Below are 144179 nucleotides of genomic sequence, written 5' to 3' on the forward strand. Positions count from 1 at the left end.
TAAGTAACTTGTCACAGAGTCAATGAGCAGCACACCTGTAATTGGTAGTTGTTCTGCCTCCAAATCAGTACTCTTAACTGTGTCTCTATCACCAAAAACCAAATGTAAGATGAGATCTACTGAATTCTATCAACCACATTTCTGGGAGATTCAAAATGAAAGAAATATAACACAAAGGGGAAAAAATGATTCTGGTTGGAAGTCAAAGGAGTGGGGAGAAGTATATGGGAGGCAAGTAAAGGCTAATTGTCTTTGGGACAAATGGCTAATATTAATATATATGTATCTGTATACATATAAAGCAAGATAGCTTATCACTGAGACCATTTAAAACAATAAGTTCTCATCTTTCCCTGCTACTTAATTTATGTGGGACTAGCCTGCAGGCTTAAAACTGATGTCTTTGTACTAATTATCAAGTTAACAGAGGTCTGGTTTTCAACAATAAAACATGAAAATGAAAAGGCTAGTCGAAAAAGATCTTGCCTTTGTTTAAAATCATGCCTTCATTCTCTTTGGTATCATGGGAAATACTCCTCCAGGAAATTAAAAGTCACCCACCATTGTGTGCCTATCTTACAACCAGGTGTGTGCCTATCTGTTACAATTACAGAAGCACCGAAGATTAGAAGACAAGGCTTAACTGTTTTTAGAGACAAATTTATTTCCTGTAAAAACATAGACTATCTCCTATTACTCATATACATCTTTCAGATCCTAGATAAAATAAATGGTGATAACAAAATAAGCTTCTATTTAAATGGAATAATAGTAGAAAGTTAACAACAAGCACAGGGTCCAGATAAAAAACACAGGGAAGTACATATGTTTTCCTTTTACCAGTGTCTAATGTTGCTGGAAAACTCACACGCAGCAGTCATCCACCATGGGAGCTTTTTGCATTGCCAGCCCTGGCAAAGCTGCATCTCCGTAAGATTTATCAAGTATAAAGTTGAACTGCTTCTTTAAAAAATGAGCTGCTCCAGTGATACAATAATACCAATCATGAAGCTGTTTCAAGGAAGGTGTTAAGAATGCTCATTGGAGGCCCATGGGTGGGTCAGAACTTGGGAGCTACCTTGAAAAAAATCTTGAATTAACAACTGTAGGACACATTTTCAAGGTGATCTGAGTTCAGCACTTTGGAATTGATTTAACCAACTTCAGTGTCTCCAATCTGGAAAAACAAAGATTTAATTGGAAAAGCACTTAACAGTGTCTGTTATATTACAGGAGTCCTTTTGTTGCACAGTGTTTTTATTATTTTTAACTAATCCCTTCGTATAATCTTGCCCTGTGTTTACCCTACAGTTCCCTTTTGTTTCTTTGTCAACACACTAACTACAGGCTTAGCTTACTCTATGGCTCTTAGATTGTTCACTGAGATCACATCACATCTCACCACAGCTGTTGGCAACATGTCTTGCCTGAAATAAACAGATTTCATGTCTTCAGTATACAGTTAGCTAATTTATTTTACCAGTGAACCCAAATGTCCTTTTAGAAATCTGAAAGGTTTTAAATCTAAGAAACATTAGTATGCCAGTCTCTAATGTCTTTTTGTAGGGTTAGGAAAGGGGCATGAAAAGCCATAATACTATTTACACATACAAGCTAGATTGTTGAAACTAATGAATATTCTTCTTTCCACATTCTATTATTAAGTTTCCACTATAAATACTGTTATACCATGTGGAAACTCTGAAGTACTATCCTTCTCTATCCACAGGCTTTAGTCAGGCTCCCTGCCTGTTTCCATGGTCCACCCTGTTGCCTGATTGGTTCAAAGTTGGGCATATGACTCATCAAGGCCAATCAAAGAGATTTTTACTGGAATGTTAGGAATGAGGCATATTCTTTTCTCTCTTCTTCTCTCTTCTCCCTTCTTCTCTCTTCTCTCCTCTCCCCTCTCCCCTCACTCCTCTCCCTTCTCCCCTCTCTCTTCTCTCTTCTCTCTTCTCTCTCTCTGAAATAAAAGGTACTAAAGACCAAGTGAACCTAGACCAGACAGGCAGGTACCATCTTTATCAATGCACAGAGACAGCCTGTCTGAGAAGGAAGCCAACCTGGAAAAAAACAAAGGCAGAGACAGAAAGAGTCATGCCCCAATGATATCAGCTCACCACCTGGTCCAGCTGTGCTCCAGCTGGATATGGACTTCAAGTTCTGCTTTTACATACCTGGGGTTTCTGTCACTTGCAAACATAATGACTATGGAAAATATCACAGATAGCAAAAGAGATTAAGTTTGGCATTTATTTTATGGTATATTCATATAAAGTCACTTTTAAAGGATAATTTCATAAGGTAATTAGATTGGTGGGATTCTTTTTCTTTCAACACTTTACATATTTTACTCCACCCTCTTCTTGCTTGCATAATTTCTTAGGAGAAGCTACAATCCCTGTCTTTGTTCTTCTATAAGTAAGGTACTTTTGCTGTTGGCTTTCTTTTTCAGGATTTTTTTCTTTATTTTTGATTTTTTTGTTATTGGAAAATGATATACCTAGGTGTGGTTTGTGGGGTTCTTTTGGAGGGGTGGCATTTATTCTTCTTAGTGTTCTCTAGATTTCTTAGATCTGTGGTTTGGTCTCTGACATTAATTTGAGGAAAATTCTCAGTCACTATTGTTTCACATATTTTATCTGTTCCTTTCTCTCTCTTTTTTCTCATTCTGATATTTTTCTGGATGACTACGTTATACCTTTTGTAGTGTCCCAGTACTTGGATATTCTGTTCCCCGCCCACCCCCCACCCCCGACCCCCCGCCCACCCCCGCTGCCCTCAAATCTTTGTTCTCTTTGATTTTCAGTTTGGAGGCTTCTATTGATACATCCTCAAGATCAAAAATTTCCAAGTCTACTAATGATCTTATCAAAGGCATTTTTCATTTCTATTACAGTGTTTTTTATCTCTAGCATTTCTTTATTGCTCTTTTTTTTATTTTTTTATTTTTTTTATTTTTTTTTTTATATATTTTTTATTGATTCTTTACAGAGAGGAAGGAAGAGAGCTAGAGAGCCAGAAACATCGATCAGCTGCCTCCTGCACATCTCCCACTGGGGATGTACCTGCAACCCAGGTACATGCCCTTGACCGGAATTGAACCTGGGACCCCTCAGTCTGCAGGCCGACGCTCTATCCACTGAGCCAAACCGGTCTCGGCTCTCTTTTTTTTTTTTTAAAGTTTCATGTCTGCTTACATTGCGCATCTCTTCTTACATGCTGTCTACTTTATCCATAGAACCCTTAGCATATTAATAAAGTTGTTTTAAATTCCCGGGCTGGTAAAAAAAAATAAATAAATTCCTGGTCTGATAATTCTAATATCCCTGCTGTGTCTGGTTCTGATGCTTGTTCTGTCTCTTCAAATTGTGTTTTTTGCCTTTTAGTATGCATAGTAACCTTATTTTGGTAGTTGGACATTATGTACTAGGTAAAAGAAACTGCTATAAATAGGCCGTTAGTAATGTGATGGTAAGGCATGAGAAGAGGAAGCATTCTATAGTCCTATGATTAGGCCTCAGTCTTATAGTGAGCTTATGCCTCTGGACGGTGAACTATATTTTTCTCTCCCACCTTAGGTGGGACAGGATGGCTTCAGCTTGCTGGGTCTTTTCCTTCTCCTAGTTCAGTAAAACTCTGATAATACTCTAGCAGACTGGGGTCTGGTTAATTAGCTTCTCTTAAGGGCAGGCCTTGTTAACAGTGCTCAGACATATTACTAGATGGTTCCTTTTCCCCGCCTCCTGATGGAAGCACAAGGAGATTTGTCTCCAATATTTACTGTGAGACCCTGGTTGAGCTCTTGGAGATAAAACTCACAAAAGTGTGGGTGGCCCTTGAAGACTGGATTTCCCTGAAGTTTTTCTCTCTCAGACTTGTCCACACTGAACTGCCAGCAATTCATCAAGTACAATTAAAGTTGTCCTATTTCAGAATTAGTTCCTATAGTTGATTCTACTGGTGAGTTTCTGCTCTCATGAGCAATGCCTTCTAGATTTGTCTGTTTGCCTTTGCAATTTTTGGAGCAGTGATTTAACCTGTATCCTCACTTCTCTTACAGATCTAAGAGCTGTTGATTTTTTCAGTCTCTTCAGCTTTTTACGTGTTAGATGGAATGGCACCTTCCAAGCTCTTCACATGTGAAACCAGAAATCCAAACTTTCTTGATTCACAGCACCTTTAATGATTCAGTCGTTTTTTTTTTTATGGCATGCCGAAACCAAAAGAAATACCTAACGGTTCTGTTTATTAAGTAGCTAGAACCAAACAACTTTTTTAAGTATTTATGCTCTAACATCTTAACAGACATTGGAAAATAAATAATAACACATCAGTTGAGATAAAAATAAATTAATATTTTTACTTTATTTTTAAATAACCACAATTATTTAGCAAGAAGATATGTATACCGATTAGGCATTGCAAAACTTCTCAAACCTTGAAATCAGATTAAAATTTACTTCCATCATTTCATATATCTCATTGACTTTCACGTGGTATTTGCTTTCTGTTGCAGCAATCACCAGAAACCTAACTTTACAAAAACAGAACATCACCAAAAGGAATATAGCATAATCTAATGTTGAAACAGTAATTTACCTCCAGCTAGTTGTTTGTGAAGTCTGACAAATATAAAACACTATTGTGTTTCTTTCAAAAATTTAAAATAGTCCACAAACCCTGGGAATTAACAAATGATACATTCAAAGAGTCATTCAGCTGTTAACAGTTGTGAGGAATCTCTCTATATCCTCCCACGAGATGGTCTCTATAGTATGTGTTGCTAAGTAAGTAAGGTAGGAAGAAAAAGTATATAAACTTTATTAACCAAAGGAGGCATACATATGAATATAAATATGCCTCTCTTATATTTAAAAATGGAGGGAGAAACTATAAAATTATTTCTAATATTTACCTATAGGAACAAGAAGGTAATGGAGAAGGGGGTCTGAAATAAACCTAGGGTTTTCTAAATATACCTTGTTTTTCAGCTTTTGACTTATGAATCTTATACATATTTTACATAATTATAAGACAATTTTGAAAGCAATCTCAAAAAATAGAAAGCTAAATGAAGCAAATGAACTTAATTGCATATTGATTTTGTGGTATAATCACACAGATTTTAATCACAAGAATTAAAAACTAATGTGTCCTGGCTGGTGTTGCTCAGTGGTAGAACATCAAGGGCACATACCTGGGTTGCAGGTTCAATCCTTGGACCCGGTCAGGGCTCCTGTGGGAGGCAACCAATCGATGTGTCTCTCTCACATCGATGTTTCTCTCTCTCTCTCTCTCTCTCTCTCTCTCTCTCTCTCTCTCTCTCTCATCCCCTTCTACTCTCTCTCTAAAAATCAATGGAATAAATATCCTTGGATCAGGATTAACAAAACAAAAACATAGTGTGAAATTCTTCAATCATATTCAAAACTACAAAAACATATTAAGCTGTTGTCAGTTATCATATTATTGGTGGAAATGCTGATATTGTTGCTCTGAGACTACTTTCTATGTGTATTGATTAAAACAATTGTGGTGGTGTTGTTGAGAACTGGGATTCTTAGGTAAGTGCATAACTGGGGAAGTAGATAAAGATGTAAGCTACATGAGAGTTAAAAAAAATGAAGCCTAGTTGAGTTGAAAAAAAAATAATATGAGTTCATGACATATTTTGTCTTAAAATATACATTTATTTATTAACTCTACTCTCAAAACAGCATCCAGCAGCAATCCTGCCCTAGAGGAAATCCAGTGTAACACCATAACTATTTAATTCCTTTTCACTTTAGCTAAGTGTCCTCTAGACCCACTTGGGAAACAGTCAACTGATGAGTTTTCTGGTTTTATATAATTAATCCATTGAATTATACCCACTTATTTTACCTCTTTCTCAATTCTTAGCCAAGATAATTCCAGCATCTCAATTTCATTTATTATAGGCTGTTGTGTTCCCCAAGCTTCAAGTAACCATCCCAGCAATGCATTAGAATTGGTTCCAGGTATACTTGTCACAACGTTAAGTCCTGAGTCATGGAAGGATGCCCCATTTCAATCTACTCTCACTTACCCAGTTGTATATTCTTTCTCTCAGATCTAGCATTTTGAAGTCCATTCCAAGGTATTTTACCTTGATTCCTGCCAGTATGCATTAGCCAGGTCCTGCAGATTTTTGGATGACTGAGCCCTTTCCTCCCATGACAGGAACAACAATTTCCAATTGGGCAATGCTAAGGCCTGATTTTAGTAATTAGTTTAGAATAATGAGCTGTAAGGACAGATAAATGGAGAACAAGTATCACCTTATGAGGCTATTGCTACTTAGAACATGATATCTAAGCAAAGAGAAATGTCTATCTTCTAGAAATGGTGAAGTGAATCTATTCTGTTGGTCCAAAGGGGGGATCTTGGAGTTTAAGGTTTTCAAGTACATGAAGCCAAATATCTCTATCTTACTTCTCTACCATCTCACCCCTTCCTTAATGGTCTTCCCTTTACCATAGAAGACTTTATTGAAGCTATGACTGCACTTTTTTTCTAATTTCACTAATCTCACAAGTAGGACCTGTGCTTAATTTTCAGTATTATCTGCCTTCTTGCTTGATTTTTTAAAATATATTTTTGTTGATTTCAGAGAGGAAGAGAGAGGGAGAGAGAGACAGAAACATCAATGATGAGAGAGAATCATTGATCAGCTGCCTTCTGCCATCCTCCTCCCCGACTGGGGATCAAGACCACAATCCAGGCATGTGCCCTGACAGGGAATCAAACCATGACCTCCTAGTTCATAGATCAATGCTCAACCACTGAGCCACACCAGCCAGCTGCCCTCTTGCTTTAGAACGTGAGATTCTCTTTAAATACTGCCCTAGTGGCCTTCTGTCTCACACTGTACCTTAAGTTGATAACTGGCTGACCTGAATCATTTTCTTTCTTTGGCATTTAACAACAAGCAACCAAATTCACAATTTTTATAATTATTATCACCCTCATATCTCTCAAATACTAGAGAAATTGTACAAACAGAACATCTTCTCCAGCTATTCCCAAAACAATTAACCATAGGTGAGATGCTTGGTCATTGTGATTTTGCAGCACACCAAGCACTAGCATCACCACACTAAGAGAAATGTGAGTTATGGATGCCATTTGGTCAATAGTGATCCAATTATAGAAGCCCACTCCCAGTTTCAACTGTCTTGGTTGATATTTACCCAGAAGCAGACATTGATAGAAGGATTCAGTACAAGTAATTTATCTGTGGAGTGATCCTAAGATATGTGAGCAGAGTAGGGATGTATGTCAAGAAAAAAAGGAAGTGTGTATTTTTAAGCAATTACAACTGTGAACATTACAGCCTAATCCCATGGGGAATCTTAAAATTGGTCTAGTATATACGCCTCAGAGTATTCCCACCCAAGAAGCAAGGGTTCTGCCATTCATTAGCTGAGAGTTGCATGAAGAGAAAGGAAATGCATAAATTTCCCAGCCTTGTCATTCTATCCCTGTGACCAGAGAAAGCCCCAAAGCAAAGAGCTGGCTGTAGGAAGCCACAAATTGTGAACTGAATCTATAAGGGAATAGCATTATGAGTGGGGTATTTTTAGGTGCATCTTTTTGCTACAACTCTTTCCACCACAACAAAGGCTAGTTTCTCTGAAACAAGATTCTTCTCATCACCCCACCCTTACCTCCGTATCTGATTGAATCTGTTTAAATCCTTTCTGGGTTTCAAGGTCTAATTAAAATACCAAGTCTTCCCTCATCACCCCTGTTGAAATTAATTCATCTCCTCCCTACCTCACCATACCTGTTACCATGGTGCTTTGTTTATATCTCTGTCTTAGCACTTTGTACATTCTGCACAGTAATAGAGTTATTTGAAAAATACCTATCTTGTTCACTAGATTTAAGTTGAGGACAAGGACCAAATCATATTGACATTTCAAAATGTCATAAAATCCCAAAAATCCTTTAAATATGATTATGTTTAATAAGCAACTATTAAATTATTCTATTAATTCAATAAATATTTATTGAGTGCCTACCACATATGAGGCTTAGTGATAACTACTTGAGATGTAACAGAGCCAGAAAGGCATGAAAGCTACTTCCTCCCTCCGCTCTACCAAAAATTTCCCATTTTTCCAATGAACTACTGGATAAGTCCAATATTTTTGTTTTGTTTTTTGCTAAGATGTGAATTATCTCTCTTTTTTACTCCTACACTGCATCATCCTTGCTCATATAATAACAGGTAAAATATATTGCACACATACTCCAGGCCAGACCATGTTGCTTGTTTCAATTCATTTAATCTTCAGGTTTCAATAAATAACTCCATTTTATAAATCTGGTAACTGAGGTGCAAGAGATAAGTAATTTGCACAGAAGTATAGAGCTCACAAGTGGAGAGTAAATGGGTGAGCTTTATACTATGTGATTTACATTCTTACTACTCAAAATGCTCTCTCCAAGCATGGTATACCCATGTCTTCTGATAATACCAACTGGAATGCCCTCCTACTTTCATCCATTCAAACCCTTGAACTAGTAACTGCTATCATTTTATTCCTCTCCAACAGTGTGTCTTTGTTTCTTGAGAGCATATCAAAATTTGGCTTTCTCAATTTTTAGTTATAAAAAGAATTTTTCCAGTGATAAAGTTTTCATACTAAGAAATGTATCCTCTTACTCATCATCTTTCCTGGACGTCCTGTACCTCTATACAATAAACATTTAAACTTCTCTTTGAAATACAGACAGAAGAAAACTATTAGCAGAATTACAATGAGTAGCCTCTTCCTTCTGTTCAAGTAAATTTGGGTTAGATATTTAACTCCTCTTCTGTGACTCAGTTCTTGAGTTAGGCAAAGAAAGAATTCAGAGTCAAGAACACTACTGCAAAGCGAAGTTTATTTAGCAAGCAAAGTAAAAGTACACCCAAGAGAAATCGAGCAGGCTGAGCCTGGGCCTTTTAGAAAGAAAGCCAGAGAGGAAGAAGTGAGTCGACTGGGTGGCATAGACTCAGGAAACAAGTCATGGAGGGAAAGGAAAGGCCCTTGGAGTCAGGTTCAGAGAGTTATCTCAGGGTGAGCTGCCATTGCCCACGACTCCCCTGGTTGCAAGTCTCATGGGGACCCTTAGAGCTTAAGAGAAAGAAAGCAAAGATACACACTGAAGAAAGAAGTCATGCTCTAAAGCAGTGATGGCGAACCTTTTGAGCTCAGCATGTCCGCATTTTGAAAAACCCTAACTTAACTCTGGTGCCGTGTCACATATAGAAATTTTTTGATATTTGCAACCATAATAAAACAAAGACTTATATTTTTGATATTTATTTTATATATTTAAATGCCATTTAACAAAGAAAAATCAACCAAAAAAATGAGTGTCATAGGTTCGCCATCGCTGCTCTAGAGCAAGCATATCAAACTCAAAGGCTAACATGGGCCAAATAAATGAGGCATGTGGCCCATGGGCTGTGAGTTTGACATGCTTGAGAGAGTGCTCACTGGATACTCTGTCTTATGAGTTTTCTTATCTATTTTCTAAAGGCAGGAATTTTAAGAGAGGTTTCAGGGGAGATTCTTAATAGAATATTCATTAGCTTTTCAGGAGTGTCCTTTAAAAAAATTTTTAAATTGATTTCAGAGAGAGGAAAGGAGGGGGAGAGAGAGAAATATTGATGGGCTACCTCCTGCATGCCCCCTACTGGAGATAGAGCCTGAAACCAGAGCATGTTTCCTGACCAGGAGTCGAACCTGTGACTTCTGGTGTTTGAGTCAGCATGCAACCACTGAACTACACTGGCCGGACTCTCCGGGTGTGTCCTTTAATATGCTGATTCATCAAAATGAGCAGATAGGGTGAGGGCTCTGGTCTCTACTGATTGGTCAGCGCTGGGGGAAGAGATCATTAGTCAATGCAGCTCATCCTGATGTCAGCCACGGTGTTGTTTCATCTGGTTTTGCTGCTTTTCTGGGCCGGAGCTGAAACACAACTGAGGCCTTGATGTTATCTCTAATTTGACCAAAATTCTGTCTCTGTGCTCAACAAACCCGAGGCTTTGTTCCTAAGATTATTTGATGCTGATCAGAACCTCATTGTCCTGAAAGCTTAGTGCTTAAGGGAGCGGTCATGCAAAGGAGGAGACCAGTAGCAAGGATGCTGGATAAGGCCCCTTTGAATTAGCTATTGTCTCAAGTTTCCCCATTCCAATGGCCAAGGAACTTTTCTAGCTTCTCACTATCCTGCCTCACCTAGGTCAAACAACAGGGTATGGGCATAGATTTGGAAGGAAGCTGAAAATGTTATTAGAATAAAAAGCTAAGTGTCCTTAGAAAAAGAATTATTTTGACTTCAAGGTAAAGGGCAATGAGAAAATCAAATGGAAAAAAATAAAGAAAATAAATTGTTTAGTTCTAAAATTATTTTCTTTTAAAAAAATATGTGGTTCATCATATTTTATATTATATGTAAAATATCTTATATAATAAAGATGTGATATGCAAATTGACCATCATGCCCTCTCACATGATGGCCACCCCCATGTGGTCACAAGATGGCCGGCAGGGCAGGGCAGTTGTGGGTGATCAGGACTGCAAGGGAGGGTAGTGGGACCGGCCTGCAGGAAAGGGAGGGCAATTGGGAGGACAACGCTGGCAGGGGAGGGCAGTTGGGGGTGACGAGGCCTGCAGGGGAGGGCATTTGGGGCTGATCAGGCTGGCAGGCAGAAGCGGTTAGGGGCAATCAGGCAGGCAGGCAGGTGAGCAGTTGAGAGCCAGCAGACCCGGATTGTGAGAGGAATGTCCAAGGGATCCCAGATTGGAGAGGGTGCAGGCTGGGCTGAGGCACACCCCCCACCCCAGTGCATGAATTCCATGCACCAGGCCTCCAGTATTTTATATTACTTAATAAAATTTTAAATTCTAAATTGTATTAGTTAGCAGGGCAGCTTCTATGCCATGCATATACTAAAAATGTAGTAAATGTTTTTAAGATTCTATTGTGATGCCTGATGAAGGATTGGCAGTATTTAAATGACTCTGGCTGCAGCTCTTCATCTCAGGCTGTGAATTCATTAAATTTGAAAAGAGGCAGGCAAAAGATGCACTCTGAATGGGCGATATCCAGGAGAATGAGCAGGTTGGTCCAGGAGCTGCTGTTGGGCGCCTTTGAAAAATGGTAGCACACCTTTTCCTGAGTAAGAACGGAGTATTTCAACATATGGTGTTTGCAAACACACATGCACCTTCTCAGTAAAGAGAGAACAGCCCCTGATCATCTGAGCTGTCCAAATGGAAATTATCCTACTGCCTCATCCATCATTGCTGGGTTCAACCACTGTTTAATTCATTCCCTACTCCCTAGCCTCTGTATACTATCACAAGGACTGCTGCAATATTTAGTATTTGAGGTTGGAGATGTGAAGTGAGGCATAGATACAGTACTTAGTTTGAGATGATTACAGAACACTGTGACTTGTAAAAGGTTCTCAGAGATAAGTAAGTTTATGAGCTAACTTGAAACCTTAACGTTAAAAGAGTGACAGCCAATGGAATTCTCTGCATTTTCTGAGGATATGGCTTTCCGGTGAGATAATATGGGATTCTAAAGCTTTTCTTAGAGTGAGGTACACTTCAAACTGGCTTTAAAGATTCATTGTGTCGGCTTAAAAATCTACCTTTAGGAAAAGTGGGCCTGCCAGGTAACCCAGAATGAAAAGAGAAACAAATGAACACTCTTCCTGTGGGAATTCCAGGCCTAAAAAGTAATGTAAGAGACAGTTAGCTTTCCTTTTCTTCTTCAAAATCACCATAAAGTGATAATGCCCTCAGGAATCTGTGTGTGTGGCCCATTTGATGTGGTTTGGGCCTAAGGAAAAGCTAAAGACTAGATGTATTTTAAGTAAGTGGGCAAAAAGCAAAATAAATACATCCCTGAGGTCATTATTTCCATTAGCTGACAGCCTGTATACAATACTCAAAGCATTGTAAAAAAAAAACAATACACACTTTTCCAATGTTTTATTTTCTAAGAGCATTTATCCACACTGTTTCTGAACACTGATTCAAAGCAAAAGTAACTTTTATTCCTGAAGGGTAGCAATGTTTAAACAAACAACAAACAAACAAGTAAACAAACTATGGTGTACAGAGTAGAGTAGCTTCAGTTAAGTAAATATCCTAAACAAGAGCTGCATAAAACAAACCGTGGAGGCTAATTATGCTGCACGTGTAACATGCATAGAAGTGTTTAGCACACAGTTTTTAGCAGACTGCATCGTTATTGATCTTTATAAAATACATTCCACCTATTTCCAAAATCAATTTGAGGAGGCAGGCCCAATGCTCAGTATGAAATGAACTACCATTAAGCTAAGTTTTATTTTATCCACATCTCAGATTAGTTTGGGTTAAAATAATTTTACATTATGATTTTGGTGTGGCCCTTTAAAATTCAACAGATATTGTTCAGTCATGTGTAAATACAGTTGTAGAAGCTGATTCTATAAGTCTAAAAGCTGTAATCCCATTATGTACAGATGATGTATTTGATATCTCTAAGTCAATAATAAAGATAGTTTAAACAGAACTACTTATCCCTTTGTGTGGATTTTCTGCATTAGGAAATATCCCTTCATATATCTCTGTACTGTACATACAGTTCTAAAGATCTGAATGATTCATATGACTCTAAAACATGGCCTAATAATCTTTTCAATCTCCTTTTCTCCTTGGGCTACTAGAAGTGTGTTTTAACTTGCCTGATAGATATTTCTGTTTGTGGTTTCTAACAAATTTCAGAAGAGTACATTCATGTTTCATTTTATTTCTCTGACACTTAGGCGAGTTTTGTGACTGAGCATACCATTTTGAAGAAAATGAAGGATAGCTTTTCTCCAAAATGCCGATGTATACATCAGAATGGCTAAAATGATAAGGATAGAAATACTAAATATTAGGGAGGAATAAAACAACTGGCACCTTTATGCATTGCAGGTGGGGATTTAAATGGTACAACAACTATGAAAAACTCTTTGGCAATTTTCACTAAAGGTAAACATATGCCTACACGGTGACCCAGCAATTCTACTCCTAGGTTTATTCCTAAAAGAAATGAGTGAATCTGTCTATAAAAAGTTTATAGCAGCATTCATCATAATATCTCCAAACTAGAAACAATCCAAATATCCATCAACAGTAGGATGGATAAATAAATTATGATATACTCATCCAGTGGAATACTACACAGCAATAAACAAAAATGAACTATTGGCACGTGCAACAATATGGATAAAACTCACAGATATTAGGCTTTGCAAAATAATCTAGATACAAAGAAACACACTGTGTAATTCAATTTATATAAATTCCTAGAACACAAAAAACTAACCAGTGATGATGGGTGTCAGAATAATGGTTACCCCTTGGGAGATGGGGCACAGATTAGAAAGGAGTATGAGGTGATATTATTCAGTGATAGAAATGTGGATCTTAATTTCAGAGGTAGTTTTACGGATATACACATAAGTTTAAAAAATATCATTGAGCTTCAGTAAAACTCTTCTCTATGTTTCTGTTTTATGGTTTAAAGATTAAGGCAAAGCGCATTCATTTGTATGATGCTTTGTATACACAGGTACTGAAAGTGCTGTGTTACTAAATAAAATTCCCTTTTACCCCTCGAGGGATAGAGGAAGTGATTTAAAAAACCCACACCAGGAAATAGCACTATTAATAAATAATAACACCTTAAAGAACTATGCAAATGTAATGGGCAGTCTGACTATTCTGGATATACTAGAGGACCAGTGCATGAAATTTGTGCATGGGGGAGAGGGGTATACCTCAGCCCAGCCTGCACCCTCTCCAATCTGGGACCCCTCAGGGGATGTCCGACTGCTGGTTTAGGCCCAATCCCAAACCGGCAGACAGACATCCCTCTCACAATCCGGACTGCAGGCTCCTAACCACTTGCCTGCCTGCCTGCCTGCCTGCCTGCCTGATTGCCCCTAACCACTCTACATGCCAGCCTGATAGCCTCCTAACCGCTCCCCTGACGGCTTGATTGATGCCTAACTGCTCCCCTGCTGGCATGATCATCCCCAACTGCCCTCCCCTGCTGGCCCAATCGCCTCCAACTGCCCTCCCCTGCAGGGCTGAGGGGACTGGAGGACTCTGGCTGGATGAGGCAGGGCTGAGGGGACTGGGGGACTCTGGCTGGATGAGGCTGGATGCTTCAGGGACTGGGTGAGGTGGGGCTGAGGGGACTGGGGGACTGAGGCTGGATGAGGCAGGGCTGAGGGGACTGGGGGACTCTGGCTGGATGAGGCTGGATGCTTCAGGGACTGGGTGAGGTAGGGCTGAGGGGACTGGGGTTCACCATCTTGTGGCTGTGGGTGCTGCCAGCTTGTGAGGGTGTGACGGTCAATTAACATATTCCCTCTTTATTGATAGGATGGGTTCTGCTTAGTACTGCTTTGGGCCATGAGCTCACTTCTGCAGGGATACTGGTTTGCATTCCTCTGCTGTTGGGGTTTCTTGACAGAAAGTTTGAAAGAGGCTTCTCCACAAAGTACCAAGAAAAAGTATGGAAGAAACTATTTGAAGGGCAGGGACATTAACCCACAGGAGAGGAAAATGGGAGAACTGGCTGTAACTGGACTGGAATTCTGGAACCTAGAGAAGAACCAAGACCAAGAAACTAAGAAAGATCATGTTTAGGTTTTGTCTATATTTTAGAGGGATCAAAAACTTACTGACACTGTAACACAGACATAAACTGGAAACAGCTCTCTAATTTTGTACTTAACTAACATGGTCTTCCTTGTGGTTTTCTAATTGATTGGAAGTGAGAAAAAAAAAAAAACCTACTTCTAGTCATGTTATTTTAAAACTAGTCTGACCTGATCATTTAAACTGTTCTTTTATGTGAGTAATATTTGGGGATAATTACACAATCCATTTATTTCTGCCTATTTTTTTATTATTATTTTCTTGTATAGGGTAACATTTAGGTGTTTTAGTGATAAAGATCACATGATATCTTAATAGCTAAGTGAAGAGACTTCAGATCTGGGAGTTGTCCCTCTGGTCTCTTCTTGGTCCCACTTATGGGGGAGGGTTGGGCTGGTTTGGCATAACCCAGGTGTTGGGGCCTATTGACCAAGTTCTGTGGATGAGGTTTCTGCTGACTACTGTGGCCAATAAATGTAAAAGTCATTGCTGTTGTTTTTTAAGGTAACACTGGTTAATAAAATTAAGTACGTTTCAGGTGTACAACACTATCATTTGATATCTACACTAATAAAAGAGAAAAATGGTAATTGGTGTACGGCGATACCTTTTTCATTGGCTAATCAGGGCTATATGCAAATTAACTGCCAACTAAGATTGGCAGTTAACTGCCAACAAGATGGCAGCTAATTTGCATATGTAGGCACAATGCAGGGAGGCGAAAGGGAAAGCAGGAAGAAGCCCCCTGCCACTGACAGTGATCAGAAACCCAGGGGGGAGCTAAGAGCTGGGGGGCAGGGCAAAGGCAGCCCTTGGGCCGCCTTTGCCCTGCCCCCCAGCCATGATCGGAGAATCAGGTGCCTTTGCCGCCCTGGCCAGTGATAGCAGGAAGTAGGGGTGGAGCCAGCGATGGGAGCTGGGCACGGTCGAAGCTGGCAGTCCCAGGAGCTAGGGGTCCCTTGCCTGGGCCCAAAGCGAAGCCCACGATCGCGGCGCCCCCCGCTGCCACTGCAGGTCCCCGCTGCCTGGGCCGGACGCCTAGGCCAGAGGCGTTAGGCCTGGGCAGGGGCGGAGCCTGCAACCGCGGGGAGCTGGGGGTCCCCTGCCCAGGCCTGACACCTCTGCCGGAGGCCTCAGGCCTGGGCAACGGGCCGATCCGGTGATTGGTGATCGGAGGGTGATGAGGGTCAACTCCTCTGGCTGAGGCATCAGGCCTGGGTGGGGGGCGGAGCCGGGGATTGGGGGGATATGATGGTCCCCTTGCCCAGGCCTGAAGCCTGGGTCAGAGGCGTCAGGCTTGGGCGGGGGGTGGAGCAAGCGATCAGAGGGAGATGGGGGTCCCCTGCCCAGGCATGATTCCTGGGCCAGAGGCCTCAGGCCTAGGTGGGGGCCAGAGCCAGTGATTGGGGGGAGATGGGGGTCCCCTGTCCAAGCCTGACACCTCTGGCAGAGGCGTCAGGCCTGGGCAAGGGGCCGATCAGGAGATCGGAGGGTGATGGGGGTCAACGCCTGAGGGCTCCCAGTATGTGAGAGGGGGCAGGCTGGGCTGAGGGACACTCTCCCCCGCCCCCCTTCACACCCAGTGCATGAATTTCATGCACCAGGCCCCTAGTTTGTATATATGATAGCATGCTCACCAACAGAAGTGTAGTTTCTCTCCATCATCAGATATTTGACCCCCTTTACCCATTTCGCCCTTCTCCACTGTCTTCCTCTATGGTAACCACCAATCTGTTGTCTGTGCTTACACATTTGTTTTACAAGTCATTCTTAATTAACTTCATCGAGACTGAATGGTCTCTCTCAGCTCCTGCTGGCTATGTAGCCTGCTGAGTCTCTGACAAGTCCTCCATTCTAGTTCACTAGTCAACCACAAGCCCCAGGGGAGGCCCAGTGGACCTTGACTCGATGTCCATGTCATTGGGAAACCAAAGAAGGCTCAGCTGAACAGACCACTATGTTTCTTTTTTTTATATATATATATTTTTATTGATTTCAGAGAGGAAAGAAGAGAGAGAAAGAAAGAAAGAAAGGTCAGTGATGAGAGAGAATCATTGATTGGCTACCTCCTGCATGCCCCCTACTGGGGATCAAGCCCGCAACCCAGGCATGTGCCCTGGAACGGAATCAAACCTGGGACCCGTCAGTCCGCAGGCCAACTCTCTATCCACTGAGCCAAACCAGCTAGGGCACCACCATGTTTCTTGATGCTACTGCTTCATCATGCTACTCTGCCATCTTAACCATGCTGTCCACTCCATAGTGCACAGTGATCTCCTGAAAAGTCCCAAATGTGAAATGAGTCCAATGGCATCTGTCCTTGAAACCTCCTCCCATTCATTTAATCTCTCCCTCCTGACCAAAATCTAGGAGGAGTTACTTGAATTGATATGTACTTTTACTTCTTCTATCTTTCTTTCTATTCCCAGGATCCCCTAAAACCAGTAGTTGCCTTTTCTTTTTAACTTCCTATGTCAGATAAGGGCAATCTTCATGTCTTTAGCATTAAAGGTGAAAGTATTATCTTGCCTAAATTCTGGTAAAAAAAATTCTGAAATCTGGCTCACTTGACTTAAATTCTTTATATATTCAATCAGAGTCAAGAGAAATCCTTTCTTTTTGTTATTATTGTTCAACAAAGCCCAAGTTTCAAGTCCATTATCTTGATGCAAAATCCTATTTTGAGTTTCAGAAGCTGAATTTCAACTCTCTTTTTTTGTTCTTGTAACATATACCCTATTTGCTCCCACCCACCCTGTACCCACACCCACCCCCAGGCAGATGAAGGGTTGATTAGGAGAAAAGTTTTATATAGAGAACATGTGAACATGCTTTTTTTAGAAAGAGAGGGAGAGAGAACTAGTATAAATTTATTTAAATTTATTTGAGCCAAATTGATGATGTGCCAGGAAACAAGATCTTAAATGCTCCAGAACATTCTTTAAAAAAACAAAAAATGACGTACTAATCCCATTATATCTAAGACTTTTCTAACAGGCTCTATCTAGATCAGGGTGGTTAAGAGCATGAGACAGTCCCTAGGTTTTGGATCACCTTCCATAACTTTTTGGCTCTTTTCACATTTCTAAAATATTTGCTAAAAAGAACACAGAACTATAAGAGAAAGGGCAAGTTCCAAAGTTACAATCATCAGCACAACATCATCATCAACTGTCGTTCTCCTCCTCCAGCTGCTATTAAGTACCCACTGAACTTGTACTGTGTGTGCTATTTGTCTGTAATGGAAAAACCGAAGCTACTGAGGTTATGTAACTTGCCCAAATCACACGGTATGGAAGTGGTAGATCCAAGATTTTAACCTAGGATAGTCCGACACTGAAACCTATGTTATATCCAATGTCCATTTCACAGACTGTGAAACTAGAGCTGAGAAGATTTCAATGACTGGCCTAGCGCAACACCACCAGTAAGTTTATCCTTAGCCTGTGCTCCTTCCACAAGGCCACGCCGCCGCTCAGCAGCATGCACCAAGCACCATGCCATCTGCATTCCTACGCTGCCTCCCAAACACACAGCATCATGTTCTGAACACAGGAGAGCATCGAGGAATGTTAGCGCTGGTAGGAATTGTGAAACTAAACAGAAATTTCTCCTTTTGCACAAGTGAATTCTGAAGCAAAGCTACATGGTAAGAATCAGGCCTAAAACTCACATCTCCTGATCCCATGATCTGCATTCTTTCTCCTTCTTCCCTGCCTCCACTAGGGAGTTGTTTATTTTGTCCCATTCCAGAGCCTAAGAGAAGAAAAACATGTGGGGGAGAACATGTGGTGGCAGTCAGAAGAGAGTGGGTGGACCAATCCCTGTAACTCTTGAAAGAAGAAAGGGGCACTGGGCCAGGTCCAAGAAGTGTCCCCGGGGGCTCCTGTCAGCAGGAATCCCCGCATCTCCACATGCAGATGCAAGAGAAGTGCCTGGCAGATTCAATCATACAGTGACTCAAATGTCACAGCATGACTATAGAGAAAGAATAATAGTGGAAGCATGTGGCCAATTTTCAACAGAAGGGCTCAGGATAAGGAAGCTTAAGAAAATTGCTGAAGAGGATGATAATGACAATAATAAAAACAAATAGCTACCATTTATTGAGCACTGATGTGTCTGGCACTGTGCTACACACTTTACATATCAACCTGATGAAGTATAGTTATTATCCCCATTTCGTGAGGAGGAAACTGAGGCATGGAGAGACGGAAGAGGTTGCCCAAGGACGCACAGCTCTTAAGGGATAGAGCGCGGGCATGAACCTGGGCCTGCCTGACTCTGAGCCTGTGCACATTCGCCTGGAATCATAATAGCATGCCTTAGACATCCAAGGCTGCAGTAAGTGCTGGGTATACATCGTCGTCTTTCCTTCTCACAAACACCCTGCTCAGTGTGTCTATTTTATAGGTGAGGTGAAAAACTCGAAGACACTAATTGTTCAAGGTCACACGGTTAGTTCGTGACAGAGCCAAGATTCAATCCGTTTTATTCTCGTGGTGAGCGTGAAAATAACCACAGCAAACAGTTAACATGCCTGGCTAAAAATAATGTTAGTGGGAGTTGTCCATTTGACATGCTATTCATGACTAGCTCTTGGTGAGCCTGATAAGCTGCCTGTGACCCAGGCACTGAAATAAGAGAAGCAGCAGTTTAATTTAGTCATTTTCCCTGTGAATGTCAAACCACCTCTCACCACAACCTTCACCATCCTAAGTGACAATGTCAGACCCTTGTGTATTCACCCATACTCAGAATAAAGGTATTTATCCCTTCTCCACAGGCTCATGATCTAACCCCAAACCACTTTGATAAGAAAAAAAGATGTAATAAAATATACAAGATACAAACAAGAAGAAGCCAGGAAACTTTTTTCCCTTGGAAAATTATAGAAATTTTTCCAGTAAAAATCCAGTTCTATAATTCAAAAGATTCCTAGTCTACTAGTCTCTACATCTTGCATATACGAACAATTCACCGAAAAAGGAAACAAGCATGACTCTTAAATCTCCAAACAAATCCTCCTCCTCAGTCATGGACAAAGGCAAATTAAAAATGGACAAAGTTAATTTTAACCAAAAGTATTGGCAAAGTTGTAGAGGAAAATCACTCTCATTGATGGTGGGAGCATAAATTCATCTGATCCCCTAGGGAGGGCAATTTTGCAACATCTATCAAATTTACAATTTATGTACCATTTGACCCAGCCATCCACTCCTAAGAATTTATCCTTCAGATTTACTTACACGGGTACAAAGTGGCCTATTTATAAAGTTATTTATTGCAGCATTGTTTTTAATAGCAAAAGATGTGAATCAATGAAAATGTCCATCAGTAGGGAACTGTTCCTAAATCATGGTTCAGCCATGCAGCACCACAGCCCATGGGAGGAATGAGAAGCTCTTTGCATACAGAGACAAAACAGAGTCTGAGATCTGTTGTCAATAGTGAAAGGAGCAAGGTGGAAGAGTGAATGCTATATATGACCGTGTATGTAAAAAGTTAGGAGAAATTTCAAATATGTACTTATATAAGACTAAGACATATTTGTAAAATACACAAGAAAATGCCAACATTTATGGCCCTTCAGGAAGAGAAGTGGGTATCTAGGTCGCTATGATGTGCACTGACCACGAGGGGGAAGACACTCAACATAGGAGCTGCCCCCTGGTGGTCAGTGCGCTCCCACAGGGGGAGCACCACTCAGCCACAAGCTGGGCTGGCGAGCGCAGCAGCAGTGGTGGGAGCCTCTCCCACCTCCGTGGCAGGATGACCGACTGCCAGCTTAGGCCCACATCCCTTGAGGGCTCCTGAACTGTGAGAGGGTGCAGGCCAGGCTCAGGGACACCCCCCTGAGTGCATGAATTTCATGCACCAGGCCTCTAGTTTTAAATAAAATATAAATAAAGTTTTTTTAAAATTATTTTCCCCACAGTGCATAAGGTGCAGAATAGAACAAGAATAGGGAAAATATTTTCTTTTTTTTATATATTTATGTATTGATTTTGAAAAAGAGAGCGAGAAACGTTGATTTGTTGTTGCACTTATTTATGCATTCACTGGTTGCTTCTTGTATGTGCACTGACTAGGGATCGAACCTGCAACCTTGGCATACTGGGAATGACACTAACCAACTGAGCTACCCAGCCAGGGCCTAAAAATATTGTTTATCATAAACATATATACTTTTTAAATTTAAATAACTTCAGTAAAGATTAAAAAGGTTTTTAAAATAATTCCCAATAGAATATATTTTTACTATTAACAGAAAGCATCAACTATTGTGCTCCTAAGTGTTCAAAAAAGTTGAACTGGCTATATCATTTTTCCTTAAGAATCATTTTTTTCTCCCAATTTGGTAAAGGGATTTTTGTTAGTTTGTTTGTTTTTGTTTGTTTCCTAGAGTAACTTACAGTCTAACTCAACATCTCCTTAGAAAGATAGTGATGCTTGAATTCAAACTTGAGATGTTTCCAGAGCAGTGGTTCTCAACCTTCTAGCCCTTTAAATACGGTTCCTCATGTTGTGACCCAACCATAAAATTATTTTCATTGCTACTTCATAACTGTAATGTTGCTACTGTTATGAATCGTAATGTAAATATCTGATATGCAGGATGGTCTTAGGTGACCCCTGTGAAAGGGTCGTTCTACTACCAAAGGGGTCGCGACCCATAGGTTGAGAACTGCTGTTTAGACGTTTCAACGGCTCCAATGACAACTTTCATTTTCACATCACAAGGTTCTGAAATGTGGTCATCGCTGAAGACCATGCTCTGATCAGTCTCCTGCTTAGAAAATGAATCAGTGGAAAAATCTACATTTTCACTTTCATTTGTGAGCATGGCCCTACAAGGCTTTTTGATTCTTTAAATGTTTTCAAATGTTAATTGAAGAGCTGAGCAGCTGTACCAAGTCATAAGCAGCATAACTTCAAGATACTCTGTTCTTTATAAAATGACATTTCCTACAATTGCAGAAAAATATGAATAGATAGAAACTACTAAATGGCCACTAAATCAACAAACAAATAGCTCTTTTTTGATATGTGAGTATAATGTACATGAGACATAAGAAGCCTAGCATTAGGCATGAACCTGATAAAATGAAAACTGTTAGAGACCAATAACACTACTGTCCTAGCTAAGTTCTGTGGAACAGGTATCTCAAGTTGAAGAAGCTTCCATTTCTGTTAATGAATGAATGCATAAAATAGAGCCAAACCTACTGAGTGATTGTATTCTGGCCCCATTCAGGGGCTAAATATTCTTTAATCAAAACATTAGGGGCTGGTGAATGGGGCAGGAGGCCAGTAAAGAAAGCCTATTCAAAAATGCCTCTTGTGCCGAAGCCGGTTTGGCTCAGTGGATAGAGCGTCAGCCTGCAGACTGAAAGGTCCCAGGTTTGATTCCGGTCAAGGGCATGTACCTTGGTTGTGGGCACATCCCCAGTGGGAGATGTGCAGGAGGCAGCTGATCGATGTTTCTTTCTCATCGATGTTTCTAGCTCTCTATCTCTCTCCCTTCCTTCCTGTAAAAAAATCAATAAAATGTATTTTTTTAAAAAATGCCTCTTGAGCCTTATTTGTGTTAAAAGCTACTTAAAACTCAGATGAATAAGAAGAAGATCAAACCACTCTACAAGAGATGTAGTAGACCTTCATATGAAGCTAGTTAGTGTAACTGGATTTTGCCCAACACTGGTATTGCAACCCTATCCTACTATATAAATGGCTACTATGAATCATAGATAAATTTAAAAACTAAAATCGATTTTATCACTACCTGGTATAGATTCTTGCTATTCAAAGTATTGTCTATACCTGAATAGACACTTCTCCAAAGAGGATATACAGAAGGCCAATAGACATATGAAAAGATGCCCAATGTCATTAATCATCAGAGACATGCAAATTAAAACCACAATGAGTTATCACATTACACCTGTCAGAATGGCTATCATCAATATATCAACAAACAACAAGTACTAGCGAGGATGTAGAGAAAAAGGAATCCTCGTGCACTATTGGTGGGACTACAGATTGGTGCAGCTACTCTGGAAAACAGTATGCAAGATTCTCAAACAATGAAATATGGAACTGCCTTTGACCCAGAAATTCCACTTCTGGGTATATAACCAAAGAAACCCAAAACACTGATTCAAAAGAATATATGCGCCCCTCTGTTCATCGCAGCATTATTTACAATAACCAAGATATGGAAGCAGCCCAAGCGCCCATCAATAGATGAGTGGCTAAAAAAGCTGTGGTACATTTACTCAATGGAAAACTCCTTAGCTGTAAAAAAGAAATCTTACCTTTTGCAACAGCATGGATGAACCTGGAGAGTATTACACTAAGTTAAATAAGTCAGTCAGAGGAAGACAAATACCATATGATTTCACTGATATGTGGAATCTAAAGAACAAAAAAACCAACAAAATTAAAACAGACTCAGAGATACAGAGGACAGACTGATGGTTGCCAGAGGGGAGAAGGGTTAAGAGAGTGGGAGAAAAGGGGAATGGATTAAGAAGTACAAATTGGTAATTACAAAATAGCTATGGGGATATAAAGTACAGCATAGGGAATATAGTCAATAATATTATAATAACTATGTATGGTGCCAGGTGTACTGAAAATCTAAGCACTATGCTGTATGCCAAAACTAATACAAGATAATACTGAATGCAAACTGTAATACAAAAATAAAATTAAAATAAGTTTTGAGGATAAAACACTGCAAACCAAACAAAGTGTGGTCTATGATCAGCAGTATCAGAAATATCTGGGAACACAATAGAAATGTAGAATCCCAGTGCCCACCTCAGACTATGAAATTAAAATTCACATTTTAACAAGATCCTTAGGAGGTGACTTAGACATTAAAGTTTGAGGACCATTGGAATAGAACGTGAACGCAAAAAGCAGACAGATCCATGTTGAAATCATAGCTCTGGCACTTAACTTTGTGAATGAGCAAATTATGTAACCTCTTGAAGCTCCAATTTCCTCATTTTATAAATGGAAATTGTAATAGCTGGCTTATATGTTTGTTGTGACAATTAAATGAGAGCATATGTGGAAAACAGTAAGTAGAGTACTAGGCACCAAGTATACATTCCATGAATATTAATGCTCTTCTCTTCTTCCATTTTAAAAGACAATAAAACATTTAAATAATAAAAAGTAAAGAAACCATACAAAGACTGCAACATTAAGAAATTCTTAAATCATCCTACAATATATTGAGAACTAAGTTAAGACTTCTACCCACAGCTAAGCCAGTGTCTTTGGCTGAGTCTATTAACACAGGGAGGAGCTCATGTTCTTACACAGCCATCACTGATAAACTCCAGGGTGCATTTTAAATAACATAAGCCCATCATTAATGTTACAAAAATATTCAAATCACATGTCCTGCTGACTCATTTTCATATACAAAGACAAATCAATTGTCAACATACAAATATAAATGTATATATATATTTTGTCTTTCAAATCAAATAATCAATTAGGAATGTTGCAATTACTATCTATTGATTGGTATCTATAAATTACTACCTTATGATGGCTTTAAAGAAATTAGCCCTAGCTGGTTTGGCTCAGTGGCTAGAGCACTGGCCTGCAGACTGAACAGTCTCGGGTTCAATTCTGATCAAGGACACATGCCCTGGTGTTCCTGGCACAAGAGTAGGTATGCAGCCTGGCCATTGTTGCTTAGTGGTTGAGTGTGGACCCATGAACCAGGAGGTCATGGTTCAATTCCCAGTCAGGGCACACATGCCCTGGTTGCGGGCTCAATCCCCAGTAGGGGGCATGCAGAAGGCAGCTGATCAATAATTCTCTCTCATCACTGATGTTTTTATCTCTCTCCCTCTCCATTACCCTCTGAAATCAATAAAAATATATTTTAAAAAAGAAATAGTAACATTAAAATAATAACAGATTAATTGTACTGCATGCCTACTTGTTTTCTAAAATATGTTTTTATTGATTTTAGACAGAGAGAAAGGGAGAGAGATAGAAATATTAATGAGAGAGAAATGTCAATCAGCTGCCTCCTGCACCCTCCCTACTGAGGACTGAGCCCCCAACCAGGGCATGTGCCCTGACTGGGAATTGAACCATGACCTCCTGGTTCATGGGTCCACGCTCAACCACTGAGCAACACTGGCCAGGCTGCATACCTACTCTTGTGCCAGGACCTGAGTTAGACTACTCACATATTTGCAGCAAAAGAGAAACACTTCAGTGGGTTGTCTCTATAAGAAGCACCTTAGAGGAAATGGTGCAAAATCATTGAAGGGATTGAGAACGTCTTTCTCTGTGGTGATGAAAGGGAGGAATTTTTCCTCTATCTTTCTGGGTTCTTAGCTTAGATCCTTGAAACACAAAACAGATTAACATGGGAAAAACAAACAGGAATTTATTAACATGTATACCTCATATATACATGGGAGATCCCCAGGGAAAAATGAGTAACTCCCCCAAGGTAGCATAGAATTCAGGGTTAAATACCATCTCATTAGGGAAAAGGAAAAGGGAATGTAGGGGAAAGTAAATCATTTTTTAAAAAAATGAATGGATTTGCCAAGCTCTGAGGCTTTCCTTTCCCACAGAGCCAGGTGATTGCAACTGAACAAGATGTCTTTTAGAAAGAGAAATGCCATGCCTGTCCAGCATGGCTCAGTGGTTGCGCATAGTTCTATGAACCAGGAGGTCACAGTTCAATTCCTGGTCAATGATTCTCTCTGATCATTCATGTTTCTATCTCTCTCTCACTCTCCCTTCCTCTCTGGAAAACATATTTTTTTTAAAAAAGGAGAGAAATTCCAGGTCACAGGCACTTGATCTTAAAGAAATTCTGCCCCAACCCACAGGCAGGGCATAGCTAACATTAGGCGTTGGCCCTAGCCCCAACACACAGATCATCAGAAGAAGCTAACACCTCTAAGAAATATGAGCTCCAAAGAAAATTATGACTCCACCTTAGAAGAATAACAGCTAAAATAATAGCATGAAAGGAAGGCAACAAAAATAGCAAGCCATTCCAGAGAAAGCAAAATGCATGGACAAAACCAAAGAATAATTTTAAATAGCCTTAATAAATAGTCTCAGGACTATAAAAAAAGATAATGCAAACCAGGAGCTACAAAAAGAAGACATAAAGAAAAACCAAATGGATGTACTAGATATGCAAAATATAACATTTAAGATAAAATATGTTTAATTGCAGAATGAACACACAGTAATATACTGTTGAGAGAGAAAAAATAGGTCCAGGAGAAATAATCACCATGAACATATATCAACCAAACAATATGTCTACAAAATATGTAGACCAATCAGAAATATGAGTAGATCTCAATCTTTGCACTTTATGATTTTAAGGCCCTCAGAAACTGATAGATCAGACTCCAAAACAAGTAACTGAATGGAAAAGCTAAGTAACACATTGTTAATTTTCAGTGTATTGATATATAAAACTTTATAACCCCAAAATAACACACATTCTTTTTAACACACATGTGAATATTCACAAAATTAAGTATGTATTTGGTAACAAATGAAGTCTCAATAAATTCCACAGAATCAATATCATGGAGATTATGTTATCTAATCATCTATAATAATAAAATGGTAATATGCCAATTAGACCGGACATCCTTCCGGATGTCCTTCCAGATGACCTTCTGGATGAAGCAGGGGCTGCAAGGAAAGCCCAGATCCTGGGTGCCAGAGGAAAGGCCGGGTTCCAAGTGCCAGAGGGAAGCCGGTGCCAGCAGTCAGGGGAAGGAAGGCCTACTCTTGCATGAATTTCATGCATCAAGCCTCTAGTAATATAATAAGATGTAAAATCAACCCAAAGGATAAATTATTAAACCTCATAAGTCGAAAAACAAAATGTCATACTATTGAACAATCATTATATTAAAGAGGAAATTATAGGAAAAATTATGAAATATTTAGAACTAAGTAGTAATAAAACATTAAAAGTTTGGTATACAACTAAAGCAGTACTTGAAAGAAAAGTTACATGTTTAATACATTTCTTTGAAAGCATGAAAACAAGTAAGCAAAGCATTCAAATAGAAATAAAACAAGAAAAAAAAGCAATAAGTAAACAAAGAGTAATGTAGAAAGAAATTAATAAAGATAAGGACAAAAATCAATGAAATGAGTCATTAGAAAACCAAGTAGTGAAGTTTAATAAATCAAAAGCTGGTCTGTTGAAAACATTAATAAGATCAATCAAGTTCTGATAAAACTAGAAAAAAAAAGAAAGTAAGCAAAATGCAGAATGAAAGGAAGAAACTCAGACACTAGATATTTAAGAAATATAATGTTAACAACAATGTGGTAATGAATTAAGAAAACCTAAACACAAGGGATAATCTCTGAAAAACCATGCTAAAATGTCACTAGAAATATAAAAAACTTGAACTTAAGTTTAAAAGAGCTCACTTTAGACAACAAAATGATTGTGACAGATTAAGAGAAGACAAAATCAAAAATGACAAAATCAATGAGGAAATACTATTTAGAGCAATAAGAAAGCAGTGCCAAATAAGAAAAATAAAAAAAATAAAATAGTCCAAAGAAAAAAAAGGCAAAGTAAATGAATTGATAATCTACAGGAGAGAAACCAAATGAATGCTTGAACTTACTAGGAAGAAGAAATACATTTAAAAAAATTTTTGCCCACTTTATACTCAGAGAAAGTCATAAATTGCCACATGTGAACACATGTGGGGAAAAGGGAACTTTCAGTGAAGGGAGTATAGGTTGGTGAAGTTATTCAGGAAAGAAATTTGGCAATGCTTTCTGAAATTAAGTATGCATAGCCTAAGATCCAGCAAGCCCCCTGCTGAATACATATACTCCCCTAAGGAACCCAGGCATAGTTCTTCAACAGTGCATGTACAAGAATCCTCCATGCAGCCCCTTTGTGGACAGAAGTTCTTGAATATCACTCATGGACCCATCTCCATTGTTATGTGTAAGTAATATGTGGTGGGTGAATACTAAGAAGTAATGAATTAGAAATGTATACAGTAACATGGACTGATGATCAAAAAATATATTGTTGAAAGAAACATGTAAGAAAGGGAACCAGATCTATAGCATTTAAGTAAATTTTATAACATTCACAAAACCAAATATTATGTATATTTCAGGATATATATATATATATATATATATATATATATATATGGCTAAGTACACTTAGGCTCTTATATATCAAACACATTACACTGATGCCTTTAGGGCAGTGGTTCTCAACCTGTGGGTCGCGACCCCTTTGGGGGTTGAAAGACCCTTTCACAGGGGTCGCCTAAAACCATCGGAAAACACATATATAATTACATATTGTTTTTGTGATTAAGCACTATGCTTTAATTATGTTCAATTTGTAACAATGAAATTGGGGGTCACCACAACATGAGGAACTGTATTAAAGGGTCGCGGCATTAGGAAGGTTGAGAACCACTGCTTTAGGGGAAGGAAGACAGGTGGAGATGAGGAGCAGTAAAGTGGGAGACATGTAGGAGTGTGGGGAGAGATGGCAATGTGTTCATCCACCTTCCTGGTTAACACGGAGCCTACTTGTGGCTCTGCATCTGATCCATGGATTTAAATTAAGAAGACAAGTTGACCCTGCCCAGAAGATTCCATTTAGAGACTGAGGACAGTTTACAAATCCCAGAACAATAAACAGCAATGCAAGATCCAAATCTCCCTTGCCCCAACCTGGGAGTTGAAAGATACATACTGGCCACGGTAACCTAGACGATAAAACTGATGTGATACCAGAAAAACATAAAGATTTGGTCTTCCCTGATTCTCAGCAAACCATTCTACAACCCTTGGAATCTCCTGAATGTAGTGTGTTTTGTATGGCAATGAAATGACTCCTGAGCAGGCCTTTAGAGAGCTTGAGAATGGGGACTGGTCACCAGAAAAACCAAGCCATCAATGAAGACTTTGGCCCTTTCAGCCTCCTCCCAACCCCCGCCACCTCTGCCCTCACCCCCTTCAACCTCTGGAAAGGAGGAGAGAATTGAGTTCAATCACCAATGGCCATCAATTTAGTCAATTTTATCCACATATTGAAACCTTGACCAAAATATCCCTACATGATGGGATTTGGAGAGTTACTAAATACATTGATGTGCTGGAAAGAGCATGGTGAGCTCAGATATATTGCCCCATGCATCTCTTCCATTCGGTTGTTCCTGAGTTGCATCCTTTATAATAAACCAGAAAACATAAGAAAATTATCTTCTTGTGTTCTATGAGTTGTTCTAGCAAATTATCAAACACCCTGTTTATAGCCATTTGTTTTCAAAATTATTGGTGGCCCAGGGCTTGCAACTGGCATCTAAAGTGAGCACAGTCTTGCAAGACTGAGGGATCTGATGCTAATTTCAAGTAGGTAGTATCAAAACTGAATTGACTTGTTGGACACCCAGTTGGTGTTAGAGAATTGGAGAAGTAGTGTCAGAGGGAACCACAGAACCAGCCAGATCAGTAATTGGTGGTTAGGGAATGAAGGATTTTCCACCTTCCTGTGATAATCACCTAAAAATAGTCTGATATTGTTTATGTCAGTCAGATGTATTAATGAAACTCTGGACTGTAAAGCAATGGTGTGTGTTGAAGATGTCTACCAGTTCCAAGTATGCAACACACCAATGTGGGATAATCTTCAACTTCTAATTCCCTCCCCTTTGTGGCAGCAATAAGGGGCCTAAAAGTTAATTATTAAATAAAATATGTTCCCAGCTCCCCAAATCAGTTTTGACTGGATTGGGCAGGATTTACTTCTGACCAGAAATTTTACTAACACACTGTTTTATCTTCATACTTTCCACTGGATAAAGAAACAGAAAATATTAGCAGGTCTAGTTCTGATAGAGTATTTGGTTTGTTTTTACTCAAACTGCTTTCATAATAACAAAATAGGCTCTCCACATCTTGTTTTGGAAAACCTGGTCTTGGCCAAGATTTGTAGATTTACTTAATTACCAGGTGTGCTGAAGCCTGCTTATTCAACAATGAACACTTTGTGGACTGCCATTATAACTATAAAGATTCTTTATACACCTAGAAGTTATGTCCTCTTGTAACTCCATGGGAATTCAGTCAATAAGAAAAAGAAAACAAATATTCTATACAAGATATGAAATGCAGGCCACAAACACAGGTGTGCAAAATGCAACTTTATTATTCCATAATCATTTGTTTTTGAGTTTGGGTTCCCAATTCTTAAAAGTCATCTCAGGGTTGTGTCTAAAGTCTCCTGTTAGGTCTTAAGAGGGGGTTGTGACTCTCAGTGTTGCTTGTGCTCATATGCATCTTCTGAAACATCAGCATCCCAGTGGGCTGGTGAGATGCACTGTCCTCTCCTCTCCTCCTCTCCTCCTGCTCGCTCTCTCTCTCTCTCTCTCCCTCCCTCCCTCCCTCCCTCTCTTTCTCCTATATAATAAAAGCCTAATATGCTAGGTGTCCAACCATTCGTTCGACCAGTCGCTATGATGCACACTGACCACCAGGGGGCAGGTGCTCCGACCAGTAGGTTAACTTGCTGCTAGGGTCTGGCCAATCGGAACTGGGTGAGATGGGCCAGACACGCCCTGGAGCCCTCCCGTGGTCCCTCCCCAGCTGGCCAACCTCCCGTGGTCCCTCCCCGGCCCTGATCGTGCATGAGTCCCTCTCCAAGGGGCCCCTCTGGTGCACGAATCCGTGCACTGGGCCTCTAGTATATTAGTGGCCTGGTGTATGAATTCGTGCACACTGAAAGGAAATTAATTAGAAAAATATTTTAATATCGCTATTTGCCCTTTCTCTGTAATAGAAGTGTCAACCAAATTCACAGTCAACGACAGATCAAAACACACGCATGCGATTGGCACCAGTGAGAGCTTTATATATATAGACTAGAGGCCCGGTGCACAAAAATTTGTGCACTCGGGGACAGAGGGGGTCTCTCAGCCCGGCCTCTGCCTTCTCGCAGTCTGGGACCCCTCGGGAGATAATGACCTGCTGGCTTAGGCCCGCTCCCGGGTGGCAGAGGGCAGGCCCAATCCCTAGGTGCAGCCCCTGGTCAGGCTCAGAGCAGGGCCGATTGGGGAGTTGGGGCACTGCCCCCTGTCATGCACAGAGCAGGGCGGATCAGGAGGTTGCGATGCCACCCTCAGTCACGCTCAGGGTAGGGCTGATTGGGGGGTTGGGGCACCGCCCCCTGTCACACTCAAGGCAGGGTCGATGGGGAGGTTGCAGCGCCACCCCCTGTCATGCACAGAGCAGGGCCCATCAGGGGGTTGGGGAGCTCCCCTCTGTCACACACAGAGCAGGGCCCATCAGGGGGTTGGGGAGCTCCACCCTGTCACGCACAGAGCAGGGCCGATCAGGAGGTTGAGGAGCTTTCCCCGTCACTCACAGAGCAGGGCCGCTCAGGGGGTTGGGGCACTGCACCCTGTCACACACAGAGCCCCAGGGCAATCAGGGGGTTGGGGAGCTCTCCCCTGTCACGCACAGAGCAGGGCTTATCAGGGGGTTGAGGAGCTCCCCCCTGTCACAAACAGAGCAGGGCAGATAGGGAGGTTGTGGCCCGCCCCCGTCACACACAGAGCCGAAGGGTGATCAGGGGGTTTGGGCACTGCCCCCTGTCACGCTGAATCTGGTGCTGGGAGGCATATTACCCTTTTACTATATAGGATAGGAGCCTGGTGCACGGGTGGGGGCTGGCTGGTTTGCCCTGAAGGGTGTCCTGGATCAGGGTGGGGGTCCCACTTGGGTGCCTGGCCAGCCTGGGTGCGGGGATGATGGCTGTTTGCATCTGGTCACACCCCCTTTAGGGTGGGGGTCCCCATTGGGGTGCCTGGCCAGCCTGGGTGAGGGGCTGAGTGCCGTTTTCAGGCTGGCGGGTGACTGAAGCTCCCAACCACTCCTTTTTCCCTTTGTTTTAAATTCTGGGCCAGCTTTAGCTCTGAGGCTCGGCTCCAGCTATGAGACCTCCGCTGCTGAAAGCAGGTTTCTGGCCTTTGTTTACCTTCTGTATTTGAAACAATGTTGCGGTCCTGCTGGCTGAAGCCCGGGGTTTTGTTTAGCTTCTATATTTGTTACAATGTTGCTTAGAGTGCAGCTGAGAGGCCGGCAAGGCAGGCAGGGAAGCTTGGCTTCCTCCATCACTGAAGCAAGCAAGCCTCCCTGTTCGCGTCAGCTGCCTGGCTGCCGGCCGCCATCTTGGCTGGCAGTTAATTTGCATATCGCCCTGATTAGCCAATGGGAAGGGTAGCAGTCGTACGCTAATTACCATGTTTCTCTTTTATTAGATAGGATAAACCTACCTAATAAGATCTGCCTTCTGATTTAGCTAAACTTTTTCCAGCCCAGTGAAGCACCCCTACTTCTCTTTCAGGTAATTGTCAGCAACACAGCAGTAAATATCAACATGAAGCAGATTATTATTGTAGATCATGCAGGGAGAACAAAGGGTAAAATATTTAACTGCAGCAGTGTTTGACTATATTCTGCGCAGTGAGAAAACCTGAAATCATTTTCAAGTTCCACCATTTCTTACTTCTTTTCAGTTGGGTCAAGTTTCTAAGCTTTCTAAATCTCCATTTTCCAGCCAATGAAAAGAAAAAAGGATTCCACTGAGTCTCCTATCTCCCTACTCCAGGACTTCTGTGAGGATCAAATGAGATGAGGCACAGAAAAATGCTTCGCAGACATTTGGTTAAAGAGTGAAATGTTTCCACCTGGCTATAAAGCAAGTCATGTTCTTAAGCTGAAGAAACTCCAAGGAGGCTAGTCACTAGGGAGAGGAAGACAGGCATTACTATGTGACATCACTACCCAGTACCCACAGACACCATTTCTGGGCTGGGCTGGGCTGTGGGTCACATTTTGTTTCAATGGGTCTCAGCAATGTTGGCTGTGATTTGATGGGCTGTCGCTTCAGGGTGGTGCCAGGGCCTGTGTCCCACTTGGGGGAAGCCAAGTGTTGCTTTGTCAGTGCCAGGTCAGTGGTGCCGTTTCTCTGTAAATGGCCAGTGCGCATCACAGCAGCTCCTGTGTTGAGCATCTGCCCCCTGGTGGTCAGTGCGTTTCATAGCGACCAGTCAGTTGGTCGGACATTTAGCATATTAGCCTTTTATATATATAGATATATATGAACATGAGCAAGGAAACATGTGCTCCTGCTTCTACTAGCAGTCACCTTGTGACTCAGAGCAGCCAACCCAAAGTAAGTCACATGGGGAGAGGGGAGCATGATACAGAATTAGACCTGAAGGCCCTGACCATTTCATGCCTTCAGCCTACACTTCCACTCTGGACTTTCAACTATAGAAACTAAGAAATGTCCTAATTGTAAGCTTGTTTGAATTAGGCTTCCAGTTACTAGAACCTGAACATATGTTGCCAAATCTAGCACATTTCCCAGAACCACAGCGGCAGTACCTTTCACTCTAACTGTCTTAGCCTAATTGGGGGTCACTTCTGGAACAGGGAGGTAGTCAACCTCATTTAAACCACATGGCTAAAATGTCCAGTCACAGTGTACATGTTTGACATGAAACATTACTTGACCATATTTTTTAATTTAGAGAAGGAAAACATGGACTTGGAAGAAATACTTACTACAGCATATCCAAAAACATTGGGAGTAAGAGAGGTAACACTATTCTATTCTCCAAACTACTATTCAAGTAACTGATCTAGTTTATCTCTTTAGGATTAGCACCAGATGTATCAAAAAATAATACACAGAGTTAGTGCCTTCATTTTCATAGGTATAACATCTGTTTTTCTGGCTATTTACCTGGGAAAGGACAAACAAGGCAGTAAAGCAGCTGTTTAATGGCAAAACAAACTAACCAACAAATACTGGGCCACCAACAGCACATTTGAAATAACGCAATGTGGCCCCATCCTCAAGCCACTTGTCCCTGTTGAGGCACAGACTGAGGTTTAGGGGCTTCCAAGCTGCTCTGGGAAGGAGGATCCAGCAGAAGCCACAAACTGGCCATTCACAGACAAATTTGGCCCATAGTTATGTCTTGTTTTACATGCACAGCAAGCATATTATATCCAAAGGCTAACACAGGCCAAATAAACAAGGTTTAAATTTATGCGGGCTGCAAAAAAACAAAAGCTCCAATTTTCATAGACGCGTAGGTTTATTTTGATAGAGACATGCTGAATACAATGGGCTAAAATAAATGAGTAATCGTTAACATAAAATAATAGAACATTTTAATAAAAATTAATATTTTTCCTTAAACATTAACTTACCAGACACTGAATAACTACACAAATTAATAAGCGTAACGCAACTAAACCTATCTTTCTTGTTCTCCAAAAGCAAAATATTTCCTGTTGCGCACACCAAACAAGTCAGTACAAGACTAATGACGTGGCAGTCGGCTGCTAAAATATTCACTTCTAGTATTAGTGGAGAGAAATGGTGTGCCTGCACGTAAGACAAGTAAGGAAAATGAATGTGACACAATTATAATAATCAGGCATTAGCAAATGTTGTAATTCGTTATTAATAATTATGTATAACAGGATATTGTAAAAATTAAGTTAAAAAATTTTTATTAAAACATTTCTTACATACCATTATATTGGCTGGGCCACAAAAATATTCGATATGGGCCGCATGGAGCCCATGGGCTGCAAGTTTGAGATGCTTGGTGTACAGTGTATAGTATTAAAATTATCATCATCAACACTAGTGATACCACGTTTAAAACCAGCCTATTTCACATAAAAATCTGGATTTCTGATTTCTCTTTAAAAAATGGAAGCTCAGTTATAATTGAGTCCCTATTTTCACATGATAACAACTGGGCAGAGTAAACACACGAGCTCCATTTTACTATACTTCCCACCAATCCCTATTACTCTTCTATAATTCATCACCTTTTTCTTCTCTTTAGCCCCTGTTTGCATTTGAGTTTTCATGATCTGAGTCTGGCAGCTGCTGGGTGGTTGGTGCTACATCTCTGTGATGCTGGTGAGCATCTCCTCTTACTCCCAGAGCTGCTACCACATTCAGTCAATCACAGTTATCTCAGAACCCCTTTCCTTCCCTCTTAACCCAGTTGAATCTTTGCAGAATAAAGGTTTCTTATTAATACATTGAAGAAGATAGATTACATGAGCTGCCATGGGGTTTAACACAGGGGATGAAGTTTCCACAATATGTCACTCTAGTGCTGTGTTGAGAAATCCATCCAGCCTGGATGGGAAGCATGTTCTAATCTCATCATTTCTGCCCAACACCTGGTGCTGTAAGGGTATGCTTTCCTTCCCTATAACAACACAGATACTAGAAGGGAAATTATCTGTGCTGACAGGGGGAAGCAGAGAAATAATCCAGAAGGACCAAACAAAATTATCCTGTACATTCCAGGAATAAAGTATGTCCTTCCTCATTTACCACTTCAGCTTCCCTTCCCTAACAAATGCAGGGATCCTTCCCCTGGAAGGTTTGGTTTCTCCTGTTTTTGAGGGCCCACTCTACAGTTTTCACATTTACTCTTTTTATTTTAAGATGGAACTCTGTAAACAATCAAAGGCAGTGATCATTATCCCTTTGAAAACAATAACTTTGGGACAGAGTAGTCAATTGTTTCACCCATGGCTCCATTTCTTAGCAAGTGAAGCTATATCAGAAGTGGGTTCTGCAGAATACGATTCCAATGCTCTTCCCACTGAATCATGCCTTGCTACTCACTCTTAGATAGAACTACTATACTGCCACTACTGCTTTGTATTTAAGTAGTAATGCTGAAGGGGAAAAAAATATGATTTTTAAATGTAAAGAATGAGAACTAAAACCTATCCTCCTCAGACAATTCCAAAAAAATTCAAGAGGAAGGCACACTTCTAAGCTCTTTCTATGAAGCCAGCATTACCCTAATTCCATAACCAGATAAAGACAACATAATGAAAGAGAACTATAGGCCAATATTCCTGATGAACATAGACGCTAAAATCCTCAACAAAATTCTAGAAAATCAGATCCAGCATTACATCAGAAAGATCATACACCATGACTAAGTAGGATTTATTCCAGGGATGAAAGGATGGTACAATATCCGCAAATCAATAAACGTGATACATCACATAAACAAATTGAGAGACAAAAATCACATAATTGTATCAATCGATGCAGAAAAAGCATTTGACAAAATCCAACACCCTGTCTTGATAAAAAAAAAAAAAAAAATACACCTCTCAGCAAAGTGGGAATAGAGGGAGCATATCTCAACATAACAAAAGCCAGATATGACAAACCTACAGCCAACATCATACTCAATGGGCGAAAAACTAAAACCATTTCCCCTAAGAACAGGAATAAGACAGGGCTGCACACTTTCACCACTCCTGTTTGACATAGTACTGGAAGTGCTAACCACAGTAATCAGAAAAGAAGAAGAAATTGGAAAAGAAGAAGTAAAATTGTCATTATTTGCAGATGACATGATACTATACATAGAAAACCCTAAAGACTCCAACAAAAAAAAATATTAGACTTAATAAATGAATTTGGCAATGTAGCAGGATACAAAATTAACACCCACAAATCTATGGCCTTTTTATACACCAATAATGAACTCACAGAAAGAGAAACTAAAAAAAAATCCCATTTACCACTGCACCAAAAAAATTAAGATACCTAGGAATAAATTTAAGGAGGTAAAAGACCTGTACTTGGAAAACTACAGGACATTGAATAAAGAGATAGAGAAAGACATAAACAAATGGAAGAACATACCATGCTCATAGATTGGTAGAATAAACATCATTAAAATATCCATACTATCAAAAGCAATCTATAGATTCAATGCAATCCCCATTAAAATACCAATAGCATATTTCACAGACCTAGAACAAACTCTCCAAAAATTCATCTGGAATAATAATTAAAAAAAAGACCACAGCAATCCTGAGAAAGAAGAACTAAGTTGGAGGGATCACAATACCAGATATCAAGCTATATTACAAAGCCACTGTTCTCAAAACTGCCTGGTTGTCACAAGAACAGGCATATAGACCAATGGAATAGAATAGAGAACTCAGAAATTGACCCAAGCCATTATGTCCAATTAATATTTGACAAAGGAGACAAGAGCATACAATGGAGTCAAGACAGTCTTTTCAATAAATGGTGCTGGGAAAATTGATCAGATACATGCAAAAAAATGAAACTAGATCACCAACTTATACCATACACAAAAACAAACTCAAAATTGTTAAAGGACTTACGTGTAAGACGGGAAACCATAAAAATCTTGGAAGACTCCATAGGCAGCAAAATAGCAGACATATTTCATAGCAATATCTTCACCAATACAGCTCCTAGGGCAATGGAAACTAAGGAGAAAATAAGCAAATGGGACTACATCAAAATAAAAAGCTTCTGTACAGCAAACGAAACCACCAATAAAACAAGAAAGCCCACTGCATGGGAGAACATATTTGCCAATGTTATCTCCGATAAGGATTTAATCTCCAAAATTTACAGGGAACTCATACAACTTAACAAAAGGAAGATAAACAATCCAATCAAAAAATGGGCAAAGGACCTAAATAGATACTTTTTGAAAGAGGACATACAGAAGGCCAAGAGACATGAAAACATGCTCAAAGTCACTAATCATCGGAGAAATGCAAGTCAAAACAACAGTGAGGTAACATCTCACACCTATAAGAATGGCTATCATCAACAAATCAACAAATGGCAAATACTGGAGAGAATGTGGAGAAAAAGGAACTCTCATGCACTGCTGCAGATTAGTGCAGCCACTGTGGAAGACAGTATGGAGTTTCCTCAAAAATGGAACACCCATTTGACCCAGTAATTCCACTTCTGGAAATATATCCCAAGAAACCAGAAATACTAATCAGAAAGGACATATGCACCCCTATGTTCATAGCAGCACAATTTACAATAGCTAAGATTTGGAAACAGCCTAAGTGCCCATCAGCAGATGAGTGGATTAAAAAACTGTGGCACATCTACACAATGGAATACTGTGCTGCTATAAAAAGGGAACTTTTACCATTTGCAAAAGCATAGATGGAACTTGAAAGCATTATGCTAAGGAAAATAAGCCAGTCAGAGAAAGATAAATATCACATAATCTCATTCATATGTGGGATATAATGAACAACATAAACTTATGAACAAAAATAGATCCAGAGATTAAGAAACACTGATCAGATCGTCCAACCTCAGAGAGAAGGCAGGGGAAGCGGGGGGGGGGGGTGGTAAGAGATCAACCAAAGGACTTGTCTGCATGCATATTAGCATAACCAATGGACACAGATACTGGGGCGGTGGGGGCTTGTCCTGGGGGGCAGGAGTGGGGAGGGGGGTCAATCGGGGAAAAAGGAGCCATATGTAATCTTTAAGCAATATATATATATATATATATATATATATATATATATATATATACACACACATATATATCCATAGATATAGATATAAATATAGATATAAAGAATGATACAAGTATGCCTTTTTTCTGAAATGACACTTGATTCAATAACAAAACACTAAAGTGTATGGATGTGTTGTCCTTGGTATATGGAAATAATGCTCCTGAAACATTTTATGGGGCAAGTGCTTTAAGATACATTTTTATTAGTGGTATAAAATTTGCCTGGACTTAGGCATTCTATTCTGCCTTATCAGAGGCAATGCTATGGCAGAGTTTAGGAACACTGTTTAAGGTGGAAACTGACAATACCAGCTCTTTAATGATTTAATAGACTTGCCCAGTCATCAATGTAACATTGAGCAAATTTCTAAGCAATGATGAATTAGAATGGGAAGCAAAAATTAATAATATTTACTTAAATATAAGGGGGAATTAATAGGAAAATAAAGAAGTCATTCACATCAACATTTGCACAGAACTTTGATATAATTACTTCCTACCACGGAATGGTGGCTGTATGGACCACAGAAAGAAGAGAGGCCACTGAGAGAGGTCAGAATCTAGGTCTTAGATTTCAATTATATCTCAGTAACACTGTCACTTTATACGGTTTGGAGGGCATTGGCTGTAAATGACTACTCGGTTAAAGATTAATTCTAATACAAAAAACTGCCATAGAATTAACAAACTATCCAATTTTAGCTATGATTTCTAAGACAGTTTCCTTCTGTGATACCACATTCAAAGATCCATAAAGCAGCCTTTTTTGGATTTATTTCACATTTCTCTAGCAGATCCCACAGTGTTCAAAGAAGCGACAGCCAGAATTGGCACAGTGGTTTCCAGTATTTTCCTTGTATCTGAGGGGAAACAGGTTGTAAAGGGCTAATCAAATGCTGTCCTTGCAGGAGCAAGAGACAGAGATGCGGGGAAGGAAGGCACTTCCTGCCAGTCTCCACTCCCCCTCCACGAGCCCTCACGCACCTGCAGTGACCCCCAAATCTCAGAAGCTGGAATCAACATGGAGAGGATCCAATTAATATCTGTAAGTAGACAAAGTAAAATCTTCATAAAAATACAAGAGCAACCTGGATTCATGCTTTTTAGTGGGGGAAATTCATTAGGATAATTGACTAATATATGACAAGCTGCAGCTGGTTTGCCTCCTGCTGGATCTTGGGTTTGCCCCGTGCAGAGAAAACCCCAAGAACTCGTTCAAATATGTCACTCATCCCTCTCGTGACAGCTTTCACTAAATAGTTAGGGTAGAGAGGCTCTGAATGGTGCTTTTATTTTTTTCCATCAAGTCATTCTGCATTTGCAAAATCAAGTTATTTTCAAGTGAGGGGATTTTAACTTTTTACTAAAAGTCAGAGAAAACTATGACCTGGAACAAATGTAACTTCCCCGGAATTAGTCTAGCAACTGAAGGAGTGTCATCCAGCCCTTTTCACACCTATTTAGATACAGTGGATCCTCTGGGAATAAAAAGTCTGGGGTGCAGAGGCAAGCTCAGAGTTTCCCCATAACTATGAGTAAAAACTAATAGGACATGGAGGCTTGAGGCAAAGGGCAAGACTATTATGGCTTTAAAAGGCATAGAGTTGACTTTGTACATTAAAATAATGAAGAAAAGGGAAGAGCAAGAGTAACATTGGGGTATTGAGGCCCTGTGTGAATTCAACCAAACTACAAAAGATTTCCCAAAAGACCCATAATTTGGAAGATTAAATGCATTTATGGAAGTAAAGAAAAAAAAAACCCATAGTCCATGACCAGCAAAGCAAGGGACCGAGTATAAGCATCAGCCCAGAGTGCTGCAGTACAGTATGCCCTCACACACTGAATTGGAAGAACTGAGCTAGGAGTGTCCTTACAGGGAAAACTTCCTTAAAATGTGCAACCCCCCACAGGCTGATACATTTGTGAAATAAATTTAAAATGAATTATTAGAAAAACAATGATGTGCCTAGATGCAGTGTCAATGCCAGCTCTCTGTAAAAGTGTGAAGTGCTTGCTCTTGACTTCTCAACTGACCTCATCACAGACCATAACACATAGTTCAAAGGTGAGCAGTGGTCTGTGGATCACACTTTGAATAGTACCGGCTTACTCCACAGAGACTGATCACAAAGGATTACACGTGCAATGTATTTTTCAACTTGGCAGATGTGAGCTTTCATGGAATGACTTTTCAAAGGCAGAAATCCTGGGTCCCAGCTACCCATAAAAGTCTGGGTATTGGCAACAAAAATTAAGTTTTAAAGTTGGGGGAAGGTGGTTGTAGAGAAGATAAATGCAGGTATAAATTTGTTGAAAACAGAAATGATGCCACACAAAATAGTTAAGTGACCCAATGATGCCCCTAGAGGTGCTAAGGAGAGCAGGAAAGAAGCATTTAATCCTAAATTTATATGAAACCACATGAGACCCCGAATTGCCAAAGCAATCTTGAGAAATAAGAACAGAGTTAAAGGTATCATTCTCCCTGATTTCAAACTATATCACAAAGCTATGGTCACCAAAACAATACAATACTGGCACAAAAATGGACACATATATCAATGAAACAAAATTGAGAGTTCATAAATAAACCCAGGCTTATAAGGTTAATTGATCTACAACAAGAAGGGCAAGAATATACAATGAGAAAATAACAGTTTGTTCAATAAACAGTGTTGGGAAAACTGGATAGATGCATGGAAAAAATCAATCTGGGCAACTTTCTTACACCATGCACAAAAATAAACTCAAAATGGGTTAAAGATTTAAATGTAAGCCCATAAAGTGCATAGAAGAAAACATCAGCAGTAAATTATTTGACATCAGTCTCATTAATATTTTTTTGGATATGTATCCCTGGACAAGGACAACAAAAGCAAAAATAAGAACATATCAAACTAAAAGCTTTTGCAAAGGAAGCCATCAACAAAATGAAAGGACAACCACTAAATAGAAAAAAATATTTGCAAATAACATATCCAATAAGAAGTTAACATCTGAAAGACATTTAAAAAACCTCATATAGCTCAACATCAAAAATACAAACAGGGAGAGAACCAAGATGGCGGCATAGGTAAACACGGGAGAATGCTGCCTCGCACAACCACTTTAAAAATACAACTAAAGACGGAACAGACATCACCCAGAACCACAGGAAAGCTGGCTGAGGGGAAATTCTTCAACTAGAAGGAAAGAGAACAGCATACCGAGACTCAGAGGAGGCGCAGTGCGGAAAATACAAAGGTGCGGAGGTGCGCGCAGAGTGGGCTGGTGGCTGAGGGCACGGTTGTCGTTTTCAATCAGGAGGGAGGCTCAGGCCCTGAGCTCCAGTTCTGGGTGAGTCTCTAGGGACCCAGACTCATACGGGAGAAACGTGACTGTCTGGCATCGGTCGGAACTCGAGGGCAGCTTTCTCTCCAAGGTTTGCAGCGGTTGCTGGGACTATGAGAGGCAGAGCCTCTGGGGACAGGACTGAGAGCAGCCATAACTGCTCCCTCCACCCGCCCTGTTGACATCCTTGCGACCCGCCCCACCCAAGCCCTGCACAGAGCCATTTGCCAGATAGCCTCAGGCAAAGGCTAGATTAGCGCCTCTCCAGAGGACAGAAGTTTTCCCATGGCAGACACAGCTGATTCTCACAGCCAGTTGGCCTGGAGGTCAAATCCCCCCCAGTAATACCGACAACAATCAAGGCTTAACTACAACAAGAATGCACAAAAAGACCACTAGGGGGTGCACCAAGAAAGAATAAAAAATGCAGAGACAAAGAAACAGGACAAAATTGTCAATGGAGGATATAGAGTTCAGAACCACACTTTTAAGGTCTTTCAATAATTTTCTAGAAACTGCCAATAAACTTAATGAGACCTACAAGAAATCTAATGAGACCCTCGATGTTATGATAAAGAACCAACTAGAAATTAAGCATACACTGACTGAAATAAAGAATACTATACAGACTCCCAACAGCAGACCAGAGGAGCGCAAGAATCAAGTCAAAGATTTGAAATGCGAAAAGCAAAAAACACCCAACCAGAAAAGCAAAATGAAAAAAGAATCTGAAAATATGAAGATAGTGTAAGGAGCCTCTGGGACAGCTTCAAGCATTACCAACATCCGAATTATAGGGGTGCCAGAAGATGAGAGAGAGCAAGATATTGAAAACCTATTTGAAGAAATAATGATAGAAAACTTCCCCTACCTGGTGAAAGAAATAGACTTACAACTCCAGGAAGCACAGAGAACCCCAAACAAAAGGAATCCAAAGAGGACCACACCAAGACACATCCTAATTAAAATGCCAAGAGCAAAAGACAAAGAGAGAATCTTAAAAGCAGCAAGAGAAAGAAAGTCAGTTACCTATAAGGGAATACCCATATGACTGTCAGCTGATTTCTCAACAGAAACTTTGCAGGCCAGAAGGGAGTGGCAAGAAATATTCAAAGTGATGAATGCCAAGAACCTACAACCAAGATTACTTTATCCAGCAAAGCTATCATTCAGAATTGAAGGTCAGATAAAGAGCTTCACAGATAAGGACAAGCTAAGGGAGTTCATCACCACCAAACCAGTATTATATGAAATGCTGAAAGGTATCCTTTAAGAAGAGGAAGAAGAAGAAAAGGGTAAAGATACAAATTATGAACAATAAATATGCATCTATCGACAAGTGAATCTAAGAATCAAGTGAATAAATAATCTGATGAACAGAATGAACTGTTGATTATAATAGAATCATGGACATAGAAAGGGAATGGACTGAATACTCTTGGGGGGAAAAGGGGTGTGGGAGATGCGGGAAGAGACTGGACAAAAATTGTGCACCTATGGATGAGGACAGTGGGTGGGGAGTGAGGGCGGAGGGTGGAGTAGGAACTGGAAGGAGGGGAGTTATGGGGGGGAAAAAAGAGGAACAAATGTAATAATCTGAATAAAGATTTAATTAAAAAAAATACAAACAATCTGATTTAAAAATGGGCCAAAGACATAAATGGACATTTCTCCAAGCAAGTACAGAGGTCCAAAAGACATAAAAAATGCTCAACATAAGTAATCATCAGAGAAATGCAATTAAAACCACGATGAGATACCACCTGTCAGAATGGCTAGTATCAAAAAGATAACAAATAACGAGCAATGGCAAGAATACGGAGAAAAAGGAACTGTCATGCACTGTTGGTGGGAGTGTAGAATGGTGCGGGCACTATGAAAAACAGTATGAAATCTCCTCAAAAATTAAAAATAGAACTATCAAATGACCCAGTAATTCCACTTCTGGGCATCTATCCGAAGAAACTAAAAACACTAATTGAAAAAGATAAAAGAACCTCTATGTTCACTGCAGCATTGTTTACATTAGTCAAAATACCTGTGTATTCATCAACATATGAATAAAGATATATATATATACACATACACACACTAATAAAAGGGTAATATGCTAATTAGACCAGGTCGACTGAACATCTTCTGGATGTCCAAATTCCTTCTGGACAAAGCCACGGTGGCAGGGGCCGAGGAAGAGGCAGTTAGGAGTGATCAGGCTGGCAAGGGAGCAAGCAGTTAGGGGTGAGATCAGGCCAGCAAGGGGGAGCAAACAGGGACCAGATCAGGCCGGTGTGGGGGAGCAAGCAGTTAGGGGGTGATCAGGCCGGCAGGGGAGAGCAGTTAGGGGGCAATCAGGTTGGCAGGGGAGCAGTTAGGCAGAAATCAGATGGCAGGCAGAGGCAGTTAGGGGCAATCAGGCAGGCAGGCAGGCAGGCAAGCAGTTAGGATCCAGTGGTCCTGGATTGTGAGAGGGATGTCCAAATGCCGGTTTAAAGCAGCAATCATACATCCCCCGAGGGGTCCCAGATTACAGAGAGTACAGGCCGGGCTGAGGGACAACCCCCTCTCCCCCCGCAAGAATTTCATGCACCGGGCCTCTAGTATGTGTGTATACACACACACACACACACACACACACACACACACACACACACACTGGAGTATTATTCAGGCATACAAAAGAATGACATCTTGCCATTTATGACAACATGAATGGAGCTAGAGAATATTATGCTAAGTGAAGTAAGTCAGACAGAGAAAGACAAATACCATATGATTTCACTTATGTGTGGAACCCAAAAAACAAAACAAAATATAAACATATTCATAGGTACAGAAAACAAACTGATGGTTGCCAAAGAAGAGGGCTGTAGGGTGAAAAATGTAAAAGGGAATAAGAACAAACTTCCAGCTATAAAATAAATAAGTCACAGGGATGTAATGTACAGCACAGGGAATAGAGTCCACAGTATCATCATAACTTTGTACTGTGACAGATAGTTACTGGAGATGTGCTGATCCCATTGTAAAGTATGTAACTGTGGAATCACTAGTTTGCATATCTGAAACTAATAGAACATGGTATGCCAACTATATTTTTAAAAAATAAGTTAATTTTTTAGAAAGCATAAATCATGAGTGAGTCACAAGAAGAGTGCCCATAACAGTAAGGCAAGACTCAGATCACCACGGACATTGTCTGGGTGGTGGTTTTGTCTAGTCCCTGACCTGAAGCCGGAATCTGACTCAGAGCAGGACAGCATTGCCTGAGGGTCTCTAGCAAGGAGGAGGCCATCGTTGATACCTGCCAGGAGGCTGAGAGAGGGCTCGGATTTTCCATTTACACAAGTTACCCACCATTGCCCTGTATCTATTTTCCTGATATCTTGAGTCACGGGTTGTCCCTTAATTTTACTTATGTGTTTTGAAAGCTTCGCAGCGTCTCCGTTTATTAAATCTTCTTTCTGCTTCTTCCCAGAAGCTCCTCTTTAAAAACACATAAACAGTTCAATGTGAAAATTAGCTGTGGTTGATTTACAATTCATTTTGGAAGAGCAGCTTTTAAAAAGACAGAGGGAATTAAGCTGAGAGTTAGGCTTGAGATGTACGTGCCTCCCTCGGCTTTTGAATTAGATGAGTTTAATGGGAATGTGGACATCAGGGCCGGGGGTAGAGGATAAAAATCTATTGACCCTGCTGATACTAAACATTCCAGCTGTGAGTGGAATTCGTTTTGGAATACATAAAGTGAATGAGCCTGGGCAGGCTTTGAAGCACCATTAAAAAGACCTGGCCTCTCTCTACCTTCATCAGTCCACCAGGTTTCTCTTCTGCTGAAACACTGCTCTTTCTCAAAGAGAAGCTCAAATCCCAAAGCCCTTCATTGTAGCCATCAATGGAAAGTAGTTTTGAAATTGTCATAGTAGTCCCTCCCTGTGGAGGACCAACACTCCCTCCAAACATTGACCAGTGGAGTTTTCTACCTGGGTAGCAGGTGGTGCTCCTGCAGCCCACATAAGGAAGCCTTAGCCCCAGGTAGAGCACACGCATGGAAGGGTCCCAGAATTTAAAGACCTGAGAGATGGGGAGAGTCTGCATTGTTTCTTCATCTACGTTGTTTTAAGTGGTGCTAGCACCTACGAAATCACACAAAGAGAAAGCTTGAGCAGAATTCTATTAGGAGAAGGGAAATCGGGCTTGAGACAAGAAGGTGAAAGGAATGTCAAAAAAGTAACTTGAAAGAATCTGCTTCAGCAATTTAGCTTTGATTATAGTAAAAATACTTCCCCCGGCTATGTAAGGCAGTTTCTGACAAGTTTATTTTCTTTTTAAAAGATTCAAAATTATTTCAGGAGACAAAATCAGTATCCATAAGAAGAGGGGGGGAAAAAACCCCTGCTTCTAATAATAAGGTCGTGCTTTCATATCTTTATTTCAGAAGAATTGCCCCAAAAGATGATGCGGGTCATGCAATCCAGGATTCGGAGTTTGATAGTGACACCCCAGGGACATGCCTGAAGAGCTTGGATGTGCTGAGTGAGGTCACCCGGAAAGGGCAGACTGGTCCCAGCTTCTCTAAGAAGCCTCAGTCATTGAAAGAAGCCTGCAAACACTACTGGAGTTCATTATCATCTTCTGGCGTTTCACATATTTGAAAGATTACTTTCTGCTGTTATTCTTACTCTTTTCTGTTTACATTGATAAATTTTTAGATTTAATAGACAAGTCAATTTTTGTATCCCTTTTCAGAATTTATAAATTTAAACCATGTCTCTTTAAATTTTAAAACCTTCAACTTTCTAGGATTTGAGGGAAAAAAATTGTTTTTAATTTCTTCACACATGGCATCTGTCTTCTCATTTTTGTTGCCCTTTTATGGAACCTTTCTGGTTCCAGCATTCAGAAATTGAAGATACGGTTTAACATTGTGACCAAACCTCTTATTAGCTGTATCCTGTGGGGCAGCTCTAATTCTACAGAGCTGAGGACTCCCTCACACTAGGTCCTCATTTCCTTGAAGCAATCTAATCCTTCTGCTGAGTACTATCTTACTTTCCGGTGTAGTAAGATGGTAAGATAATACACACACACACACACACACACACACACACACACACACAGGAGCATGCGCACATTTTTGCATATAGTTTCTCTTTTAATCCTGAAACATTACTGTCATGCATATTTTACCATCCTCATTTTACAGTCAAGAAAATTGAAGCTCTGATGGGCAAAGTAAATTGAGCAAATCCATACCACTAGTAAGTGGTATAGTCACAATGTTAAACAGCCTTCTGGTCTCTTCACTAACTTTTTGTTTTCTTTATTGCATCAAGGAAACACATACAGTGTAATAAATAACTATACAAGAATGTCATGATACCACTAGCCAGATAAACAATAGACTACTGCCCGCAACTCGGTGAAGCACTCCACGTGCCTTTACAATGATCACATCTTTTCTCTCCAGAGGTAATACCAGCTTGAGTCCTGTATTGAGATTCTTGGGGCTTTTTATAGTTTTATCAACACAAAACACACCCCTAAACAACATAATTAAGTTTTGCCTGTTTTTGAAATTTACAGGAATGGAACCATATACTATGAATTATTTTGTCCTGATTTATTTCTAAATTTGTGTGTGTGCTACTTTCTATATATATCGTTCATTCATTGACATTGTTGTGCAATAGTCTACTCTATGCAGGGCTGATATTCTGGAACATGTCTGCCCATTGCAGCTACTTTCAGTCAATGTCATTCTGATTGGACCAGCTCCTATTCAGATTGGTTAGTGCAAGTTATAACAGTTAAAACACCACTCTGATTGTGTGTATGTATCACAATACATTTACTCCATTTTACTGTTGAGAGATATCCCTCAATTTCATATGAATATTTACTGTTATTTATTTCTATGATAAAAAGAGGCTTGAAAGGAAATGCCTACCTCATCAGAGAACCCATATTTCTACCTATAATAATTCACATAACCTAAACTTCACTGGTTTGTACTGTGTATTTACAGAATTATGCAACCACTGCCACTACCTAATTCCATAACATTTTTATCATCCCCAAGAGAAACCTATCAATTTGCATTCACTTCCTGCTCTTACTACCCTAAACTAGGCACCTAGAAATCTATATTTTGTCTCCATGGAGATGCATGGATGGACCTGGAAAATATTATGCTAAGTGAAATAAGCCAATCTGAGAAGAACAAATATCACATGATCTCACTTATTTGTGGAATCCAATGAACAAAATAAATTGACCAACAAAATAAGACCCAAAGCATGGAGGCATGAAGTAGACTGACATACCTCAATGTGGGAGTGGGGAGAATAGAAGAAATAAACAAAAGAACTTATATATTTACTAGTGGCCTGGTGCACGGATTCATGCACATTGAAAAGAAATTAATTAGAAGAAATATTTTAATATTGCTATTTGGCCTTTCTCTATAATAGAAGTGTCAACCAAATTCACAATCAACAATGACAGATTGAAACACATGTGTGTGACTGGTGCCAGCAAGAGCTTTACATGTATCACGCATGCACGAGTCAACTTAGCCTTTTATATATAGAGAGAGAGATAAACTTGCTTAATTAGACCTGCTTTCTTGGCAGCGTTGGCTGCAATTTGATGGGGTGTCACTCCAGGGTGGTGGCGGGGCCTGTGTCCCACTTAGGGTAAGTTGAGTATTGGTTTGTCAGCGCCAGGTCCATGGTGCCAGCTGGTGTGCATCACGGCAGCTCCTGTGTTGAGCGTCTGTCCCCTGGTGGTCAGTGCGCATCATAGCAACCAGTCAGACGGTCGGACACTTACTATATTAGCCTTTTATATATAGATAGATAGATATGCATAGCCTATGGATACAGGGCTATGAAGGGTAGTGAAGACCTGGAGAGGTGGGCAGGGGCTTGGAGGAGGGGAGTAAAAGGTGGGGAATGGGAGATATCTGTAATACTATAAGCAATAAAAATTTATTAAAAATAATAATTTAAAAATTTATGAAACTGCTGTCACCAAATTTTGATGGACCTTTTTAAATAATTTTAAAATATCTAAGCCCTTAAGGAACATAATTTATAGACTCCTCTAATACTTTCACGTGACTCCATACCTGAAACCTATTCACTAGGCCCCTATTCACCTGAGCTATAGAGAACATAAAAGACAGAAAGGGAATTAACATTTACTGAACACCTACCATACGGCATGTGTTGCTTTATATCATCTATTAAAATTATTGTGAGAGGTAATTTCATTTTACAAATGAGGAAACAGAAGATGAGAAAAGAAACTCAGAGAACTTAAGCAACCTGATCATGGTGACAATGATCTGTAAGAAAGGGAGCAAAAAATGGAGTACAAGACTGGAGCCCAACTTCAAAGTCCACAGTATTTCACTATACCCGGGAAATTTGCTGATCCCTGGACTGTCTTTGTTACAATAGCAACACAAATTCCTGTTACATTCAAACAAGTTAAAATTGAATATTGGACATCCCAGTTCTAAATTCTTACCTGAGCTGCTCTACTGTAAGATTTAGTCAACTCTTCTTCCTTTTTCCTCTGTGCCCTGTCATCATCTCTCTTGACTCTTGACCTTTCCTTCACTACCATATTCCTCTTGATTTTCTCATGTAAGCCCAGTCCTCTCTCTGTCTATCATGGAGACATGTTACTTCCCTGGAAATTATTCACAGTTAAATAGAAAAAACTCCATAGAACTGCATTCTTGTCCCATCTTTGCCATGTTCTCATTGAGAATTCACTAAACCTCAGATTGCTCAAGTTCTGAATGAAACAGAAAGAGTAAAAAGAATACATACATCAAGACTTGTTGTGAAGCACATAAAAGAGAAAAGAATAAAGCGCTTTATAAGCTTTAAAATGTTATAAACAGATTATCATTGCATATACACCACCCATTTGGGCTTCGCGCAATCAGGCACTGCTCCATTCCTGCTTAGGCAAAATTCTACATTCCTGCCTGAGTGAAATTTTCATACTTCATAGTTGTTCTAAGCACCATCAAGAAAAAAAAAATGAAGAAGATGGAAAAAATAAATAGTTGAATGCCAAGAACATCCCCAAAGGAAACAGCCATTCTCTTTAAACAGGGAGAAAACAGCATTTTACAACTCAAAGCTCTAGTTTCCCCCTTTTGGGAAAGACAGCAAGCTGTGAAGTACCCGGGCTGGCAACAAATTCACGAATCACAACAATTCCCTGTTTCTTTTGGATATTGGATCTGCAAATTATCCACCAAAGTTCAGACTGGACAGCTGCTACCTGACTTCATATAATATACAACATGGAATGCTTTTGGCAGAGAACTGGTTTCTCTTTCCCCACCACAAAAAAAAAAAAAAAAATGGAAAATGAATTGGAAGTGTCAAAGGTTCAGAAATACCCAAGGCCAAAAAAACAATGAATTGCTGAAGTAGTAATTAGTAAAAACGTATTGTGCACAAACTAAAAAGACATTTGTAAACCGGGAGCACTCAAACCAAAATATGGGATGAGGATCAGGGGTGTATTGCTATAAAGCAGCTTACAGAGCGAAAAGACAGTGACTGTTTCTTCTCTACAGTGATTGGTTACAATGTTAGAATCTGCAGTGGTTACCTCATATTGACATTGGGAAACAGTTCAGGTTTTGCCTACGATTTCCAGAGGTACTAGTATAAGCAAGCAATGACCAAGGTCAAGTTAGTCTCGCAAAATAAGCTAAATTAAGCTTTATTTGTATGACTAAACTGGTCCTGTCTGCTCAGGAAAACTTCAAGGTTGGCCTATGTTCACTTTTTTATTTTAAGAGAAGACTTTACTAAGAATTATTAAAACATTTTTAAAAACTGTATCTCTAGATGTTTGTGTCGTGGATTAACTGTTGAGTGTTAATTACTGGGTCAAGGAAAAGTGCTACATTATAAATGTATGATTAGTTAAAGGCGGATTAAAAAAAGGAGAACTGATCAGTGAGGACTAGAGATGTTAGCTGATTAAAAGAATAACGCATGTGTGTGGTTTTTTTTAAAATCTGTATTTAATTTTGGCTTATATATGAGAAGAGACATATGGAACTTGGGTGTTGTTGAAATTACCAGTAGCATCTGTTCATCCTTAGCTTACCCCTTAAATCAGAGATAAAATACATCGTATTACAGATATCTGGGTAAAATAGATGAAAATATGATATGCTCTATTTAATGTGCAAGTATAAAATAATACCATAAAAATTTCTAATTTTAGCTTGCAGGTTCTATTCCTAGCCACTAATTAAAATATGATTAATAAATTCCTTCAGTCTTTATGCAATTTATTATTTGTGATTGATGGAAGTATCAAATATAAAAGCTAACTTTTCTATTTATATTTTTATACAAGTAATTAACAAGGAAAAGCTAAGTAACTTGGAGATTTGAGTCAGCAAATTCCCAATAAGCTGTGTAGAAATTAATCTAATTTTTTTTAATCCTGAAAATATTTAGGATAATTAAACCAGACAAAACACCTAAAACAAAGGAAGAGGAGTTTACAAAACAATAGTGGGAAAACACTAAAGGTGCATATCAGTTATGAAATTTTACTTATCACTAGTGGAAAATAGTGACTTCCCTTAATAGAAAAAGTAATGTCCATGGATGCCAAATTGATTTACATCATCATATCTTTGCATAAAAAAAGAAACAAACTTTTTGTTGCAATAATCCTATCATCATAAAGACAACTAAAGAAAGACAAAGTAGAATATGCAGCATTAATAATGTTCTAGAAACTGTATACAAATCAGCAATACAACAGCAACATCCAAGTGACCCTTCCTTCCTCCCTTCCTTCCAATTTTCCTTCTTTCCTTCCTTCCTTCCTTCCTAACTTCTTTTCTTCTTCTCCATTTAACTACTTCCTTCTTTCCTTCTTTCTATTTTATGACATTTTAGAAGTCAATTTTACAGTATTTTTTCAACTTCAAGAACAGTTCTCAGCCAGTTATAGAATTTTAGTGTTTCATATTTGAATAGTCTCTCCATCGTTTCATAACTGAAGAACTTGTTGCAAAGCAATCATGAATATGTGATCATTACTGCTGAGTTGTTCATATTTTATTTTAGAAACTTTTATATATATATATAAATTTTAAAAATTATTTGTTTTCCAGAAAGTTCATTCTTTTTCTAAAAAAATCAATAATAAAAGTATGTTTAAAGACTAACACAAATATATATATACATAGATATGATATTTGTTTGCATCTTCCCAATGTTGAGTCACAATATAGACATTTTGTACTCTTTTCTCTGCTGTTTGCTTTTTTTTCACTTGACAGAACACCTGGATGGCCCTACAGAATGTGTGCATGTGTCTATACATTTTTAGACTGTACGGATATAAATATATCACTTTTATGTTAAAGGGTAAAATCATACATATAAGGAAGTTTTCAAAGCAGTATTTCTTTCTTTTTGTTTTTGTTCTTCTGTTCTTGCTTGCACTTCTACCACACTCTTCCTCTCTCCCCAGAGGTCAACTATTTTAATACACACACACACACACACACACACACACATTTAATTTACCACAAAATCATAGACTTTGATACCCAGTGATAAAGTATAATTATTTTCAAAAAAAATTAAAAGCAAGACTTTCATACAAATTTAGAAAGACAGCTTATAAAAGATTTATTTAATTCATTAAAGAGGGAACTAGCAAGATAATAAAGCTGCTTCAAAGATAAAATTCAAGAAATAGGTTTACATGACTAATTAGTATCCTGCCAGGTAATAAAACCATAATCTTTGGTGTCTTTACCTAGTAGAAATAATTTTCTTCTAATAGATCAAAATTTTCAAGTTAACAAGTAACTTCACAGTGTCTATGTCCTAAACCTATATAATAAAAGCCTAATATGCAAATTTTCCCCTCAACCAGGAGTTCAACTGGGAGTTCGACCACTCACTATGATGTGTGCTGACCACCAGCGGGGCCACGCGGGACATGGTGGGCGTCGGCAACACAGCACTGGCAGCGGGCAGCAGTAAAGGCGCTGCCGGCCCCAATGAGCCCCAAGGAGAGCAAGACCACAGCAGGATGGTGGAGCAGATGAGCGGGCAGTGCCAGGCCAAGGCAGGTGTGAGCGGGGAGCTGGGCAGGGGCTGATCACCCCACCGATCACCCCACAGACACTGACCAGCAGTGGCTCTGACACTTCCATTACAAAGAAAGGGAAAATAGCAATACTAAAATATTTCTTCCAATTATTTTCCTTTCAATGTGCACAAATCCATGCACCAGGCCACTCGTCAATAATAAAGTGTTCAAAAAGACAAAACAAAACCATACTCAACTGAGTAAACGTGAAGATCTAATTGGCTTTATTCAACAACTCATGAATTGGGCAGCGTACCCTCTAGCAGATAGAAAGGAGCTGTGAGGCCTGGTACAACATGGCAGGCTTTTATAGGTAGAAGGAGGTGGGAAACAAAGGAAGCTCTAGCAAAGAGGGGCTTATTTCAGCCAAGATCACCTTCCTTTGGGGAAGGGTGAGGGTCTATCATGCAGAAAGCCTCACTAGTGCTGATCAGGTAATTCCATATGGACTGGCTAAAGGTCACATTCTTAGGAGAGGCTGTAAGTGCAATTAAGTCTTGGTTTGTGACTGGGCTTAACACATGTGACTCCATTGTGTACCTTTTTTAATAATAGGAAGTAAAACAACAGTATATCTCCTTGTCTGATCCTAGTAGGTAATGCTTTAGTATGACATTAAAAGGACATGCAATCATCCTCTTTCCTTACTTCCTGCTGTTAAATAATTTTTCTTAACAGCAGGGTGACATCAATAGACTGCGGAACTGTGCCAAGCTTGAGTCACACCCTAAGAAAATGTAGACATCCCTCAGGATGACACTTTATGTTGTTCCTCTTCCTGTTAGTCATGATGACACTCCCAGACCTGTCTTTTGGTATTTACATAAATACCAAATTATATAAATTATTATATATAAAAGCCAAATATTTGCTTGTTCCCATTAAGAACATGAGCTCTTCTGTTATCCTTAGTGAACATGAAAAGTAATTGCTCTAAATAGTTCATGTGAAAGCCTTTATATAACTAATGAGTTTATTATTACTGCAAATAAATCTAATAGTTATAATGATCTAAAAAGTTAGCGTTAATTAGCATTTCTCACTGACCAACATAAAAGAGCTTTCTGACATGGGTTTACATTTCAAAGTTGTACTAACCCACTCATTTTTTGTAGCAAAGAATAAATGCTCAGACATTTTTAATGTATAAATTTAATGATTTTCTTCTCTTTCTCATCTACACTATAAGGGTGAAATCAAATATTTCTTTTCACTTCCCTGCCCATGAAGACAGGTAGTTCTTAGTTTGCTAACAATTTGGCTTTTGTGTTCAAAGGGCATTGACAGTCGTTGTGAAAGATCAGAAGAGATGACAGCATAAGGTAAAAGAGTCAGAAAAGAGAAACGCCTTGGGCTGGAAGGGAATTAAGAATGGCAGAGCCCCTTGCAAGCAGCCAGCCCTCAGGGTGGATAACAGCATGCACTAAGATATGTGCATTTGCCCAGCTTTGGCAAAGGTGCCCACAGATGCAAAGCTAGAGAAACAGAGAGCTGCCCAATCCTGACACCACTATCTATTTGAACAATGAGAATTCTGCAGCTACTATGACAGACTGGAAGTCAGAAACCCTTCTCATGAGTTGTAGGTATCACATAAACCTTCTGAATTCTGAAGCAGGAGAGGAGAAAGGTAGAAGGCTCAAGTAATAGCTGAGATAGAATGTCCTTTCTGCCCTTCTGGGTGGGGTACCAAGTTCATCAATTAAGTTGTGTTAGATTAAGAAGTGATATTTTTGCCAAAACCGGTTTGGCTCACTGGATATAGAGCATCGGCCTGCGGACTGAAAGTTCCCTGGTTCCATTCTGGTCAAGGGCATGTACCTGGGTTGCGGGCACATCCCCAGTAGGAGATGTGCAGGAGGCAGCTGATCGATGTTTCTCTCTCATCGATGTTTCTAACTCTCTATCTCTCTCCCATCCTCTCTGTAAAAAAATCAATAAAATAAAAAAAAGAAGTAATATTTTTGCCTTAGCTGGTTTGGCTCAGTGAATAGAGCATCAGCCCACGGACTGAAAGGTCCCCACTTTGATTCCCAGTCATGGGCACATACCTCAGTTGCAGGCTCATCCCTGGCCCTGGTCAGGGTGAGTGCAGGAGGCAACCAATCAATTTGTCTCTCTCACATTCATGTTTCTCCTTCTCTGTCTCTCCCCCTCCCTTCCACTCTCTCTAAAAATCAACGGAAAAATATCCTTAGGTGAGGATTAACAAAAAGGAAGAGGAGGAGGAGGAGGAGGAGGAGGAGGAGGAGGAGGAGGAGGAGGAGGAGGAGGAGGAGGAGGAATATTTTTTGCACATTTCAGTTTACTGAGATTCAAATATGTCCTTTTTTTATACAGGTGAGGATGGTAGCTCCCAATAGTGAACCCCCATAGTCATCTATAACCCATCAGAGCCAACCTCAGCATTTGATTGGTTGGTCCCAAATGATATCTTCCAGAAATCTTTCTCTAGTGAAGGAAGTAAATAAGGATCATTCCTCTGACACATTATAAGTCCACACAAAAACCTGTATATGAATGTCCACAGAAGCACTATTCATAATGCCCAAAATGTGAAAACAATCTAATGGTACATCAACTAATGAATGGATAAGCAAATTGTGATGCATCCAAGCATTGGAATATTATTCCACAATAAAAGAGAATAAATGACTGATACATGCTAAAGAATAGATGAACATCTAAAACATTATGTTAAGTAAGACAAGTGAGAACAAAGGCCACATATTTATAATTTTATTTATATGAAATGTCTAGAAGAGGTGAATCCACAGAGACAGAAAATAGATTACTTGCTGCCAGGGTCTGCAAAGAGAGAAGAATGGAAGCGAGTGTTTATAGGCTTAGGGTTTCCGTTTAGGGTGATGAAATGTTCTGGAATTAGATAATATTAACAATTGCACAACTCTCTTAGTGCACTAAGAATGGAATTGTACACTTTCAAGTTGTAAATTTATGGTATGTGAATTATATCTCAATAAAGCTGCTATTTAAACAGTTCATTCGACAAGGAGGTGTGAAACCTGGATTCTAACCCAGATGCTGTCCTGTTTTTATAACATGACTGCAGACATCTTTTACTCCTTCTGGCCTCAGTCTCCTCAACTGTGAAATGAAAGTGATGCATAAGTGCCCTCCCATTTCTGACAATTTATGATTCTATACCTCCAACACCTCCTTTAGGAAACAGTCCTTTGCCCACCTATCTAAAGGTGATCTCTCCCTGCTTTGAACTCCCAATACATGGACTACCTTGTATTACTATTTGTGCTTCGTCTCATCTTCTCCGCCAGAAATGCGAGCCACTTACAGGAAGATCTGGACCATCTACGACACGACAGAGATTTAATCATTATTTAAGATGACTAGAAATATAAAATTACATTTAGAAGGCACTGTGTGAAATGAAGCAATCGATCAAAAAATCAAATTTTTATTTCCATGTCACCAAAATAAGGGATTGATAATTATCCCTAAACTTGACACTGATTTAATGTAAATTTTTGCCATAATAGAATCATAAATGTAATCGTTTGATATACCACATTAATCCCCTTGCTATCCTGAATACAGAGGAGATTCTGCCCTGTTTTAAAATAGATTGCCTGTACCATGGCAGCTTCACTGATGTCAATATTAAACATGATAAAAAATAATCCAAAAAGAATGAAAGAGGGGGTAAGGGGGAGAGATCAACCAAAGGACTTGTATGCATGCATATAAGCCCAACCAATGGACACAGACAACACGAGGTGAGGGCATGATTGGGGGCGGGGGGCGCTATGGGGGGAATGAGGTCATATATGTAATACCATAATCAATAAAGAAATTAAAGATTGAAAAAAGAAAGAAAGAAAATGCTTGAACCAGTGTTGTTTAATTATAATTAATCAAGACTTTCGTATTCCAGTAGGTGTCCTGAACGCCATTGCTGTTTTTGAGCAATGAAATCTTACCAATGAGAGGCCTCTGCCGAGTACACTATTATTAAATCAGTGTTGAAAGGTTAGGCTACTGTTTTCCTGCAATCACTGTTGAGTTTGCAAATTTTTAAAAGATGCCAGCCTTGCTGCTTTGTATAATTTTCCAAAATGTATGTTTGACAAGCTGAAATTTTTAGACTAAGAAGCAAGTTGAATAAAAAATGTAATCACTACCGTCCTGCTTCTTTTTCTTTAAGTATAAAAAAAGGGGAAAAAAATTATCCAGAAACTAATCTTCAATTTTGCATTTTTCTTCCACTGATGAGCTACATAATTTAACTCAAAAACATTTATCACTCATTAATAAAAATACAAATGGAAAAATTAGTTCTAGCCTACTAAGATTTAACTATAACCTTATAATCCCAGCACATTCCCCTTTTTTCTTTATAATTGCTAGTTCGGAATACCTGAATTCACTCCTAAATGTGGAGTTTAGAAAAATTCTTTGTAACTGATAAGAACAAACTAAAGCAGCATCAAAACATTTTAAAAACCTATGCAAAATTAAATTACATAACTGGTAACATCTGAGAACATTCTTTGTTCTACATTTTGTTTTGCATATGAGATGTACCTGAAAGTCATGTTTTATAATATTAAACATGTTTTCAGCAAGTACCCACATCCCTCAAATGTACTGATTAAAGCTTCTATATAGTATTCTTATTCTTCATCTTGGGCATAAGTTCTGTGTTATCATTTTAAATTTGTATTTAATGAATATTCATTGAGTACTAACTATTCTGCTGGTAGAAATAATAATAATCACACATGCAAAAAAAAATGAGATTTACTGAGTGCTTAGTATAGTACTAGCACTACACTAAATTTTTTATAATCTTATCTCAATCAACCCTAACAGCAATTCTATGAAATGGTAGTTTACTCTTACTATCCACATCTTACATGTGAGAAATTTTAAGGTTAATAAAATGAAGTAATTTTCCCAAAGTTACATAGCTAATAAGTGTTTCAGCTGTTAGACGGTTTAGGGGTACATAAATGAAAAACATCCAGGTGTCCTAAAAGAACTTACAATCAATCTAGTGAGACTGTCAGAGAATGAACCAAATAACATGTGAAGTAGGCTGTAAGTGATGACTCATGATTAAATATGAAGCTAATCAACTTAAAGATTTCAAGTTAAGAGAGAGAAAGAGATTTATTTTGTGGAATTGACTCGCGTCTATGGTGAGCTAGGGAGGAGTCAATGTTACTGTTCAAGTCCAAAGGCCATCTGCTTGCAGAATTCCTTTCTGCTGGCAGAGTTTATAGTCTTTGTTTTATTAAAGCCTTTAACTGATTGGATAAGGCCCACCCACATTATGGAGTGCAATCTGCTTTATCCAAAGTTCACTGACTAAATATTAATTTTATCTATGAATATTCCATCCCAGAAACATCCAGAATAAGGTTTGACCAAATATCTGGGCACTGTGGCCCAGCCAAGTTGACACATAAAATTAACCATCTCAGTGCTTTAAAGTTATATTAAAAGTCATAGGCAACATACCAGGCCCTGTGGTAAAAAGTCCTACAAATTTATCTTCTCCAACAAAGTTACGCTTTTGGTGCTGAGGGCTGCATTATATTTACTATTTATTGCCAGTGTGTATCACAATGAGAGACATACAGAACATTTTTAGGAACTCTTGCTGAATTAATTTTAGTAGACTTTGCTTGAACTAAATTGAATTAAATTCAGTTTTTGGCCTTTTAAAATGTCTAGGAAAAGAAAGTGTCTTCAGAATAAATAAGTACCATTGGTAAGTTCAGCCGTTTGGGAACTCATAACGCTATCAGCTTGCTTAGTTGCCCAATTTGTGGCAAAAGCTATGTATTAGTGATTTACTGCCATATCACAAATTACTATAAACCTAGCAACTTAAACCAGTACACACTTATTATCCCATAGCTCCTGTGACTCAGGAATCCACTGGTGGCTTAGCAAAGTGCCTGCTTCAGGGTCTCTCCCAAGGCCGTAATGAGGGGCTGTCCAGGGCTGGGATCTCCTCTGAGGCTGATTGGAGAACCTTTTTCCAAGCTCACGTGGTTCTTTTCATAATCCAGTCCCTTGGCTCATTGCAAGCTGTTGGCCAGACACAACCCTCAGCTTCATCACATGTGGGCTTCTCCATACGGTGGCTTACTTTATCAAAGCCAGCAAGGGAGAGAGTTGATATGGAAAGTATACAGTAAGTATGGATATTACAATCTTGTGTAATTACGGAAATAACATCCTATCAACTTTGCCATATTCTACTGGTTTGTAACAAGGAACAGGTACCACTCACATTCAAAGCAAGGGGATTCCACAACAGCATGAATACCGGGACGTCGGAATAATTAGGGGACATCTTCTGTTCCCCACACAGTTCTCTTAGGATTAGACTTGGGGTAGGGTTTTCAGAAATATCAGCCCTGTAGCTACATAAAATAAGGGTTTCTTTCAGGGTAGCCATACAAACGTTCAGGTCCTTCGGGGGCACCTAACTGGATCATATTGGGGGATGGCAGCCCAGACATGAGACCTGATGACCTACCCTACCTCAAAGGAAAAGGCTGCACAGGAACCAGCCACCTCACTCCCATTGTCAGGAGGATTCCTGAGCTCTCCCGGACACCAGCCACCACCTTGGGAAGAAAGCCCATAGGGCAGCGGTTGTCAACCTTCTGGCCCTTTAAATATAGTTTCTCATGTTGTGACCCAACCATAAAATTATTTTCGTTGCTACTTCATAGCTGTAATGTTGCTACTGTTATGAATCGTAATGTAAATATCTGATATGCAGGATGGTCTTAGGCGACCCCTGTGAAAGGGCCATTCGACCGCCAAAGGGTTCGCGACCCACAGGTTGAGAACCGCTGCTCTAGGGAATTGAACATTACATTTTCTAAAGTCTTGCTTTTAAAAAACTATTTAAATGGGAAGAAAGTGATTTCCTATTATTTAGTAAATGAAAGATTTGGTTAATTGATCAGAGGTGTGTGTGTGTGTGTGTGTGTGTGTGTGTGTGTGTGTGTGCGCTTGTGTTTTACTATTCTGCAGAGTGAAACACTCAGAGGGCAATTAGCTCAGTTACAGGAAACAAAAAATGAGTTATTAAACTTAGTGTGGTGATCACATCATAACATATATAAATGTCTTTGAATCACTGTGTTGTACATCTGAACTAACATAATATTTTATGTCCACTAGACTTTAATTTAAAATTTTTTTAAAGAATTTGTGCAGTGTGAGTGAACTTTCAACTCTGTAAAATTAGAACTGGCTGCACCTAATGAATAATTAAGTGATTATACCAGTGGACCACCACAACACAAAAATCCCAACCCATTTTTATAGGAGACAGGCAAGGAGAATCCTGGTCTTGTCACTAAAAGGCCAGAGCTACATGTTTGCATTACTGAGGAGTAGGCTGGGGTGTCTTCTTCCACAGATATAACAACAAGATTAATGAAAGTAATAGCTAGCATTTACTGAGCACTCATTACGTAGCAGGAAATGCTCTTTTCGGTTTTCCCAACTTTTAGTTTGAATATTTTGCATCTACAGAACACTTAAAAATGTAGTACAATGAACATGCATATACTTTTTGCCTTGATTAACCAGTTATTAAAATTCTTCTACATTTCTCTAGATAGATAGATGACAGATAGAGCATAGATATAGATATATCATATATATGTATTTATACAAAATTCACTATTGAATTTATACAAAATTGACTATTCCCAGTGTCTATCACAATTAAGGACATAAAGAAAGTTTTTAAAGATGCTTATAATTGGATTAAGTTAACTTCAGTTTCTGGCCTTTTAAAATCTCTAAAAAGGAAAATATATTCGGAATGAATAAATGCCACAGATACGCCCAGAAGTGTGTGTGTATGTATATATATATATATATATATATATATATATATATATATATATATATATAAAATAGTAAAGTATATACTATACTATATAGTATATAGATAGTAGTATACTATGTATAGTTTTATGAACACACAAAACTTTTTTTGGCTAATCTATTTGAAAGTAGATTTCAGACATCGTGTTACTTTGACACTTTTTACATTCCTTGCAATAAATTGCCCAAGTTTGCAAAGCTGGCTACAGCTAGTGCTGAGCTTGGAGCACTGACAGTCTACTTGGAGCCCATGGTCTCAATAGCTGGGCCGTTCTTATTCAGTTAGGGAAAGGTGGCAGAGGTGGGACAGGTGGGACAGATAGGGTTCCTGTCCACCACAATCAGAAGAAAGCAGCATGAGAGAGCTTGGCGGTGGGGAGGGGGAGGGAGGGGGGAAAGAAGAGGGGGAAAGGTGATGGATAAAAGGTCAGAGAGATGGGAGGGAAAGGGAAGAGTAGTATTTTTATAGAAGGAGAGGTGACTGTCAAATGAGAAATGCCACTAAACATTATCTCCCACTTTTTCCTTTGATCTAGGGCAAATATATATATATATTTGTGTGTGTGTTTGTGTGTGTGTGTACGTGTGTGTGTGTATATATATATACTTTGAAATATCAAGTTAAAAATTATGTATATATATGTAATACATATATAGACATAATATATACATAATTTTTAACTTGATATTTTAAAGTATAAACCCCCAAAGGGCAGAGAGTAGGTTCTGCTTGCTTCGACGTGAGTCTAGCAGAGTACTGCGTGCAACCAGGCACCTGGTCAGACACTTAGTCTGCCTGTGATAATAATGGGCTTATATTTCTGAGTCATTGAGGTGTCCAGTCATTAGGATGATATTTAACATTATATGAACAATATGCCAATCCTTGTGAAAGCTTTTAAAATGTATTCCTTAACTGTCATGAATATAGCCCTGGGGATCTATAATATAGGAACAATTATAGAGGGTCCATTTTATAGCATGAATATGCATTAACCCTTGCTCATAATAGCTGAAAAAGGAGCACCCAAAGACATAAAAATAAAATCCTCACATTCTTTAAAGATTAAATCGACAAAATTATGTCAGAGGGTTATTCATTATGTTGAAGATCAAGAAACTAACTCCATCACTGTCATTAAAACTCAACATAGTTGATCAGGCTATCAATCCCCAGAAGGAAAGTAGGGGAGGGCGGGGGTAAGGGGAAGAGATCAACCGAAGGACTTGTATACATGTATATAAGCCAAACCAATGGACATGGACAACGGGGGGATGGGAGCATGAGTTTGTGTGGGGGGGGGAGGTTGGGGGTTAAAGGGGGGGATGAGGACACATTTGTAATACCTTAACTAATAATAAAAAAATAAAAATAAAAAACTCAACATAGTTTTTGGAACTCTATAGAAATAGGTTATAACTCCTGAGAAAAAAATATTAGGTGAGGGAAGGAGACAAAACAATGTCCTAGGTTTACCTAATAATTGATAAGTAAAAATGAATAAAAATAAATCTTGCTTACATTACACTCTGCTACCTTCTCAAGACTGCCCACTCTATTCACTCACTTGCCTGTGAAGGCAAAGTTTCAATGCTCTTAGTCTTTAAGGCAGGGGCTTGCAAACACTTTTCACAGTGGTTTGTGGTGAGAAATATATTTACAGAAACTTTTGTATTTTTAAGTACTATATTTGTATATATACCTTATAAAGCTCTTTGTTTTCTCAATATTTTTCAATCTGATTAGCAACCTTGTAAAGGTCGCAGGATTGATTTGGTGAGTTTAATTAACATTTTAGAAAGCAAAAAATATATATATCAAAAGTGAATCGCAGGGAATATAAGTTTTGTTTCATTAACATTTTGTTTGAACTTTGCATGTCTGTAGGTATATGTTCTGGACATGAAGTAAAATGTATTTCTCACAGTGGGTCTTTGTCAAAAATGTTGGACACTTCACTGCAGTGTCACACAACTGCAATGTTGTGTAACATTGCAGTTTGAAAAACATTATGGTCTAAAAGACCCCAATTAGCTGCTTTTATCTTCAAAAAATGCTCTATTGTAATATCCATAATGTTGTAAGTTTTCATTATGTCACATCTTAGTGTCTTACCCTCTGGCCTAGGGAAAAGGGGCTTGAGTACTGTGACTCGGCAATATGTTGCTACACAAAGGGTCATTTGGAAGGATGGGACAAAGAAACACTGAATCAGGATGCTCTGCTCCATTTCAGTCCCCTGACACAAAAATAATATAGTATAGAAAATATCAAAAAAAGGAAACAAGTGGTCTAAACACTTAAAAATGAACATATAAAGAACTACTTATGAGGACTGAAACTGATATATTAATAATAAAATGTTAAAATTTTCTATATTTGACTGAAATATCATAATTAAGCATCATAAATTCTCTCAAATTTGATATAAAAATGTATGGTTCTGGTGCATAGGAAGAGGATTTCTTTTTTAATTATAGGTTAAATTATAGCCTATTTTCACCAAAAGCAAATTTCTGTGGTGAGAGCCACTATGCCGGGAGCCGGTCCATCCTTGCTGTTTCAAAGGACCTGGCATATATGGCGTACTGTTCTTGATATGTTTGCTCACCTTCTTGGCACTATGTGTTTTAACCAAGGTCACCTCTCTGAGAAAGGTTGTTTCCGCAGGTAGGGATTTTCCCCTGAAGTTAGGGAGGGAATAAAACCTCTTAACTAAGTGCCAGGCGGGTAATTAATCACTTTAACTACGAACAATCATGCTTAAGCTACATAATCTTTACTCCCTGGAATGGAGATAAGAAACGCCCTAACCTTTGGAATAGAGATTGATTGGACTGGAATCAACTGGTATAAATACAGATGTAAGAAGACAGAACTTAGAAAACAGAACCAAGAGGCACAGAACTTAGACACAGAACCTAGAGGAGAACCTAGAGACAGAACATGGCAAAAGATCCTGGACAGAAACTGGCCTCAGAACCTAGAGACAGAACCTAGCGAGAGAACATGGCAAAAGATCCTGGACTGAACCTGACTACAGAAATTGGCAAGAGAACCTGACTAGAACCTGGTGACTGAACCTGGCTGGAGAACCTAGCGAGGGAACATGGCTACAGAACCTGGCTGGAGAACCTGGAGAACCTAGCAAGAGAACATAGACACAGAACCTGGCTGGAGATCCGAACCAGAACTTCGCTGGAGATCCAGACCAGAACTTGGCTGGAGATCCTGGCTAGAGATCCTGGCTAGGCTGCTGATCAACTGAACGCTGCCTCCATGTCATTCCTTCTTCGCCGACTCCATCCACACCTTTGGGGACCCCTGGACCTGCTGGGGCTGGACTCCAGCACCACTATAAACATCTAGAGGCAGAGATTACCAGATAAATATGAACTGAGCATATGGTCCAAGAAATGATACTGTGACAATTGGAAAACCTTAATAATTGAAGATGAATAAAAATTTATCTTGGTGTAAAAAGAGATTTATAATAGTGGGAAGACGTTTTTAGAGAGTGTAGTGCTTGAGTTGACTTCTAAAGAATGTTTCGTGGTTTTATGTTTTAATACTAGGAATTATTAGAGTAAAAAAATAAGTTTTTGAAACTAATGCTTTGAAAAAGAAATACTATCAAATGTAACTGAATAGTTCACAGCTAAAGCAAGAGATGATATAAATAGTGCATTGAATCAAAGTATAGGATAAGATTATCTAATGCCTATGTCCTTTTCTAATATTAAGAATTTAAAAGTAATCCTTGCCCAGCTAGTGTGGTTCAGTGGTTGAGCATCAACCTATAAACCAGGAGGTCATGGTTTGATTCCCAGCAAGGGCACATGCCCGGGTTACAGGCTCGATCCCCAGTGTGGGGCGTGCAGGAGGCAGCCAATCAATGATTCTCTCTCATCATTCTCTTTCTCCCTCTCCCTTCCTCTCTGAAATCAATAAAAATATATTTAAAAATAAGTAAAAGTAATCCTTGATAACTGACATGCTACCTCAGTCAACTGTTGTCAATAAGCAAAGGAAACCTGAAAATATCCCTGGCATTTTCTTTCGAAGCTACAAATGAATCCTGGCACTGAGTGGTAAACCAACCTCTGGTAGAACTGTAAGTTAGTTTTCTGGGCTGCTCTTTCACCAGCTTAAATACAGAGCAGAATACACATAAACTCTAGAAAGGCATTCTCATTGGTATTGCTACCCAACATCACCTAACTATGGAGTATAACTTCACACAGAGGAAGGGTGTATAGACAGAAGGAGGGAGGGGGAGATATGGCAAAGGAGTTTCACTGTACATGGTAAAATAAGAGATCCAACTTCATTGACGAGCTCTAAGAGAGAATAAGGAAATCCACTGCCCAAAATTTATTGCCAATTTTTGCCTTCTATTTTAAACACAACTACAAAACAGGATATTGAGCGGCCAGGCTTTCTTCTTCAGCATTCTCATAGAGAGATAATGAAAAAGAATGGAAATTCCAAAGAGCTGTCCTTCCCATAATTAAAGCATGTTCTTTTCTATCTTTCCCAATATTTTTCCTCCAATTAGGTTTTGTATACAAGAACCAAAGTCCTGCAAGAATCTTCCACATAATTTCCAATTACTCTTTAGCTAAGGATGTTTCAGCTTTTAACGGTGTTTTAACATTTAAAGACGATACTTTCTTGCATTAATTTGATCTTGAAAGTATAGCAATGGTATGAATATTTCTCTAAAACTTAGGAGAAGAGGAAGGGATTTATTCTCTTCAAATCCCAGTCATTATTTTCTTCAAATATCTTGTCTTTTGTAAATATTTTAGCTATTTTATTGTTATATGGTAGTTATTTTATTTTCATCTAAATAACACATTATTTTCCTCATTAGAACTTAACTGAGTAAGCAAGTGACTTCTGTTTTAATAGGTAGATAATAAATAGTTTGGTAATAATTTTAATAGTGAGAAGTTGTAGTGTTCACTCATCCAAGAACAAAAATAATATTAGTGTTCAACCTACTTAAGTGGGAGGGGTAAATATTTAAATATTTTACATGGAGAAAAATATCTAATAAAATAGTGATCTGCTAATAAGTTATGTTTAATTGTAAAAATAAAAATTTTACAAATAAACATTAATTGTACACATACCATATGCCAGGCACCAGGGATTTAAGTATAAAAAAAACCCACTGACCTAAATATTTCATTGCTCAGAGACATGTAAACATATATTTTCAATTTAGCAAGGAAAATATGCATTAAGTTATACAAAACACCGTAAAAAAATAGAGCATAAAAACTGACTATAAGACTTCCTGAAAGTGGTATTTTAGAGGAGTATATTATTCAGAGTATGTTTGTTTGGATAAAATTTACTTTTGTCAGAAATACACTTTCCTTAGGAATAATTACCAAATAAATTGATGTTTCTTTTCTCTCCTCTCCTCTCCTCTCCTTTCTTCTTCTTCTTCTTCTTCCTCTTCTTCTTCTTCTTCTTCTTCTTCTTCTTCTTCTTCTTCTTCTTCTTCTTCTTCTTCTCTCTCTCTCTCTCTCTCTCTCTCTCTCTCTCTCTCTCTCTCTCTCCCCTTCCCTCCCTCCCTCTTTCCCTTTCCTTTCATTCTCTCTAAAAATCAATGGAAAAAATATCCTTGGGTGAGGATTAACAACAAACAAAACTGTGGTACACTGACACAATGGAATACTACATGGCTATAAAAAAGAAGGAACTCCAACCCTTTGAGACAGCATGGATGGGCCTGGTCATTATTAAGCCAGTCAGAGAAAGACAAATAAATACCATACGATCTCACTTATATGTAGAATCTAATCAACAAAATAAACTGATGGACAAAACAGAGACATGGAACAGACTGACAGAGCTCAGAGGAGAGAGGGACTGGGGGGGGGGGGGGCTGGAAGAGATTAACCAAAGAACTTTTATATATGCATGTATGCATAGCCCATGGACACAGACAACAATGTGGTAAAGGCCAAGGTGGAGGCGGGGGCGGGGGGGAGCTGGATGGAGGGGGCAAAGAGGGGGGTATGGGAGGCATCTGTAATAGTATAAACAATAATTTTCAAAATGATCTTTTCTTTCCTTCACCCTCTCCCACTCCCTGTCTCCTTACTTGGTCTGTCCAAATGTCATACTCCTGGTTTGTGTGGGGGTTTTTAATTTTCTTATTCCATTTCATTACTTGTGATGATTTTTTTATGTCTCAGGTAAATATTGAAACAACATTTGCAATGCTAGGCAAGCTCCTATTTTTCTGGGTGAAGGTTCAGAGACAACAGTCCAATATATTTATACAGAATAGATATTGAATGTTTCACAGATTTTTAAAAAATACAAGTGTGCTGCCCTCATTTTTATCTCAACTTAACTTTTCATGAAACATTTGAAGGAAATAAAACTCTTCTAAATACCTGTCCAGTTGTGTGGTGGATTTTTGTGTGTGTATTGTTGCTTTAATGATGCTAGGTAGAATGAAGGGCATGGGTGTTCCTAATCTATAATAATAAAAGTATAATATGCTAATTAGACCGGGCAACTTTCCGGACGAAGCCGGGGCTGCGAGGGAAGCCTTGGTCCTGGGTGCCAGAGGGAAGCTGGTGCTGGCAGCCAGGGGAAGGAAGGCCTACTCTTGCACAAATTTCATGCATCAGGCCTCTAGTATTTGTATAATGTTCTGGATTTGGATAACATGTCTCTATCCTATTTACTGGAAAAATTACTTGGCCTCAGGCTATAACATGCTTTTTGTGTAAATGTTACTAAGTGTGGAAAAATTCCACAGAGAATTTCTTAATTCATAGTCAGTCATTTTCAGTACTTTTTAAACTTTATTTATTGTTCTCTTGTAGAAGGGCAGTGAAGTATGATGGGACTAACTCTGATTTGGGAAGACCTGAACATTTGTCATTTCTGAAAATACATGAGGTTGAAGGTAGGCCCCTTAGATCAAGCACTCTCTATAAATGCAAACTTTTGGAATCTAATGATAAATAAAGGCTTGCTGTTTAAGTTTGAAATGGATGTATTTCTTTTTTAAAGCTTTTTTACTTTTCAATTACAGTTGACATACTATATTAATTTCAGGTATACAACATAGTGGTTAGACATTTATATAACTTACAAAGTATCACCCTGATAAGTCTACTACCCATCGGATACCATAGATACAATAGTAGAGGCCTGGTGCATGAAAATTCATGCACTGGAGGGGGGTCTCTCAGCCCGGCCTGCCCCCTCTCACATCCGAAAGCCCTCAGGGGCGTGAGGCGTCCTGGCAATCAGAAGAAGGCGTTGCCCCATCACACCTCTGTTGCTGCCACTGCCAGCAGCGCAAGCCTTGGCCAGTCCTGGTTACCTGAGCCTTGGGCAGCCACCATCCGAGGCTTGCCTGTGCCTCGGGCCGGTCCTGGGCAGCTGGGGGGCTGAGGAGACTGGGGGACTCTGAAGGCAGGAGCACGGGGCGGGCCAGGACTTGCCACGCACCTGCCACCCTGGTGGGGCTGAGGGGACTGGGTGCCGCCATCTTGTGGCTGTGGGCACTGCCATCTTTGAGGAAGTGGCAGTCAATTGGCATATTCCCTCCTTATTGGCTGTGGGCACCACCATCTTTGCAATGGCATGAGGGTCAATTAGCATATTCCCTATTTATTAGATAGGATTATAGACTATACTCCCTATGCTGTACTTTATATCCCTGTGACTGTTAACAGGCAATTTGTACTTCTTAATCCCTTCACTTTTAAAAAAGTGTATCTATCCTAATAATAGAGAAACATGGTAATTAGCAGTACCTCCACTACCCTTCCCATTGGCTAATCAGGGCGATATACAAATTAACTGCCAACCAAGATGGCGGGCGGCAGCCAGGCAGCTTGAAGCGAACAGGAGGCTTGCTTGCTTCAGTGACGGAGGAAGTCAACGTTCCCCGCCTGCCTTGCCTGCCTCTGAGCTTGCAGTTTAAGAAACATTGTTACAAATATAGAAGCTAAACGAAACCAGAAACCTGCTTTCAGCCAGCCGGGCTTCAGCCAGCAGGACCGCAAAATTGTTTCAATTATAGAACAAACGCAGATCCATGCTTTCAGCCAGCCAGGATCTCAGAGCTGGAGTGAGCAGGACCGCAACAGTGTTACAATTACAGAACCCAAACAAACCAGATACCTTCTTTCAGCAGCTAAGGCCTCAGAGCTGGAGCCAAGCCTCAGAGCTAAAGCTGGCTCAGAATAAAAAAAAGAAAAAAGAAAAAAAGGACAGGTTGGGAGCTTCAGTCACCCCCAGCCTGAAAATGGCCCTCAGCCCCTCACCCAGACTGGTCAGGCACCCCAGTGGGGAACCCCACCCTGAAGGGGGTGTGACCAGCTGCAAACAGCCATCATCCCCTCACCCAGGCTGGCCAGGCACCCCAGTGGGGACCCCCACCCTGATCCAGGACACCCTTCAGGGCAAACCAGCCAGCCCCCACCCGTGCACCAGGCCTCTATCCTATATAGTAAAAGGATAATATGCCTCCCAGCACCGGAATCAGTGGAGCAGCGAGGCCTCCCGGCACCAGGATCAGCGTGACGGGGGCAGCGGCCAAACCCTCTGATCGCCCTGCGGCTCTGTGTGTGACGGGGGGGGGGGGGGGGGGGGGCCACAACCTCCCTATCAGCCCTGCTCTGTTCGTGACAGAGAAAGGTTCCCCAACCCCCTGATCGACCCTGCTCTGTGCCTGATGGGGGGAGCTCCCCAACCCCCTGATCGCCCTGAGGCTCTGTGTGTGACAGGGTGCGGCGCCCCAACACACCCCCCCACAGGCCCTGCTCTGTGTGTGACGGGGTAGAGCCATAACCTCCCCATCGGCCCTGCCCTGAGTGTGACAGTGGCGGTGCCCCAACCCCCTGATCCACCCTCTCTGTTTGTGACAGGGGGTGGTGCCCCAACTCCCCTATCGGCCCCACTCTATTTGTGACAGGGGGGAGCTCCTCAACCCCCTGATCATCCCTGCTCTGTGAGTGACAGGGGGGAGCTCCTCAACCCCCTGATCGGCCCTGCTCTGTGCGTGACAGGGTACAGAGCCCCAACCCCCCTGATGGGCCCTGCTCTGTGCATGACAGGGGGCGGCGCCCCAACTCCCCAATCAGCCCTGCTCTGAGCCCGACCAGGGGCTGCACCTAGGGATTGGGCCTGCCCTCTGCCACCCAGGAGCAGGCCTAAGCCAGCAGGTCATTATCTCCTGAGGGGTCCCAGACTGCGAGAGGGCACAGGCCAGGCTGAGGAACCTCCTCTCCCCCCACCCGAGTGCACAAATTTTTGTGCACCAGGCCTCTAGTAGATATATAAAAGCCTAAGTGACCAGTCAGCCATTTGACTGGATGCGCACTGACCACTAGGGGCAGACACTCAATGCACAGGATCAGGCTCCCACCTGTCTGGATCAGGCCTGCAGGGATCGGGTTGAAACTGGCTCTCCAACATCCCCCAAGGGGTCCTGGATTGCAAGAGGGTGCAGGCCAGGCCAAGAGACCCCACCAGTGCACAAATCCATGCACCAGGCCTCTAGCTTCTTGATAAGCCCCTTTTCACACACCTAGATACAAATGAACACAGCAAATTTCCTTTAAAACCCCACCTTTAGCTCTGGTCAGATGGCCCAGGTGGTTGGAGTGTCCTCCTGTACACCGAGATTGCAGGTTCGATTCAAGGTCAGGGCTCATACATAGGCTGTGGGTGCAATCCCCGTTTAGGGCATGTTTGGGAGGCAACCAATCGATGTTTCTCTCTCACATTGATGTTTCTCTCTCTCTTTCTCCTCCTTCCTCTCTCTCTGAAAATCAATAAAATCATGTCCTCTGGTGAAGATTTAAATTTAAAAAAACAACAACAAAAACTCTACCTTTATTATAGTTAGATCAATTGTACAATCTGCCTATTCTAGACAGTACAGATCTGATATCACATATTTTCTTTATACTACATTTGTTTAAAACCACAATGCCAGGAATAAATGTTGAATTAATTGTGTACATTTTGTAGAACAACACCATTTGCCACTGATACATGCTCTTTACAGGAAAGGGATTCACAGGATGTAAGTCTCCAACACATTAAAGTGTATCTAAATTATTAGGAGGAAACAGAAGAGGGGGGATTGGAGTAGGTACTGAGTTCTAAGTGTATGTAATTTACAACAGCACTTTCTTAAAAAATGTTTTAAATTTGTATTCATTTCAGAGAGGAAGGAAGAGGGAGAGAGGGAGAGAGGGAGACAGAAACATCAATGATGAGAGAGAATCATTGATCGGCTGCCTCCTGCACGCTCCACACTGGGGATTGAGCCCACAACCCAGGCATGTGCCCTTGACCGGAACTGAACCAGGGACCCTTCAGTTTGCAGGCTGACACTCCATCCACTGAGCCAAACTGGCTACAGAACAGCACTTTCAATAGGATAAAGATATTATAAATGTAAGTAGTATCATAGTAGCAGGAAAAGCAAACAAAAAAATGCAGAAACAGGCAGAGTTATACAAAAGTCCAGCAAAAGCATTCTATTCCATCAGAGACTTAGTGAAAGGGATGAGGAAAAGGTTGGGGATGGAGGTAGTACGGAAGGAAGAATGTGAAAAGGGGAAAGAAAAAATAGTCTCCATTCCATGAATGGGAAGCTGTGTGTTTTCCCTGACCTTCTCTCAATCTTCTGGAAATTGAAATGAGTGCGTGGGGGGGGGGAGGGGAGGTTGGGGGTTAATGGGGGGGATGAGGACACATTTGTAATACCTTAACTAATAAAAAAAGAAAAGAAAAAGAAAATAAGAAGGAAACCTGATGGCCTTCCTTTCCCTCATTCTCCACATCCAGCACCAAATCCCATCAGGCCCCACCCCCCAGGGAATACTGCTCCTTACTGCCCCCCACACCTGTGACCTCAGCTCCAGTTCTCCCTAGCTCTGGGCAGCTCTGCCACTAGCTCACTGCCTCTGCTCTGGATCACTGCAGTCACCGCCCACCAGGCTGTCAGCCCCTGGCTTCCCGCACCACTGCCAGTCCATTCTTCACCGAGGAAGCCATCGTGATTTTCCAAAACAAACAAGGAATCTCATCATCTCCATCTACACCTTCAAGAGAAATTGCTCACTCCTTATCCTACCTTGTCCAACTCTTTCCAGTCTCTTCCGTCCCTACTTCTCCAACCTCATTTCTTGCATTGGGGTGGGAGGCGGCAGGAAAGTTGTATCTTTGTCAGTAGTCCTGACGTGAGTTGTATCACCTGGATGGCACCACCCTCTCCTCACATTTCTATGCCTTCCTGCCCATGGCTCCTCCTCCTTCGCCCCCTCCACCTCTTACTTTGCCCTTCACTTTGCTCAGACAATGCCCTGAACTTCCAGTTCCCAAGTACAAGGTAACGAGTCAGAGGAAGAGGAGGCTCCAGTGAAGAATCTCTTATGGGCAGAGTCAAAATGGAAGTGTATTTGAGGTCCACCCATTTATATAGACACTCTCTGTGGGATACTCTTTTCCTCCTTTGTATCAATTACATTCTCGTTGGAAGGCATTAGGTTAGACCTCAGCCCATGGGGGAGGAGCATCTGCATGGCATTCTGCCATTCACACACACACACACACACACACACACACACACACACACACACCAGTCCATTGCCGAGGGCCCAGCCAGCACTTCCTGATGAAGGGGCTAAAAGCACAGACCTCCACCCTGAGTCTGACAACCTGTCTCACTGTTGAAAAACAGTTCAAGGTAGCACTTGAGACCAAACGTGTCATTTTCCTTGTCAAAATGAAAGCTGTAAATTTTAAACCTAATGCTTAATGTATCCAGATATTGAACACAGGGACTTTTATCCTCAGCTTAATGGTCTGTCTAAAAACATCAAAAAAGATTACTTAAAAACTCTGGGCCTCAGAGGTCCTATAAAATTACATGAAGCACCCCCCCCCCTCCCATCTCCTCCAAGTTTTAAAAAATTTATTAGAAAACACTTATGCAATATATGAACTCATTTTTGCTTAGCCTTAGATACTAAGACTATATGCTTGATTGCTGGGGGCGGGAGTAAGAAAAGCAATAGGATAAGATAAAATTTTATTAGATTACAATCTAAAATTTTAATAGGGTTTCTGCTTCTGGGAATGGATGGCAAACCTTATTCAGCATTTTCTTGAACATGGAAAATGTAAAAGCATGGCTTTCCTCCTTTAATATAATATGACAAGAATGGCAGAGCTTTTTAATTTCTTTAAAATTCAGGTATTTGTAGAGTCCTGATTGGAACAGAGAGACAGGAGAAGGTAAGTGAAAGCAGTAGAAAGACAGTTAGAATGCAATTATTTTCTCCAATAAAAAAGACACTTGGAGTGGAGGGGAAATGCTGAGATTTTAGGGATGGAGAAATTATAACACTGGACCTTGGTAGCTTTATCAAACACTCACCTACAAGCATACATATATTAAAAGCCTTAAAAATTCACTCTAAAGCCAAAATATCTGTGAAGCAGTGATGTGGCCAAGTTGCTTGGAGGTCTTACTGACATAGCCCTAAAAACTCTTTGTTGACACAAACAGAATCTTTATTGCCTTCAGGCTATGAAGAGACAGGGGTGTTTTGCATACAATCATTATCTTTCAGCCCAGAGAAAATTATGAACCATGATGTTTAGCGAGATCAAGCCTGCTTTCAACTGTTGGATTAAATCTAAGACATCATACTGTATACCGCTGCCTATTCTAGAGAACAGAGCTGCTAATTAGGGGGACAAGATGTTTGGGAAAATAGAAAGCTTCCAAGTTACTCCTAAATTCAAAATTTCCAATATTTTTAAAGCACTATAAACTCACAGATGGTAATAGTATCATTTGCTTTACCCGCCTTAAGAGTGCTCTCTGATGTATCTGCTTCTGACATAATAATAACTCCATTATAGGCTCACATTTAAGGTTCTTACTTTAATGCCCCAACATTTTTGGTGTGTGTCTGGCTTCCCTACAATGCAGCAGCCTCATTAAGGATGATTCCTAGGCTAAAGCAGCATCTAATGGGTTAATGAGGCTGGGCAGCCTGGGCCTGTTAGCAGCTGCTGAAGCAGCAGGCCAGGAAAGCTCTGTTGATTTTCATTCTTCACTGCTGAGTGATGAAGAGCAACCTAGATGCTAAAAGTCTAGTCAGGCCACAACCTGACTCATGTTTAAAAAAATTCAATTCCATCCATGCCCCAGGTCAACAATTACTGCATGATATATGGCATAAGGGTAAAGTCAGTGCATTTGCAGTGCATTAGGGGCAAAAACCAGGGGGCTTGGGAGGTTAGCCACTATTTTGATTATCCTTTACTGTGAAAATTAAGACTCTATCAGATCGGATCTTGAATCCAAATAGTTCTTTGATTGCTGATTATATATACCTTGATTAATGCTAGTGATGCTTTCAGCAATAATAATTCATAGCTGATCACTTTGGGTCTCTGTACTCATATTGGAATACAAAGCCCAAAACACCACTAATAAACATAGTGCACAGCTTTCTAACAAAAATACTATATGTTCAAAGATGAAATAATTTTTATATATAAATAGAAAGTCATCACCTACTGTTCACTTGATATATATGATGCACCCCCCTTCGTTTGGCTTCACTGTGTAAAGAATCACCTGAAGTGCTTGTTAAAAGACTCCTGAGGCCCATCTCCAGAGATACTTATTCAGTAGATCTGGGGTAGGGTCTGAGAAGTAACATTTCTAAAAAAAAAAAAAAAAAAAAAAAAAAAAAAAGCTCCCAAGCAATACTGACATTGCAGGTTCACCAACCACATGTGAGGACCATCATTCTAGAATAGCACTTTTCTCAGTCTCCTTTGCTGGATTTTCCTCTTCTTCGTGACCTCTAACTTGGTTTGGTCGATGGCTCAGTCTTATACCTCATTCCTCTTCAACCTTCCCTCCTGAGGCATCTCTTTCAGTCCGTGGTTTTGTATCATATTCAAAAGCTGATAAAACCTAATTTTGTCCCAAATTTGTGATTGCAGATCTACTTGCTATTCAGCATCTCCTGATTTTCTTTTCAACCCCCAAACCTTGTCCACTCTACTGTTCTCTAACTCAGCAAATGACACCAACACTTGCAAAACTATTCAAGCCAAATCCTTCATCATCCTTAACTCATCCCTTTTTCTCAGATCCCACTCCAATCCATCAGTAAATGTTGTTGGTTCTCCTTTCAAAATATATCCGGAATAGGGCCATTTCTTATTAACTATCCTGGCCCACCCACCATCATCTTTGCCAGGGTTATTGCTATTACTTCCCCCCTGATCTTCCTAATTGTCCCCTTGTTCCTTAAACCCCACTGTCTTCACACAGAAAACAGTGATCTTTTACAATCCAACTCACTTCTCCTCATTATTCTGTGCTAAACCCTCTCCAAATAACTCAGAACAAAAAGCTGCAGGCCTAGCCCGGCCGGTGCGGCTTAGTTGGTTGAGTGCCGTCCCATGCTCCAGGAGGTCACTTTATGATTCCCAGGCCAGGCACATGCCTGTGTTGTGGGCTCAGTCCCCAGTAGGGGGTGTGCGGAAGGTAACTGATGGGTGTTTCTCTCTCTCTCTCTCTCCCTCCCTCTCCCTTCCTCTCTCTGAAATAAATAAAAACATATTTTTTAAAAACGTTTAAGCTAGAGGTCTTAACAGTATTCCATAAGTTCTGCATGATCTGATCACATTCCCCCATGCTTGTCTCATCTCCTGTGCCACAGCTCCTCCCTCAATCACGCACTCTGGCCATACTAGCCTCCTTGCTCTTGTTCTTCCTTTCATACACCAAGCCTGTTCCTGCCTCAGTGCTTTTATACCTGCTATTTTCTCAGCTTGGAATATTTTCTCCTGGTTATCCACAGGACTCACTCCCTCACTCTGTCCAGGTCTCTACTTAGATGTCTACCAAAGGGGCTTCCCCAGCTCCCTAAGAGAGCACATGGCCCTGATAAATATCACTCTCCAACCTCCTTACCCTTTCTTTGCCTTGGAGCTCATCCTCCGATGACTTCTTATCTATGTATTTATTTATTGCTTGTCTCCCTCCATCAAAATGCAAGTTCCATGAGGGAGAAAATTATTTTTCTATCCATTGCTATATACCCAGTACCAGAAATAGTATCTGGCCTGTTGATAACTCTTCATTGACTACGTGAATAAACTAAATCAAAGTGAACAGTTTAGTCTGTCAAAAAAATGATTTTTTTTTCTCTCTTGAATTGATCAGTTATTTTTCTTAGCCTTACTTGCATTAGGATGCAACATTTTTGCAATATTTATTACAAAGAAGTTACATGGATAAACTATTAAAGTAAAAATTATCCAAAAGACTAGTTGCACAAGTTGTCATTTCACACTCCCAATAAAATTCTGAAATCTCTCATTCCACTCCACCTTTGTTCCCCCCACACCCATTTTCCCTTGAGTCCACAGTCCCCAAGAGCATTCGCCTGAGAAACACAGTGTTTTGAGTGACCCTGGGCACAGAAAGAGCTGCTGAGTCTATATATCAAACTGATTGGCCACAGGTGGTCACAATGTTGGACAAAGAATGTAAATTTTTAAACACTGTGGTAACTGCACAGAGTAATACTGCCTGTTTGAAATGCTACCACAGCTAATTAATGCAGCCCAAGAGTTCTCACAGTTGATAAATACAGGAGATGGCAAAAGTCTGAGAGTTAGGTAAAGGAACCAGTATGAAAATAGCTTTGGAAAAATACACTGCAGCACACAGCCCCCATTCATCCCTTACACTGAAAAATTGTATTAGTGCTTAAAATGACTCCTCTCACTAACTTTCCACCAACTCAATTTAATTTAACTCAATTTGGGCTTAAATGCTTATCCTCTGAACTCGATCGACCGTCTTTGAGCTTTTTAAAGAGTAATGACATTGATAGTTGAACCTGTGGACCATGTTGCATGTTTTCCTAATGTTAATTGTTGGACTGAAGCTTGCAATGAAAAGCAACTATTAAAAAACAAATAAATGCGTGTGGAGATTAGAGTCCACATTTTGAAATGTCAGTAAATACAGTATTTACGCGACAGATCAAAATGACTTGTAAAAGGCAGCCATATGTGTATCAAGCTCTCAGTCTTCCTAATGTGTTTTTTTTCTTTAAGAATCTTTTATTTTTAAATCTGAAGAAAACAGCACTACACGAGAACTATCTTTCAAATCTTTTTGAGGAATTCAGTCTAAACTCTGACATCCTCAAGCCTGCAGATTTCTACTTTTCAAAGAGAAACCAGAGGATCATTTCCAGTCTGTGCGCAACTGTCATATAACACCATTTAGGGCAATCGCAAGATTTAAGAAAAAGAAATCAAGGGTAGAACGTTCAAGTCAGTTCCTTGGTACTGTTTCACTGCTTACCAGTGCCTTAGGGTAGTTTGCGGGTGTACTTTCACAAATAGCACCATTAACAGAATTTTACATGCCTAGGTCACTTTTCTTTGATCCCAAAGAAGTCTTAAAACATTGTACAAACAACAGACTTGAGGCTACATCTCTGAAAGACAGCCACTTCTGGGGAGAAGTGGTCCCTGAAATAGCAACGGAACATGCAGGACAATTTCAAACAAAGAACAAAGATGAATGATAGTCCTTCTGAAAAACACCCAGGATGTTAAGTGCTTTCAGAGAGTGGAATCAAACACAACAGTGTAAGGCCAGGGGAGAATTTTCATAGGAGATAGAACCTCTGCTTAAAAGTGATTAAGTAGTGAATGGCCATCACAGACCTCCAAATTTCATGGTCTCCTATACCTACGTAAACCACATCTCCAAATGCACTGAAATTATATCTCAAGCATAAGCTTTCTTTTGTTCTGAGACCAATTTCTAAGAGATCTTCCCATGAACAAAAGCTTCTGTCTTTACAATAACCATCTTTCTTTAGAAAAGGCAAGCAATATGCTTTTGGGATGCCAAATTGCACAATAGAGGAAATGCAATAAATCCAGCAAAGTTTGATGAGTCCTCAACAAGTCCGACAACAATTCTAGTCACCTGTCACTCAGGAAGTATCTTATAAAGAATTGTGTGGCATTGCTACTGTCTATTACCTGTGATATTCCTTTTGGTTCACTTGAGACTTTTTTTAAAATGTATAATAAATGCATTCAATAATTGTTTGAATTGAGGCTGTGCATTCTGTCATAAATGGTTTATGGATAACCATCAATTGGTTCTGCTCATCAGTCTAACAAGTTCAATGTACTACTCAGAGCAAAGGATGACTATTTATTTAACAGCTCTTGGCAGGAAAATTTGTTGCATGCCACAACTTTACAAAGAACATTAAAATCAATGACAATTTATAAACCAAAGGCTGGGAATTATGCTTTGGATTCCCATAATTCATCAGAATAAAGCTGTCAGATACCTTTTATTATAAATTAATAGCATGTTGTCTAAGAGCGCAGCGGAATGGATGTTTTGCCAGTTCAGTACTGACATCTAGTGGACAATGAAAAATATTCCCCCATCTTCTCCCAACTCTGGATTTTCCCTTTCCCAAAAGACGTTTGTTGCTGCTGTGTCAGAGTCCGATTTTTATCATGCAAGAAATTATATTTGAATTTAAATTTTATGTATTTTTATTTGAGATAATTAATATGTCACAAGTTTTAACTTTTAGTGATAAAATTGGCAACATGTATTTAACATAATCTAAAACCTATTGAGCTAACCTTACCTTCTTTTTCTTAAATCTGTTTCTATAATGTATTTCAAACTTTTTAGTACTTTTCATATTTTGGGACTTAATTACCTCCAGTTATCCACTTTAAAATTAACAATACTGTATTAAAGCATTAAACTTACAACTCTAATGTTCTCGTGTTCTCATAAAGAAATGGAAATATAGTTCTAAATATAATTCTAAAATAAGCATTTACTTAGGTTGTATACAATAAAAGTTAGTGTTCGACTTTAATTATTGTACAATTTTCTCTCCACTTTAATATGACTTATAAATGGCCAATGTATTGAGAGAGGGGAGGAGGCTACTTAAATACATTGTGGATTTTGCCTCCTTAAACAATGTTTCTAGGCTGGTCTATGCAACATCATTCCATGGTCATTAACATGCTCAAAAACTAAAAAAAAAAAAAAAAGAAAAAGAAAAAAACACTCTAATGTAGACTGAAAACCTCTCAAGTACAATGTCTTGGCAAAGGCATCACCCTGGAACAGGCTGGTGTTCTTTATGCCTCAGGTAAGGTACAAATCTGAGGCTTTCCAAGTGTTCCAGGTTACCTGATCTGGGTCCATGCTTCGCCTTTCCAGGGGATTATAAAGGTACATTATCCTCAGAGCCTTTTGGAATTTAGTGGACCTAAAAGTGAATAAAAGTGAAATAAAACTAGTGTTTACTGTGTGCATCTGTTTTTTGTGTCTGGCCCTGGAATAGGCACTTTTCATAAGAGATGAATGGAATATGGCCCAGGGTTGAAAATTATTGGTCTACTTTTATATGCCTGGAAGGGACCATGAATGACATGACCTAGGACTGGCTTGGAGCTGAAATTTCTAGGAGAGAAACAATGATATCTGTTTCTAACTTGATTGTTACTGGGAGACAACTGGTGAAATTCCACCCAAATCATCATCTGCCACATTGTACTTTACTGAACCATAAAATGGTGAAAATGATATAGGAAACCACTTTATAAATTTTGTGAAGTTTATAAAATCTATTTTAGGTTACTTGGAAAGCTTATGTGATTATTGTGAAGGTGAATAAATAAAACAAAACAAAATATCCTCCCACAATAAAGAGAAATCAACTTTGGGAACTCTTTGTATGAAAGTAGTTGGTGAACCTGCTTAAAACATAAACCCATAGTTCTAATAGAATAATGAAAAGGGAACTATTTCAAGATTTTCATGGTTTACTTATTTAAGAAACGCTACAATCCAGTCTCAACTTTCAAATTGCTGTTTGAACATCTGTCTAAGGAAGCTTATTATAAGTCAGTAAAATACATCCATATAACCCACACCACAAATGCTGATATACAGCTGTCACATTTATTTTTTTTTAATATTTATTGTTGAAAGTATTACATATGTCCCCATTTTCCTCCATTGACCCTTCTAGCCTGCTTCCACTCCCTACCCCAGGTCTTCACCATCCTATTATCTGTGTCTATGGGTTATGCACATATGCATACAAGTTCTTTGGTTGATCTTTTCCCACCCACCCACACCTTCCTTCCCTCTGAGATTCAACAGTCTGTTCCATGCTTCTATGTCTCTGGATCTATTTTGTTCATCAGTTTATTTTGTTCATTAAATTCCACATATGAGTGAGATTATGTGATACTTGTCTTTCTCTGACTGACTTATTTCACTTAGCACAGTGCTCTCCAGGTCCCACCATGCTGTCTCAAAGGATTAGAGATTCTTCTTTTTTACTGCTGCATAGTATACCATGGTGTAAATGTACAACAGATTTTTTATCCACTCATCTACTGATGGGCACTTTCCAGATCTTAGCTATTGCAAATTGTGCTGCTATGAACATAGAGGTGCATACATTCTTTCTGATTGGTGTTTTGGGTTTCTTAGGATATATTCCTAGAAGTGGGATCATCTAGTCAAATGGCAGTTACATATTTAATTTTTTTAAGAAACTCCATACTGTTTTCCATAGTGGCTATACCGGTCTACATTCCCACCAGCAGTGTACTAGGGTTCACTTTCCTCCACATCCTCACCAGCAACAACTGTCACATTTAGTGCAGACAAGTTAGGACCAAAGAGCACACCAGAAGAACCAGAGACCCACAAGGCTAACTTGCCCCTTATTAGCACAGGGTCAAGTTCTTACACTTACAGTAACTTTTATTAAAGCCTTCCCCTCATCGTTATTATTGTAGGTTATGACTAAAGTAGGCAGAATCATTACACAATTGATCTGGAAGAAATCTTAAAGAACCTAACCCAACTCCTCAGCTCCAGACAAGGAAAAGAGCCTCAGAGAGTGTGGGTGCTGCAAGTCAATAATGCAGTAACGGAATACCATCACATAGCTGGACAGGAGGCCATCAGGCTGTGACTGTAGGAAGTCATCAAGCCCAGGAAAGACTCTGAGTCAGGAGGATGAGGTGAGGCTAGGAGTAAAGACTAGAAGATAAACACAGAAACAAGGGAGGTCTGTCCCAGAAATGTATGGTCAGGCAGGGAGAATTGAAATTCCTGAATGAGGGGAGTAGCCAGGAGCAAGAACACATCCAGATACCAAAGACCAGAACTCAAGTAGGCAAGCTAGACATCAAGTCAAGCAGCACAAGAAAGAAAAACAAAGCAAGACTGATGAGTAAGAACCCATAGATCCACAAAAGGAAAAAGGATAGTCAAACCCACAATCAAAGCAAGACTTCAGCTCTACTTTCTACTGCCTGCTAAGGACTTCAGAAACAGGTAACTCTGGCATGGGCTCAGATATTCTGTATGTTCTGTGAAGATAGGATTCAATCCAGCCCAGCTAACTTGACAGGTTTGAGTTAGTCATTGGAGCAACTAGTTAGGTGATGAATATATGGACCTTGGGTAACCAGAATGTCAAGACAGGAGATCCTAAGAGAACCTATGTTTGTTGAATGTGTTATACATATCAAAAACGGCAAATCAATAATATGTCTGATTTCCACATGTGCACGTTAGTATTTGCACGCACATGCAGAGACCACAACTTGATAATCAAGAGAACTTTACCCCCTTATTTCTTCTCCCTTCAGCGTTCAGTCATTTTACTGTTTAATTGTCTTTTCACCATGGATTCCCCAATACATTTTAAAATTATTTAAAAGTTTATTTATTAAATTGTCTACTTTAAAATTTCATTTTCTAAAGAGGCAGGGTACATGTGTATTTAATAAACGTTACACTTTTTTGAATCTGCCTTAGTATTCTGTGTCCAACTAGGGGCTCAAGAAAAAGACATACCGTGACTTCAGTTTGTGTTTTAACTGAGAACTTTGAATCTAAAGATTTTGAATTTTACCTAAACACACCAGAAACCATCTCTTTTACTGTGTATTTAAAAAACTGAGTAAATTTCAATTCAGAGGAATTTAAGTAATGTTACATAAATTTAAATCAGTAAATTTACATCAATAGGCATTTTAACTGAGTGATTTCAAGTTAATCAGACAATTGCTGCAGGAAGGAAATTTGGTGGTTTATAAGTTAATGTATTTAATTAATGATTTATACTTAATTTACTTCACTAAGTCCCTTCTTTAATCTGTCACTAAGACCTTTATCTTTGAATTTCAGACTTTAAAAAGCCAAATTATTATTTGGAGAAATGGATGGAGGTGGAGAGCCTATTGAAAACTTCAACAGTCTTCTCTATATTCCTTTTGATATTTTATTAGTAAAATTTTAATAGTTACATGAGAACCACATGTTGATGTTATGTGATAGTCCCAAGCAGAGATATCAATGACTGTAACTGATGAAACAACTAAATATCAACAATAAAGGGACCTCCAAGATGGTAAAAAAGGACATCACAGAGGTGGATAATGAGTTGCTGGCCAACATGTAAACAAGAATTTGACTCTGTTTATGTCTTCCTTCCTTCGGATATATTGGAAAATTGCTTTGTGCCTTGTACCTCTCATGGTCCAATTTAATATCTTCCTGTTTTTTAAAAGGTGGTTTATGCAGTTTATTGGAATATTTCCAAAAAAAAGAATAAGAAAGGAGAGGGAGAGAGAGAGAGACAGGGAGGGTAGAGGGAAGGAAGGAAGGAAGGAAGAAAGGAAGGAAGGAAGGAAGGAAGGAAGGAAGGAAGGAAGGAAGGAAGGAAGGAAGGAAGGAAGGAAGGAAGGGGGGAGGGAGGGAGGGAGGGAGGGAGGGAGGGAGGAAGGAAGGAAGGAAGGAAGGAAGGAAGGAAGGAAGGAAGGAAGGAAGGAAGGAAAACTCACAGAAATATAAGGCTCAGTACATAATATCCTTGGCAAAAGCTTTCCAAGGCCCCCATTTCTATCTTAAATTCCATCTATTTTGTTATGACAGATGTTATCACAATACTGATCCTTGAGAATGAAAATCTCTATTTTGCCCCCAAGTCAGTATAACAGAGAAAGAGCAGTGCTAATTTCCCTGAACTCTTGTGTTTACCTTCAACCCTGACTTAATCTCCTTCAGGGTCCCCAAAGCTGATCAAGAGAATTTCTGATGCTCAATAACAAAAGACCTATCCCTTTAAAGATTGCCAGCATCTCTCCCATGGTACACTGTTGCAGTGGCATTGCTTGGATATGTTCTAACTGTGAAATAGAGGAAAATGACTGGGAAGATGTGTGTTCAAGCTCCATGTATGGTTACCATATGGTGCATCAAGCCAAGGAATCTGCCAAGACCCTTTCTGCTTCAAGGACAGAGTTGTGCTCCCCTGTTTCAATCTGCAACCAGAAACGACTGCAGGCCCTCAGACAAGCAGCAATGCAGAGCGAATAATTGTCTCCTCCGGTTACTTAGGAAGAGTGGGGGTGTACCAGCTAATTCATCATCGTCCTTAGAAGATAAATTGTGTTTTTCTACATTTATAATTCTTAGATCTTGATAAAATCCCTCAGGTAGTGCTCTCCAATAGAACTTTCTGCCATAATGGAAATGTTCTCTATCTGTGCTGTCCAGTATGATCACCACTAGCAGCATGTGGCTAGATAACTGAGGAAGTGAAGTTTAATTTTTTTTAATTATTACTCATTGGAATTTAGATGGTGCAGACTTAAGGAGTATGGCAGATCATCAGGCACTATTTTACATTGATACAAAATATTGGAGGGTCTATGACACCTCAAATGACATAGTGTAGATAAGTACCTATACCATTTTGCCTATGACCAGCCCTGGGTATTTCAAAGACATTCTTCTTTGTTACAAAGAAATACTTTTAAAGAACTCTCTCCGTATAAAAAGTGTAATTTAATTTTTAAATTTTGTGTTTTTAAACAACTTTTTGGATTAAATATGTGACATCTTTATTTCTCTTTCTATAGTATTGTGTCAAACTTGAGTTAATAAGTAAATTGCACCTACAACTGTAAGAGCTGAGAATTTAACACTGCCTTCAATGTGCTCACTATCTATCTGAAAATATAAACACAAAGACAAATCTTCAATTCCCTAATGAGGGTATATATTTCATTAGCAGAAATATGGAACAACTGAACTGCCTGGGAACAGATGGACCAAAGAGGTGAAAAAGAGCAAGAGATATTTAAGTTGGCCAGAAATAGGGAGGAAAAGCATTCCAGGGAAAAAGAATAACATTAGCAAAGTCATGTGAATGGATAATACATACTAGTTTTGAGGGATGATGAGTAATCTGGCATGACTAGAACACAGGATGAGGAGCAGGAATGGCTAGAGATAAATTCAGAAAGGTAGGCTAGGATCAGATTGCAAAAGCCATGGAATGTTTGGGGAATATCTTCAGGCACTGAGAAATTAACCTTGGAAAGATGGTGCTAGTTAAGATCTTTGTTATAATTCTGGCAGCTGTGTGAAAAACAGTTTACAAAGACCGGAGGCAGGAAGAATGTGCAAATAAAAGCTTTGTATTAATGTTTAATGCCAAAGATTTAAAAAAAAAAAAGACTAAGAAGGTCATACATCACTGAGTTAATGACTACCCCAAAACTTGATAGAACATAGATCAGATGTTACAAGCTGTGGGTCATCAGACCAAAGTTAGCCTATAGATGTGTTTTGTTTGTCTTTCGATGTTCTTTTAATATCTTGATTTGGTTGCCAATATTTATTCATCAAGGGATTTTACATGAAAATGCAGATTTCTCTTTAGAATGTCTATTTTCTTTTTAAAATCATAAGACTGGCCCTAGCCAGTTTTGCTCAGTGGATAGAGCGTCATCCTGTGGACCATAAGTTCCTGAGTCCAATTCTGGTCAAGGGCACATACCTTGGTTGCAGGCTCCTCCCCGGCCCAGGCCCTGGTCAGGGCGCATACAGGAGGCAACTAATCGATGTGTTTCTCTCACATTGATATTTCTCTCAGTCTTTCTCTCTCTCTTCCACTCTCTCTGAAAATCAACGGAAAAAATATCCTCAGATGAGGATTAAAATAACAATAATAATAATAAAATCATAAGACTGACCAATAATGAGTCTGCATTTTCTTCTGGCAACAGCCAGTTGTTACTGGGTTGCAGCCGCTGATCTCTTCCCATAGAGTAGCCACTCTAGTTTTCCATGATCCTCCCGCCCCCGCCCCCCACATACACACTTCCTCTTACTTAATTTCCAGCCAGTTTCATTTATTTATAATATCTGCCTGGTCCTGAGGCATTTGAGTTTTTTACCATAACTTAAGATAGTTAATTGGTTGAAAATTTAAAATCTTATTTGGTTTCAGCAAATTCTTCTATGAATATTATCTTATACTAAAGGCATCCAATGCACAAATTCATGCACCAGTGGGGTCCTTTGGCCTGGCCTGCAGGATCGGGCCAAAACCAGCTCTCTGACATCCCTGAAGGGGTCCCAGATTGTGAGAGGGTGCAGGCCAGGCCAAGGGACCCCACTGGTGCACAATCGGGGCCAGGGAGAGACACGGGAGGTTGGCCAGCTGGGGAGAGACTACAGGAGGGCTGCAGGGCATGTCCGGCCCATCTAGCTCAGTCCTGATCAGCCAGAACCCAGCAGCAAGCTAACCTAACAGTTGGAGCATCTTCCCCCTGGTGGTCAGTGCACGTCATAGCAAGCAGTTGAGCAGCCTTAGCATGTCATCAGCATATTACGCTTTGATTGGTTGAATGGCCGACTGGTCAACCAGACACTTAGTATATTAGGCTTTTATTATATAGGATAATACCCACTATATTTCTATTCTAACCACAATAAGCTTTAAAATTTGCTTTCTTTAAAATATTTAGCCTTCCCAAACTTTTCATTAACATATCCATTCTTCTTGATAGTTTCATCTCGAAAATTCAGAAGAAAGAAATGATCACCTAAAGAACCAGATAATTGGGATGACCACATGTCTATATATGCCATCTTCCCTGTGACTTCCTGACAAGTACAGAAAGACAATTATCAGTATTTGGCTAATCCTGAAGTTTGGGCTTGGTGCTAGCTGAGAAAAGCCCTGGTTATTATAAAGATCAGGTAAGTGTATCCACTTTGAGATAATCTTTCTGCTTAGAGGTTAGAAGTTTTTATTTGCTTAGTATTAATTAAGATGCAAATAATAAGCAATATAAGTATTGGTTCAAATTGGAATTAATTGCAAACTAGAAAAGTTGTAGTGCACCAAAGTCCTTACTTTAATGACCTGCTGCTTGCTAAGTAACAGGATGTCCACATATGCAAGTCAGTGATTGGTGACATATTTTCTTCTTGGTTTATTAAACTGTGAGCACACGTGTCCATGTGTTTCTTTAGGACTCTATCTATTGATCACAACATTGAGTGTGAGTGAATCCTGTTTCTTATGTGTTGGCATAAAGCCTCTGTGATCTGACACAAAACACTATAAAAGCACATTTGTTTTATAAGTAGTCTGTATTCATTTGAAGTTTCCTAAGTGGGAGGTGATGAATCTAGGAGACCATGAATAATTCTCAATGTGATTATATGACTATAAGGACAGGAAGCAAGGAAGGTTTAGGAGGAACCATGTTTTCCCAGTCTTTTACTAAGAGTTTAGAATGTACCACTCTTCTAAGTTCTAAAAATAGGGGTTGGGTTGAAGGGCAGAAATTGTTTCACTGTGTGGATTTCTACCCTGGAATCATAGGGAATCATAATGTTTAATTTCTAACTCCTACTCTTAGGCCAGATTTTGAGAGAGATGATTCTGCCCAGCCCTCGGTTCTATAAATTCCCTCCAATGCACTTAGGGAAACCCACAGAGTTGCTGAGCTCCAGGAGGCCAGCATGGAGGCAGGTGTCTCCACTCCAGCCTCAGAACTTTGATCCCGTATGGTTTTACAGAACTGCTGATATTGGGCAGAGAGTTTGAGAAAGAAGGTTGTTTCACGAACTGATGCTAAAAATTGCTATTCATCAGCTTGACTGAGCTAATGCAGCCAATCAAATGCTTAGAAAAAAATTATTGCCAAGGTTAAATGGCAGGAAGGCAAAGAGGAAAAAACTCAAGATTGGAGGTTCAGGACTGCATCTCTGAGGCATAAGCCTAATTCCACAAGCTGAACTCTTCCTAAGAGCCTTCCAGGTCTCTAGGGCATCACAGAGAACATCTGTTATCAAAGATAGTCCTGCCTTCCATGCTTGATAAGTTCTTTTTCACCAAGAAGGAAAACACAACACAAAGTTTCCCTTTATCCACACATCTCCTCTTAAGAACCTCAGTCTTGCCCAAGCAAATTCATTTTCCATGTTCACTGGGAGCCCCCACTAGACTTTGCTTTGGGGCTATTTTCTGAATAAGGACAATTTGATGTAGGTTTTGACTCAGGGGATGTTTGAATACAGGTATCTTCCATTAGCTATCTTGAAGCAAACCATCAAAAAGTCCCCGTGTGTAAATCTTCAGACCAAATAATATGCAACCCTTACTCTGTCCCCATCCAATCTACTATAGGGACCTTTCTACTTTGTTCAGTTCAGTGTTGCATGGATTTGAGCAGGTCATACACTACAAACTTTGTTAACCTCCACTCTGCAATCTGGCTGAATGAGTGGACATGCTCCATTCGCTCTGCAAACCTTACTGATTGGCAGCCACAGCACACTGAATGCTCAGATAGTGGTCTTGTGGCTTGATCATCAAGACCCAGCTACATGCCCTAGCCAGTTTGGCTCAGTGGATAGAGCGCTGGCCTGCAGACTAAAAGGTCCTGGGTTCGATTCTGGTCAAGGGCACATGCCCGGGTTGTGGGCTTGATCCGTGGTAGGTGGCCTGCAAGAGGCAGCCGATCAATGATTCTCTCTCATTATTGACGTTTCTACCGCTCTCTCTCCCTCTCCTTTCCTCTCTGAAATCAATAAAAATATATTTTTAAAAAGACCCAGCTACATTTGTCTCATAACCTGTTATGCCCATTGTATTCATTTTAATTATCCAAGTTAACAATAAAAAAACACTTTTAGGTATGAGTATGAAGAGAAAGAGTTATTTCCATGAAAACTAAGTTGAATGTTTGGAAAAAACTTCATAAAGGCAAATTGCAAAAACGAAACAGTAAAGTTAGGTGAGAAGAGACACTGCAAACGATTGTGGGGCGGTGTGGTAGTTCATAGAAATGTAGGTTTTCATATTGCTTCAGAAACAGAAACAGACTCATAGATACAGAGAATATTTTGACGGTTGCCAGATGGGAAGGGGGTTGGGGATATGGGTGAAAAGGGGGACGGGATTAAGCAGTACAAATTGGTAGTTACAAAATAGTCACGGGGATGTAAAGTACAGCATAGGGAATATAGTCAATAATATTGTAATAACTATACATGGTGTCAGATGGGCACTAGATTTATCAGGGTAATCACTTTGTGAGTCATATAAATGTCTAATCATGGAGTTGTACACCCAAAACTAATATAATATTGTCCACCAACTGCAATTTAAAAATAAAATAAAAAACCTATAGAGTGCTAATAAATATTAAGATGCTATCAGTATAGTAGTAGTAGTAATAATAACAGCATTTTTCTCAATTACTCAATTATTAAGAATCCAAACCATAGTGATTTGCTATCCAACAAAGGAGAACATGCTTTGATTTTTAAAAATAAAATATTTCAGCCTGGCCAGCATAGCTCAGTGGTTGAGCTTCGACCTATGAACCAGGAGGTCACGGTTCAATTCCCAATCAGGGCACATGCCCTGGATGCGAGCTCAACTCCCAGTGTGGAGAGTGTAGGAGGCAGCCGATCCATGACTGTCTCTCAGCATTGATGTTTCTAGCTCTCACTCCCTCTCCCTTCCTCTCTGAAATCAATAAAAATAAAAATATTTCAAAGTGTTTATTCAGAATGGGTTTTTTAATACCCACAAAAATTAAATAGAAAATATGTCCTGTGGTGTTTTCAAAGCAGTTTTGAAAGAAAATACTAAAATTGACACCAGACTTGTGAAGTGACTAATCTAGACTAAAATAGATTTAAAATAAAGAAATTCTCATCATTGAAACCTTAGAAGGAGAAAACTCCATTCATACAAGTATAATAGAGGGGGAGAAAGAGACTGCCTAATTCTTATTCTAAAAGCTCAAAACTTAGGTACTTAGGTGTCTGGATAACATCTAGTCCCTCAAACCAAATCATCAATCCCAACTTTATCTTTTATGTCAGCATTATTTAGGACCAAAAAAATGGGGGGTGGAAATATTGCTAAAAGCAGCACATTTACATCCATCACAAAATGATCACAGCACTTCCCTTCCCTATAGCTCAGAGTGCATTTAATGTAATTGAAGAGAGACGGGAAAATGGGTTAAAAGGAGTAGGGATTTGTTTTTCCTCTTAAAAAACATAATCGAGGGAGTTTTTCACTTCTGTCCAGGGAAGAGTAGGAACCAAATTTACCCTTCCTATAAAAACAACTTAAGAAAACACATACAAAAATCCATGAAGCAATGTTTTTTATAACATTGGATGTTAAAAACAAAGGACAGAGAAACCTGTAAGATGAGGAACAAATGAGGTGAACCCAACAGTTAAATTTTCAGTGTATTTCTTAAGAGTCTCCAGGCCACAGCACAGAGAAGGGGAATGCAAGGAAAAGTTATAGTTTGCCTGAGTTGAAGAGACCTTGCTGAGAGTCAAGAAAGGCCAAGACAGCTAGAGTTCCCTGGGCAGAGGGCTGTGGAGGGGAAAGCCACACAATAAGAGGACTTAGGGTATCAACAGAGGAGTCTCCTCCTGACTTCAGCTGAGTACTGATCAGAACGTGCATGTGAGGTAAGTACCCAAGACTGGGGGGGAAATGAAAGGACACAATCCTGGGAGGTACCTGAGAACTGGAACTAGTCCCTCTTCCCACCAGCCAGAGTGGAAAAACTTATCATTCAGAGGCCTCAGACAGAGGCCTCAGAAAGATTTTGCTTCCGCAATGAGTCCAAATTAGCTCTACATTCTATGCAGCTTTACACCCACCTAAGAAAGCTCAAGAGCAAGACTGAAGAGGATCAAATGGTTTTCTAGTAATTTAACTGCATCCCAGAACAAAGCACAAAAATACTGTAGAAATACAAAAAAAAAAATACGGAAATCAAGAAGATACAGTTTTCAATGTCTAAACAAATAAAAATGACCTGAACTGTAAAGAAGGAAAAAAATGTGAATGCACAATAAGGATAAGATCAATGAATTGAAACAAACCCAGAAATTGCACAGATAATACAACTGTAAGCAAAGTCATTAAAATAATTATGACAACTGTACTCCACAAAGCTGGAAGACCGACTATGTTAAGTGGAGACATAGAAGACATTTTTAAAAAGATGTCCTAAATCAGACTTATGAGAATGAAAACCACAAGGTATGAGATGAAAAATACACGGGCTGAGATGAACTACTATTTATGCATTGCAGGGCAGGGGGGGGGGGAAATAGTGAACTTGAAGGCATAGGAATAGAAACTAAAATTAAACTCAAAGAGAAATATATATTTTTAAATGAATAAATCATCAGTCAGCTGCAGAGCTTTAAGCAGCCTAATAAACATGTGATTGGAATGCCCAAAGGGAATAATTTAAAAGTTTTGTTTTTTTAAATAATGGCTGAATGTTTTCCAAATTTTATGAAAACTAAACCACAGATGAACTCCAAGCACAAGGAACATAAAGAAACATGCACCATGCCCTGGCCAGTGTGGCTTAGCTGGTTGGGCGACCTCCAGCCCACAGAAAGTTCTCTTGCTCATTCAATTCCTGTCAGGGCACATGCCCAGGTTGCAGGCTCCATCCCCAGTAGGGGGCATGCAGGAGGCTGCCGATTGATATTTCTCTTTCACATCAATGTTTCTCTCTCTCTCCCCCTCTTCCTTCCTCTCTTTCTCTTAATAAAAAATAAATAAATAATCTTTAAATTATCACATGATCTCACTTAAATGTGGAATATAATTAACAAAATAAACTGACAAACAAAACAGATCAAGACACATGGAGGGAAGGGGGAAGGGGCTTGGTGGAGGGGGGAAGATGGGGGGAGGGAGATAACTGTAATACTATCAACAATAATATATATTTTTTTTAATAAGGTATTCTGGGAGTTCATGGATAGTAGGTTGGCAGAAGCACTGTAGGCGAGGAAAGAAAATCAAAACCCTGAGTAAATATTTATCCAGCCTAAGCAGAGCACTGGCCCTTTCGTGACAGAAGTGGGCCAATGTAACCAGCCTGCCGCCATGTAACTGGCGAGTCGCCCAGGTAACGGTGCCATGTCAGGAGCCCAGTGCTGACCTCCGCACTGGTAAACATTCTCCCTTAGGGATCTGAGCCCGTAATCCTCCCACATGTAGGAGATTTCCATAAGTTTCTTTGCATTTTCCCCGTGGGCTTGGCTTTTTCTTTTATGGAGTTTTAACTAAATGCTAATATGCAATGACCAGAAAGATACTAACACACAAAGGACCCCAAGAAGGAGTGGTCAGAGGGCAGGAAAAAAATTTGGAACGTGTAGTTTTATAATAAAAGAATATTTCAAGAAGAAGGAGGTGATCAAAAGCCAAGTAAGATAATACTGAAAAAATATCATTTGGGTTTAGCTCTGTGAAGGCTTTTGGTGACTTAATAAGAGTTGGTTCCATGAAGGCGATAGTCAGAAATTTACATTATATAATGGCTTTTGAAATACAGTAGTCCCCCCTTATCCATGGTTTTGTTTTCCACAGTTTCAGTGGCCTACAATCAACTGCGCTCCAAAAATATTAAATGGAAATTCCAGAAGTAAACAATTCATAAGTTTTCAATCGCATGCTGTTCTGAGTAGCATGGTGAAATCTTGCGTTGTTCTATCCCAGCCAAGATGTGAATCATCCCTTTGTCCGCTGTATCCACACGAGATAGGCTCCCGCCCACTAGTCACCTAGTAGCCCGCTAGGTGGTCAGATTGACCGTTTTGGTATCACAACGCTTGTGTTCAAGTAACCCTTCTTTGACTTAACAGTGGCCCCCAAGTCCAAGAGCAGTGAGGCTGGCAATTTGGATATGCCAAAGAGAAGCCATAAAGCGCTTCCTTTAGGTGAAAAGGTGAGCACAGTACAATAAGATATTTTGAGAATAAGAGAGTGAGACCACATTCACATAGCTTGTATTTCAATATGTTGTTACACTTGTTCTATTTTATAGTTATTGTTGTTAACCTTTTACTGTGCATAAATTATAAATGAAATTTTATCATTGGTATGTAAGTGTAAGGAAAAGCATATGGTTCGGTACTATCCATGGTGTCAGGTATCTACTGGGAGTCTTGGAACATGCCCCCTGTGGATAGAAGGAGACTATAGTTGTTAAAAAGAAAAACACAGAGATGAGCCAGCTCCTCTTATGGCACAGCCCTTCCCACTGGATGCACCAGGCTCACAGTTGGGTGTGACAGCTAGTGTATATCCTATAGGAACCAGCAGATTTAATTTGCTCAGTCCACCCATCCACCCACCTGCACAAGTGCCCCCTATTCTCTCGTCTCACCAACCCAGTGGAGTTAGGAATTCTGGTGGGATTGAGTGACATCTCTGCCACTCAAATAGCTTAACAACATGTGAGGTGAGAGGACTAAGTTTACAAATTTGTAGGAAAGGTTGCATCTAGGGAGGGATCCGATTGTATAAAAAATGTGAAAAGATGTTACTGTTCAAAAATCTAAATATGGACAATTTATCCTTACATAAATTTGAACATTTGTGTTCCTTGAGGTCAAAGTGTATTCATGAAATTTCTTCAGAAATAATTAAAGATAGAAAAATAAATAGGCATTATTCACCTTTAGCTTCTCTGGTTATCTAGCAATTAAAGCTATTGCCTAATTTACAGACTTTGTAGGAAAGATAATCATTAGCTTGCAAACACACAGCTGGCAACATGGACATTCAATAATCATGGTGTGGCTTCAGCATCATTATTATTTCTGAATAAATACTCACACTTTGATCTACCCTTTTAATGTAAGCAAATTTTTTTTTTCTTTGAAGAAAGGCAGTATTGATTTACAGGTACAAAAAATGACACAGTAAAACCTACAATAACAATATTCTAACTAAATAAAAATTTGTATCCTGCCACTTTCTACTTTAATGAGGATAGGGCAAGTAATACAAGTGGCTAACATTCACTGGTGCTTTCTATGGGCCAGGTTCTGAAACAGTGCTTTTTATAAATTAATTTACCTATTGTTTCTATGCTACTATGAATCGAGTGCTGGTGGTCACCACATTTTATAGGTTAGAAAAGTGATACTTAGACAGGATGCTTAAGACACTTTTCTTAAAAAGGCATGACTCAAATATGAAATTGCATGACATAGGAAGAAATGTTGCATAACTATATACAGTGTCTTTCTACCATCACCCCCAGGACTATTTCTCCCATAATGCTGTGCTATATATCCTCTATAATAATAAAAGTATAATATGCTAATTAGACCAGATGTCCTTCCGGGCAACCTTCCAGATGAAGCCAGGGCTGTGAGGGAAGCCCAGGTACTAGGTGCCTGCCAGCGGCCGGAGGGAAGCCCAGGCCCTGGGTGCCAAAGGGAAGCCGGTGCCAGAAGCCGGGGGAAGGAATGCCTACTCTTGCACAAATTTCATGCATCGGGCCTCTAGTCCTATCTAATAAAAGAGAAACATGGTAATTAGCATACGACCGCTACCCTTCCCATTGGCTAATCAGGGCGATACACAAATTAACTGCCAGCAAAGATGGTGGCCGGCAGCCAGGCAGCTTGAAACTAACATGAGGCTTCCTTGCTTCAGTGACAGAGGACTCTAACATTCCCCACCTGCCTTGCCGGCCTCTGAGCCTGCAGTTTGAAACATTGTAACAAATATAGAAGCTAAACAAAACCCCAGAAACCTGCTTTCAGCAAGCCGGGATCTCAGAGCTGGAGTTATACATTGTTTCGATTATAGAACCCAAACAAACCAGATACCTGCTTTCAGCAGCTGAGGCCTCAGAGCTGGAGCCAGAGCTAAAGCTGGCCCAGAATTTAAAAAAAGAAAAAGAAAAAAAGGAGCAGTTGGGAGCTTCAGTAACCCGCCAGCCTGAAAACAGCCCTCAGCCCCTCACCCAGACTGGCCAGGCACCCCAGTGGGGACCCCCACCCTGAAGGGAGTGTGACCAGCTGCAAACAGCCATCATCCCCTCACCCAGGCTGGCCAGGCAACCCAGTGGGGACCCCCACCCTGATCCAGGACACCCTTCAGGGAAAACCAGCCAGCCCTACCCATGCACCAGGCCTCTATCCTATACAGTAAAAGGGTAATATGCCTCCCAGCACCGGGATCAGCAGAGCTGTGAGGCCTCCCGGCACCAGGATCAGCGTGACAGCAGGCAGAGCCCAAACCCCCTGATCGCCCTGCGGCTCTGTGTGTGACAGGGTGCGGCGCCCCAACTCCCTGATTGGCCCTGCTCTGTGTGTGACAGGTGCGGCGCCCCAAAACCCCTCCCCCACACAGGTCCTGCTCTGTGTATGATGGGGTAGAGCCATAACCTCCCCATCGGCCCTGCCCTGAGCGTGACTGAGGGTGGCATCACAACCTCCCAATCCGCCCTGCTTTGTGCATGACAGGGGGTGGCGCCCCAACTCCCCAATCGGCCCTGCTCTGAGCCCAACCAGGGGCTGCACCTAGGGATTGGACCTGCCCTCTGCCACCCGGGAGCAGGCCTAAGCCAGCAGGGCGTTATCTCCCGAGGGGTCCCAGACTGCGAGAGGGCACATGCCAGGCTGAGGGACCCCCATTCCCCCCGAGTGCACAAATTTTTGTGCACCGGGCCTCTAGTATATAATAAAAGGCTAATATGCAAATCGGAGGAATGACCGGTCACTATGACGTGCATTTACCACCAGGGGCAGACGCTCAATGAAAGAGCTGCCCCCCTGATGGTCAGTGCGCTCCCACAGGGGGACCGCCGCTCAGCCAGAAGCCCTGAGCCAGGCTCATGGCTGGCAAGCACAGTGGTGGCGCCTGTAGCCTGTCCTGCCTCCGTGGCAGCACTAAGGATGTCAGACTGCCCCCGAAGGCTCCTGGGCCCTCCACCCCGACCCCGAGTGCATGAATTTCATGCATCAGGCCTCTAAAATATATAATATATATATACTTTTTTAAAAATATATATATTTTTATAAAGCTTTCCTAACTGCTTAATACTGAAGACAATCCATTTCAGTGAAACTTATATGTCTATTTTTATCATAAACAATATACTTCACTGTGTATGTGATAGTGAGATGCTTACAATGCATGTCAAAAACCAAGTTGTACCTAATTTTACATCTTATAATAGAAATCATTTGACACATCTTATAATAGGAATTATATTTATACCATACCTCAATGTTGGATTTAAAGATTATTTTTAACCTCAATATTCTGCAATAAGGCATCTTTTATAATGCATATTAATATATTTGTTTCATATAAATGTAACACATACATTCCTGTTTCTTTAAAATGGAAAAGAAAAGCAGTCTAAAGGATACTAAGACATATGTTTTAAATGAAATGCACGCTGATGCCCTTTATATTTTATTTGAACATGCTCCCTAAACTTTCCTACCACTACCATTACCCAGTCGGATAGTCTTCATTTTTAGTGTCCTCTCATGTTACCCCCACTTACTGACAGTTTGCCAGATTCTCACAGACTTGCAGAACTGACGAAACACACTGTGAAAAAATGTCTTAACAATGTGCAAAGTTTTTCATGTATTTTATTGAAATATGTGCATATTACTTATAATACTGCTTAATAAGACATAAAACTGGAAAGTGTTCAAAAGTTAAAGCCCAGGCTGCTGTCATCATCTTCGTTCTTGTGAACTTCAATTACTTTTGTTGAAAAAAAAAGGAAAAAATAAATAAATTTTATTTATTTATTTATTATTCACAAAATATCCCTCCTTGATACTAAAAAAAGAAAGAAAAAAAGACAGACTTCAAATCAACCCAAACTACAGATTGGGTCTTCTTAAAAATTTCCTGAACAGCTATCTAGATATGACAATGTCATTATTTTATGGAGAAGAGAAGACTCCTTCACAGTATAGACCCGTGGTCGGCAAACTGCGGCTCGCGAGCCACATGCGGCTCTTTGGCCCCTTGAGTATGGCTCTTCCTAAGCCTTAGGAGCACCCTAATTAAGTTAATAACAATGTACCTACCTATATAGTTTAAGTTCAAAAAATGTGGCTCTCAAAAGAAATTTCAATCGTCGTACTGTTGATATTTGGCCTGCTGACTAATGAGTTTGCCGACCACTGGTATAGACTACCGTTTATATAGCATGAGATGCCCCAAGATAAACTGATCCTTTGGTTGTATACCAATACCCAAGAAATAGTAAACCCAAGAAATTATGGACTTCTCTGTTAGACTTATATCTAAATTCTGATTCTGCCAGATTATTTGTTGATCCATTGATAATTTATTTAAATTTTATTACTAATATGTACTTAAATTTTTTTCTCATTTGTACAATAAGATTAATACAGTTGGCCCTCCATAGTTATAGTTTCTGCATCCACAGAGTCAACCAACTATGGATGAAAAATATTCAGAAAAAAATGTTATTTCGTTACTGATGTATACTTTGTAGGCCTACAAGGGTTGTGCCTGTACTAAACATGTACAGACTTCCCCCCCCCAACCTTTTTTTGCTAAGTAATACAACTATTTATATAGCATTTACATTGCATTAGGTATTAGAAGTAATCTAGAGATGGTACGGGAGAGTGTGCGTAGGTTATATGCAAATACTATGCTATTTTATATCAGGGTCTTGAACATCCACAGAGTTTAGTATCTGCATAGAGTCCTGGAACCAATCCCCTGCAGACACTGAGGGATGACTATAATTCCTACCGTATCAGGTCATGATAAGATTTAAAATCAGGTGAATTTTAAAGCACAATGCCACTCACAGCAGAGGTATTCAACCATGTTAATATCCTTGCCCATTTTCATAGAAGATGAAGGTACTGAAAGCCCCCTAGTAAAATGCAAGTGTTGCCTTGCAAGTGATTGAGTTTCCAGTAAAACCAAGGGGAATGAGTAGAGGCTAAAATGTAAAAAGGCAGAAAGTTTGGGGTTTAGACAGGCCTGTTTGAGGACCAGGAGCAGGAAACGGGAGACTTGTACAGACCTAGCAGCAAGTTCTAGCAACTGTTGGCAGAATGAGTTAAGAAAAGAGATACTTAATATAAGGCCCTAAAATAAGATAATAGGTAAGTCCTCACTGTTTATCAAATCCCTCCCAACACAAGCTTAAACAAGAGAACAAGAATTTAGTTTCAGAGGTACAATATATTCCTTAAGGTTTAAATCAAATAAGAACATTTTCTATGCCACTTTCAGACTATAAAGATAAGAAAGTTTAGAAACTGCACTCAAAATTTCTTATTTTGTTAGTAATCACTGGGCCATGATTTTACACTGGTGTTATGTTTGTTTTGTTTTGTTTTGTTTTGTTTTGTTTTTAATAAATGTTAAGAAGGCTTCTTACATGCTTTGCTATGAAACAAATATTTCTCTATTCAAAAGAAATTTCCTTAAATGTTCAAGTAACAATAGGGTCAAATAGTGTATACTTTATGATATAGAACTTTCTGGAACAAAGAAAAGAACTGAAAGTTGGTGTCTCATGTGAGTGGCACAATTTAATTACCAGCATTTATTTTGAGAAGTTGATCTTTTTCCAATAAATATAATCAGCATTTATAGACATTGCCATGATGGTAAATTCTATGACTGGGGGGTTTTAGGCAGGATTTCAATTTGAAAATAAAAATTGAACTTTAAAAGAATTTAAATATCCTAAAAAATATTTTTGAGCATTCATTTAGATGTCCTTTCCAAGAGACAAGAGGGGGAGGGATGAGAGGGTTTTGAGCAGAGTCAGAGACTGAGAACATTTATTATAACTTTAATCCTACCTCACTTTTGTGTGACTTGTTCCAATTTATTCAACTCATATGGTGGTTTTTTAATATTTTTTAAAATCACCAAATTTTTCTGGGTTACTAAAAGTATCTTACCTTCACCAACTCAGAGAAATGTTATTAGAGTAATAGTTATAAAGTGATTTAAGGGGTTTCATTTGAATTCCAAATTTTATCAGAACCTTTATTTATGCATTTGGGCTTAAACATACCTAGAAAAATGTAGAACTCTAGGCTTTTTTAGTGAACTGAAATCATTTTTTTCCAATAATATTTAATAGTCTCTATTTCTTTTTGAGGAATAATACTGCCATGAGCATTTTTGTGATATTTTATCCACTAAAGTAAAAACTTATGGCAATTTAATTCCTCAAATAAAAAGGGGCTCCTATAAACATAACTGAGCTACCAGGAAGCAGATGGTTTTAATTATCTACATAAAAAGCTATTTATATTGGGAATTTGAAAAAAACAATCTAGAAACAATACTCATTGTAGAAACATACATTTTAATTAATTTGGGCTTTAAAAAAGAGTAATGAGCGATTATTAAGTGTTACCTAAAGTCAAATTGTCATTAAAGTCTAGATATGAGGGCCTCTGTGGTAAGCCTTAGAGAATTGCAGTTGCATATGTAATTGTATATTTGATCTCTTATGAATAAATTGAGGGGAAGAGAATTACTTGTACAAGCCCACTTGGACGATGATGTGCAATAATAGCCTTGTTTGAGTGGGGAGGTAAAAAGTGCATGTTGTATACCAGTGATGGCGAACCTTTTGAGCTCAGAGTGTCAGCATTTTGAAAAACCCTAACTTAACTCTGGTGCCTTGCCACATATAGACATTTTTTGATATTTGCAACCATAGTAAAACAAAGACTTATATTTTTTATATTTACTTTATATATTTAAATGCCATTTAACAAAGAAAAATCAACCAAAAAAATGAGTTCACGTGTCACCTCTGACATGCGTGTCATAGGTTCGCCATCACTGTTATATACTGTACAAAGCATCCCAAATTTTGCATCCGGGAATACTTATTGAGACTTCAGAACCAAGGGTAAGTCATGATGGATGCTTTTTCTTCCTCCTTCTCTAAAAGATTTTTTTTAATTAGAATACAACAAAGGGTAGAGGTTAGCAGCAAACAATTCCTGGGTGAGGGTTGCCAGTTATATCAATAAAAATATAGAGACATACTTAAAAATTATTTGTTGTTTATCTGAAATTCACATTTCACTGGGTGTCCTGCACTTAATCTAACAACCCTATCTAAGTGACAATTCTATCTCAGTCATTTGCTAGCTATGCGAATTGGGGCACGTTACTTAATGTTTCTGTGCCTCTGTTTCCTTATCAGTACACTGAGGATAATAATAGTATCTGACATGTTTGTTTTGAGAAGTTTGAGACCTACAGCAAAACTGGAGGAAAGGTACAGAGAGTTTTTATATATAACTGTACCTCCACACAGACACAGCCTCCCCCACTATCGACATCACCCACCAGAGTATACATTTGTAACAACCGATGAACATTCACAAACATAATATGCACCCAAAGTCCCCAGTTTACATTACAGTGCTCTCTTGTTATTGTTATATTCTATGGGTTTGGACAAATATATAATGACATATGTCAATCATTGTGGTATCAGAAACAGTGTGTTCACTACCCTAAAACTCCTCTCTGCTACACCTAGTCATTTCTCCCCAGCCAACCTCCAGGCACCACTGGTATTTTTACTGTCTCCACAGTTCTGCCTTGAGAGTCCATTTTAATTCTATCTAGTAAAAGGGTAATATGCAAATTAACCATCACTCCATCACAAAGATGGCAGCACACATAGCCATATGATGGTGGCGCCCAGTCCCCTCAGCCCCGCCGGATTCCCCCAGTCCTGGGGTGGTGGCCACTGAGAGCAGGCAGCATGAGCAGCCTGGTGGAATGCATCCCATCCTGGCCACGGAGGGCTTCCGGGCAGCTGGCGCAGAGCAGCCAGGCCCCACAGAGGCAGAGAACCACAGAGAGTGGGCCTAAGCCGTCAGGGCTCCTGGATTGGAGAGGGCTACCCTGAGGGCTCCCGGAATGGATAGGGTGCAGGTCGGACTGAGGGACCCACCCCCCATGCACGAATTTTGTGCACTGGACCTCTAGTAGTTTCTATAATTCTCATAGCCACACTATACTGTAGATATTACATACCTACACTTTAAAAATGGCAAAGTGGGAATAGAAACATTGGTCTTTCTGACATGCACATCCATGCTATTTCTGGGTGCATTGCCCCCCAACCCCCCAGATACTAAAGAGTACTTTTTTCTTTTTTATTGATTTCATAGAGCAGTGGTTCTCAACCTTCTGGCCCTTTAAATACAGTTCCTCATGTTGTGACCCAACCATAAAATTATTTTCATTGCTACTTCATAACTGTAATGTTGCTACTGTTATGAATCTTAATGTAAATATCTGATATGCAGGATGGTCTTAGGCGACCCCTGTGAAAGGGTCTTTCGACCACCAAAGGGGTCGCGACCCACAGGTTGAGAACCGCTGTCATAGAGGAAGGGAGAGGGAGAGAGAGATAGAAATATCAATGATGAGATTCATTGATCGGCTGCCTCCTGTACGCACCCTACTACTGACTGAGCCTGCAACCCAGACATGTGCCCTTTTCCGGAATTGAAACCCAGACCATTCAGTCTGCAGGCCAACGCTCTACCCACTGAGCCAAACCAGCTAGGGATGAAGAGTGCATTCTGAATATGGGAACAGCCTCCAGCTGAGAATCCATGATTCATTTGCCAACCACATCACTCTTCTTTTTATTCTTGCAGCATGTAACACAGTGCTACATACTTGGTACATACTTGGCGTACCTTATAAACAGGTGATGACTTGTTGAGATCGAAGTGAAAGGTCCTGCAGCAAATCTGGGCTGACTTATTTAACGGAAACCAACTCAGTATGTAGTACTAAGGAACTCCTATTACTAAACAAGTTATAAACTTTTGCAATTATCTGGGAAGTTCAATTAGATCAATGGTTCTCAACCTGTGGGTCGCGACCCCTTTGGGAGTCAAACGACCCTTTCACAGGGATCACCTAAGACCATCAGAAAACACATATATAACTACATATTGTTTCTGTGATTAATCACTATGCTTTAATTATGTTCAATTTGTAACAATGAAATTGAGGGTCACCACAACATGAGGAACTGTATTAAAGGGTCGCAGCATTAGGAAGGTTGAGAACCACTGAATTAGATAGAACGATGAAATTTCCACAGTAAATACCTACAGTCTGGCAAGACAACCTTCAAGGGCTAATACTTCTGACTCAGAAAAGTATCTTTTCCTAAAAACGCAAAGGAAGCAACAAGAAAACAGCTGTGTTGATTCAGTTTAGGTAACAAGGCCATGTTGTTTCAAATACCATTTAAGGTAGCCCATATGAAACTTGGGATTTATATATTGCAATGCAGACTTTGTGGTTATTAAAATAAAGTTCCATGACTATTTGAACTGAACAGACTATTCTCCACTCATCCATCAAAATAATGTTTTAAACTAACTCTTGGTTATTCAAAGTTAGTTTATCACATTTACATTTGCTTCTCTTCCTCCTAATTAATCCTAATGATAACTATGAGTTTTCTAGTCAAACATACAGGGACATAGAAATAGAAATAAAATTCAATTTGAATACAAATTGGCAGTCTATATGAAAAGTTTGGTAGAGAAAACCACCACCAACACAAAATAAAACACTGACCAAAAGTTGTTTTTGGAAATTCCCAGATGTTTCATTCCTGCGGTCTCTCTCGGTGCCTTGGTACTCTACCCCATCATAAACTGGAAGAGCATTTCATTTTTGTTCTTACTAATATTGAAGATTAACAACATTTCGTGGAACACCCACTTCCTCTCTGACACACCCCACGTCATCACAGCTACCCCCAGTCCCACGTAATTCTGGGGAATACTTGAACAGCATTTTTCTGCCACTGTAACTTCCATTATTACATACATCTCAAAATTTTGAAAGTCTGTAATAAAATCTAAAATCTGTCCTGTTTTAGATTCGGAAGTACAATCATGATGTAATAGTATTATTCTACGGGATAATGGTTTCAGGACTTTGGTTCCTGTAACTTTTCATGAACCAAGTCAGCTATATTCCTAAACCAGGGATTGCCAGACTTTTCCCCACCAGAGATGTTCACGCCCTAATCCTGGAAACTTGTGAATACATGGCAAAGGGATTTTGCAGATGTGATTTACTTCAGTATCTTACATGAGATTATCCTGATTTGATTTTCTGGGTGGACCTCATGTAATTGTGAGGATCCTTATGGGAGGGAGGCTGGAGGATCAGAATCAGGATAGGAGGTGTGGCCGTGGGAGCAGATGCGGGAGTGAGGAGGCAGGGAATGTAGACGACCTCCAGAAGCTGGAGAAGACAAGGAGCACATTCTCCCCTGAGCCTCCAGGAGGAACACAGCGCTTGGTTTAAGACCCATTTTGGACATCTGACCCCCAAAACTATAAGGTAACAAATGCGTTGTTTTAATCCACTAAGTTGTAGTAACTTGTAAAAAGTAGCAACATTTTATATGAACTTTATATTTTTAACAAAATATTAGTAACTTTTAAAAATGTGTCGCAGCTGGTTTTACTTGTCATTGGTCTCATTGCCAAGGTTGAGTTTACAGTACCTCACAACAAGCTATTCAAAGAGCCCTTAAAACTCTCAACTTTCTAAACCTACCACGGGAACTACACTGAGTGGCCAGATTATTCTGACCACCTGACGTTTGTAGGCAACTTAGCTATAATTTCGCGCTGAAGTTGCTAGAGGGCCAGACCATTATAAATAGGGAAGCAGGTTGTTTACCATGACAGTAGAAGTGATTTTTTTTTCTGAAGATATGGGTAAACAACGTGATTTAACAGCCTTTGAACGTGGGATATATATATGGGATGGAGGGACATGACACATTTTGATTATTACACTGAACTGAGCATATTAATCACTAAACAGAGAATACACTGATCAGAGCAACCTCTAATACCAATAGCGATCAGGAAGAAAGTCTTGAGACTCTCCCTCAAGAGCAGGTTTGTCCGTCAATGAGAAAAAGAAATAGGGAGGTGTTTTGATGACATCCCTCTGCCCCAGTGAGAGGCAAAGGTGAAAGTCTAGCTCCTGCCCACCCCCTAAGGCAGGGGGGGAAAATAGGTGCTCATTTGAAGATACTTGGCTATGCCTGGAAATCAGAGAGAACTCAGTCTCTACAAGCCAATAGGGAAAAGAAGTGGAGAACAAGATTGGTTTTGAGTGACTATTAGTACATTTCGCAGTGAGGGCTCCATCTGAGGTTTTTTAATTTGCTACAGAAAACCTTCTCAACCATATTTTCATTTGTTTTATCATTCACACAGTCCTTGCACATTCATTTTAGACTTAGATGAGGGATTTTAAAAATTACATGCATGTGCCATTTGAGAGGCCATTTTATAACGTACATTTGCTTGATTTTTTAGGAGATATAGATCAGTGATTCTCAGCTAGGGGAGATTTTGCCACTCGGGGCACACTTGGCAACATGTATAGGCATTGCTGGTTGTCACAAATGGGCTGATACCACTGGCATCTGGTAGATAGAGGCAAGGGAGGCTGCTCAATGTCCTACCTACCAAAATGTCGATAGTGCCGAGAAACCTTAATTTAAACTGAACTTCATAGAGAGGGTGTGTTTCATTGTTTTAAAGCATAGAAACAAAGCACAGCCATAAATTGTAAATTATATGTTACAATATGAGCTAAAGGTGAAATTTTAGAGTCTTAAATTTTAGTCCAAATCTAATCTAAAATTTTTTTTTTCAGGCTGGGTTTCATTTAAGGTGTATGCTATATTCCCAATGTTTTCGTTAAATGTTACAAACATCCCATTGTTTATCTGGATCTAATCCTTCATTTTCTTTATCTAACCCACTTTTATCCCCTACTGTTCTGAGAATGTATACGCTGCCAACTGCGTAAATGCTTCTCACATATTCATTACATGCTTATTTTTCAAGCAACTTCTCAAAGATGTTCCCGTGCAGATAGTCTCCTTTCCACTGTTTACTGCCTTCCGACATAAATAACAGATTGCAGTAGTGATATCACTGGATGGGGGGGGGGGGGGCGGGGGAGGCGGAACACCAATAACAGTGTTTTCCTTTCAGTCAGTCTATTAGCAGTACACCTGCCTTTCCCATGAGCCATTTTTGCTACCCATTACCACAGCTACCAACCACTGAAATCCTCTTTGCTTTTAAAAATCCTGGCTGTCATTTACTAGGTTGGAAAACTGATTTTTAGTTTTGATATGTGGCTTTAGATTTATCCTTCCAACGTTTGTGATAAGAAACACACTCATTATGGTCTCTAGTATGTCGTCACATTCTCCAGTTCCATAGAATTGAGAATGAACAATGGTATTGAGATATATGTATCAATAGATATATAGAGTGATAGAGATAAATAATAGATAGATAGATGATAGATAGATACATATAGATAAATAGATAGAGCTTGAAAAATCTCTCAGATTTTAATTACAAAATTTCAAAACCCTTTTACTTTAAAGCTTAATTTTTTTCTGACTTATGTATAATTAGTTCAAGACATAAAATCATAGATATCCAAGAAGCCTATGGAGCATGTTTTTATCAGCCTAAATCTATTTCTTGGAATCTAAATGTCATAGTACTGACAGGACCTCTTACTTGAAAAGATTCAAGTTCCCTTCTACAAAGAAGGCCATATGGCCCAATCCCACTGCGCAGCACAAATAATTTCCTAAGGCAATACTGGCCTGAAAGGTCAACCAGACAATGTGGAGTTAAATTCCTATTTTTTGAGGGTGACCAGCAGGCAGTCATGAACACCTTCTTCCTCTCCTCACACTTAAAAATTACTAACCTTCTTTCTTTTTCCTTCCTCTCCCTTCCCTCTGGTCTCTCCAACATTTTTTGTATTGATTAAATTATTTTAACTTTATTGCATTTATTCAACATAGGGTGGGGCAAAAGTAGGTTTACAGCCCTTCATATGGAAAAATAATACAATAATTAATAAATAATAATACAAGAATAAACTCTGTGCTTTGCATACTCACAACTGCAAACCTACTTTTGCCCCACCCTGTATTCATTCAAATTAGTTTTGTATTCTGGCTAATGATTTTTACCGTGAACTGGAAGTGTGTGGAGGCTGCTATTGTTCATAGTGGAAAGGGTTTAGTTCTTTAGTAAGAGCCATAAAGCTGAGATGAAGAGCAAGAAACAGACACAGATAATGAAACACTTCCACTCACCCAAGATTCATCAACTGCTTCTATTTCTGCTGTTGGCATATGCCTTGCTACTCATCCGCTATAGACTGCAGAGCAAGACGTAGCATTTCTATACTCCAGTTTTTCTTCACATTTAGAGATTTTGAGTTTTGGGTAGAAGGAACGCAGTTTAATTAAATCATTTGTATCTAGTCTCATATGTTGTATGTGAAATCTCTCTCACCCTTCCAACTCCTATTTTCTGTTCAGAATTACTTATGATTGATTAGTGCTCACTTGCCTTTTTATTTATAGGCATTGGCTTTCCATTTAATATTTCTTAGTGCACTTATTTTTTTTTAACTGCTGCTGCTCTGATTTTTTGGCATACACAGTCGTGCCTTCTGGACTGTGCTAAGCTTTGACAAGACTGAAGAGGAGGCCCGATTGAATTTGTCTAGTACAGCTAGCACTCCACTCAAAATAACTTTTCCTTTAAAAAAAATCTATTTTTACTGGTTCAAGCCTCGTCTAGTCTTTCAATCATAAGGTTGAACTTTGCATTTTATTTTAAATTACAGTAGAAAACATTAATAAATAGGGGGAAATCATTTTAACTCTACATTTCACATGGATTAATTTGATAAAAATTAAAGCTGTTGTTTGACTCTCCTGAGCTCATCAGCTTTATACACCAAAAATATCAAACATTTGGCCTTTTCCAGTAAAATATTTTAGAATGAAAATCTTTTTTCCATTTGCCAGTTCTTGAACTTCATATATGACATGAAGCATGAAGCACTTATTCCAATCATAAATGCATAATCAAGTACGAAATTATCTAGCTTGCCATAAGATGGTTCATAATGGAACTTGTTGTAACACAACTGCCCATCCATTGTGCATTTGTACAACTGATGCTAAATTAGTACCATCTGAGTTATTTGGTTTTCAGGGAAATAGCGTTAACAAAGGAAATTAAACTATCAGGGGAAAAAAACTTTTTATTCGTCTAATTTGCTTGTGGCTGACCAGAGCACTTGGTCATCTCCTGATGGGCTCTGGGTTCATTATATTCTCTGAGGCTTTATGGGAAATTAATAAGAAGATGAAATAGAGAATGACAAAACAAAATTAATTCAAGAAAAATAACTCATTATTTGTAACTTTCCATGATCATGGAAAGATTGTAACTATTGATGCAAGAGACAGAAGAATTTTGTGCCATTTCATTTTTGAGTAGGAAATACTACCTGGCTATGAATTAAAATAATATTAAAAACAATGCAGTAAATGGTCTCACTCCCATTCTGCTTCTATCTGCCCTGTTTACCACCTGCCACTCCAAAAAGTAATCAATGTTATTAGTTTCTTGTGTATATCTTTAGTTTCTTTATGCCCTAGCTGGTTTGGCTCAGTGGATAGTGTCAGCCTGTGGACTGAAGGGTCCCAGGCTCAATTCTGGTCAAGGGCACATGCCCAAGTTGCAGGCCTGATCCCCCAGTAGGGGGTGTGAAGGAGGCAGCTGATCAATGATTCTCTTTCATCATTGATGTTTCTATCTCTCTCTCCCTCTCCCTTCCTCTCTGAAATCAATAAAAATATATTTGTAAAAAAAAAAAAAAGGAATGAAATGTAAATTTATATTCCTATTCTTTCCACATTTTTATACAAAATATAGAAAATTATTTATATTGCTCCAGACTTTTTAATTTTTTACTGCTTAATACTTCTGGGAGACTTTTCCATTTTAGTAGATAGGAAATTTTTTCTTTTTTAGAACTACCTGCTATTACATTGTAGGCTATGGACCAAATTTTTTTAAGTCAGTCTCTTACTGATGGGCACTTGGGTTATTTTCAACCTTTTGCTGTTACAAACAAGGCTACAACAAATAAGCTTGTATATAAATCATTCTTTTTTGGGTGCAATTTTATCTGTAGGATAAATTCCCAGAAGTTAAATTGCTAGGTCCAAGAGAAATGCATTTATAATTTTGATAGATAATGCCAAGTTGCACTTTATAGAAATGGTACCATTTCAAACTGTTAGGTGGAAAATTGCCTTTTTTTCTATAGGTGTAATTAGCATTTATCTTATTATGCATATTTTGAATATATTTTAAATTTTTTAAGATCCAGTTGTATTTCCTTTTCTGTGATATTATTCACTTTAAAAAAACACATCTACTCTTTTTCTTACCAACCTCTAGAAACTCTGTATATATTAGGGAGATTAATCTTTTATTCAAAAGAATAACAGATAATTTTCCCTAATATGTTATTTCCCTTTTGATTAGCTTATTATAGTTTTTACGCTGCAGAAGTTTTTCCTATATATGTAAATTTTAATTGGTCAAATTATTACTCTTTTTTTTTAATTCTCAGCTGAGGGTATGTTTTTCATTGACTCCAGAGACGGGTCAGGAGAGGCAAAGACAGAGACATCAATGTGAGACAAAAACATGGATCAGCTGCCTCCCATAGGCACCTTGACCAAGGATCAAGCCTATAACCTAGGTATGTTCCCTGACCGGGAATCAAACCCTTCAGGGCACAGAACAACACTCCACCCAACTGAACCACCTTGGCCAGGGCTCAGTCTTCTTTTATGACTATTTTATTATCCTAATACCAGTATCATTTAATGAAATTTATTCTGCATTTTCCCCACTAATAAGAGATGCCCCATAATTTTGTAAGAAAACAGTCATGTAAGATTTAGTAAATAAGTTGCTAAGTTTCAGCTAAGTACTCAAACCATATTACCATATATTGTATTTTAAATTCACTCTTCCTTGAAATAGAGATAGAAATGAACAGCTCAGTTTTAAAAAGGTGATAATTTTGGCCCAACCTATAATGTATAAAGGAAATCACTAAATTCATTGGAACACTTTTTTAAATACTTCTTGACAATAGTTTTATGTGGTTATTCTAAAAGAACTATTATCAAAAAGGATCATTAAAAGATATGTAATAATAATAAACACTAGCAATAAAGTGCCTATTAATAACTAGAGAATTGATTAGGCAATATTGTACATTTTATGTCCTTTAATTTTCACAACAACCTTACAAAGTCTATTACATCATTGTGAAATTTAAAAACAACTGAGGCTCAGTCATAAGAGAGCCAGAGTTGAAATTTAAGTCTGCCTTTTACCTAAACTTGTGTTCTGTAATACACCAATATTCATTATAGATAGGTAGATAGATGATAGATAGATAGATAGATAGATAAATAGATAGATAGATAGATATGGATATATGTGGATATTCCACTCTTCCTGCAAGCTTTTTCCTTTTTTTGCATCTTGCCCTAGTAAACATAGAATACAGAAAATAATGTGGTCTTCTTTTGTAATTAAACTAGAGGCCCAGTGCATGAATTCATGCACAGGTGGGGTCCAGCCGGCCCAGGCCCAATCAGCGAATCAGGGCCAGGCCTTTTGGGAGGAGGAAATGGCAGGAGGTTGGCTGGCTGGCCTGCCCCAATCGGGGCCCTACTAGGGCTGGGCCGGCTGGGAGAGGGGCCACGGGCAATTGGCTGGTGGGCCCCACCCCTGATTGGAGGGGAGGCCAATTGGGGGCAGGGCTGGCTGTGGAGAGGGGCTGTGGGTAGTGGGCCAACCAGCCCTGCCCCTGAATGGGGCCAGGGGAGGGGCCAGGGGAGGTTGGCTGGCCAGCCCCACCCCCAATTGGTGTGGGTGGGGCCCATTGGGATGGGGCCAGCTGGTGGGAAGGGCTGCAGGAGGTTGGCCAGCTGGCCCTGCCCCCTATTGGGTTGGGGGGGGGGGGCGATCAGGGGTGGGGCTGGCCAGGGGGCAGCGTTGTGGGCCAATCAGGGTGGGGCTGGCCAGGGGTAGGGCCATGGAGGGGTTGGCAGGCCAACCCGCCCTCAATTGGGGTAGGAGAGGCCAATCAGGGGTGGGGCCGGCCAGGGGGAGCAGCCTCAGGAGGTTGGCTGGCCAGCCCCACCCACCCTATCAGGCCGGTTCACTGGCCACAGTGGGCATCATAGCTACCAGTCGTTCTGGTCATTACAGCATTCTGGTCACTGGCTTTTTATATATATAGATATCCTGTGGGAATATCTAGTCATCACCAAAACCATATCGAACTATTCATTTGTCTCCTTCTCCCTAAGGCAGTGATGGTGAACCTATGACACACGTGTCAGAGGTGACACGTGAACTCATATTTTTGGTTGATTTTTCTTTGTTAAATGGCATTTAAATATATAAAATAAATATCAAAAATATAAGTCTTTGTTTTACTATGGTTGCAAATATCAAAAAAATGTGTATATGTGACACGGCACCAGAGTTAAGTTAGGGTTTTTCAAAATGCTGACATGTCGAGCTCAAAAGGTTCGCCATCACTGCCCGAGGGCTTTCCTAACTAGCTCCCTCTTTCAGCCACTCAGCAGCTGCCTCCATCAAGCTCTAGCCCGACTTAGAACACACTTTGGGAACAGCTCTTGGCAATTAACATTACCCTCTTGTTTCCTGCCGATGTCCCAGCTTCACTCACACGCCATTTTTCAGCACCATTCCCACCCCCGCTCCCATTTAAAGGTACTGACTTATTCACATTTATGTCCAGACCCAAGCCTGGCACTAAGAGTACTCGTAAGTATTTATCAAATAACACCTTAAATGATCTCCTGTTTCCCTTTCTAAACTCCACCTTGTTTCCTGGGATGCATCACTGTCTCCTTCCCACCAGCCCCCTGCCCCACCTTTAGCCCTATGCCTTCATGCTGCTGACCACCAAACCCCCACATAGGCAGTGTCCTGTGATGAGATTATTCTGTGCTTCAAAGTTATTCTTCCCTCATCCAATAAGATCCTTATCTCTATAGTATGCTGGTCTCAACCAAATGGCCCTGAGTGAAAGTAAATTAACTGAAACTGTTAGTGGACACTAAAAAGCCCGAAGTGTTGGTTACCCAAATGAAATCTCATTGTAAAAGAGGCAAAGCTAAACCAAAGAAACAGACTGCTAATACAGCCTTAGAGGAGTTTGGGCAGAGGAAGAAGACATCCACACAACTACCCATTCTTCACACCCCATTCTAGATACAGATATAGGCACAAAAGTTAACAAAAAGGAAACCAAACCCCACACCATATTTTGAATATTTGAGATTTATTTGTCATTGCTATATTTCCTATTTTCCTATTATCTTCTTTCTATGGTGAAGGCAAGTGCAGACATTTTTTAGTTAATTCAGGTTTCATATTACAATCAATTTTAGGTATAATTATTTATCACTCAATCTCACTGTTGTTGTTTTTTTTAGTTTATGAAACCCCACTGAGAGTTTTACCAACCTACATAGGCTCATTTGTATCTAATAAGTTTTTGATTCATTGATACCATCGGAAGAGCTAAAAAATATTAATTTCTGCACATAAGAATTTTTCTGGCATATTAAATCACTGTTGCAATTCGTTTGATTCATCATATTAACAAACTAAGAAATAAAAACTACATGGTCTTCTCAATAGATTCAGAAAAGCAATTAAGAATATACTGGAAATTCTAAAACCTGATAAGGAGTATCCATAAAAACCTACAGCTAACATCATATTGTATTAGTTTGCTAGGCTGCCATACAAAATACTGCAGACTGGGTGGTTTAAACAATAGAAATTAATTTTCTCACAGTTCTGAAGGTTACAAGTCCAGGATCCAGGTGTTAGCAAATCTAGTATTAGTCTGAGGCCACTCCTTGGTTTATAGATGGCCCTCTCTCTGTCTCCATGTGATCTTTTCTCTGTACTTGTACATATCTGTGACATAATCTCCTCTTCTTCTAAAGACTCCAGTCATAGTGGAATAGGGCCGATCCATATGACCTCATTTTACTTTTCCGGTTCCTTTAAGAACCCTATCTCTAAATCCAGTTGCATTCTGAGGTACTGGCACTAAGGGTTTAGACATATGAGGTTTGGAAGCACAAAATTCATCCCAGTACAATGGTGATAAATAAAGCTTTTCCCTAAGATCAGGACCAGGCAAGGATGTCTGCTTTCACTGCTCTTTTCAACATTGTACTGGAGGTCTAGTTACTTTACTAAGGCAAGAAAAAGGGGGGGTTGGGGGGGAAGTATCCAGATAGGAAAGGAAGAAATAAAACTATCTTTCTTCAAAGACAACATGACCATCTATTTACAAAACCCAGTGATATCTTCAGAAATAACTATTAGAATTAGTGAGTTTAAAAGTTTTAGAAAAAATAGCCAAAATACAAAATTCAAATTAATTTCTATATGCTAATAAACAATTGAAGTGACATTTAAAAATATAATTTACAATAGGATCAAAAAGCATAAAATACTTAGGAGTAAATCTCATAAAATATGTGCAAAACTTGTATAATGAAAACAAGAAAACGTTGCTGAAAGAAATTAAAGATTTAAATAAATGTAGACATACACATTTTTCATTGGTTAGAAGACCCAACATTGTTAAGATGTTAAATGTCTCTCCCCACCCCAAAATTGATCTATAGATTCAACTCAAACCCAATCAAGCCTGGCTGCCATGGCTCAGTGGTTGAGTGTCAACCTATGAACCAGTAGGTCATGGCTCAATTCCCGGTCAGGGCACATGCCCAGGTTATGGGCTCAATCCCCAGTGTGGGGTATGAAGGAGGCAACCAATCAATAATTCTCTCTCATCATTGATGTTTCTATCTCTCGCTCTCTTCCTTCCTCTCTGAAATATATTTTTTTCCATATATATATATATTAGAGGCCTGGTGCACGAAATTCGTGCACAGGGTGGGGAGCAGTCCTTCAGCTCTGCTTGAACCCTCTAACAATCTGAGACCACTGGCTCCTAACCACTTTCCTGCCAGCCTGCCTGATTGTCCCTAACCACTCTGCCTACCTGATCGCCCCAAATGCCCACCTGCCTGCCTGATTACCCCTAACTGTCTCTGCCTGCCTGCCTCATTGCCCCTCATATTACACTTTTATTATTATAGATAGTTGCTTTGCTTCAAGTTGTAAGGACCTGCTTATCATAGAGATAGAAAAGTTTTAATTTTTACTATTGATTATGGCAATTAACTAACACAGATGGCCACCAAAGAGGTGACTTACCAAAGGGTGTATAGCAAATGGTGCTGTTAAGTCCTCTTCCATGAAAACGAGCATGTTGTGCATTGTATCTGCCTGGGTACATGAAAGAGTGAAGTTTCTGTCTGTCTATGCAATCATATGAGAGAATTGTGTGAGACCCCAGCCCAGTCTGGTTTGGTGCTCACAGAATAATAGAGCTCTTTTTTTTTCTTTGCTCCATTGGTGGAGCTTTCCTAGAAGTTGCAGGATATCTTCCTTTTAATTTTTCCTTGACACACCGACTTATGTCTCTCACCTTTGCTTTCTCTCCATGCCGCCCTCCCCCCGCTCCCCCTCCCCCCCCCCCAACAATAACTTGCTCCTGGCTCACTTCGCTCGAGTGGAGATCGCGCAATGCATCCGCCACCAGAACTACAATTCCCAGCATTCCTGGTGCTCCCCGCACTCCGGCCCAAGGCCCCTCCCCTCCCCTCCCTCTGCATGGCCAGGGTGCAGACACTGGGCTTGTGTTGCCGGGGCGACGCCGCCAGTGTCCCACGCTGTCCACTATGGGTGCCGCCATCTTTGTCATGGAGTGATGGTTAATTTACATAGTACTCTTTTATTAGATAGGATATATTTTAATCTCAGAAGGCTTTTCTGTAGATACTACCAAACTGATTCTGAAAATGCGAAGGGCCTAGAATAGCCAAAATAATTTGAAAAGGAAAACAAATTTGATGAACTAACTCTGATTTTTTTTAAATATATAGAACTATCTCTATTGACCAACAATATTCAAATAAACTAATGAAAGGGAACAAAAAATTATAAATATTCCCACCCATATATGGACAACTGATTTTTGAGGAGGATACAAACATAGTTGAGTGGAGAAAGGATAATCTTCTCAATAAATGGTACCATTTTCAACAAATAAATCATTTTTTAAAATGAACTTCAATCCATACCTCATACCATATAGGAAAATAAACTCCAAACAGATCATAGACCCGCACTGGCCAGTGTGGCTCAGTTGGGTGCCATCCCATGCACCAACAGGTTGCGATTTGGATCCCCAGTCAGGGCACATGCTCGGGTTATGGGCTCAGTCCCTGGTATGGGGTATACAGGAGGCAGCCAATCGATGTTTCTCTTTCTCTCTCTAAAAATCATTTTAGTAACTACAAATGATACCACCTGTATTAAAAATGTTGGAGAAATAACAGACCTTTCAATAGGTACTTGGAAAACTGGTTGTTACGTTTCCAAATTTATGTTCTTAAAAAATTATTCTGCTTTTATTCCTGCAAGCAATTTTTTTTCTACAAATAGTTGTGAATACAGGCCTTCTGGAATTCAGATAAATACACCTTTTATAAAAATGAGATATCTAGATTAAAGGTAACAGCTTAATTGCATGGACTGTCTTTTGTTCTGAGGAAGATGTGAGAAGAGAGGAGGAACTGATTGTATCCAGAGGGGTGGTTCATCCATAGCAGTGCATGGACAAAGATGAGTGCAATGTTCCTAAGTTATTTGGGGGGTAAAAATTGTTAGTTAAACTGACATTTAATTTGTAATAACTATATAAGTAACCAATTAAAGAAAATTATGTTGTTAAAAATATTTTTAAAAATAGATCATAGATGTAAATGTAAGATTAATAGCATAGAACTTCTTAAGGAAAAACATAAATTAGAATCTTTGTGAACTTAAGTTAGGCAAAGATTTCTTAGAAATGAGGAGAAAGATGAATATAACAATCTATAAAAAGAAAAGTTAATAGACTGGAATTTTATCAAAATTAAGGATATCTGCTCTTCTAAAGACACTATTAAGAGAATAAACAGACAGCCACAGACTGGAAGAAAATATTTTTAAATCCCATAACCAACAAAGGGCTTATATCCTAATCTTCATCAAAATTTACTCTGCCTTTGCTTGTGCTGTTCTCTCAGATTAGGAAACTCTCTCCTATCATTCCCTATCATTCTATCTCTCTCTACTGAAATTCTTCTTGCTCTTCAAAGTCTAATTCAAGCCCAAATAAAATTCCATCTCTCTGCAAAGCTGTTCTCAATATTTCTAGTCAACATGAGCTGCTCCTGTCCTTATAATCTCACCTTATTTCATTTCGCCTTTGTAATAGAGTTAACTTTTCTATGCTCATCAGCTGTACTACACTAAAAGTTCTTTTAGAAAGGGGCTGTTATTTTTGTTTTAATTCTATTTATGGTCTAGCAGAGGTTTTGATTATAGAAGTACTCTGTAACTGCTTTAAGGGTGGGTGCATGCATGGAAGAAAAGAACAGAAAATAACATATCCCATTCCCTTAGCTCAAGTTTTCTTCTAGACGGCAACTTCTATTCTAATAATCCAATCAGTGCAGATGTGCTTAATGGCGCTCATGTGTTATCTACACATGGAGCTCATTTTAAACATGTCTCCCTGGAGATAACCTCTTAACCCAAAGGAGCTATTCTTGTGGCAGACATTTCAGACATTCTGGAAGGCTGGTGGGGAAAATAAACATTAAGAAAAATAAGACCTTACAATGCCCTCATATGATCCCGGATGGCAGCCTGTCCTTGGAACAGTGGTGCAGTAAATGACTCTCACCAGCTGAGCCAATAGATTTCTTCAAGACTCTTCAATAATCTCTAGGGAGTAGCTGTGAGACTAGAAAAATCTGACTTTCTGCCTCTATCTTACCTAAAAATTAGAGATTCCTAGTATATTATGTAGTCTTCATGATAGGGATACTGAGGGACAGAGGGGTCCAGAGATCACAGGATAGTTTAGAGGCAAAACATATTGCTATGTATTTCTCTTATGCTGAGGTCAGAATCCCTTAGAGCAGTGGTTCTCAACCTTCTGGCCCTTTAAATACAATTCCTCATGTTGTGACCCAACCATAAAATTATTTTCGTTGCTACTTCATCACTGTAATGTTGCTACTGTTATGAATCGTAATGTAAATATCTGATATGCAGGATGGTCTTAGGCGACCCCTGTGAAAGGGTCGTTCGACCGCCAAAGGGGTTGTGACCCACAGGTTGAGCACCGCTGCCTTATAGGGTCTCTTAGATCATGTTGCTTTACTACTTCATTAAATACTGTAAAAATAGTTGACATGTTACTAAAATTGCTATTCATCAATACTAAAAGCAATACTAACAGTTGAGGGACACAGATTATTTATGAGAGTCCAATAATATTTTCATCATTGTCTTAGTTTAAGAACTACTTCTTTTTTACAGGCTGATCTACCCTACTCAGAAAGAAAGAAAATGCGTGTTTAATGTAGCAGCAACTAAACAGAGGCTACAAAGACTATGAAAAGACCTTTAAGGTTAAAGTTATGAAATATCAACTCCATGACAACTCAGAAGCCGGCAGAGTATAATATATTATGCACTTTGTTTGCAAGACTGTAAAATCCGCAAGTGTGAGAATTATGTCTTGCTTCTTCACATGTCCCCACTCATTCATTTATTTACCATATATTTTCTGTGTACCTAATATATGAAAGACTATTTTGATCTAGGGGCATGGTAACAAAGAAATAGACAAAGTCCTTTTTCTCACAGCATTGATATTCTAATGGGAGTACACAAGCAGAGGATGATAAATGCTCTTCAGAGAATTAAAACAGGACAAAGTACTTGAGAGTGACCCAGCAGCCACTACATTGGGTCGTTGGGAGAGATCTGCTGATGAGGCAACATTTAGGCTGAGAACTGAAGGGAAGAAAGAAACCGGGCGTGCAAAGAAAGCACTTTCAAGAAAGAGGAACAGTCTGTTACCGCACAAAGGAGGCTGGCATCTTCCCACAAAAGAAAGAAACATAATGGAGCCAGGGCGTGAGTGTGGGAGAGAGAATTCATGGGTGAGGAGAAAGACACAGGCAGGGTACAAGTTAAGAGGGCTTTGTGAGAAAGAAGAAGAAGATCAGATTTTGTTCTAAGTATCATAGGAAGTCAGCAAGAAGGTTGTGGCCATTGAATCCCGTGATCTGATTTATATTCTTAAAAGATCCCTCTGGCTGAGCATGGAGAGTGGGTTGTGGGGCAGGCAAGAGTGGAAGGAAGGAGAGTAGTTAGGATAGTATCACAGTAGTTAGTCCAGGAAACAATGAATAGTAACTTGGACTAGGGCTAGAGTAGCAGCAATAAAAAGAAATGGATAGATTTTTGCAGGTAGAATTGACAAGACTTGATGCTAAACCAGATATGGCATTTGTGGGAAAGGATTCAAGGATAATACCCAGATTTTTAGCTTGACTAAGTAGATTGCTGTGATTTAATAGGTACAAAAAAAAAAATCACTGTTTAATTAAATTTTAATTTCTTTAACCTCATTAGACCAATATTAACCACCATAAAAATGTAGAACAGAAGTTTTAGACATTTTACAATCCAATATTTTACAAATAATAAAAATGAATTCACACCAAGTGGGTAAGAGACTTGCCCAAAGTCAGATGCTAGTGAGTAACAGAGTTGGTATTATGACATAGATTTCTTTGATTTACAATCCACTGCTCTTTTAGTGATGCCAGGCTAAATACAACACAGCCACAGAAGTTGCTCCTACCGCCTCAGGGCAACAGGACAACATCAGACAATATGAGCAATGTTGTGATGAATGGTCTCTTCCCCTAGAATATGGTCTCTTCCCCGCTGTACATGGAGAGCCAGGAACATGAGAGACGGCCAATTACCTGTTCCCCTCCACTTGCCATAAGATCTGTTCGTTTTACCTCTTCCATAATCTCTAATCCAACAGCTTTAGTCCATCTCCTCTGCTACTTCTCTAGTCCAAACTCCCTCTTCCAGGCCATTCCCACCAGCACCAGACTAATCTTTTTAAAGATTTCTAAGTCCCTTAGAAATGTCATGCTCTTTCCTGCTCAAGGAGACATGCTAACCTGCTCCCGGTAACCTCTCTCTCTTTGCCCATCCCACTCCCTTCTACTTGGGCCTGGTTAATTCACATTCTCCTTTTAAAGCTTTGCTCAACTTTTGTTTCCTCAAGTACGTTGTTGTTTTTTTCCACCACCACCGCCACCCTACAACTAGGTCAGGTATTCCTGTTATATTTTTTACAGACCATTTTTAATTTTTTTTTAGAACTTACTGTGTTTCAATAATTAATTGCGCAATTAGTTGTTTAATGTCCATCTTGCCTGGTAGTTGAATATCTGCCATCCTGCTAGAATCTCTGGTTCATGAAGATTCAGACCCTATCAGTCTTGTTTACTCTGTTTCTGCAAGACCTAAGAGTGCCTAATATACCAAGGTAGTTAATTAACATTAGATAATTAAATAAATTAAGGTATATGTTCTTTTTGGTTGTAGACAAGCGATGTCTCACATTTTATTATTACTAGAAAGTTTTATAAATGCTAATTTCATATGACTATATTTGTCAGGAAACTAAATAGTTAAAAGATAGTAAGCATGGTTAACATACACAAAAGGAAACAAGGAAGGCTTGGGGTGGGTACAAAATTAATCAGTGTTACTTGAACATTTACACAGTATTTACTTTTACATACATTATATCACAGAGTCCTTCCCTCACCAGCCTATCAAAAATAGTTTGCCCCATCAGCCCACCCTACCACCCACCACCCATGGAAAACACTTTCTAATTACTCTGCTTTATTTATCTTCATAGACTTTAATTGCTACTCACTATTATATTATCTATTTGCTTACTTGTCTGCCTTTCTCTCTATAATACAAGCTCCAGTGAGGGCAGGGACATTGTATTGTTTAATACTACAGTCCCACTAGTACCTGGCACATGGCGATTGCATAATAAATATTTGTTGAATGAATGAAAGACAACATTGAGCTATCTGAACTAGGTAACAAGGGATTATTATTCCCATTTTGCATGTGACAAAACTATTACTCTAAGAGCATGAATTACTGCATGGTCAAAATTACATCATTTGTAAATGAGCAAGCCCCAATTCAAATTCAGTACTCCAGGGCAGGGTACTTGCCCACACTTGCTAAAAAGGTTTGAAGCAGGAGGATAATTTATTAATTCAGAATGGTTATTCATTTTGAGCAGTGGTTCTCAACCTTGGCTGCACATTAGAATCACCTGGGAATCTTTTTAAAATCCTGATTTCTGGGCCTCATCCTCTGGAAATTCTGTTTCTTTGTTACTAATGTTGTGGCCCCACCCCATAACAAAGAAACAGAATTTCCAGAGGATGAGGTCCAGAAATCAGGATTTTAAAAAGATTCCCAGGTGATTCTAATGTGCAGCCAAGGTTGAGAACCACTGATTTAGAGTTAGATTTCTGACTGTTGGGACCAAGTATGGGTGAAAATACCTGAATTAAGCTTCCAGCTTCACTGACAAGCTAACCCTGGATGATCAACCAGCAAGACTTTGCTTCTTATATCCTAACCAGATTTGATGGTGGTAGGAGAGGAGTTTATTGAGATTCTGCCACTCCTGCTAGAATCTCTGATTCATGAAGATTCAGACCATATCAGTCTTGTTTCCTTTGTATCTGCAATACCTACAGAGTGCCTAATATACCAAGATTGGTAGTACTAGAGATTTGGGTGGAAATGGGAAATAGGAGGGAAAGGCTTCAAATAAACAAGGTGCCTTATGGGTATTCCACCATTACCTGACCCATGGATAACACCCCCATCATTGCTACTGTCATTTCTCATCTGAGGAGTGATTGCCAGGAAGAAGACCCAGTCTACCTGCATCAGAAATAGTTGTACTGGCACGGCCCGTATGGTCGAGTGTCAACCCATGAACAAGGAGGTCACAGTTCAATTCCTGGTCAGGGGACATGCCCTCGATGCAGGCTGGATCCCCAGTAGAGGGTGTGTAGATGGTGGCCAATCAATGATTCTCTCTCATCATTGATGTTTCTATCTCTCTAACGCTCTCCCTTCCTCTCTTAAATCAATAAAAATATATTTTAAACAAAGAAATAGCTGTGTTATTAGTTAAAAATGGAAACTGTGGTACCACACCCAGAACTGATGAATCACAAACTCTGGGGTAGGTTCTACCAATGTACCTTTTTAACAAGCACCTGGCTGATTCTATACGTGTATGAAAGTTTGATCACCACTGATTTAAAAATTGGGATAATTAGCATGTCGACATGATACTTAGACACATTAAAGAGCATAAAAGATGAGGCTGATATAAACACTCCCAGCCCCGAGCCAATATGGTTAAGAAAAAAAATTAATGAACAGGTATATCTGGTTATAATTTTATTTTTACACAGCTGAACACAATCAAAGTAATACTCCCTGAAATGTTTGCTTTGATTTTTTTTCTCTTCAGTCATAAAATTTTCTATGAAAATAATCAGTATGAAAAAATCTTCACATACCTATGAGCTGATTAGTAGTAGTGTTAAGAATAATAAATAAATCTGTTTGCTTATTAATTACTAAGTAACTGGAAGCAATTTTTATTTTAAATTTTTGTGACTTCTTTAGTTGTTTTTTTTCTATTTATTTGGTTTATTGGCATAACTGGAGACACTAGGTAACAGATTCCTGGGCAAATTCTTCACAACAAATCTACGTAATTATATGTGAGAAAAACAGTAACTTCCTCAAGGAGCTTTTATAAGAACTACATGAGACACCACAGAAAAAGTTCCTAGCCCGCTTGATGAAACTCAACAAATGGGAGCTGTTATTACTATATTTCAATTCCTAAATAAGATGAACCTATGTCCAAATATAAAGAGAGGAGGCAAAGTTTTTGAGATTTGTTTTACCTCTTTAAAAGATCTTCTTAATTATGCCTAAGATATTTGTAGACACACTATTTTGGATTTACCTCTCTTTATTACTAACACAGATATTAAGAGTCAGCCACCATTCTTGATGTAGACAGTGACAGAACCCTGACAACTAACCCTTCAGGAATAGAGCTGTGGTCCAGAAGTCACAGCCCCTCTGTTGGCCCTGACTCCAGAACCTTCCTTGACTTCTTCTCCCTGAGATGGTGTGGTCACCATTTCAGGCACATGAATTGGTCAGGTTCCTTTCTTTACCAACAAGATGTCAAACTTGCCTCTCACTAGTTATTTATTGATCATCAGAAAAAAACATTTGATTCCCAGCTATTTTCCAGAAAGTTAACCTCAAATTCTTCATCACAACTCTTAATTGTCTATGATAATATTTTAAAAGCTTGGCTAAAGGGTGAACCATCTGTCTACTTCTCAAAACACTCCAAATTTTATCCTTAATGAAGATAGGCACACAAAGAGCTACCCACCTGGAAGTTTTGGGCCCTCATAGAGCTACACTACAGTGCATGACCATGAACAGGAGCAGTACCACCATGTTCATGTTCATTCCCTCCACATCCTGTGGTGTCACTTGTACCAGGACTCATAGGAAACAATTTTGTCTTAGGCCCTCAGCACCTGGGTGGCTCAAGAAAGAGCTCTCTAAAACCCTAGGACTGAAATCTCACATCTGAAATCCTAATTCCCCAGCCTCAAACTTTTTTTTTCCTCTAACAGAACAAGCAGGCAAACACACACACACACACACACACACACACACACACACACACACACCAAAAAAACACCTGTTTAACTATGTAGGTCACCTATTCTAGCTTTTCTCCATTTAAAGTATGTTAATTAGAACAGAAGACAGGTTTTGTGCCAATGTTATAGCACAAATTGAAACATTTGCCTTTTGGAAAGATCATCTTGGTCTACAAAGTGGAAACTTACCAGTGAAAATTTTCTTCAAGGTTTTGAAAATGAAAAGCTATGTTTTCTGCAGGTCAATCAGTAAAACCAAAGATGTGAATTCTGATCATTATTTCCAGAAAAGTTGCAAAGTATCGGTCAAGCCTCCTGCTTGCATTCATTGAAAACTAACCCTGACTCACTTAGACAGAAAGGAAATTTTTTTTAACAATTCTGGGCAGGTACAGGTAAGAATACTAGAGAATCAAGCCTGGGGACCTATCAATCAGAAACCGTACCCGAAATCATGGAACCACCACGGCCACTCCCAATGGCATGGGCCCTTGATTGTTGTGATGCTCTTCTTTGAGTCTCTTTTTCACATCTATTTTTACTACTTGCTTGTCTTTTCCTTTTCAAGTCAAAGTTTATTCCTTTAAGGTTCCTTTCTAAAGCAAGCCAAAAGCATTTTAGTTCTATGATCAAAATTCATAAGAGCAATGACCTTTTCTTTAAAGCGTTTGAGATATCTAGTTCGAGGCTCTTCAAAATCCAAAGAATTCAAAACCTCCCTGGGGATGTGAAACGACTATATTGGGGGGGGGGGGGGGTAGAAGCCTATGTGAAACCAAAAACTTTAACAAGAGCCAAAGCTACACAACTGTCCATGTTGCAAAGAGAAACCAAATATTGAAGGGGAAAAAAGAAGGTGGGCTTTGAAGTACTGAGGTTGAATTTAAACTCTAAGCTTCTGGCTATGTGACATTTAAGCAAGTTGCTAAAGCTTCTGAAATGTAGCTTTCTAATGTTTAGGTGCATATAAAAGCTGCCTTGCACTTGGACTATAAGGACTAGAAAAATGTTTGTGACATGCCTTCTACATAATGGAGACTTTAAAATGCTAGCTATTACTCCATTATTTCTAGTTCAATTACTTTTAGAAATTAAAGTATTAACTACAACTTGGATAATTACACACCAATAAAATAACCACTTAAAAAATATTGCTTAATAATGAAAGCTTTGGACAAAATAGTTGGTTTTCAGAAAAAAAAATAGTTTGTCCTGCCCTGACCTGTTTGGCTCAGTGGATAGAGCATCTGTCTGCAGACTGAAGGGTCCCGGGTTCGATTCTGGTCAAGGCATGTACCTGGGTTGCGGGCACATCCCCGGTGGCGGGTGTGCAGGAGGCAGCTGATTGATGTTCCTCTCTCATCGATGTTTCTAACTCTCTATCCCTCTCCCTTCCTCTCTGTAAAAAATCAATAAAATATATTTTTTTAAAAATAGGTTGTCCTGCCTTATATATTTAAAAATACACAGTTACTGGCCTAGCTTGATAACTGCGTAAAGACTTGCAGTCATTTTGAGCCTGTCCTACAAGGGGGATGAGCAAAGTGTCTCTCTGGTGACTCACCAGCTTCCTCAGTCCCTTGCTTCCTTTTGCCTTCCTCTTCCTCTTGCCACACATGTGTTGTCTGTTTCTTCTTTAGTATTTCCATCATGGAGAAGAGCATATGAAAACTGAATATGAGGAAATACTATGTAGTCAGAGCGCCTTTTAAGAAGAGGAAGGAACAATTTGCAAAATAAGGCTCTTTTATTATCTAATTTTAGTTTTCTAAACGTGCCTTACATTGTCATATGTTAACCAAAAGCACTAAAAATAACTGGTTTCAGACACTCTGCATCTGAGTATCTAATGACCAATGAAAATATAACTTTTCTGGCTCAGCCAGCATGGCTCAGGGGTTGAGCTTCGACCCATGAACCAGGAGGTCACAGGTTTGATTCCCAGTCAGGGCACATGCCCGATTGCAGGCTCGATCCCCAGTGTGGCCTAGTCAGGAGGCAGCCTATCAATGATGCGCTCTTATTATTGATGTTTCTATCTCTCTCCTTTCATCCCTGAAATCAATAAATATATATTTTAAAAGACAACCTTTCTAGATTAGGGTCCTTGAGAGCCCATGAAAGAAGTAAAACATCAAATTTAATTGTTCCGGTAAGATCACATCAAGTGAGTGAGCTATCACCAGTTATCTCATACTGGTCAGAACTTTTGAGTATGACTTACTGTATGCATATATTACTTAAAAGAACGGAAAAGCAAATCATCTCAACAACCATAGTGCCAAGGACAATGTTTCAAAATAAGGGATCTGTGAGAAAAAGCCTATTATTTTGGGGGCCAAATTTTACAAGACATTAATCTATCTTATTTATCTAGTACTAAGAATTTTGTTAAACTATAACATTTTCTCAGCAGCCCTTCCCACTGCCAACATCACAGTATCTGAAGGGAGGATCCGGTAGCCTGGGATTTCTTGGCTGAGCCTTCATCTGTTCTTGGTAATATCAGACAGCTCTTAAGCCTCTCATCAGCCACCACTGCTGAACAAATGATCAATAACCACAACTAAAAGAATTAATGTATTTTGTAAATTAAATGCATTCTTGTGTTTTCCAGAACTACATAATTTATAACAAAAAATCAATTAGTAAAACTCATTCACTATAATATATTCACAGAATTCCTCAAGAGCTAGAAATAAAAGATATTGCCCTAAAGCATTCTAAGACCTGTTCACATCCAAATACCCCATTGTAAACCAAACTAATTATCACAACAAACCTGTTTTAATTAACTTTATTTATTTATGTGCCTCTCTTAATTGCATTTCCCTTACAAGACTCATACCTTTCTAACACTGTGTGGTAAGATAAAACATATGGCTGTCTGCCAAAACTGAATTCTTACTGGACAATGGCTAAGGAATTTCTTCTATCAAGATAAACGCTGGAAGCTATTTCCTGTTGGTAACGTGGATTCTTGATGTGTGCCGCCGATCATCGCATCTCTCTGTAGGAAGAAATAATGGAGGAAGAACTGCTGAGGCTATTTGTTTTTAAGAAGTGAAGCTGGCCCGGCTGGTGTGGCTCAGTGGTGGAGGGTGGACCTATGGACCATGAGGTCACGGTTCAATTCCCTGTCAGGGCACATGCCAGGGTGGGGGGCTCAATCCCCAGTGGGGCGTGCAGGGGGCAACCAATCAATGATTCTGTCTCATCATTGATGCTTCTATCTCTCTCTCCCCCTCCCTTTCTCTCGGAAATCAATAAAAATATTTTTTTTAAAAAAGAAGTGAAGCTGGCTTGAGAATGGAGGACCCCTGGAAAAATGCAATCACTTCATTTAAGAATATGTTACAGCCAGTGTTGGGAAGATCAGCACTCCAAGAAAATAGATTCCAAAATGATTAGTTGGATAGTATTCCTTGGACAGAAACTCTGAGAAGGGAGGTGGCTCAAGAGGGAAGGAAGGCTCACACACAGGAAATTCTGGCAACACAATGTCAAATAACAGCTGAGGAAGAGAAAAGAGAAGACATGGCAATCAAAGGCGAACCACAGACAAGTGTCACGGAACTGAAAGAACAGTGTCAGGCAGGCTAAAAGCTGAGAACAGGAAAAAGCTTTTAAAAATGCTAACAATCAACAAAAAGGGCTTTTTGTCTTTGAAGCCGCAGAAGCTGGGTTTTTTTTTGGGGGGGGGGGGGGCGCGGAGGGGAGAGATACAAGGCTGAGGGCCACCGAAAGTGAAGAAATGATAGAAAATCCAGGATAGAAATTCCTGTTTTGTGTGTATCTCTGTCAAGGGAAATGCTAGTAAGCACCGAAGAGCAAGAAGGGATCTCAGAAGGTGGAATTAAAGACCAAAATTGGGCTGAATCATGTTCAAATACCAGGCAGTTTTATTAGATGAACTAAGCACTTCTGACTAGGTGAACTTCATTTCAGGCTTCTGGGGGGGGAAAATCACAAAATGAAATGGCTGAACCTCATTGGAATTTGCATGGAGGAAACTTGGAGAAGAGGAATGGGACCAGCAGAGAGAGATGAACTAATACTGACTTAGCATACCTAAAAGATGAGGAATGAGAGAGAGTGAGTTTCGTTAATTGAACTCTTAAATTGTGTGTTGATTCTGGGTAAGGCAGGAGTTGACAAAATCAAATAGGATCAGTATGGAGCCAACATAGATGTGTGATGAACAATTCAAGCCAGACCTAGTCTTTTCTCTTTTGATAAAATTACCAGAGCAGGAGACAAGGAAAATCCTTTGGACCTATGTGTCTGAATTTCAGCAAGGCATTTGACAGGCTCAGAGTAGTCTCCCAATATGTGTCTGCAAAGAACAGACTTCCACGGGATATTCATAGGTATGCAGGGAGTGGGGTTCACACACAAGTATATATGGAAAACATGAGTTAAACAAAGTGTAATTTTTGAAGAGTAATAGATACAATAGTGTGCCCTGTGGCTCTCTGGGAAGAAAATGTAGTATGCACTATCTCCTAAACATTTTTAATATGGCACCCAATTTTATACATCTTCTTGAAATAAAATTTGGAAACTGGTTTATTGAGACAAAAATACACAAAATCTGCAATTAGAAGGTGTCTTAATTATTTGATCAACCATACCCATAAACGGAGTACTGACCTGAAGAGAGGTCTCCAATGGGGAAACACAAACCTCTGTCCTTAATACTTCCCTTAACTTCATTACCATTGACTTGTTTGAAAAATTGGGCAGCACTTTTCAAAACTGTAAATGCTATAGAATAGGAAAGATAACCAATATGTCACCTTACAGAATCAAAATCCAAAAAGATTTCAAGTATATGCAACCATGAGTTAATTCTAATAAGATGAAGTTGAATAATAAAATATAAAGTCCTAAAAGTGGTGGTGGGGGGGGGGGGGGGGGACAAGTGCAAAATTGGGTAGACTGAGGGAGGAGAAAAGTTAATAGCTGTGTATATTTTAAAAAAACTTCAGATTTTGACATAAATATCATTATAAATCAACAGTGTGATATAGCTGACCCCAAAAAAATTCTTACATTTCTTAGACGTTAATTGATTTATAGAACCCAGCTAAGAATGGAAGCAACCTTGGCGTCCATTGACAGATGAATGGCTAGAAAAGATACGCACATACACATACACACACAGAGGAATATTACTCGGCCATAAAAAAAAAGAATGAAATCCTGCCCAGCCAGTGTGGCTCAGTGGTTGAGCGTGGAACCATGAAATAGGAGGTCACTGTTCAATTCCAGGTCAGGGCACATGTTCAGGTTGCCTGCTTGATCCCCAGTGGAGGACATGCAGGAGATAGTCAATCAATGGTTCTTTCTCATCATTAATGTTTCTATCTCTCTCTCCCTCTCCCTTCCTCTCTCTGAAATCAATAAAAAGAATTTTTTTTAAAAAGGAATGAAATCTTACTATTTGTGACATCATGGATGGACCTAGAGGATATTATGCTAAGTAAAATAAGTCATACAGAGAAAACCAAATACCATATTATTTCACTTATATGTGAAATCTAAAATAAAAACAAACAAAAAGAACAGATTCATAGATGCAGAGAATAAACTGATAGGTGGGGTTAGGGGATGGATAAAAAAGGTGAAGGTGAATAAGAGGTACAAACCTCCAGTTATCAAAAAAAATAAGCCATGAAAATATAATATACACAATAAGAAAAATAGTTAATATTATAGTAACTTTGTATGATGATAGATGGTTATTAGACTTATTGTGGTGATTACATTATAAGGAATATAAATGTTGAATCACTATGTTGTATACCTGAACTAATATAATATTGTATGTCAACTACACATTACTTTTTTTATTGATTTCAGAGAGGAAGAGGGAGAGAGAGATAGAAACATCAATGATGAGAGAGAATCATTGATCGGCTGCCTCCAGCATGCCCCTTACTGTAGATCGAGCCTGCAAACTGAGCATGTGCCCTGACTGGAAATCGAATCGTGACCTCCTGGTTCATAGGTCAATGCTCAACCACTGGGCCACGCCAACTGGGCCATTAATTTAATTTTTTTTTCATTACAGAACCAAGGACAATGGAAGCAGTAGGCTACGTCTACTCTGCTCTGCCACCACCATATCAGGGAATTCTGTTATACTTCAGGGGCCATGCTTCAAAGTCAAATTACCAAGATGAATAGAGACCAAAGGAGTTACCAGTAGGGTAACAGATCATGAAATCATTCCATGAACCTTTAAGAAATAAGGCAGAAGCTAGGACCGACTGCTTTGGCTACAGAAGGAGGATTGAGGGGGCCATACAGTTGTCTCCAAAAATTTGTAAAACTATCCAAATATGAAAATGGAACAATATACTTCTACAGAACAGAACTGTGTTGAGTGAAGGCTTCAAGAAGTACAGTTTTACCTGAACCTATCCTCGGATTAGAGCTGTTGGAAAATGAGTTGACTCTGACATTGTAAGCTGTGTTCAAACAAAGGCTTGACAAATGGTTAATGGAAATATAGTAGAAGGAATTCATATGGGAGTGAAATGGACTATATCGTTTTTAGGGTTATTTTTTATTTTGTTTAATTATATATTTATTGTTGGAAGTATTACATATGTTCCCCTTTTTGCCCCATTGACCCCTTCTAGCCTCCCCCACCCCTACCCCACCCCAAGCCTTCACCATAGGATTTTTTTTTTTAACTTGAGTTTCATACTTTGGGCTAGGGGACACAGTATGACAGTCCTCACCTGATGACCTAGAGTTGTTGTAGAGAATAAAGAAGTCAGAAATACTAGCACAAAACTAAAGAAGACCTTGGGTTCTAAGGTCTCAATCTTTTGATCTTAGTTTGGGGTTTGAGGACAGCCAAGCCACTCTTGAAGTTAGGTGGAACCTCAGCCTTTATGACAGTCACCAGATCTTAAACTTTACCAAAGACTTTGAGTTTGAGAATGTAACTGGCCTTAAGATATACCTAGTCCCACCACCAGAACTAGCCCAGCAACTGAAACAAAACTGTGCCTCTTGGAGGGAAGGGGGTGAGGACAGAGAATGGAGTAATGGATCCTTCCAACCATGAAGGAAGAGCAGCAGATGCTGGAGAATAGTTCCATGACTTTATGACTCTTAGACCTATTTATAAAGAATATTGTCTACAATCCTATATAATAAAGAGGTAATATGCAAATTGACCATCACATCCTCATATAAGATGGCCACCTCCATGTGGGCACAAGATGGCTGGAAGGGGAGGGCAGTTGGGGTGACCAGGCCTACAGGAGAAGGCAGTTGGGCTGGACCAGGACTGCAGGGGAGGGCAGTTGGGGGCGACCAGGCTGGCAGGGGAGGGCAGTTGAGGGGGACCAGGCTGGCAGGGGAGGGCAATTAGGGGTGACCAGGTCAGCAGGGGAGGGAAGTTGGGGGCAACCGGGCTGGCAGGGGAGGGCAGCTGGGGGGGACTGGACCTGCAGGGGAGGACAGTTAGAGGCGACCAGGCCAGCAGGGGAGGGCAGTTGGGGGAGACCAGGCCGACAGGAGAGGGCAGTTGGGAGGGACTAGGCCAGCAGGGGAGAGGTTAGGTGTCAATCAATCAGGCTGGCAGGGGAGTGGTTAGGGGGTGATCAGGTTGGCAGGCAGAAGCGGTTAGGGGTAATCAGGCAGGCAGGGAGGCGAGCGGTTGGGAGCCAGCAGTCCTGGATTGTGAGAGGGATGTCCGACTGCTGGTTTAGGCCCAATCCCTGTGGGCCTAAACCGGCAGTCGGACATCCCCCAAGGGGTCCCAGATTGGAGAGGGTGCAGGCTGGGCTGAGGGACACCCCCCCCCCTCCCCAGTGCACGAATTTCATGCACCAGGCCTCTAGTGTTATAATATTAGATTAAACAACAGTAGATACTTTCTATTTCAACTTTAAAGAAATGGTTCCTGCCTGGCCAACATGGCTCAGTGGTAGAATGTCGACCTATGAACCAGGAGGTCATGGTTCAATTCCAGGTTAGGGCACATGCCCAGTGTGGGGCATGCAGGAGACAGCCTATCAATGATTCTCTCTCATCACTGATGTTTCTATCTCTCTCTCTCCCTCTCCCTTCCTCTCTGAAATCAATACAAATATTTTTTTAAATGGTTCCCTATTTAGGTATAAAAATGAATTTGCATATGAATATTTGAAAAAATCATAGAATATCTAACTATAAAAAAGAATAAATGGATTGATGATGTGGCTACATCATGGAGAACACATTAAAATTCAGAATAACTAAAAAAATCATATTATCTAACATAATTTTTTTAAAAAAATAAAGTAATAAATAATGACAATGATGGCAAATACTGTAGTATTTATGCAATATAGTAGTATATATGTATTAACAACTTTTATTCCTACAATCCTGATATAGTTACTATTATAATGTCATTTTTTCAGAACTAAACTGAAGCATTGAGAGATAAAATAATCAAGGTAAATACAACAGAAGGGTAATATATTTAAGCAGAAAACAAAAAAGACACAAATTCAAATTGGAAACCAAAAAAGAAAAAGAAGGAATGCTAAAACCCGGTGATGCTAAGGGCATAGGAAAGCAGACAACTCATATGCTAATGGTGGGAGTGCAAACTGACATAGCATTTCTGGAAGAGAATTTGGCAATAGGTATAGGAAGCCTTCAAAATATGCATTCTCTTATTCAATCTAGTAATTCCACTTCTGGAGCTTCTCCTAAAGGAAAATAAGTATGTGAACAAAGGTTTCTCCACAAGATTATTCATCATGTCATTGCTTATAATAGGAAACAAATTGTTTCAGTAAATATGAAAGCTAAAAATACTAAAATGCAATGATATCTCTAAAAATGATATAGTAAATATATCTATACTCATGTAAAGATACTCCTAATATTTTCTGAGTGAAACAAACAGAAAATTTATTCTGGAAATGTATGTATCAAAATAAAAATGATAGTTTAACTGAATAGTGGGTTAATCGGTCAAAATTATTTTCTTTCTTTGGAGTTTTCTGTATTTTTAGACATTGTGACAAGAAATCTAATGTGAAAAATAGTTAAGAGTGCAGTTAAGAGTGGGCTCTGGAGCCAAAATACCAGACTTCAAATCCCAGCTTTACTGTTATTCATTGTGTGACTTTCAGTAAGTTACTTAATGTTCTCATCTGTAAAATGGGAATTAAAATGATCTACTTTGTAAGGTTGATATGAGATTTAAGTAAATTAATATATGTAATGCGCTTAGACAGTGCCTGCACCCTGGTAAACACCAAAAGAATTAGTAAATATTATTGTCTATAATAATAAAAGTATAACATGCTAAGCAGATCAGACAGTCGAACCTTCCCAACGTCAATCTGAATGAAGCCGCAGTGGTGGGGGCTGAGGCAGAGGTGGTTAGGGGTGATCAGACAGGCAGGCGAGTGGTTAGGGGTAATCAGGCAGGCAAGGGAGCAGTTAGGGGTGATCAGGCAGGCAGGTGAGTGGTTAGTGGTGATCAAGCAGGCAGGCAAGCAGTTAGGGGTGATCAGGAAGGCAGAATAGTGGTTGGGGTGATCAGGCAGGCAGGCAGGCAGAGGGGGTTAGGGGCGATCAGGCAAGCAGAGTGGTCAGGGGCAATCAGGCAGACAGGGAGAGGGGATTAGGGGCGATCAGGCAAGCAGAGTGGTTAGGGGCAATCAGGCAGGCAGGCAAGCAGTTAGGGGTGATCAGGCAGGCAGAGTGGTTAGGGGTGATCAGGCAGGCAGGCAAGTGGCTAGGGGTGATCAGGCAGGCAGGAGAGTGGTCAGGGGTGATCAGACAGGCAGGCTAGTGGTTAGGGGCAATGAGACAGGCAGGCAGAGTGGTTAGGGGCTATCAGGCAGGCAGGTATGACAGTGGTTAGAAGCCAGCGGTCCCAGATGGCAAGAGGGTGCAGGCCGGGCTGAGGGACCCCTGTCCCATGCACGAATTTCATGCACCAGGCCTCTAATCTATATATATAAAACCCTAATATGCAAGTAGAACAAATGGCGGAACAACCAAACAACCGGTCACTATGATGTGCGCTGACCACCAGAGGGCGCGTGCGGAACATGGTGGGTGTTGGCAGCAGATGGCAGAGCGTGGAACATGGCAGGCATCAGCCACAGAGGGATGATGGAGCAGGTGAGTAGGGGCACCAGACCAAGGCGGGCCACCAGTTGCTGTCATCAGGGTGAACCCCTAGTGGTTACCGAAAATTCTTTGCTCCCACGGGCCATAGTCCCACCCAGTGCTCGCACCCACTGCTGGCACCAGAGCCACCACTCACATCCACTGCTGGCACTGGAGCTGCCACTCACACCCACTGTTGGCACCCAGCACCGGCCCCAATCACTTGGCGCTGTCAGTGGGTGCGAGTGGTGGCTGCCAGCCCCAATCACCCCTGAGGGCTTCTCCACCTCCTGTTGCTCCTGAGGGGCGATCAGGGCAGCAGCCACCACTTGCACCTGCTAACAGCGCCAGCCCCGCTTGCACCTGCTGCTGGCGCCAGCCCAAATCGCTCCACGCCGGCCCCGGGGCCAGAACCGTCAGCACGTGGGAGCAGTGGCGGCGGGAGCGGGGCTGCCAGCAGACAGGGGATGGAGGCCACGGCAGGAGGGGGTGCGGAGGATGGGCTTAGACCCACCCCTGTGCCCACCACAGCCTCATGCCCTATAGTTTCTTTCAAGGTGCATGAATTCGTGCACTGAGCCCCTAGTTGTTTATAACATTAAATACATTCTCAACAGCAGTAAAAATAATATCACCAGCCCTGGCTGGTGTGGCTAAGCAGTTAGAGAGTCAGTCCGTGCACTGTAGGGTCTTGGGTTCAATTTCTGGTCAAGGGAATATATGGGTTGCAGGTTCGATCTCCAGACTGGTCAGGGCAAGTCGGGGAGACAACCAATCAATGTGTCTCTCTCATATCGATGTTTCTCTTCCTCGCCCCCTCCCTCCCTCCCTTTCTTCCACTCTTTCTAAAAACCAATGGAAAAAAATATCCTCAATGAGGATTAACAACACCAAAAATAAACTATCACCAACCCAATAGTATGATCAGAATAGAAAATCCTCAACTTTCAACCTATTCGTTCACAAATTTTCATAGATAAGAACAAAGCAACACTCCACTTCAAACAAGAAAATAACAGTCAACTTTGTTATGAAGAGATGGTATAGGTGATTACACACACTCATTTTAGTCTCAGAGAACACCTATTTGTTGTGTCTGTGTCTGGTTTTTGAGATATTTTATACTTTTAAAGCTATTATTAGCCACATCATGTCCAGTTAAAAAGCAGTAAGTTTAAAGTATAATATAGTAATAAGAGGCATAGAATTATAATGGAAATAAAAAGAAAAAATTTTAACAAAGTAGTGGGAAGATGATGAGAAGTTACACATACAGGTGACATTTGAAAAATACCAGGCCTATTTGATCTGTGATAATCAGCAGCAGATGAGGAAAAGTGAATAAGGACAATAAACAACTTTGAGGATATGGCCAGGAGATGAGCATCAAAGCTGCACATCTGGCAACCTAATGGTCATTCATTGTTACTGAGTATTTGTTTGAGAACTTAAATGCCACACATGGTCAACAGGCTGCAAATGAAACCTTTCTTACAAACATGGATGAGTTCACTGGTCAAGGCCTTGTTTGAATCTGCCCAATTTCCTTATGGAGTTGAGAGGTGGTAAGAAATCCACCTGAAGCACTAAGGAAATCTCCCACACTAATTATGCAGAGAATCAGGCAGACAGCTTTCAAAGATTTGCAATGTAGACAAAACCCATATTTGGGGGAAAGATGTCTGATAGGCTACATACTAATTGGGAGAATAGCATGGCTAATTTCAACTTTTCAAACTTACATTTTGTGGGAATGCACTTGAAAAACATGAAGCTGAAGCCCATCTTCGGAATACTGCCGTGGCTTTATTTTTCATTTTATAGCTAATCTTACAGCCTACATTATTCTTTTCTAGTTTGAAGTAGTGTGGTGTCATTCTGATATATGCGCAAGTGGACTTAAAAACAACTTTTTTTATAAGTGGAGGGACTTCTAAATTTAGCCTCACTGAAATGCCCAGAAACATTGGAAATAAGGAAAATAAGACCAGGTAATGCATGGTTATGCAAAGTCACCTTAAGGAGTCAGAATGGTTCTCAGACAAACACTCAATTATCACTATACTAAATATTTTAACATTTCAAAGAGAAGAACAAATTAAACAAAAAGCAGTGGTTAGCCTAGAAATAAGAGAATTATTGAGGCAAAGTCTGGCAGAGTCTACCTTGACATTGTCCGGGAAAGAGGAGATGAGACTAATGGATTTTGAGTATTCTAGCCTTGTTGATAAGGCCAATACTAATAGAGAGATGACAAGTTTGCAAGTAACCAACAATAAGGTTGGCAAGTAACCTTATGTTAGGCTGATTCCATTAATATGATATTTATCTAACTCTTTCTACTCTGTTTACTTAATTAACAAACAACCACCAAATTAGGATCTGGCTTCCTATGTAGAAATCCCTACAGAGACATAATGCTACGTTGATGAAGCTCATGATAAACCTGGTCCTTATGACAATTTCACATTGTCTATTGTTAAATTGGCTAACTGCTATTTTGCTTTCTGTCTAGCTGGACAGACAATAGAGAAAATCCACATTAACCTTGTGTCCATGTATGTGAAGCCATTTCTCACTGAAATTTTTTAAACTGGCATTCTTATTTTATAAATCAGTCTTCCTAAACTTGGTTAGTGTGAGTCAGCACTAAGAAACTCTTCTTTTGTTAGCAATGCAAGATTGAGGAGCCTGGCTCTGGGCAAAGATAAATGAGGCCATCCTGTGCAATCACTACTAATAGTCCCTGCTAGTAATACCCTGATATTGCTGTTCGTTGCAAGCAAGCATCCTCCATTTCTAAAAGACACAAATCAAGAATTCTCTCTGTATTCAAGGATGTTCATTTCCGGCTCCACTGAAAGACTCATAAACTGGAAAGGTACCAGGGTAAAGCAACAAATACGATGCTTTGATTAACTATATGTTTTAATCCTTGGAAGGGCAAGGCTGAGGGAAAGAGAAGTGGTCAGAGCCATATAACTTCACGAAAGAATGCCCATAGCTAAGTAGACTGTGGATTCCAATTACTACTACTTTTTAAATATGGTGTACTCCTTGGCCCGGGTTTAGGAACACTGAGAATCTGACTAAATTTATTATGATTCCCTGCCTAATATATAACAGCACTGCACGCTGTCCGTGATTGTTATGGACCACATGGAAACTACTAGGCCAAGCTATAAAATGCTATCATTCTCTTTGAATTGACTGCAGAAACTTTACAGTAAGTATCAGCCCCATAGTAATTTGAATGACTTAATCTACCCATAGAGATCTTTCATCCTTTCCTCTGCCTCCCTGAGACGCCATTTCTGATACGTTTACTAACAAGAACAACTGACCCTTTCATTAAGTCAGATTTTTTTCCTCACTATGAGAATGCAAGTAACTAAGGCTCGAGAGGTTCACAGAAAGGAAGTAGTTAAATGATAAAAATGTGAAATGTTATGCAGCAAGCTGTGTACAATTAACTAGAATTCAAATATACACCTTGTTCCAATCCAAGCCATTTATCAGATAAAAATAGTCTGCTACAAGAATGTCATGATTAATGAGGTGAGACTCTAGCTAATTACTGTTTCCTCCAGAAGTAATTAGGTTGGCATTGCTAATCAAGATGAATGAACACTCTGACCCGCTTTTTTAAATGTAAAACTATGAGCCGCGACTGCAATAACATCATTTAGTTCAGGCAATGTAGTCTCTATTAGGCTTGTAGTTTGATTAAATTCTTTTGTTACACCAGGCTTTCCACACATGAACAGATGAATGCTGCGATGTTCAAAGAGTTTTTCACCCTTAATTAAAGACTGAAAAGGCTTGTTCAATTCACAGGGCAATACATAGGACAGCTCTAAATTGATAGTTTTAAGTGGAGAATAACGAAGAGTCTTAGGGCTTGTCCAACGGTGAGAGGTTTCCTTCTCCCACTGTAATTCCACTTATTACAGTTGAGAAATGAATGTGAAATACTTTTATTATATTTTATTAAACAGCTTTTTGCATTTCATCCCAGCCTCTTTTAAGGAACACAATGCACAGATCTGTACTTATTTTTAAATGCAATTAATATAAGAGGGAAGGAGGATAGCTGTCGATACCATTAACAGAACCAACTGCAGCGTGGAACGCAAGTCTATAAAAGCAGGCAGGGCCCGCACTGCTGATTTCTGCAGGTTACATTAGAGTGGCTCACGTTCCATGCTAATGGTGATGGTGACGTGAGACAATATTTTCTCGAGATGTGAGCATATTTCATTTTCTTTCAAGCAGAGGGGCGAACTCCTTGATCAGCAGCTAAATTTACATCAGATAAACTGCGACTATGCTCTCTTATTCATCTTTTACCAAAAATGTCAGTACCTTTGCCCCGAAATTAGTTTGCTGAAGGCTTGTCTCAGATCTTGGCAACTTTTCACTTCCACACACTTAATAGATTTTCTTCACCTGCCTCCCCCATCTTTACTTCTTCACAAGTTTTTCTATAGTTATCCCAAAAGAGTGGGAATATCCTCTCCACACTTCCTATGCCAGTTGGTTTATATTTCCACTTGCCAGGTTGGGAAATCCTATTTTTATATCTTCTACTTAATTATATTCCCAGTCGAGAATGTGTTGTCTCCTGTTTGATTGACATGTTTGGACCTCCTGCTGCTTTGTTTTTCTCTGTAATTTTGTATACAGGAGGATAAAAAAAAAAGAAAAATCTTAAAAGTTGACACCTTGTCTAGGCCTAGGAGTCAGTTTCTTTTTCGGGGTTTTTCCTTGTAAATTTTCATAAATGGCTTGTCGTATTAGTAATTTTCATTTTTAAAAAATTCTGTCTTCATTTAGAAAAATACGAATGCGGCTGACCTGCGGGTCCTCCAGTGTCTGTTCTCCTGAATGCCTTTTTGACAAGTAACAGAAGCCAGCCATTCTAAATCCCGTGCCGGCAGAGACACAGAGATGGAAAATGGGCCACAGAGGTGCACAAAGACTCATTGTGCAGACAGAAAGCCGAGACACCAGCGCCTGCAGCACCAGGATAGGTAAATGTGTCAGGACATGCCCCGCTGCGCGAGGGTAATTGTCAGGGTGTCATTATACACGACACTTCATTCTCTTTCCTAATTTTCCAGTTGGGTTTTGAATTTGTCATAGTTCCGTGTCATTTACTTTACTCCATCATTATTCTACACCAGGCTGCCTTGATCAAATGTGGCTCCCCTCACGTCTACGGCTAGCGTTAGATTTCATCCTAAGATGTTGTATTAAATAGCTCCCAAGCTTTTTTAGACTTGTCTCTCGGGTTCTCTCTTTTCCTCGGTGCCTGTCTGTTTAGCACAAGGATAGCTCTCGTTCTGCCTGATAAACCCAAGCTGGTATCTTGTGCTTTCTGCCATGTGTTATTTAATTAAAACATGTAGTTCTTTCTTGGTCTTCTAAATTGTTCTGGCACCAAAGTAGTTGCTGAGACTCAGGGCAGAAGTAGGACTTAACACAGGGCTCTTGACCCTGATCTAGCCTTTTAATTTCGTAATTTCTTTGTTTTATTATATAGTCTCAAATCCCTGGTAAGAATTAAGGATAAATTTTTGAATACAGGTCATGCCAGGGATGTCCAACATATATTCCTAAGGCTACAATAGGTACAAGAAATTCTTATTGGTCTTAATGATAGATTCAAAAAATAAAGCCTCAGAAGAAGTTTTCTATGAAAGTATAATGCCTTTAAGCTGGGTCCACCACTGAAGTATTGGTTGAGTTTATATAGCAGAAAAAAAAAAAAAAAAAAAAGAAGTTAAATATTAAACATGTAGCAGAATATCTATCAAGAAAGTAATTCACAATACTGCTACTTCTTTATTCTTTTTAAATATCAAGATATTTAATTGAATTATTCCCAACTCTATACTTCACCAGTTTGCTTTGAAGATATTGCATTGAAAATAAAAGTTAATCTAATCTTTCTCAGGCTCCCTATTCATTTTTTTTCCAGAGTTCCTTTGTTTCTAACCCAAGACTAAGTTTTATGATTCAATTTTTTAATTATAAGCCAGGATTGTTTAGCTGACTTATCCTGAATTCATAAGTGTATAATCATTCACTAAAATAACAATAGTTGAACCTGAGAGTCACAACCTCCAGGAGAGAGTAGGAAAGAAGATTCCATTAAGGCAGCAGTGATAAGTTTAGAAAGTCTGAATCTCTTTTCTCACATTATTATTTTAGGGGTGGACTAAGAATAGACGAGCAGTGGTTTCTTGAGTAAAATAAGAGAGTGAGAAAGCCAGGAGTTTTGTGCAACACCAATTTACCAGGGCCAAGACATGAGCCCAGCCAATAGCAGGGGTTCCAGCAGTCAAGCAAGGCAAACATCCAGAAAGAGTGGTGAATTCTATCTTGATTTAGCCAACTGTCAGCACTAGGGTTGCAACAGATGGTACAAGGTCCTAGCACAGTGAATGGAATCCAGGGGACCCTCGATATTTGGAAGTTTTAAGATCAATCATTTCTAATCTAAGGCCATCTATCCATTTAATTACAGTCACTTGGAAACAGGAAATAGGACCAAGAATGGCAGGCACAGCAAGGACCTTATCACCTTGCTGAGGTTCAAGAGCAGGGCCCCAGCACCCTGGAAAAAGACTATATGACAAGATCAAAGACACCACAGCATTAGCCCAGTCCTAGGCACTGGAGCACACAGGAGAAGAAAAGCTGTGACTTGCAGAAGAAACCCAGAGGCCAACAGGCCTGCACAGGCACCATAATCCTTCATTCAACAATCCTATCTAATAAAAGAGAAACATGGTAATTAGCGTACGACCACTACCCTTCCCATTGGCTAATCAGGGCGATATGCAAATTAACTGCCAGCCAAGATGGCGGCTGGCAGCCAGGCAGCTTGAAACTAACATGAGGCTTGCTTGCTTCAGTGACGGAGGACTCCAACGTTCCCCGCCTGCCGCTGCAGGCCTCGGAGCTGCAACTCTAAGCAACTATGTAACAAATATAGAATCTAAACAAAACCCCAGAAACCTGCTTTAGTCCTGCTTTAGTCCACCGGGCTTCAGCCAGCAGGATCGCAACACTGTAAGCAAAGGCCAGAAACCTACTTTCAGCAGAGGTGGCCTAAGAGCTGGAGCCAAGCCTCAATTTAAAGCTGGCCCAGAATTAAAAAAAAAAGAAAAAAAGGAGCAGTTGGGAGCTTCAGACACCCCCAGCCTGAAAACAGCCCTCAGCCCCTCACCCAGACTGGCCAGGCACCCCAGTGGGGACCCCCACCCTGAAGGGGGTGTGACCAGCTGCAAACAGCCATCATCCCCTCACCCAGGCTGGCCAGGCACCCCAGTGGGGACCCCCACCCTGATCCAGAACACCCTTCAGGGCAAATCAGCCAGCACCCACCCGTGCACCAGGCCTCTACCCTATATAGTAAAAGGGTAATATGCCTCCCAGCACCGGGATCAGCAGAGCCGTGAGGCCTCCCGGCACCGGGATCAGCGTGACAGGGGGCAGCGCCCAAACCCCCTGATCGCCCTGCGGCTCTGTGTGTGACAGGGGGCGGGGCCACAACCTCCCTATCCGCCCTGCTCTGTTCGTGACAGGGTGCGGCGCCCCAACCTCCCTCCCCCCAATGGGCCCTGCTCGGTGTGTGACGGGGTAGAGCCATAACCTCCCCATCGGCCCTGCCCTGAGTGTGAGAGCAGCGGCACCCCAACCCCGATTGACCCTGCTCTGTGGGTGATAGAGGGCAGCGCCCCAACCCCTTGATGGGCCCTGCTCTGTGCGTGACAGGGGATGGCGCCCCAACTCCCCAATCGGCCCTGCTCTGAGCCCGACCAGGGGCTGCACCTAGGGATTGGGCCTGCCCTCTGCCACCCGGGAGCAGGCCTAAGCCAGCAGGTCGTTATCTCCTAAGGGGTCCCAGACTGTGAGAGCGCACAGGCCGGGCTGAGGGACCCCCTTCCCCCCTGAGTGTACAAATTTTTGTGCACCGGGCCTCTAGTCATTTAATAATTCTCTACAATGTGTACTACAAAAATGAGGCTTCTAGCCATCATGGAATTTACAAATGAGAGATCAAAAAAAGTCACTAATAATAATAAAGTACAAAAATGTTATAATGCAATAATAGCAGGAGTCCCTAACCTACTGTGAAATGGGGAGAAGAGGGTATCGGGAAAATCTCCCTAGAGGAACTCATGTTTAAGCATATGCCCGATTCAGTGTCTGATCTACTGCAAAGGAGAACCTGGGAGCAATTCAGAGATCCACATTCAACCACATCGACTGGATCCATAAAATAGAGTATGACAGAGGAAGTTGGGAAAATACACATTATTTATTAACAACTAGGGATCTGACCCTAAACAATTATGTGGAAATCTTGATCCCAGTGAACTCATGTAAGCAGAGAATCATACGTTCTTCTTGGATGATAAGCAGTTTAAGCAATGCAGACTTGAATATGGCAGAATATGTCCCATGGATCACTAGCCCCATAGAATAATCCATGTCAAAAGGAGTATATGGTCAAATGCCTTTGCAAAACTTTGAATACTCCATTAGCATCTCTTTGAAAATCACAAATCACACTATGTATTTAATTAAATATATGTTACTAATTTATTCAATTATTAGCTATATTTTACTAATTATCTAAGTATTTACATTAATTTATTTAAATATATAAATAAATAAGGACATATTAATTAAATATATATTTAAGGCATTAAAGAGATTTATAGTTGAAAAATGTGTTTGAATTGTGTAACCATGGTAATTCACAAATTTATTTAACCATGGAGCTTATTTTCATGTAAAAACTACTAATATTCCTTGGAATTCATATTCTATACATTGTACTTCAGGAAACTGTTCTCAATGAGGCATCCAGAAGCTTTTTCCATGAAGGCCCATATAGTAAATAGTTTAGGCTTTTGGGGGCTGAACAATCTCTGTTATAACAGAGGTTAGTTGTGCCATTGTAGTGAAAAAGTAGTCACGGACAATATGTAAGTGAATGGAAGTGGCTGTTTTCCAATAAAACTGTAGTGACAAAAACCAGCATTAGGCCAGATTGGGTTTACAGGCCAGAGTTTGCTCCACCCTGTCCTTAACAATGATGCATTTTATCATAGACCTCACAACAAAGTTTTTCCTTAGCCATCCATCCAGTGACTCGTGTGCTAATAAGGAAAGAGTGATAGCCAAGCTAAGTAGAGACAATCTTAGATCCATATTACCCAAAGGGAAGAATCCAAAAAGAAAAACTCAACACGTAAGAAAAAGCCCACTAATGTATTTGCCGAACACACAATAGCTCCATCAGTTAGTACCATGGACTAATCATGTCCTTGCCAGATCCCTTATCAGCATTTTCTTGGGTAGTGTGAGTAGGCAAGAAAACAAAGACTGGGGAGAAAGAGCAGAGTATACTGAAATTCATAGAGTCAACACCTGCCTAAGGGCTATGCTATGGGGGCATCCCAGATCAATAAAAGCTTGGTGAGGCCTGAGTACCGGAGGAAGTCCTTTGGGACTTGCCGCCTGGTCCCCCAATATTGCAAAATTTAAAAAAAAAGAAAGAAAAAAAAGAAATTCATAGAGTCAAAGCACAGATCATTTCCATCATCACAAGAATCTGTGTCTCAATGTACTCTTATAATCACGCCCACTTCTCTCCTAAACACATCTTCTCCTTAAGTCCTGGCAACCATTAATCTGTTCTCCAGCTTCATACTTTTGTCACTTCAGGAATGTTATGTAAATGGAATCATGCAGTATATAATCCTTTGGATATTGGTTGTTTTCACTCAGTCTAACTCAGGAGGTTTATCCAGGTTGTTGGATATATCAATAGCTTGTTCCTTTTCACTATTGAATAATATGCCATGGTATAAATGTACCACCATTTGTTTAGCCACTCACTTTTGGTTAGTTCAGTTCCTGGCTACTACAAATAAAGATGCTGTGGACACTTACATAGAGGTTTTTTGTGTGAATATAAATCGCATGGTCTAACTTAAAGCCAAGAGAGAAGTCCTCCCAGTCCACTTTGAGCTCTGGCAAGGGGTGGATAGCATACATTGCTACATTGCTACAAATGAATGAAATTTAGAGAGCAGTAATTCAATCTACCACAGAGGTGGTACCTCCAGCTCTCAGCTACCAAAAATAGTGGAGAAAAAAATCTTTCCTCAGTGTGTTCCCCTCTACATTTTTATAGAGTTCCCAAAGGATAGGTACCCGAGAGTGGGACTCTAGGTCATAGATCAGAGGCATGTTTCCCCACACACTGCCAGGCTGCTTCCACAAAGACCATGCCTGTTATCACTCCCACAGGCAATATAAGGGAGTTCCTGTCTCCTGAATTCTTGCCAACCCTCAATATTTACCCACCAGTGTTACTTTTTCTTTTCTGATATATGAAAAATAGTATTTCATTGTTGTTTTAATTTGAATATCCTAGAGTACAGATCAGTTCATAAACCTGCTACCATTTGAACTCTATAGTCTGTAAATTGTCTATTCATATGTCACTCATATTTTTTGTTTGATGTTTATTTTTTTATTGATTTTCATGAATTCTTTCTATATCTGTATATTAAATCTTTGTCAGTTTAAGATGGTATAAAGGTTTTTTCCCCATCCCATCATATGTCTGTTAATATTGTTTGTAATGTCCTTTATTGAACAGAAATCCATAATTTTTTATTCCCTACTAGAGGCCCAGTGCACAAATTTGTGCACAGGTGGGGTCCGAATGGCCCGGCCCAGCCCCAATCAGGGTGGATTGGGGCCGGGCCTGTCAGGAGGAGGAGACAGCAAGAGGTTGGCCAGCCAGCCTTCCCCAATTGGGCCCAATGAGGGCCGGACTGGCCAGGGGAGAGGGGCTGCGGGCGATTGGCTGGCGGACCCCACCCCCAAATGGGGTGGGGGGGCCAATTGGGAGCCAGCAGGCAGGGGGAGGGGCCAGAGGTGGTTGGCTGGCCGGCCCTGCCCCTGATCGGAGTGGGGCTGGCTGTGGGGAGGAGCCATAGGCCTATAAGGGTGGTGGGGGCCGATCAGGGGCAGGGCCAGCCAGGGGAGGGGTCGCATGTAGTTGGCTGGCTGGCCCTGCCCCTGATTGGAGTAGGGGGGCCTATTGGGGGTGGGGATGATCTGGGGTGGAGCTTGGCAGGGGGAGGGGCTGCAAGAGGTTAGCTAGCCCTGCCCTCCTATGGGTAAGGGGGGTGACTGGGGGTGGGACTGAATGGGGGAAAGGGCTGTGGGCTGATTGGGTGGTGGGGGGGCCATTGGGGATGGGGCCACGGGAGGTTGGCCACCAGCCCCACCCACAATCAACCCGTTCACTGGCAGCAGTGGGTGTCATAGCGACCAGTCATTCTGGTCGCTACAGCATTCTGGTCACTGGCTTTTTTATACAGAGATGTTTCACTTTAAATTCCAGTGACTATTTTGCAACAATCAATTTGTACTTCTTAATCCCTTCAGCTCTTCCCCAAGCCCCTGCCCTCTGACAAAAACCAGTTCATTTTCTGTGTCTGAGTCCATTTATTTTATTTTGTTTGTCCATTTATTTTGTTCTTTAGATTCCACATATAAGTGAAATCATATGGTATTTGTCTTTTTCTGACTGACATTACATTGAGCATATAACCCTCTAGGTCTATCTATACTGTTGCAAATGGTAAGATTTCATTCTTTTTTATGGCTAATATTCCATTGTACACTTTTTTATCCATTTGTCTGCTGATGGGCACTTAGATTGCTTCCATACCTTGTGCTATTATAAATAATGTTGCAGTGAACATAGGAGTGCATATATTGTTTCGAATTCATGTTGTGGGTTTCTTTGGATAGATCCCCAGAAGTGTAATCACTGGGTCAAAACACAGTTTCATTTTGAATTTTTTAAGAAACCTCCATTCTGTTTTGCATAATGGCTGCACCAGTCTGCATTCCCACAAACAGTGCACAATGGTTCCCTTTTCTCCACATCATCGCCATTACTTGTCATTGTGGATTTATTGATGATAGCCATTCTGACAAGTGTTTGAGTTATATCTCAGTGTAGTTTTAATTCGCATTTCTCTGACAATTAGCGACACTGAGAATCTTTTTTTATATCCTTTGGCCATCTTTATGTCCCCTTTGGAGAAGTATCTATTCAGGTCCTCTGACCATTTTTTTATTGAATTGTTTGTTTTTTTGGTGTTGAATTTTATAAGTTCTTTATAAATTTTATATATTAACCCCTTATTAGATGTATTATTGGTGAATATGTTCTCCCATTTAGTAAGTTGTCTTCATTTTATTGATGGTTTCTTTTGCTGTGTAAACATTCTTAGTTTGACATTTATTTTCAGAAATCCATAATTCTGATGTAGTCAAGTTCATAAAATTTCTACTGAATTCATCTAGAATCCACTTTTTTAAGTGGTGTAAGAAAGGATCTGGCAATATTTTCCCCGTTTTAGTGAGCTTATATCCCACTGCTCAATGTGCTTATTCATGAGTCAGAGCAAACTATTTTATTTTCAATAGCTATATAGATGATTTAATATCTTGTAGGACAAGAATCTCCATTTTTATCTTTTTCAAGTTTGATGTAGCTATTTGTTAATTTTACTATACATTTTAGAATGTGTTTGGCAAGTTCATAAAATATCCAGTTGGAATTCAGCATTAAATTTGTAGATTGAGAATTAACATCTTTACTTAGATAAATCCTCTTGTCTATCCACATGGAATACCATTTCATTTATTTATAATTTTTTATGTCCTTTAATAGGATTACAAATTATTTTATGCATTCCTTGATAGTTTGAATTATTGATATAGCACATTTTTATTGTGATGTGTATGTTACACTTTATTAAAATTTTAGTTGATTATTGCTGATTTGAGAAACGCTACTGATTTTTGTTAAATCTTTTATCTAGAAAATTTGCTGAACTTCTTATTAGCATTATTTCCAAAAGCTATTTTTGTTGTTAATCCTGGTGGATTCTTTCTGAAGATTATTATATTATTTGTAAATAATAACAACTTTCTTTTAACCCTACTCACATACATTTTTCTTGTCTTGTAGAATTAAATATAACTTCCAAAATTATGTTAATTAGTTGTAATGACAGTCATTACATTGTCTTGTTAACTTTAATGAACATGCAGCAGAATTTTCTCCAGATGTATATTTTCTAAAAGTTTTCAATATACATCTTTTATCAAACTAAAGAAATCTCTTCCATTCCTGAGTTTATAAGATTTTTTTAAAATTAT

The sequence above is a fragment of the Myotis nattereri genome (assembly GCF_964212035.1).
Source record: "Myotis nattereri genome assembly, chromosome: 2".
In the NCBI taxonomy this organism is placed as follows: Eukaryota; Metazoa; Chordata; class Mammalia; order Chiroptera; family Vespertilionidae; genus Myotis; species Myotis nattereri.